Genomic DNA, 143746 nt, shown 5'->3' on the forward strand with positions numbered 1-143746 from the left:
AGATGAGATCAGGGAGGAGAGATGATCTGAGGCTGTCGCTGCTGTTAAACAGATGTTCCTGATAAAAAAAAATAATTTAAAAACTCTCCCATCTGTAAAGTGATGAGGATCAAAGAGTCAGATGTGGTGAAAATTAAATACAGAACTGCAGCTACATAAGTTATAATAAACCTACAGAAACTGGTGGTGTGTCCATTTTTATGAACAGGGACTGAATACTGACTTTATCCCTGTTAATCCATTCTATAAATGAATGTGATTTTATGTGACTGAAATTTGTAACATCGAATGTAAAGTGTGAAACGGGTTTGTATTTGTACTTTCTTTTTTAATGTTTACAAAAAAAAGTGCCTTGATATTATGAAAAGCAACAAAACCAGTTGAAAATGTTCCAGTTTCTTCTAAAAATCCTTCAGGCTGTACGAGTAATTCATCACACGTCAATATTTTTTTTTTTTCGTACCGTTGTTTTCGTAACGAGTACTTTATAAAAAATGAAAAGAAATACATGAAAATGACATGGAAAAATAAGAGTTCAAATGTTGTTTAATTGTTGTTGTTTTTCGGGAGGTTTTTTTTGAAGGCGGTCGATTTTCTTGAGCTTTAGCTAAATGAGGAAACGGCATCAACCAATCACATCTTGTGGAATTAGAACGGATGTCGATAATTAGCAGTTTATGTAGTTTACTTTTGGTCAGAGTAGAGTTTGTAGTAAGCAGGCAACAGTGTCTCAGTGGCTAACGTACGCGTGTCAATGACTTAATAATAAACTATAAATCACATTTGAACTTTTTCTAAGCTTTTCTGGCCTAAATTTACAATAATAAGAGAACAAAAAACACAGAACAGTAGTGTTTTTTTTATGCAGCAGAAGTAATATATTTTCACCGTGGATGAAGGTTTCATGAGAACTTTATTTGTACAAAATAAATGAGTACAGGCCAAAAAACAGCAGTCAGCTGTTTTTCATTTTAAGGCGTTTGTGACTGATGATTGTAAAAATAGCAACAAAACGAAACTGAGCCGTGATCAAAAATGAAAAAAAGAATAAATGCAAGAAATGAACCCAAATATACCTGCTGCATTAAATTCCTTCATCAGCAGCAACACAGGAACATAAATATAAGTATGAAATGAAACAGAAGTTAAGCATATACAGGAAGTGTATTTTCAGAATAAGGCACATCGTATACATCATGTCAGCACATGATGTATAGTGACGGCACTGCGAATGCAAAGCTTCTACTGTATATATATTAAAGAATATCTGATGACCGAAGCGGCAGAAACTTAAAAACCCTGTGATCCCGATGAACCTCAGTAATCACTCCAGGAGAATAAAACTTCAAAAGAAACTGTGAATATCAAGCAGCCGAAAATACAACATTCATACGCCAAAATGCAGCAGAGTTCAAAAAAAGCTTTGAAGCCACCAAACGCCACAGAGCTCACGCCGCCGTAAATCCACCACATTCACTTTCAGACGAGTAATTAAAGTCTGTGCAATGTCACCGTGAGTGCGAAGGGGGGCCGCACAAGTTCATGCAAGGTTGTTTTTCTTCTTCTTTTTTTTTTTTTAATTCGTTTTACAACCAGTTAATGTGTGCGTGTGCTCCTCAATTAAACTCGAAGCTGAACTGGACAAAGATTTTTTTTTTTTTTTTTTTTTTTGTGTGTGCAAAAGTTGGATTGTTTGGGAGCTTTCATCGAACCCACAGAACGTGATTTAAATTATCTTTTGCACAATTTCTAATATCGGGGAAAATGTGGAAAACAATTGTGCCCGAGGATTTTTTTTTTCCCAGAAAAACACAAGAGTATTTGGTTCAAATATTTTTAACTTAAGCATCACAAAGGCTCAACGAAGAGCCGGAAACGAAAACGCACCAGTTTACGTTGAGCGGCGGCGTCGACACGAACGCAGCGTCAGGCTTCAATGTCTGCCGAAGCTTTTTCTAGCACCACAAGGTTTCCTGTCCGACTCCGAAACCCGAAACAGAAACCAGTCTGCCGTTGACGTCGCGTTAGTTTCTCTTCTCAGAGACCAGCTGAGGCCATTTTTCACCTCCTCGCTTTTGTTTGGCAGTATGTACAATATCAAATGTACTTTCCAGATAAAAGACGAATACACGAACTTCTACATTCATCACGCCTTTTGAAGATCGACCAGCTAACTTGCCTTCGTTCTCTTTACCCTCTTGTGCAAATGTAAACCCCCGACCGCCTGCGCGTTTGACGCTAAATCGACACGGCAATCTGAATTCACGAATTAGTCAACAAACGACAACAGACCAAACCCGATGTCTTCAATTAGCAGATTTTTATAATTAACCAGTTTATATTCTGATGATTTTCCGGTTTCCGTAGCAACTTCTTCCATTTTAATACATTCAAATAAATCAAATGTCCATCATCGGCGTCGACCAATCACAGAGCTTCTCTCTATAACTCCCGGCCGTGATAAGTTTTCTCTTCCAGCGTCCCTCCCTTCCTCTTCCGTGTCAGCTCCGGCTCATCTACTTCCTGTAGTCTTCCTCTGATATCCGGGTGGCGCCGGCCTCCTCCACGGGGCCCTCCCTCTTGGTTTCCATGGCGACCTCGGTGTAAGCGACACCCTCCGCCAGCGCCTCGGGCGTGCCCTGGGTTTGGAGCTCGGACTCGGTCTCGGCGCCCTCCTGGCCCTCGGCGACGGCCCGCTCCTTCTTCAGCTTGATGCGGAAGGTCTCCTTGGTCGGAGCTTTCTTGGCGATGTTCTCCTTCAGCCGCCCGCCGGACTGCTTCAGCCGCTCGCCGGCCTGGTGCATCTTCTCCCTCCGCTCGGGCGGCATGACCTTCTCGCCCAGGTTGTGGAACTTGCTGCCCAGGCTGTCCTTGGTTTTGCTCATTTTCTCCTTGGAGAAGGCGGCCTTCAGCGTTTCGGTGCTCTTCGCGACGGACTTCTTGAGGCGAGCGGCTCGCGAGGGGTCGGCCTCCTCCACGCTCAGGTACTCCTCGTCGGAAGAGAGGTCGGCGGGTATATCGTAGCAGTCAGGCTCGATCTCCAGCCCTTCCAGGCCGGTCCCTTTGGGAGACTTGGTGACGGCCACTGACGGGATCTCCGCCTCACCCTAAAGAGATAAGACACAGATATATTTTATTGTCCTCAAAGGGAAGATTTGCTTTAGATCACATGTTGCCAGACCAGAGACAGAAGACATGCCGTCATTTCAACGTGATAAAGACAAAACACACTTAGTTCAGCATCATCCAGGGATTTGGATAGAAATGCACAGCTCCTGGGAGCTTTAATGCTCCTTTAATTTGCTGGTAACGGTTCATTCTGAGATTGTAAAATGTGACAAGGATTACCCGAGATCCATTCTGACCTTTGTCCCTACTTTTCTCATCAAAGCAGTGAGAGTTTCAGTGGTTCGTCTGGCCAATTAGTTTCACTGCAGTTGGGGCAAATGGAGTCATTCTTGGATTTATCTTTACCCAAAAAAAACAAAAAACAAACTCTAATTCAAATTGCTAAACCAGAAAGCTTCGCAGCTGTATTTTTTTTAATTTTTAATTTTTTTTTTCTTGCATTTAATAGAGGTTATTAGTCGTAGGCTAGTAGTTTCCCACCGTTTCCGGTCTAGTAAGCAGGGTACATTTCGAAAACCATGACAAAAACTATTATTTTTGACCAGAAAAACTATGAAAAAACTTTGACTAAAACAAAATTAATAACTGGGCAAAACACATCCTGGACCTGTTTTTCACAATGGTCATATTTTGGACTCTGGAAGACCAAATTATTTCCCTAAATGGTCGTGTACTTTAAAATTCTGCCAGGTTTTTAATTTCAGCATCGGTTCATCTAAAACGTTTTACGTAATACATTTGGTTTTCTCTTTCAAAGTTTTACACCTTAACTGTTACTTAATCAAAAGATGCCTCTCTGCACTGGACACACTGATGAGACCGATATCCATCCATCTCTTCCATCCGCTACGGATAAATCACCGTTCTGCACATTAAGACGACGGCGGGCTCAGATACAAAATACGATATTCCTGAGAGATTCTCTGACCTACAGCCTATTTGACTCTGAAACCAGTGGCATCGTCATGAGATCAAGTTTTTCCTATTTTTACTCACGAGCAGTAACTCAACCTCATTCAGACGGGAAGCCGGATCAACACCAGGAACCCAAGACCACCAGTCATAACAGCACCATCTGGTTTCAGCCATGACGAACCGCTGGTCCCTGTCGGACTGGTTTTGTCATTACAATTCAGGTATTCAAGATTACTAAAGACTTAATCCTACTGTCCTCGTAATAATTAAATATGCATGTAAGTGCAACAAAAATGTGTGTTTGGAAGCATGTAATGGAGTTAGGAAATTAAATGATTTTTTATTTTTTATTGTAATCAGTTACAGTTATTGAGGATAAAACCTGTAACTAAATTACAGTTACTACACAAAATGTCGATAATAAAAAAGAGGTTACATCCGGATATATTCTTTTCGGTAAAAATCGTGTCATACAACATTCATTCAGTCCCTTTGCAGCTTTAAATTTTGAGCCTCGTTTCTGATTGGTTCTCTTGTTTGAAACTTGCACCGCCTCTCGTCTGCCAATCAAATCAAAGGGCGTTGCTTTAAGCAACGATGCGGTTGACTACGTTGTTGGACAAGAACACATTTTCACTGCTGAAAATGCAAACATATTTTCATTCTAACGTAAAGAAAAGACTCTAATATTCCTATTCAGTAAGAAGGATGATTCTGGTCTAGCAGAGGATAGAGATATTGGATGAGTAAAAGCGAACTCGATTTGACATCGCTGTTGCTGTTTTTACGTGATTTTTAATCCCTTAACAAATATTGCTAACACATCAAATTTTTTCCTCTTGACAAAAAACAAAACAAAATATCGAATGTAAAAGATAATGTAAAAGAAGCAGGACTGTCGTATGCATCTGATGGTCGACAGAAACGAACCAGCCGTGTTGGAAGCTCCTCCCAGGCCTGCTCCACCTGCTGCAACCTACAGGTGACTTTGGATGTGAAAGCCAATTAATCCTAATTAAGCAGCGGCCACCTGTGACGATCACACTCATTAATCAGGGAGGAGTCGTCGGAGCACGTCCGGACACCGAATGACACAATAATTACACCGGCAGGGAATGTGGGTCAAAGTATGTATTAATAACCTCGGTGCCGATGGAGGAAGGACAGGGAGAGACCGGCAGGAAGTTCAGAGCCATCACAGACGGTAATTATGTTAACACAGAAAAAAAAAGAGAGAATCAGTCACAGTTTCGAAACACAGCATCTCACAACCTTTTTTTTTTTTAACGGTCGATAAAGGAAAGATAACTAAACGGGGTCTACCGGGCTCTGGAACAGGGGCACAAAAATGACACCAAACGGCAACAAAAACAATTCCAGAGACAACGTAAACAAAGTCAAGCAAAAGGACAACAAAGAAATGCAACAACCAAAACTCGACTCAAAACGATAAAAGAATTTCCGCACGACCACAAAAAAGACACTAAATGGAAACAAAGAAAACTCCTTCAGAACGACTTCAAGCAGACGCAACACGAAAGAGACTCAAAACGTAACAGGACATCAACAAATAGATGCAAAAATATTTCAAAACAAATACAAACAGGTGCTGAAAACACAGACACATAAAAACATCAAAATGACCACAAAATGATGGAAAACCAAGAAACCAAGAAACAAAACAAAACAAAAAAAAATCACCACAACACATCCTCTGAAATTACACATCGTCCTCTGACGCCCCGGCGCCGGATAAACAACAGCCGAGGCGGAGCGGAGGGCCCTGGGTGTAAAACCATTTATATGAAGCCATCTGTCTTTTTCTTATTACTGCCCACCGTCCGGCCCGTCATTATTCAGCCACCGGCGACGACCGTCTCCAACAAAAGCACTCGCCGCTTCCCGTTTAAACGACCGCAGCTGAAGCTCTATATTAGGAGACGAACGGAGGCCTCAGAATAACCCGACAGCACATCAGTCACGAGGAAACTCAACACCGCGACTGTCTCCTCTGCAGGCGGCATCTGACTCGGACTAACCCTGGACCCCATGCGGGAAAAAAAGCACGGTCTCGTCTACCTGTCGGGAACGTAGACGGGGAGTCGGTCTTGACGGGGAACGTTTATCGATCGTTGCCTTCCGTGTCCGGGACGTCTCCGGGACGTCTCCGGGACGTGTCCGGGGTCTGCGGGACTCCGTTAGCGTAGCTTAGCACAAAGACTGGACGCAGCCAATCAAAAATGTGAATAAAATATACTTGTCTGATTTATGTGTCGTCAGGAGCAAAATCAATCTCGGCTTAAAGTTTTTATGGAAAGTTGCTTCTTTAGATTGACTGGTATGTGTTGCATAAAATCATGTGAGCACTCTGAACATAATTTGCACTTTTACTAAAATAAATCCATTGTATTTGACATTGTTTCTGACCTTGAGGTTTGAAGTACCCTTAGTTAATCAGTACCAATTATTTTCATTACTGATGATTATTAGACTTTGATTAGACAATTACATCCCGACAGAGTGACTTGTTTTGTCTGACTTTCAGTCGAAAACTCAACAGGAGCTTTGAGCTCATAACTTCTTGCGATCTTTTTTTTGACAAAATCACAACAAAAACTTGGAAACATGAAAAAAATAAAAATAAAAAAATAATAAGGAAATATTACTCCGCTTTAGGTCAGGGACAATGTTTTCTGATATTACTTTAAAAAAAACTTACAGTGTACTTACTGTAAAATTGGAATGCATTTTTACTAATTTGCATTTAAATAGAAATCATTTATAATAAACTTAACAATCAAACCGAAAACCTTCTTAAAACGGCGGGCAGCTGGTCGTCTATCAAGAAACACAACAGAGCTTTGGCTTCTCTGATTCTTTGTGTAATTTTGGACCGATGACAGGAGCAGGTTGATTACTTTAATGCAGACCTAAACTTCTAGTGTTACCCGCCCCATGTGAACAGAATTGGAGCCTCCGCAAATAGAGCCTGTTGACGGTCCCTAAAGAAAGAATAAAGGTGGCCGGTCCCTGCAGTCAGGATCCGATGACGGAGTATTAAGCACAAAAACAAACAAACAAACAAATCGGGGAGGAAGACGTTGTTTTTAGTTTGCATTTCAAGAATAAAGTGAAAATGTCGAGAACAAAGGCGAACTGTTGTACGCCTGGCACTAATACTTATTCTAATGCGAGATAAAAACAGTTACGAAAAATGTTTCCCTCCTGTCCTGATGTCACTGGATTGTGAACTACAGTCCTGACGCCTCCGGTGGCCCTCGGCGGTACTGCGTGCTTCCGCGTTGGTTTCACTTTTCAGGTCTGGATACAATCTATGGTCTAAATTCAGGGATGTCACGTCTTCGAACACTTCAACATGTAATTTATAAAGCGCCAAGAACAGATGTCAAGATTATCTAACGAGCTTCATTTGGCTAGCTGGTGTCCTCTATTTTTATTCGTTAGCGTCGCAGCAATGCAACACGAGAGACCGCAAGTACCACGAACAATCTGCGTTATGCTTACAGACGTTAAGTTTTGAATTCAAACTGAGGATTATCTCGGCTCTGTATATATTGGGTTCGGCCCTCTGAAGCAACCGACGTTTGCGTCCACGACATCCACAAAACCCCCCCCAAAAAACATCCATAATTATCATCTCGAAATGTTGAAGCTGTTGGCTAGATAAAGCAAATAAATAACTAAATCAAATAGCAGAACATAGTTATCACGTAGTTAAACATTTTGCAGATGAAGAGACGGACGTTTGTCTCAGGGAGTTGGTGGAGACCAAAAATAGAGCAAAAAGAAAGTAAGTACAGTGCAGCTGTATTTTTTTTTTCTCTACATCTTGTCTTATCTCAGATTATTTCTTACCTCTTCTACTATCGTTCAAATGGCAGTTAAAGCTGGCTTTTTAAAAAAAAAAAAGATTATTTTTTTTTACCAGCAGCGGGTCAAGTTGATTGACACCCCGTCTCTCGCTGTATATTGACCCCTGTGATAAGCTGCCACATCAAACCCTCAATTCAGGTTGACAGCAGTTTATGGCCTGTCCCTGCTGGCAGCGAGGGAGAATGCTGTGATCCCAGAATAGGTTCCTCTGTCACGGATCCACAGCAGCTGTTAGCGGCACATTGAGCTCCAGTTACTATTCTGAAGTTTTGTACGTTATCGAGGATAGAAGCTCCGATCTCACAACGAGTGCTGAAAGCTTCTCCGCGCAGCCGACCGTCTTTCATTTCAGCAGGGTTTTATGTTTTACAAGAGGCTTTGCATAAATGTGATGACCGCATTTTCACTGAGAAGGTCAAGATTTTCATTACAGGCAGAAATTAATGGCATTAATGCACTTGTTTTTTTTTTTTAGGTAGGTTTTATATGCAGAAAACATAGAAAAAGACGATTTAGTAGAATAGATGGAAGCAGACGCAATCTGTACAATAGCACTGCAAAAACTGAAAACAATCCAAAATATTCTGTAAATAACATTTTCATGTTTTTTTGGAGAAAAAAAATGGGTGAAGCAAAGATCCCTAAAACCAGCAAAAAAAACAAATATATATATATAGTCCTTACAAAATCACAATATAACCTTAAAACCAATACAACAGACCACGAATTCGGCTTTATATTACTAATAAATTACGATCTTTTTCAAGATGCTTGAAACTAGAAGAATTTGTGTTTAAGCCCACCTTGGCATCATGAAAGAGGACAACAAAGTCAAAACATGACATTTTAAATTTGAACCCCTCCATTTGGAAATAAGCCAACATTTTGAATATTGTCTTGTAATTCCTCAAACAACGACTAAAGCTTTGAAAAAGGTTTGTGAACTCTCGAGACACTCAATTTAATCAATACAGCCTCCTCTTAAAATAATGAACAAGGAAACGCAGGTTTTTAATTTCAGCAGGAGACCGTTGAAATCTAGTTTGCAGGCCGCTCTTGACTCTCAAGGCAAATTAGTACTAGTTACCTCGAAACAAGTCTAATAACTGAGGGGCATTTTGTAGTTCACAAACAAGCTACAAACACTCGTGTATGTCCCTTGCAGGTAATTAAAGCGCTGTAAACAGAAATGTAATTGTGTTTTTATGGGGGGAGTAATACGCTTTACATATTCCTTTTATTAATCCGCTTAGTGCTTCTGGGCAGCATCAACAGGTTTAGCACAAGTTGCCAGATGCATTCGGCTTTGGTTTCTGTTCAGGCACGGTGGTAAACCACCAAGCAAACCACGCAATCAGTCCAAGTAAATAGTTGCGGTGCTCAACTCTTCCAAAGAATACAAAAAGTTTTTTTTTACATTAGTGATTGCGTCCACATTAAGGTTCCTCTTGTTCCCCAGTCTTTACGCTAAGCTAAGCGACACATGCCGTGACTATTGACCCGAACCCGACCCGCATAGACTCGTAAACTTTAAAAAAAAAAAAAAAAAAAGAGACCAATCGAACGAGCCAACCCAAATAACACCCAATGATAGGCAGTTCCCTAATTGAGGTTGATATGAATCTTAAAATCTTACTGACTGAAAAACTGTCAGAAAAGCATATTTTCATTTTACCGAAGCGTATTTCTACGCTGAAGTACCACCCAGCATGGGTCAGTTATTTGGCGAGACTTTGACAGGTCTTTGATTGAGGATATATGTGTATAATAGTGAGTTTTACCAAAATAAACTTAGTAAATTGCAAACAAAGAGCCATTTAGCGAAAGGTGTTTCCTGCCTGACTCCACTCTGCCGATTTAGATTCAAAATTTGACGCCACTCTCTCTGCCCGTCTGACTAAAGCTGAACTCACACAGCCTGCGGTGATGAACAGACTCTCTTTGATCAACTGTTCAAAATCCTTTCAGTTCAGAGAAAAACGTTTTCTTTTTTTTTTCCTGTCCGGCTGAAATCCCCACAGAGCTTCAATTGGACGTTATTACAAAATCTGTCCATCTCCTCAACGACGTCCGTCTCCTCAATCAGCACAAGTGCCTCAAAGTAATCTTACTCGCTTCGCGCTCTTAACTAACATATCGCGTCTCTGCTTGGAGATGAGCCCCGTATTTTTTTTATACCTTTCAACCCTTGGTGAAAAGAGAAAGCTCCCCAGGAATACGTATTAATGCAAATGTTGCTGCGGTTTGGAAAAATTGCTTAAATGGCTCCAGATTAACGAGTTCGGTGAAGCGTTTCTGATTACTCATGAAACTCGGCGGTGAATCACCTTGTTTTCATGCATTTCAGACGACCTGATTATGGCCGACCACTCTCTGGATGAAAGTGTGCCCTCTCAACGTAACGAGGATGCGTTCCTGTAAATTACCAGTGTTGCAGAGTCAAGGGCTCTCAACGGTTTGAACTTCAGACGCCCTCCATTTCCTCACATCGCCGCTCGCTCTCTCGGAGCGTACGCGGCTTAATGAACTTGTTGCTCGGAGCCCGAGTTTGTCCTACTTCATCTTATATTTCATTACGCTCCAGTTTCTCGTAAACAGGAACCCGAATCTAGTTTGACTTGAGGTCCTCATTTGGTTGACTAAATTTAATGTTTTTTTTTTTTTATTGTTAAAGGCTTTGAAGGACAATTTTCTTTATTACCTAAATAACTGTGAAGGATAAAGATGAAATATTTTCCTAAAGGTACGATAAGAGATAATAATGTTTTTGGTCTTGCCTTTGCTTTTGGTTTCAAATACTGGGTGCTCTGTCGGACAAGTTTAAGTTTGGGAGTGAAAAACTCACACAAAAACTAAATGTATGAAAAACAAAGATTTGAACCCAAGTTTTCGGTAACTTCACACATTGTTATTGATATTTGAACGTAAATTGCATTATTATTTAATTTGATCAATTAATCCAGTGGTTTCCAACTTTTTTAACGTTAATCTTTGTCACAAGATTCACATATTTAAACCAGTTCAACCAGAGATTCTAGATAGTAAATTATCCAGTAATCCTCATAAAAAAATTAACAAAAACAGTTTATTGTGAGTAGGGCTGTCACGATCATTAATCTTTAGTTGACAAACAATTGTCATACAAATGACCATATTAGTCATCTTTTTCCAGTTCCTTTTATGCCACTATTATTCTACAAGGCTAATCACAGTTGAATTATTTACTTTATGTAGAAGGAGAGCCAGTTATTGGCTGTGGCGTTTGGGTTTGCAACAGAATCCGTGATGTTAACGGAAATAGTGGCTCATCGAAATGCGGTCAGTTGACTACAGAAGTTGAGCATCTCAAGCCAAACAGTTGGTGGCGCAAATTCTCCACTCGAGTCATCAAACCACAGCAGAAGAAGGAGGTGCAACAAGGTGACGTCATTAAAAACAACGAGTCAAACCTCAAACGGTGGAAACCAACATTTAAAATAGTGATGGAAATACGACATTTCTGTCCAGACGATGCAAAATCCTTAAAGTCACCTTAAATAATTGAGATTAGGCAGTTATGTAATATTTATGACTGGTCTAATTGGGGGTAAACTTGGGATTTTCTAAAAGATATAAATAAATAAAAGTCTTGTAAAGTCCAAAACCCAACAATTGTTTGCTTGACGAATGACTGAAACCATCGATTCGTAGACACGGATGTACTTGGACAATCATTCAAAATGATTTAAGTCTAAATATCATACATTAAGTTGTCTAAAGATTTTGAAAAAAATCGGTGTCTCCAATCTCAGGGTTGGGAAAAAGGTTCCGTCACCCTCATTCAGGAAGTCAAAACCCCAAAACATGTGAACCGCGTTGACATTTTACCAAACGGCACTTTGATCGTCTTCTTACCTGGTAGATGACGACTCTGAACTTGTTGCGGGTGAGCAGCTCATCCTGCGTGGTTTCCACCTTCTTGACGCGAACGTTCTGCTTCTCCACGCGCGCCCGGACCTCCTTGACGTTGGCGCTGACCTTGCGGGTCTTCTGCAGGAGCTTCTCCACCGTGCCGCTGGTGTCGGTGTGGTCCTTGGCCAGCTTCATGACGTCCCCCTGGATGGTCTTGATGTTGCTCTCCAGGTCCTGCTGACGCTCCTCCATGCGCTGCTGGCAGGACTGGACGTTGTCGATGATGCCGGCCACTCGCTCCAGCAGGGACAGGATGGTCAGGGCGCTGATGGGGTTCCCGGCCTCGTCCTCCACCCCGACGATCTCCAGCTTCTCCTGGACGCCCGCCGTGCGATACTTGTGCTGATCCATTGCAGTGTTGTTGTTGTTTTTTCCGGATGACTCGGGTCTTGGATTTAAAAGATTTGAGGTTTCGCTTTGGGGGAAACGGGACGAGGACCGTTGGGGGTGGGGGGTTACCAGCAGGGAGACCGGAGAGTCGCAACACCCGACCGCTGTGACCCTGAGTCAGGTCTGGGGACAGGAGAGAGGGGAAACTCCACCTACCCCTTTTTAAAAAAGGCCTCGGGACCCGGAGAGAACATGAATTCAGTCCTCATCGGGGTGTGGGTTGGGTGATTAACCCGGAGGGGAGCGGCAGTGCTCACACAAAATTCCCCCCAAACCCCCCCTCCACCCTCCCTCCTGCTAAAAATAAAAACTCTTTGTAAGGCGACACTCTGACATTTTGGGAAGATGCAAAGCAGGGGATGATGGAAATCCCCATCCGAGTCCCGCTCCGCTTTGTTAGGACCCACGCGGGCTGATTCATAATTTTGTTCCCGTTATTTGCCGAGTGTTCGTGCGCGCAGCTGTGAAACATGTACATCAACGACAGCTCGGCAGTCGTTTTCCGCAGGTCCGCGGCGACAGATGCAAAAGAAGCCACAGTTGTCTGGTCTGATTACACAGCGCTGGAATGTTTTCGGGGGATTAAAACGCTTGCAGCTCTGCCCTTTTTACGTTGCTCCGTGGGCGCCAGAGTCCAAACATTGACTAGTGATTGAGATCTGAAGCTCTTTATAGAGATGACTGACAGTTTTGCAGCGTGAGGAGTGTCGGACCGGCGCTATTTTAACTCTCGGTCCTCTGAACAGCCACTGATTTATTTAGTTTGAGCATTACTCTGTGTACAATGGATTTTGTAGGCTGGTCCACCTGTTTGAAAGCGTAGAAAAATAAACTGTGAATTCCCTTCCTCATCTATTAAAAAAGTGTTAAAAAAAAAGGGCTTCGTATATAAGTACATCTTCATTTAGTGACTCTTAAATCGTACCGAAACGACTCCATTGTGTTCCAGTCAAATGGAGACGAACCTGTTCATGAAATAACCTTAAAGTATCGCAATAGTTTCAGTTTTCCTTTTTTTTTTTTTCCTGTAGAGGGGTTTTCCTAGCCTGCTTCAGTCATTGCTAATTATAGTCTGGAAACCTTGTTCACGTTAAGGTTTGCTAATCTGCTTCGAAGGAACGAACCAATCACAGACCAGTAGGAGTGACATCAAAGGCGGCGGAGTTTCGGCACAAACGTCGATTACATGGTGGTCAAAGCCGATTGGTCGAGGGCTGCTCCGATAACTTTAATTCACTTTCAAAATATTGATTCGAATGTAAAAGACAAAAGTTCTGAATATTTCGTGAACACTTTAGTGCCTCAGAGAACAGTAAATAATTGAATAGCTGTGTTGAAGTAGGAAGAAAATGCGAAATTTCGTCTCGCATTATTAGCGTGAATTAAACCGCTTTAGAAGGTGGTTTATGTTTATTTTCCCCCAAGCCAACGATATGAACTACACTTAAGCTGTAAAATAATAACAGTAATCACCATCCAATCTTTTCCTTTAATTTCTGTATATTTGAGGGCAAGTTAACATGCATCCATCTTTGTCTTAATTTACATTCTTATCTTCTGTTTCCGTTGACGAGCCTAATTTAATTGGTCGCCTTTTTAATAATCACTTTATCATCATATCTTGTTGCAATTAGCATCTATGTAACTGATATGGCCTCATTTTAGGAAAAACATAGCAGCAGATAAAGTCTAATTATTTAATTTAAAATGCCGCCTGGTTATCATTTTTAATTTTGTACACAGTATGTTGCACATTAACAGCTGTTGTAGTTCTCTTTTCCTGAACTAAGCCACAGTTTAGTGACTATTATATTGCTCTTGGGGAGAATCAGTGCACAAGGTAGGTGATATCTTAAATTTAGGACAGCGGCTTCTGTTACCATCAAAGTTTAAGGTTAAAAAAGTAGATCCCACATAAAAGAGTTGGAGTTTTTTTTGTTAATCTTTATTCTAATTCACGGTTAAGTTTAGCAACAAGCCTGCTAAGTTTTTTTCTTCATTGTAACTGCAAATTTAAAAAAAAACCCGACTAAATAACATTATTTTTGCAGTTTAGTTCTCACCCTCCCTCTGGATTCATTTCAGCATTCAGTGACGCTTTTTTTTTGAATGAATGAATGTCGGATCCCGGTGGATGTTCTTTTACAGAGCGGCAGTTTGGAGCCGACTGCTTAAATGTGTTCGACTGAAGCCAGCAGCTGCTGCTGTCCCTGAATACGCCCCCCCCCCATTCCACCCACCCAGCTCTGCCCCTCCGCCCTCCGCCTCTACTCCATATAACTCTATATTTACCCGGGAAGGCTTTGCCCGAGGCCCCAACCCCTGCAGACATGTGCGACACGCACAGCGTGGGTGGTTCATTTTCACACGGAGAGACGGTGACCTCTGCTCCCGGCTCCGGCTTCTGAAAATGAACAGTTTTTAATTAGATAACTAATGATGTGGCCCCGCCTCTAACAGGTGTGTGGCGACGGATAATGATAGCCGAAGGGCCACGTTCATTCTCGTCGGTCCCTCGTTTTCAAAACCTCAAACTTCCACAGCTTCTACAGCGGGGCTGAAAGAAATATGCTCCTGCACGCTAAATTATCTTTAGTAAAGGACGGTTAACGAAGAAACTAAATTAGCAGACACATTAATCCAAGAGAAATTGGACATTATACAATGTGCAGGCTGAAGATTAAACACCACGCCAGGTCAGTTACCCTTAAAACCAAAGGTATGAAAATCAAGGGCAAAAATAGCAAAGGAACTTCTCTTAGGATAGTGACTTTGGTGAAATAAAAGAAATTATTAATAACGAGTAATTTTGGGCATTTTGTAGTACATGCCAGGTTGGAATTTTTTCAGGATAAAATGCAATAAATTAAAGGTCTCACTGAAGCTAGCTCGGACATCGCTCCATATATGTGAAGCCGACCGAAAAAGAAGCCAAGCCCGGATAGTTTTGCTGAAATCACTAACATAAAAACTGTGTGGAAGGGACGAGGACAAACTGATCATATCAATAAGTTGCGAAAAGTTCAAAATTAGGGGACCTTTTGTTAACTTTTCAAGATCACTTTGCCAGGCTTCATAAAGTTTACAGCTCACACAAGCTTCCCCCTAAAAGGGCCGATATCACTACTACATTTAACATAATAAACAATGTCAGCTTTAGAAGATGGTGTTTACTGTCTAATATTAGTGTTTAGTATGGAATTGGGACAAAATGTCTCTGTGGAGGAAAAACAAATCTGTCTTTTGTCTCCTGCGACCGATAAGAGGTCATCGTTATAATTCGTGTTTCTGCACTCAAGTCACACACTCGCGCACAATTTCTGCAAAAAAAACACCAAAAAACCATCATTAATTCATCACACAGAGTGGAATACGCGGTAAAAATGAGAGCAGCTTCAGAAGAAGAAAGACAAATCAAAGAGAAAATTCAGGAGGCTCAGACGGGGGGGGGGGGGGGGGAAGGAACATTTCAATCAAATGACACATCAGCACTGTGGGTGTACATTAAAAAAAACATTTTCTTTTTTTTTTATTTAGTCAGAGACCAAAAATAGCCTCTCAGAGTCTACATGCAGAATATTAACATGTCAAACACATTCTAGTCACATTTAGAGAAGTCACGGCTGCGATGGTTGACAACAAGTAGAAACACGTCGCTCAGCGGGAGGGGGGTGGGGGGGTTTGAACTACGACCTGAAAATTTAGACTAAGACAGTACAGAAAAAAACCCTCCTGTGACCAGAAAAATTCAAATGATAAAAACATACAGAAAGGACAAACCTCCCTGAACTTGCGTTTCGGACCTCAAAGGGTTTCCGGGTCTAAAGCAGCAGTTCATGAACTCTGGTGTCACAATCAAGTGGTTCCTCCCCAACTTCACCTTTTTTACCACGGGTCAATCGCGCACTGCCTTCGGTCGGCATGCGCAATAAATAATTGATTGTTAAGGATAAAACCAAAAACACGATCAATGTTAATTGCAATCTGGAGGTTTAAAAGTCATTTTAACATCCTCCTCTTGCAGTCTGTTTATCTCTTGATTTTATCAAATTTTTTTGCAAAATGTTAAGACATTAGCTGAACTGGTTAAAATCCCTATAATATAATTTCATAAACGATTGAGCTGAGAATTCGTTCGCCTCTCAGCTCGAATTATATACACTAATCACGGCCAGTATCTTGGTAGCCAGCTAAGTTGAGCTGGTTACGGATGTGGCCGGGCGGACAGATATCGGACAGATCATTTTCCAGAAGGTCCGGTTTGCAGCACTAATGCCAGCTTCGGGGGCCCACGGTGAGTCGGACCAGCTTATAAGGCTGGATTGTGGCATATTAGTCTTTATTAGTTCCTTATCAGAATCAAAATTAATTTCTGATCATTGAATCCCGGTCATTACTCTAAAACGATTTGATTTTGGTCCAGACTTTCACCTTGTGTCGCTGTTCAGCAAAAACATTTGGCTAGCAGTCTGGCCAGCTACCTTTTCCCATTCAATACCCCCAAATGAGTGTTTTTTTTTTATTTTTTTTTTTTATCAACTTTAACTTCAGTTTTTAAGTTAAAGATCTTCTCTACTTGCGATCTAACTTTTTGTTATTATTATTTGATCAGTTGTTAATTGGAGTACATGGGAGTTGAGAGAATGCATAATTATTGGGAAGTCCTGATCCAGAAAATACTGCTCACCTGTCTTTACGACATCAAAGGATTAAAAAAAAATTAAAAATTAAAAAAAAAATTAAAAATTCATGCAACATTTTGTTTCTGGGAATATACCCGACTCGACAGTTTTGTTTGGAGGGAAAAACTGCGTTCGTCTTCCCATAAACAGATTTTCACAGCAGCTTTAGTTTTGAATACCACTTGAAAGTACTGTGCGAGTTTGATTTTATCTAGCAGATACTACAGAAATCAGCTTCGACATAAAAAAATATAAAACATACTGAGGAATTAAATTATTTCGCAAAATACTGAACATCACAAATGCAGCATATGGCTTTAAGATTAATGAAAATAAAAATGAACCCAAGTTACCTGTTACATCATCATTGTTTGACAACACTATGGGCGTATTTTGTTTTGTGATTGATTGATATTACAGTGAGTTGTTTGCTGTAAAACCATAAATTAAAATTGTACATTAAATAAATTGTGAAAAATCTGATCAGAAGTGAGCAAAGCTTTCGGTTTAAGAATCACTGAAGTGGGATTTTGTTAAAGAATGAGACAAATCAGTGAAAACGTTTTTGTTTTTTTTACAAGCTGCAGGGAAATTAGGAGATTCTGATATAAAACACACACGACCACATAACTTGACTTCCAGAAGGTAACAGGCGGCGTTACAGTTGAAGTCAGGGACACAAGAGGACAACACAGAACTCATTCATTTTCATTCACCGGATGTAAAGATCCCATCGAGACATCGATCGCGATTGTTGCGGAACCAAATCTGAATTTTTTTAATTTAAATTTTTTTTTTTTTTTTTTTTTTTACCGTCTTAAATCGATTGCATTCACAAGAGAAAAAAAAAATAGAGACTCGACATAGTTACACAATATTTTCAAACATGTCACATTAAGTCTACACTTGTGTGAACAGAACAAACATCAGACGTACAGAAGCTTGAAGTGAGTTGCACCATGAGCTCCGTTTTCTAGCCTATATTAGTTTACATTTTGAAAAAAAAAATTCAGTTTCAGAAATTAGCTAATTACTGTTCCGTTTTGCCGCGTACTATAACTATCAAAGTCTTACGTTGATGCTGCAGAAATCTTAAAAACCTGAACCTTCATGTCTTACCGAATCTCGTAATGATCTTATTTTGAACTGCCAAGTCATAATTTCAAGATAAAAAAAAAAATCTGCAATGTTTTTGTTGTTTTTTTTTTCCTTTTGTGAATGTAAAGCGTTTCCGTCATCACAGGGCAGTTAACATACAGTATATTTGTCTGCCGTCGCTGTTTAACACAAAAGGCCAATCCATGGTTTCCGTGGGCTCGAACTAAAAAAACAAACACCTGCATGCTTTTTGTTGCGGTTTATATTCGCAGTTTGGCTGAACAACGTTAAAAAAGTCAAAAGACTAAAACGTGAAACCGATTTAACGCGCAGGATGTGGAACACAGTACAAACATCATAACATACATACGGGTCACCAACGAATGTTCAGTTTCCATTTCTGGCACATGCACTTCGTCTTTGCTTAACGGATGGACAGTCTCCACGGTCTCCGACTTTAGACGTTTTGGTCGTGGACTTTTGTAGACCTCCAGGACGTGGAAACCATGAATTGGCCTTAAGACTCAAAAACATTAATACCGTAAAAAAAAAAAAAAAAAAAAACAGACTTTTGAGTTAATCACACACAACTTGATATCTTTAAGACGAGTATCTGATCACGTTTTCACTCCGGAAGTAAACGGCGTCTTTAGATGTTTGTTTTTGTTTTGTTTTTGTTTTGAACTGTAAAGTGAGTTTGGCGTGTTGCCCGTTGGGATTATCATCGGTTTTGGTCGTGGGATCTTCTGTGCTTGGAATGTCTCACTGAGAAGAAAATGCAAAACAAAGAAAGACAAAACAATTTTCTCACATTCAAAGAAAAGCCTTGATTACAGCCATCTCAGCAACCAAGACTTCTTCCATTTACACGCCCTTCTTTTACAATCTTCTGGCTTCAGATTTACAAACGGAGATGCGAAAACATTTCTGTCAAAATTTCCTGCCATCACTGACATGTACGATTGTTCTTCTTCCTTATGAGGATAAAGCTGGTTGGCTGATTTCCGAAGATTACACGTTCCTTTTTTTGTTTGTTTTTGTTTTTGTTTTTTTGTGTGCTGAACACTACCTTCCTCCTCAAAGTCCTCCGTTCATCAGTCCGACTTTTTTTTTTTTTTTCCATATCTCTGCCAACACCGGACAAAGATGGAGGAGGCGGTCGATGCCGACAGCGTTTCCTTTTAAAAAGTTTAAAACTACACCACACTACACAATTTTCACAAGTCATGCGGATATACAGGAACTCGAATTTAGAATCAAAGTCAACATAAAAACCTTGAGTTAAAAACTACTTTCAAGAAAACGAATTAACATCATAATAAATTATTAGCGTGTTTAAACTCGGTGTAGTCTTCACACAGAATTTCATACCAAAGAATAAGTGTAAACATATCTATCTCACTGGCTGGCCCCCTCTCAGCTCCTACACAACACACACACACACAAAAAAAGGACAAAACCCAAACATTAAAAACTGCATTTGGTGATCAGCTGCACATTATTAGTAAAGAACGAAACAGAGGTGGAGCAAAGAAATATAGTTTTCAATAAATAGCACATTCCAGAGGGGCAGATGTTACTCTGTTAGCCAGTTTGCCAAAAGTACCGTAAAGCATTCAACAAAACCTCTAATGAAGCAGTTAAAAGTAATTAAGACAGCAGACGTGGTGACGATGTAAAGTGACAGCGGGTTGTGTTGAATCGGCTCCTTGCACTTGGTCTTGCGGTATTGGAAAAAAAAAAAAAAAAAAAAAGACAAAGAAATCGTGACTGCGCAAAATAAACGCGCAAAAATTCCTTCCAAAATAAAAGAAAAAGGGAAAATAAGGCCCCTTAAATAAATCTTCTCACGCTTCTTCTAATGGTTTCCCAGGGAAAGAAAATTAATACCACACCTACTGTTAAAAAAATGGTATTCCCCACGCCGTAAGAAAAAACTTATCAAAAAGAACCACCAACAAACACGGCTATACCATCCGGGAGTTAGTGTCCGTGGCAAAGTGTCCGAGGTTTTGTTTTTGCCGGCGAGCCCTGTTGTTTTTTGGACATTTCCTGAAGAGACAGGACAGAGAAGGGAGGGGGACATTCGTGGAATTTATTCAGCTCTTCTGTCAGCGGGTGTGTCCACATCAGCATGAGCCTCGCACTTTATGATTGGGTTTCTGAAGCGTCAGCGCTTTTTTTGTTGTTTTGTTTTGTTTTGTTTTTCTGGGCATCTAAACATCAGACGTGAAACCCTTTTTTTTTTTTTTTTAAATGAAACCTGAACATGCTAGCTGGAGTCCCGTGAAAGAAATGCGATATGTATATATGCACATACGTGTTCTTTTTGTCTTCTATTTGTCTTAATGTATAAATTAGGGATGTCTTGTACCTAAAAATTTTTTTTACTTTGTTTGTTCATTAATTAATGACTTTTGAAATACTTTTTAATGGACGTCGCCTTACCTTGTGATGCACATCACCACGGCGACGATGATGGCGATCTGCACGGCGCCGATGATGGCGGCGATGAGGACGTAGTGCAGCTTCTGTCCGCTGGGAACCACGTAGAGGATGTTGAAGTCCTGAGGCTCGTCGCACTGAGATCCTTTGTAGCCTGCGTCGCATCTGAGTCGCACATATATCAAAAGACGTTTAAAATCTTGAGAACTGAAAAATGAACAAATCATATTTGGCTTTTTGTACGAGTTGGAGTGACGCGAGCAGACGGAAACTGATGTTAAAGTGCTGTGACCGGTTTTGTGGTACTTTACTTATTTCCATTTTGTCTGACTAAATTCTTCTAGTCCACCATATTTATTTAATATCAGGCAGTTTTATAATTTATAACATCCCAAAGCACTCAGATCCTCAGCACTAGGAGCAACATTAAAATGCAATGCATGCCTTCGCTGATTATAATAATATAAGTAATATAACACAATTAATATTTAAACATTCGCAGGAGCCATGCCGCATAATGTTTTACTTTACTTTACTTTTATTACTTGAAATACATTTAACCAATAATACTTCTGTACTTTTAGTACTTTTAATGTGGGACTTAAAGGTCCCATTATACATACATTTCTAGCAGCACTGAGTGAGTCATTTAAAAACAAAAAAACAAAACAGAGAATGAGTATGTTTTTTGAGAGGAATATTAACGTCCGCAGCTCGGGCAGTCACAAACCTGCAGGTGGCCATGTTGTATTTGATCTCGCATTTCCCGTGAATGCAGAAGCCGGCGTAGCTTTCGGTGCAGGGGATCGGCATGCCGGCGTAGAAACCGTCTCCGTGATCCAGACCTGTTGTTTCTGAATGGGGAAAAAAAAAAAAGACAAAAAAATAGAAGACATGATGTGAGGATAATACAAAAATAAAATAAATACATCTATTAATGATTTATATCATTATTGGTAAATTTATGGAAAAACCGTCAAATATTAGATTTTTTTTTTTTTTTAAATGTATAAACTCGTGTAATTGTGTTTACTGCATTGATCTTTTCATCTGGAAGTTATTTTACAAACACTTTTAGCGCGTAAACAAAAAACGTTTCTGGCCCTTTTGGTCTCGTTAGCTTTAATCATCGTAAACTCAGATTGAATGCATTAAAAGGTAAACATCTGATATGTTGGATTGTTACAACGACGCAATGAAAACAAGGTAAAAACAAAATTTAGTGGGTTTTTCCATAAAGATGTGAGAATCTGTCATTTTGACGACTAAATTTTAGTGAAACGATTAAAATGATTTTCACGACAATGTCGGTGAAATATTGATTCAAGGGGGGAAATAATGAAACTCCTCTATCGGCCGAACTGCTGCATGAGCAGTTGTAAATCATGAGATATAAATAAAAGGATTCTTCAGTCACACACGAGCTGTCTCTGTTCTCTATCGTCAAAGACAAAGCGATCCGTACTGCTCATTAAAATGGAACGTACCAAATCCACATTAACATAAAGAAAGCTCTGGATAACAAACCCTGTGTGGGTGGGGTAGGTGGGTGGTGGTGGTGGGGGGGGGGGAAGGGGGTGTTTAAAGTTTGTCGCATTTACGGCTGCAGTTGTGACACTTCCGGGATTTACAGGCTTAAAAAAAAAAACGGATCGAGTGCTCGTTGGATGAAACCTTTGAAAGTGTCAAAACCTCATAAAGAGATTATTACGAGGAACTCAAGATATCAAACCGTTGGTTTACTTAAAAGGTTTTTCTGAGCTCAGCAGAGTTTTTATAACCCGCGGAGTCTCCGAGAAGACCTCAAACACCACCTGAGGTAAAAAAAAACAACAACTAAAATACATGTAGTAAAAGACTTTGAAGGAATCCTTACAAGCGTTCGCACGTTTGGCTGACGGACAGTAGACATCGCTTCGAATGTAGATGTTGCCGAAAAGAAGCTGTACAAATTCTAGATGACCTTTGACCCCCAAAATCGATTCGAGTTCATCCTTCAGTCGAAGCGAACGTTTTTGCCGAGTTTCCTCGAGGCCGTTCAAACGGCCCGCTGCGACTGTCGCCGGGGTACAAAAATATTTCCAAAAGGTGACCAGGTCGATTTTTATTTGCGACGAGTTGGCGAATTTCAGCCGAAACAAACCGGTTTAAAGACTGATTTTAAGTTGGGGTTTTTTTTTTGGACGACTGTTAAGGCTCTTCGCGTCTAGGCTCCGGCAGCGACGTCGCCCGTCGGTTCCGAAGCCCCGAGGTCGGAGTTTGGTCGTCGCCGTCTCGCTGGTTGGGAGTCGAGACGGGCTGGACCGATTAGATAACCGACGTTTTCCACGTCCCGCCGGTAGCAAAAAAAAAAAAACGACCACCACAGGCCCGTCGATGTCCTCGGAGAAGATCCCGCCGACTGCTGGCGTCGGATTTAAACCCCCCGGATAGGACCGGGTCTTTCTCTACCGGGGCGCCTGAACTCTGGGACGACCGGCCCGACTCCTAAAATCTCCCACTAAATCTTGAACTGCTTAACCTGTGAGACACGTTCATGTCTTTTTGGTTGTTTTTTTTCCCTACGTGGGACAAACTTTGCAACCGCTCATTCATCTATTTGGTCATTTGTCAAAACTTACGAAAGGCGACCGTAGATTTGTGACCGGCCGTCCCTGGGAGCCTTGAAGCGTGCGGCGAAGGTTGAAACGGGACTGAATGCGGCGGGTTTATTCATTTGTCACCGAGTACGAACGACGCGTTTACTCGAAGGACGGATGTTTAGCCGACGAAGGTCGCCGTCGTCAAACCTAGAAGGAAATGAAGACGGAAAAAATGCGAACCTCTCTCTCGCCTCACTTCATCCGAACGCGATGTCCTTCGCCGTGTTGACAATGCGACGGTTTAATCTGCTCCTTCTATTGTCCGTCCGAGTCTCGACGGCGGGGGGGTGGGGTGTGGGGGTGTTAAATCATCGCGCTGCACAATAATAAAAACCCTCTGGGTTCTTTTTTGCATAAGTGTACTCGCTTTATTGCGGCGTCGGCAGAGGTTGTTGGTTTTTTTGGGTTTTTTTTTTGTTCCTCCCCCCTTGTGAGGACTTTATTGTGTATTAAAGAGATTTTCATTAGGTCTTATCCTGCGGTTATTGCTCCTCGGCCGGTTCAGACGCAGGTTAACGGGCCGCCGAATAGGTCGCGGCGAGTTTTTATTTTTACCGTCGGCCGCACCGAAAGGCAGGAAAGTGGATTTACAGCGACGGTTATATAAGACGAGAAAAAAAAAAAAAGAATGAACACAAGGGAACTTATAGCCTCGCTTCTCAGCTTACATCTATGGACGTCCTTCAGTTCGGCGCAGACTGAAACATCAGGCTGATGAGTGAGCTGCTGAACTGGCGACGGATCGCCGTGAGATTTGGGGAAGACTTGCACGAGGAAAAAAAAAAAAAAAAATTTCACTTTCAAGTGTAAATCAGCAGGTTTTTATTTTCCTACTTTTTCAATTTCGCTGTCAATGTTTAAAATGAACCACGCAGAACTCGCTTGAGCTTTTTAGCCCCGTTGCGTCCCGTTTTTAAGCGACCGCTTGCTTTCCACGGGAGGCGGAGAGTGTGAAGTCAGCACTGACCCACAAAATAAAGCTTTCAAAAAAAGAAAAGTGGAACCCTTACCGAGGACGTTCACTTTGAAAGGACTGCTGTCGTCTTTCTTGCCCAGTTTTTCTTTATCAGCTGCGAAGGAAACAGAAACAAGGATGTGGGAGGTGAGGGGGGCAGTTTACATGCAGACAGTTACAGTCCAGAGTTTTCTCTAAATAAGCATGAACGACTTGTTGTTGTTTTTTTTCCAGCATGGTGGAAAATATTGAACGGACTTCAACCTCTACATTCAGCCATCGGCTTGAGATCCCGTTTAATTTCCTCGGTTTGAACTGTCATCGCCTGATCGCATGGCTTCCTGTCTGCTGTGTCGTATCGTGTCTTTTCGAAACTGTTTATTGACTGTGTGTGTGTGTGTGTGTGTGTGTGTGTGTGTGTGTGTGTGTGTGTGTGTGTGTGTGTGTGTGTGCGTACTCTTCAGGAGAGACTAAAAGAAGAGGAGGATGTCGGAGATGTTTACTCGCTGTGTGAGTCTCGCTCTGTTTGTCAGAGTCGAAGGCGGTGAAGGGTCAGTCTGAGCTAAATCTGTGTGTGTGTGTGTGTGTGTGTGTGTGTGTGTGTGTGTGTGTGTGTGTGTGTGTGTGTGTGTGTGTGTGTGTGTGTGTGTGTCTGACAGCTGAGGGTGACGGCAAGAAAACAAACAAACAAACAAACAAACAAAGAAGCGGCAGGGTTCGGTGCGGTGTGTTGTTGTGGTTATTTTCCTGTCGACAGGCTTCATGTCTTCATGCTGTCTGCAGGAGGAGCTGCTGAGAATGTTAAACAGCGCGCACACACACACACACACACACACACACACACACACACACACACACACACACACACACACACACACACACACACACACACACACACACACACACACACGCGTCTCTACTGACATTGTGAGGACCCCGTTTACAAAGTGCATTTCGAGGACTGTTAAAGTCCGGCTGCATTACATGCAGCGTCATAAATTCATGGCCGAAATCCACGGTGGACACATCGTCCAATCAGGTGTGATGTCACCGGGAAGGAGGAGCCGGGGACTGTGGACCCGTCCTGTTGGTTTGCACCCAAACGACTGTATATAAAAGTGGACGTAGCTTTCGGGTCTGAAAAATGAGGCTGAAGCTGAAAAAGCCCTTCAGCTGCGATACCACCGAGTGCCACTAGAGGTCGGCTCCAGAAAGCCTCCGGCTCCATAGACTCCCATTCAAATTGACTTATGAAATACAAAGTCAGTACATTTTTTACCACGAGTTATTTCGGTGTTTTCAGCTCACGGCACTTCTTCTTATTAGATTTCTGAAGGTCAATTTGAAAATAATCCAGTCATTAATTCGAAAATAAACCTAATAAGTCATGACATTTGTCCTCTGCAGCTCATCCAGAATGCAGCAGCTTGACTGGTCTTTAACCTTCTAAATTCACTCACACTACTCCGCTCCTCCTCCTCCTCTTCCTCCTCCTCCTCCTCTTCCTCTCCCTTCACTGGTTACCAGTAGCCGCCCCGCATCCGTTTCCAAACATTGGTACTTGCGTACCGCGCTGCGAACAGATCGGGTCCGGTCTCCATCCAGGACATGGTCCAACCTTACACCCCGGCCCGCTCACGCCGCTCTGCATCGGCCAATCGGCTTGTTGCTCCCTCACTGAGCTAAACACGCTACAAAATCACGACTGTTTTCTGTCCTGGATCCTAAATGGTGGAACGAGCTCCCCGCCGACATCAGGACAGCGGAAACTCTGTACATCTTCCACCGCAAACTAAAAACACACCTCTTCAGAATAGTAGCACTTAAAATGGCACTTACTGACAGCACTTTGGCTTTCTTGAAGAAAATTGTACTTCCTTGATTGTTGTTGTTCTGAATTTGTACCCTCATGGTTGAAATGTACTTATTGTGAGTCGCTTTGGATAAAAGTGAACTTTGTGAACTCTGAACCAGGAATCAAACCAAATCTAAACCTGACTTAAAACAAACACACACACACATAGAGAGAGGCAGGATGTGAAAGACCCTCATCCATTTTTAATGCTCCATCGTTCCTGAGGAAATATTGACAGAACTCTCGCTCTCATTCTCTTTGTCTCTCTTTCTTTTGCCCTCCATCCTCCCCCACTTTATTTCACATCTTCCCATCTCTTTGCGACCGAGAGGAAAAAGCCAGACAGGAAAAACACAGCTCGACAGAGAGGGAAAACACTGATTGCATAACCGCTAGGAAATGATGTAAGAAAAGTATAAACAATGAACAATAAACATAATTTAATGCTACGCGGCCAAAAGTACTGAAGTACGGAAAGCACTCAGCCGGAAGTCCCTGAAGCAAAAATGCTATTATGATTTAATTAGTCTATTCTAGCAGTTTTTTGTTTTTGTTTTTTTTATCGTGTTACATGCTGTCGTGGTTTGTTAACAAGTGAAACCGGATACAAACAAAAGTGCAGAGCTCTTTTTTAATTAGACAACGTGATGAGTAACCGATAATGCCGGGAAACCCCCGAGGGCCGATGGTGAACTGCATGTCTGGGTGAATTTGTTTTAATGATGACGACGGACCACAAAACTAGAGCTCACCAGAATCAGAACTACGTGGAGAAAGAAAAGACATTTAAGGTCAATTGTGGGCGAATTTGTTCGGCGTATTTAACGACTGGAGGTTTGTTGGCACACGTTTTCAGTTAGCATAAATTTTAGGCTTTTCTTTTTTCATTATGATTAACCAAATTGAGTTGTACAGCATTTGTATTTTTCTGGTAAATAACCACTCATACATGGATGAACTTTCTGGATTGACCTACAAAAATGTTAAAGTGGATCCGTCACGATTGTGAAATTGTAGTTCACGGTTAATTGTCTTGCAAATAATCGCAATTACCAATTTAATTGCCCTTTTCTGTTGATTTATACCACTATTATGGGATAAGCCTAGTCATTGTTTAATGACAGACTGTAGAGAAAAAGAGCCATTTATTGGCATTAGACATTGAAATATACAACAACAAAAAAAATTCAGTTTTTCTTTCATGCTTTGTGAACAAAAACTTGCACACAGCAGATGTGATGCAAATAACTTCAATTTACAAATTCTACCACTGCAATATATATATATAAAAAAGCGACTGACATTGACTGGTATGAATATTCAAAATAATATATATATATATATAGGGTGTGGTATGGTGACGCTATTTTTCCATTCACGATCCATTAAACCACAGAAAAGGAAGATGGATCGACGAGATAACAATTTAAAAAGACAGTTTTTGTTGGTTTCAACGAGCTTGATGAATAGACACGGTTTTAAGGGATTTTGCAAAATGACTGCAGTCGGACTAGATAATTGCGATCAAGCGATTGCGTAATAATCGTGACGGGCCTACCGGAGAGGACGCAAAACGAACATGTACGTTCTTATGCAAACAACAAGATATTTCAGCTGATGTCTTATAAGGGGCCAAATATTTTTGCTGACGGGCCACTTTTTTTTTCCCGGGGGGCAGTTTTTGCCTCCGACAGCAGTAAAAAAAAAAAAACACAAAAAAAACCCCACACCAATTTAAATGAACGTATTTCCTCAAATAACACTTCCCACCCTCCGAAGTGGTTTTTCTGGGGTTTGGCGAACCGAAGCGTCGCGCCAGACGCCCCGAGGTGACAGCAGATCATGAGAAGGGGGGAGGGGGGGCAGGTGCTCTTCACCTCAGGGCGCGAGACACCCACGTATTATCCCACCCCCCACCCCTCCCCACACCTGCCAGCTCCCTGAACCAATCAAACGCCTGGTCACCGGCCACCTCGAAGCCGTAACCGCTGACAAGAAATCCATAAATCCCGCCGGGTTACGGTCTCCTGCCAACACCCACAGAGGAGCGTCTCCGGCGAGAGCGACACATTGTGATTCAAGGTGAGTCCATCAACATAAATCAGATCTGCGAAGAGACTCGGAGCTTCACGGAGACGACGAGGAGCTCCGGGTGTTGGCACAGGCTCCGCAAAAACATCAGAGGCCAAACCGTGACTACAAATGAGGCTTTCGTGTCGAACGCCGGCACCTCTCGCCCTCTTCTGCAAGGAAAAATAAAAGCCATTCAGCGGTGCGTCAGAAGAGCTGCGACACCGCGGTTTTATCTTCCTCATTAAAATCTGCTCTGCCCGTTTAAGAATGAATCATGGAATTAAATGAATAAAACTGTCTGTGCCAAAATGACAATAAAAAAATAATAGGTGGTGATCAAACAGGAGCCTTTGAGTGGAACTTTTGGACTCCTGTGTTTTGCTTTTATGTTATTCAATTTTTTAAAAAGCTAAGCACTGGTACCGCATTTTAAAATAAGCAAAACTTTTTGGTGATAGTGGTTGATTCTCTGTGCAACAAAGCTTTTTCAACAAAAAAAAAAAATCCACTTTTATAAATTGCGGCTAACATTGCTGACATAACACCCCACTTTGTATGGAAAAAAAAAAGTAATGTCTTTTATTTTGCCTGCTTTTACTTTATCTATTTAAAAGAAAAAATAGCTGCTGCACAAAAAAGACAGTTGAACTCAAACAGCAACAACGCCGAAAAAAAGGACGATTACTGCATTTAAATGAACAAGAACAGTATTTCATGTTCAAAATTTGCAGCAGTACATAAAGTAATTAAATGAACCTCATCTTTTCCAGGTTCAACCTTAAAGTGACGTACACATTAATAATCCAATAAAATAATATACCATGTCGTTAAATTAGATTTCGTTTTTTAATAATTCCATTTTTGTTAGCCGTACTCACAAAAACGTCAAAAAAATGAGTCAAAAAAACGTGTTATTACACGTTTTAAGTGAAAGATCTCAATCTTTTTCTTCTCAAAGCCAAAACACAACCGACCCGATAAGAGATTAACGGCGTTTGAACCGTCGAGTCGGTGTTGCACCGCCGCAATCTCCGTGTCCAGATCATCACGGGACGGTAACAAGGTGCGGATTAATTTCCTGTTGAATCGAAGCGCGGCTCCTGCACGCTTGGTTTGTGTCTTAATGGGAAACACTGGCGGTGATTAGATGCATTCATTTGTCTGACACGCTTTCGATAATGAGGCGGATTTATGAAAACGGTCACAGTCGGCGGTGTCGGCGGTGTTCACCGAGGGCGAAAGAGAGGTCGGTCCTGCATTTTACTACATCAGCAAGATAATGTGAAATAATGACCGCGAGTTAGAGGAAGGCTGAGGGGGGGGAGGTATGGATAGGTGTGACTCACGCAGAGGTTTAAGAGCGATGACGCAAACAGACAAATGGAAGGAAACGATGTAAATCCAACAAGGCGAAAAGACAGAAGCCTTAAAAGGCAAGGACGAAAACAGAAACGATAAATTAAGGTGTGAAAATAAGAAAAGTAAAGGTGTAGCTGTAATTGTCACGCAGGCGACACCGTAATTGCCGCAATTACCGCATTTAGACATAAGTGCTGCCGACGAGAATGAAATGGAGATCTTAACTTTGAAGAAATAATAAAGGAAAAAGACGAAGAAGCATAAGAAACGCGAACAGAGACAGGATGACAGGAAATAAGAAAGAAACAAAGATGGTTAAAAGAAACGGGCTCAGACCAAGCGGTAACCAACAGCGACGTCGCCCATCGGTTTGCGAACGGCCGTTAGAGAGTTTGGATTTTTCATTATTTTATAATCAATGACGGGATTATTTTAAGATGGACTGCCAGAAAATAAGAAAAAGAGGCAACTATAGCTAGCGACACTAAAATAACTTGTGAGACCGGTTGAATCAGAGTCTACGGAGTTGGAGGCTTTTTAGGAGCCAACCTCTAGTGGCGCTCGGTGGTATTGCAGCTTAAAACTCACTTCCGCATCGGCCTAATTTTTCAGACCCGGAAACTACGGCCAAATTGATATACAGCTTGTGGCATAAACATGGAAGTAAAGAGTATTAACGAGGAAAAGGTGAATATGATAAAAGAAAAACGGGAACGAGAGGTGAAAGAAATAAAAGTAAAGGGGAAACAGAAGTGAGGACGAATGCAGCTAACAAACGCAGCCGTCAGTAAATTAGTAAAAACATTTCTCTCTGAAACGTAAAGAAGCAGAAAGTCTTCAAAACCGCACATAAACCTCAAGTGAATCAGATCAATCAATCGAGTCGTCAACTTTATCCGTCTGAGCGCCAAACTGACGAGGCCGACAGCTGCTCTGAACTCGCTCCGGTCGGGGTCAGAGGTCGCCGCCGGAAATCAAACGCTTTACGGAGAAGATCATAGAAGTGTACCAGATAATGCGTTTTGCGGTGTCACCGAGCCGCGGTGCAAAAAAAAACCCCCAACAACCCGACGAGGTTTACCACAGCTCCAAACTGTTCCTATCATTTACACAGACACGTTTTATCCCATAATTATGACTCACCGTCTCATAATTAATACGCAACGAACAATGTGGTGTCATTCACAGAACAGACTAATGGGACAGTAACTGGCAGCGGTGTTGAAAAGACTCTCAGGTGAAAGAGACGCGAAGTTGGGACCAAAAATCGGTCGTAATTGAACCTGATCCGAACACGTGTTTTTACACACATGTACGGCACAATTAAAAGGTCTTTGACCAGCTTAGAAATCAGAGGGAAAGAAGATAGTTCAAAACTTGCCTTAGAACCGTCAGGTTTTAAGGTTTTATTCAGTTTGAGAGTAATCCAGGGATACTTGTCAGTCAACGCAGAGGTACAATAATAAAAAGGAACCGTTAAATGCTAATTCGGCATATATCATTTTCTATCCAAGGTGATACTTCCCTCTCTTTCTTTAGCTATATATTTATAAGTTTTAGCTGTGTATGTTTTTTTTTTTTATGTCTGTTTCTGCGTAAGAGGAAGTCAAATTCCTTGTGTGTGTAAAACACATTAAAGCTGATTCTCCATGAATCCACGGCAACACTACACTTCATGTTTTTCTACATCCGTTCAAACGAGTGAAGACGATCCCAACGACTCTCAGATGATTAACAAAATGGCTCCAAAATAGTTTGTTGGAAAAAAAAAAAAAAAAAACGTCATCAACATCAGGTCGCACCGTGATGCCGGGGTCGGTTGACTAACAAACCGATTTAACCGAGTTGGTTTCACTTCACCATGAGCTCGTGTCACTCGCATATTAATCCCCCTGAACTCTTCACATTGGGAATTTAATTCTTGTTCCCCCGCAGAGGCAAGCGGGAAAAAAAAGTTTCACCACTGGAGAAAAAGATTAAACTTTTTTTTTTTTTTAATCTCTATGATTACAAGAGGATTCTGGGAATATCCTCAGCTTCAAAGGTAAGCGTTCGAAGGAGGTCACTTAATATTTGTTTTTCTGAAAATCTTAAACTCTGATTTGAATGTGAGGTGACACATTAAAAGGCATAAAGGAGAACTGGATTTCACACGATAGGAAACATGCGAAATATACATTTAGTACGATGGAAATTACAGTTTTCACTGACATTGAATGACTCATTTTGTCACACATGAAAGGGACTCCCTGCTTTTCCTGCCACGGTTATCTTCATCCCCCCGCCCCACCACCACCACCACCACCACCACCCCTACCCCACCCATCCCCACACTCAGCCTTGGCAACATGTTGGCGTCAGATTTCCACACAGCGCTTCCCTCCCTGCCGCCATGAAGCCCTCACGTGGCGCTTCGAAATCCTCCTCTTCCTCTTCCTCCTCCTCCTCCTCCTCCTCCACCCGATCGCTCATGCACGTCAGTAAACAGCGTGATCACAGAGGGACTTGGAGAGCCGAACAGACTTGTGGGTGGAGGCACGGTGGAGGCAAGTCAGACAGCGACACTCTAAAGGGTACGCCTGGTGATATTTATTATTTTCTAAAGGGGAAACCGTGTATTGTCATGTACAGACGCCAAAAAACAACGAGGAGTGCGCGTACCGGGGCGCGATGCCTCCGACGTTGCTCGGGAGACTATAAAGAAAACAAAAAAAAAAACACATCGGAGAGCTTCGCTGTCGCACCGGCTGACACGTTCCTTCATTACCACGAACTGCAGTTTAATTTTGACACACCAGTCAAATACTCAGGTGAGAGTAGCGGTCGGTCGAAGTTAAATCCGACGATGAAAATAGTCTCTGTAGATTTTAGAGAGTCTGAAAGAAAAGCCGGACTATGAAGCTGCTTTTCCGTTTAGAAAAGTTCATGACCCGTGAACACAAATCGAAGACGAAAATAGACGTAGTCTCCAGGTCTGAATATTTAAGGCCAATGTAGATGTGCCGTTAAAAAAAAAAAAAAAAAAAAACGCAATACCACTGACGGCCACCAGGGGCTGGCTAAAAAAAAACAAAAACAAAAAAAACTCTGGCTGCACAGTACACTGTATATAAATGTGGACGTAGCTTCCTGGTCTGAAAAATGAGGCCGATGCGGAAGTGCCCTCAGCTGCAATACCACCGAGTGCCACTAGAGGCCGGCTCCAAAAAAAGCCCCCCGGCTCCATTGACTCCCATTCAACAAGTCTAATCAAATTCGCAAGTCAATAAAATTTCTCTGCGAGGGGCGTCTACATACTTTTGGCTAAATAGTATGAAGCATCTGGGTGGCTTTTTAACGTGCAGCTGTTTGCGCGCTTCACTGTGATCTATTGGTATTTCTTTTCAAATTTTTCCTTTAAAAATCCACCAGACGGCTGCCAGATGTCTGATGTCTGCAGCGAGTATTTTAAACACTTTTTTTTTTTTTTTTTTACCCCGACTCCGCATCTCGCGCCGTATTCATATCACATCGGCGAACAGCAGCCTCCGAAAAACATGCAGTCCCCCGCCCCAGCGTCTACCTGACATGAAAGATATTTTTATCAGCGGGAACCTTGGCAGAGCGCTGAATCAGGATGCCGTTGATTCACCGGGAAAACGTCCGCATGACTGACATCTACAACATACTCGTCTTTATTTTTCCTTCCGGAAGACGGTAACATAAAGGCCACAAATTTCAATTATCTTTTTTTTAAAATTTCCTATCTTATTAATTCGCCCGTGTAATTGCTGCCTTTGTTAAATTAGTTATTTGGCTTTTTTTTTTTTATTATTTTAATTTTATACTGCTGTGAAGTATTAAGAAAAAAAAGAGGAAGGCGCTCCCTCTGCTTTTCCTTCGTATTTACAGGATCAGGTACTCGACGAACGTTTTGAACTCTGCAGGACTAAACAGATACAACATTTATCTCGGTGAGTGCAGAATTTACGCCACCGCAACGACCTTGATAAACCTGCCGTGCCTAATTATGGAAAGACATCTTTCCTTTTTTTCTCTCTCTATCGAAGCATGCTTCTGTCATTTAGGAAAAGATTCGTTATATTTGGACGTGTGATGTGTTTTTTCGTCGTTGCGCGGCCTTACCGGGGCACCTGCCCAGGTGTTTGACGTCGATCTGCTCCTGCTTCATGCACGACGCCTCTCGGACCAGGCAGGGGTTGTTGTAGGAGTTGCCGTCGGTGGCGCACACCGGGTTTTCGTTGTGACCGCTGCAGTCGATGTTGCATATGCACCTGGAGGAAAAGGAGTCGGAGCGTCAGGAGCGTTTTTATATATATATATATATAGCCAAATATCACAGGTTTGCCTGAAAGGGTTTTACAGCCTACACAGTATAAATAAAACACCTATTGTCCTTATAGCCTTGATTTTGATCAGCTGTAACCCTGTAATTATTTTGTTAGAACATTTTTTTTATAAATGGTCATTTTGTTGTTGTTGAAAAGGACCAAAAAAAACCCCAAAAAAACCAGTAAGAAGTTACTCTAAAGAAATGTAGGTAAATGAAAAACTGGGCGGTGGCGTCTCCATATAGTGTTAGTGGACAGTTCTACTGAAGGAAAAACTTGCACTTCTTCCAAAGGTGATTTGGATATTTTTTTTTCTCCATTCTTAGTCGTTTCTGAAATGATTTTCTGAAATGAAATCATAAACTGAAAAAGGGGGAAGAGACAAAAAAAACTTACCACCCGCTTGTAATTTTCTTCTTCAAAAACCCAACGTGAATGAGATTTGTTTTTCCAATTAGGAATTTATTTTTTATTCATTTCATCAAACTTTTCTTCAAACTAAATTTCAAGCTGTTAACCTGGAGATGCTACTTGTTTGTTTGGAAATTCAGGTGACTAATCTGGGAACGCCAGTAGCCTAAGGATAACAGTCGCTAGCTTTGGGACGCGAGCGCCCGATCTTCCAGGAATGCTGCCGGCCTTGCAGCCGACAACGAAGAGATCCCGCCAACTAGTCGCTAAATCCGTCACCGGCGCCTCTTTTTTTCTGCCATCCAAACTTCTTGTGAGAAACCCAGCGCTGGCATCTTGATTCTGCAGCTACAGTATATTTTCTATCTTGTGTGACGTGAAGCAGAGTGAATATAATAATAATAATAATAAACTTTCTTTGTAATAGCACCTTTTCGTACAAGAAATGCAGCTCAAAGTGCTTCACAGCGAGAGAATTACTTGCAGTGTTTCACATAAAAACAGATATAAAAGGAACATATAAAAAAAAACATATATAGAAAAGAAATGAGATGCATAAGAAACAGATAAAACGCAGAAGAAACATAAAATGCATAAAATTGAAGAGTAGTTTGTTCCACAGCTTTGGAGCGTCGCTGACAAATAGCTGAATGCTTTCTTTCGGCTGTTTGCTGGTGAACCTCCAAATAAACCAGCAGCAGATGATCTTGAAGGAATATATATATATATATATGTATTTTTTTTTTTTTTTTTTAATATTTCAGCACACACACCCTCGTGACCTTCCAGGTTCTCTATAATTGCAGTTGGGGATCGTACCGAATCGATAACCGTCCCGAGGCGAGCACTCACCAGACGTCCTCCGAGTCTTCATCGCACTCCGCTCCGTATTTACATGTGCTGCACTTGGTGAACTTCTTCCCGACGTCGGCGCCTGAACCCTCGTCGTCTGTCAGACAGAGATCAACACAGAGAGGGGAAGAACAAAATAAATAAATAAATGCATTAATAAGAGACTTTATTTAAGAGTCAGGTGGAGCTTCTTCTTTCTTTTTCTTTTCTTTTTTTTTTTCCTGCTACGCTGTTTGTTTTGGAGCCGGCCTTTTGTTTTGGGATTTGATAATATTGAATCAAGTCTGAATTCACAATTATACATTGATCTTATTGAGTCTCTTGTTGAATTTCACCGGTTGAACTTGGGGCGAAAAGTCAGAAGTAACAACAACATTTCAGCTGCTGCGACTGAACACGATTCAAAATTGAAGCAAAACAACCTTCAACGGTGAATTGAACTCCGTTCAATGGTGAATCTGCAGGGTTAGTAACCTGTATTCACTCAAGTACTTTTTTGTATTTCCACATTTTATACTTCTTCTGTATTTCAGATGTAAACATTATACCTTTACACTCCAATAATAAAACGTATTGCACAGCTGCAGGCGCTTTTCAACTCAATTATTTTCCCCCCAGTAAAACAGATGATCAATTTATTAACTCGGTCTGTTTTAATGAAGAATACAGTTTTGCTAGAATTATTTCTTAACTATTTTTTAGATTATTTCTTACAATTAAGAGGGTTTTTTTTCTTTTTGGCTCTATTTAAATTTTTTTTTTTTTTTATCTAATTTGAAATTAAAGTGCGCTTAAGGGAGAAAACAAAGAGTTTCAAAGGGACAATTTATCAAATATCAACCTGTTTTTGTACACCGACGCTGGAATAACCAGAGTTTTGTTTGCGACTTCCTCAGAGACGAAGAGCAGACGAAGTCTTGTTCGCGTCATTATTCACCCGTGACACTTTGCTCGCTGCATCTGGTTCAACTGTAATCACAGTTTCTTTTTCCTCCCACATTTTTTGATTTAACCTCGGCGTCTGAGGCTGATGTTTCTGCTCTGCCGACTGTGAGACTCTTTATAGTCATCTATTTTCACCGTTGAACGCCACAAAGCGCTTTTATTATTTTGTCTTTTGCGCGCCTCTTTACGGAACAGCGCTCCCGGTTTCATTTCTAAAACGAACCTCCCTTTTTGCCGGTTAGGCGGCGTTTTGCGCCGTTAGCGGCGTTTCTCTGCCGCAAAAAAAACACGAGCGGCGCGTTTTTCTATCAGACACGGTCGAATGTACAAACAGACTCCTGGAGCTCGTCGGCCAAATGGAAACAGAGATGACGCATTATCGTCTTATGATATTATTATTATCATTACAGGGGGAGGATGCGTTTAATACCCTCTCACATGACGGCGTCCGTTTTCCCCGGCAGAGAGCGAGTGGAGAGCGGATGAGCAGCCACAACATCTAATATCAAAGAGCCGCGGGGATTATTCATGGCTGCCTTTCATCATGGGAGCCGTTTTCATGATTCATCAAGTGTAATTTTGTCATGTAATAGAGGAAAAGCTCGATCCTACGAAGGGGACGGGAATTAATCCGCGGGAAGCGTAACGACCCTCCTGAAGAGCAGCGCCCGAAGTCATCAAAGCTTCTATTCAACCTTAAAATCGGAGTTTTTTTTTTTTCTCTTAAAAGTCATAAAATCCGGTGGAAAGGTGAGATCACAGCAGCTGTTGTCACTGCAAACAAGTAATATCCTGTCTAATAGTGAATATAAAAACCACTCAGGAGTGAAGGAAAAGTCTGAGATCGTTTACTTTGGGAAAAAAAAGAAAAAGAGCAACATCAAAATGTCACATATTCTAATATTGAAATGAAAAATGAGCACACGTTCAGCTAATTGAGTATAGTTTCCAGTATCGTTGCATCCTCCCGGGCGAAGATTTTCGGTTTGATTTTGAAAGTATCGGCGCGGCCGTTTGTCAGCCGTGACCGCCGTATCCCGTATGTTGCGCCACGAAACTCTTCTACCGGCACTACCGGTCGTCGTCGCCGATCGGTCCGACCTTCAGAGCGGGCCCGAGCAAAACCTGAACACGAACGGGGTTTCCGCGCGACGATCGCAGCGAAGACGAAAGCTGTGGGCGTAGCCAGGCAACAACAAACAGCAGTTTCCAGAGGTCAAATCACTTTTTTGGGCCCGACCATCCACCCTGACCTCTGCCCAGATGTGTTTTATGGCACGCACACGTGGGTCATATTTAGTCATTTTTCTCGTGTCCTGTTGTGGAAGGCAAACACGTTTTGTCGAACTGGCTGTGAAAACCGACAAAAAAACAACTCCAATAACTCCATCTGTCTAAAGTAATAGCAGTAATCCTTAATTAGGGAAGCAGAGCCTTAAAACTCTGCTGAATTCCCGTGAGTTCATCTTAAAATACAATCCAGTGCAACAACACAAACTGCCTTGCAGCGATAGGACTTGACAGAGTCGGATTTTCGCATAAACTTTGCCGGGGCAAGAGAAAAAAAGACCTTTAACAGGAACTACTGCAGATTCCTAAGTTATTTTCTCTCGAAAGTAATATTTTTCTTTGTTTTGTTTTTTTTTGCTTTACGAGATGTGTGTTTTGCATGTCGTCCAGTAATAGCAAATGAATCTAAAATAAAACCAAACGACAAGCGCCGATTCCTTAAGAGTTAAATCGATGCCTATTTGACAAATAAACTGTAAAGGTGTTCACGTTATTGTGTCCACCTCCATCAGACACACGTAGCTGCGTTACATAACAAGACAAGAGCGGCCTCACTTATTATTTTTCATCTATTGTAAGAAAAACTGGACTTTTGGGGGGCGACAACATGATTAAAATGACTTGTGAAGACCAACGTTGGAGTGTGTGTGTGTGTGTGTGTGTGTGTGTGTGTGTGTGTGTGTGTGTGTGTGTGTGTGTGTGTGTGTGTGTGTGTGTGAGCCTGCTGGCTGACAGATTGGCCTGCTGTGTGTGGATGTATTGAACACGGGGAGCTCAGCTGGGGCTCAGAGGCTGCCGATCGATTGACGAGGATCTGCAGCAGAGAGGCTTCTTTGTTTTCTCCCCGACAGCGGGCTGCCGCTTCGGCACCGACTCCGCCCCGCAGCCCCGACAACGCCGCCGCCGACCGAATATCCCTCGCGTCTAAACCTTTGCCAATCTTTTATTCTTTAACATACGCAGAAGCAAGAGCTCCGCCCGTCACACCGAATGAAAACGAGCGCACGGGAACGAAGGAACGAAATAGTGGTTACTGGACGTAACCGCGGTTCTGTGAGTACGCTGGTTTGTTCCAAACACAACGGTAGGGGAAACGACGGCGTATTATCGCCATCCTCACAGAAGAAACGCACGCGAGTTTCCCAGGTTCCCGCATTGCGATCACACGTATGTGTTTCACCGCACGTTGCAGCATATGACGACGGGGGAAATACGGGGGGAAGGTTTTCACGTGGGAATCATCTTCAGTCAGCTTCACATATTACACCATTAAATGGTTCCAAAACTACATTTCACACGTTTTTACGTTTCACACGGGCAAGATACGTGTTTTATAGATGCGCACGATCACGCGTGTCATGTGATCAAATGAGTTTTTACACTGGTGGGTTTTTCTTTTCTTTCTGTAAAGGAACCTGCCGTGTTTCCCATGATTGCGCCTGTTGGGTCATGCTAACTTTGCAGACAGTAATTAAGACGTCGAGAGCGGAACATTTGTTCTAATTGCATTTGAGATCTGCAATCACGGACGCTCGTTTTCCGAGCTAATCGCTCTCACGCCCGACGCCGGTTCGTTTTCACGAGTGAGGTTTGACTTTGACTCTAGAAATTCAGCAGCTTAATGCAAATGGTGAATTGTCCCCGCGGACCGTTATGAAAGAGCGAGTCGGACCTGTTGACGGCAGACTAGGAAAATGAATCCGCAACTTTGGCAAACAAGTCCGTCCTGGAGATTTCACTTCCCTCCCCCCCTCCAGAATGGACGCTCAGCTCTCCACAGGGTCGGGTTAAAAAGCCTCGCTGCAAGGGAAAAGTCATTTCAAGGTAAAGTAAAGCTATCCACAGACTAACACGGAAACAGAAACCCGACGTGGGAGGATGAATCTGCAGGGTGATGAGGCCAGCTGGCATGCGTACACGGAGGGAAACCCCATAAGCGGTTCGCAAAAAACGTCCGTTCCAGGCAGGTTAATGTCTGTGTTGTTTTCCTTCTTTCAGTCAGACTAAAAATAATAAAATGATTCATTTAAAAAATAAACAAATGGCTGGAGCTCGAGAACGGAGGCGGAGAGTGCAAAGTTAGCGTGACCCATCGAGACACAACAGACACGTTAATAGGAAATACAGCAGAGTGAAATAAAGCTCTGAGATGCGAGCTGGTTTCAGGAGGTACGCGTGAATCTACGATCCGTTTCTCGAGAGCGTCTTCGGCCACGACGCTTTTAGGAAAAAAAAACACACCGCGTGAACTTCCTGTCGAGATGGATTTCGCGATCGTCGTGGCCTTCAGGGGGTTTTGGTCCGGGAAGCAGGTTCCCGTCGTGACACGTGTTCATCCGCAGACCCGCGAGGCAACGAGGCTTGACGTTGCAGACGGCACACAAAGCCGGTGGAAGGAAAACGCACGCACACGTCGCATTATGGAGGCAAAGGGGAAGGCTAATTAAATGTCGACTGAAAAGGTCAAGGGATCAAACTGACAGCGCGGGATGGAGGCTCAGAGCGGCTGAAGAAAAACCATCCAAGCAGGTCACCGCACATGAATCAGCACCGGGGCATCACAGAGGTCTGCTCGCATATTCAATCCAGACGCATTCGATCTCTCGGGGCGTCTTTACGATTTAAAAGAAAAGAAAGAAAGTTCGGCGGGTTCTGATGAAACTAATGATGGCACTAAAAAAAAATATGGATAATGAAACTGCACATGTATCGAAGGCGTAGATTTGGGTTTTGCGTCGTAGAAGCTCAAATAAAAAAACTGGAAAAAGGAGAAGAAGAGCACTAAGATTCAAAGAAATGTACCGGCAAAGCGTGAAATAGACACAACCCGTCCACTACCAGCAAAATGTGAAATAGTCACGCGTAGGGCTGCCTCAGGCTGTCTAAACTTACAAACACATAAATGTCATGTGACGCAGGATCATGTGACCAAGTCTGGCAACAGAGGTTGTGAGTACAAATGATATTAGTCGCAGACTGACCTGCGGGACGAACGGGTTCAGATCCAGGATGTTTGTACCATGTGTTTAAAAAAAATTTTAAATTAAAATTTTCCTGTAAATCACACGGCTCTAAACAATGCAGCAGGTTTCATTTTCGTCCACGACAGGAAAACGTGTAACTTTCACGCCTGGACAGCGGCAAGCGTAAGTATCTCACGTTTTGCAGTGATACCGGGTTGCGAGATAAGATTCTACAGTTTAAAAAACAAACAAACACACAAACAACACTAGGACGACGACAGCCGTCAAAAAGTTCGATGTGGAACTTCTTAAAAAAGAAATTAGATGCAGCGGAAACTCTGCCAGGTAAAGATAAGGAATGCGTTCTCATTCTTAGTACATAAATAAAACGTATGTTTTATCAAAGTCCGTTGACGTCTCATGGACACAGAAGGTGCTTTAAGGCAGGACAAACGACGTGGCTCGAATTAAATGTGACGCGGGCGCCGTTTGGTTCGCGTTTGAAAATAGATCCCGGTTCGGGTCACTTAAAATAAATCTACGTCGACTTATGCTTCATCGTGAACTGGGACACCGATCTCCTGGGTGAAAGTCCCGGGTTTGTTCCATCCAAACCAGCCCTCCGACGTTGACCTTCTCCCTCCGCGGTAAGGTCGCCCGCTTTTTTTTTTTTTTCGACCCGAGGTTCCTTCGCGTCTTACATGTGAGCAAAGATGTCGATATCTGATGGCCTATGAAAGCAGTCATTTGAGAGCGAAGTGCCGATCCAGACGGTCCAGCCTCAGATCAATAATCCATGGCGAGCTTTGTCACCCGACAGAAGTAAGTTTGATGTGCAGAACAAACAACGACCCTCATCTCAAAGACGACGCTAAATACATGCTTCAGATCAGCTTTATCCAAGGAGAAAGTTTCATGGCATTTATTGAGTTTACAGCACAAGTGAGTCTCTTCCTGCTGTGTGTGTGTGTGTGTGTGTGTGTGTGTGTGTGTGTGTGTGTGTGTGTGTGTGTGTGTGTGTGTGTGTGTGTGTGTGTGTCTCAGGGTTGGTCTTTGAACAACCGTCAGCCTATTCCCAGCGAATATCAAATAGTGTTTTTTGCTTGAAATGCCCATCCCTATTTACATCACAGACATTATTCATTGGATAAATTATTCACAGCTTGTACGGCTCTGATTTGTTTGTTGTTGTTTGCGAATGTCAGGCCTCATTTTTATTATTTTTTATTTCCAGCCCACAACAGATCCCTCCTGTGATATGGTGCGAAAACTACGGTGACCTGCTGTGACGGAGCCTCTTTTTTTTTTCTTTTTTTTAAACGTGAAAGCATTTATTTTTGAGAGGTGAGGTGTTTTTGGAAATAAAGCTTTTAGTTTTTAGCAGGTTCTAACTAATTTCCCGGAAGGTTTTTTCTACAAAAAAAAAAAAAACTCTGCTTTTCATTGCAAATTACAAGATATGAAATATTTATAAGTCAGTTACTCCGGTTAAGTGCAGTGCAGTAACAGCGTGCACACAGCAAAACGGTTGGGTTTGAACTTGTTGAATTACTGTTTGCTAATTTGCGAATTGCTGAAACCTGTTTTTAAGACTCCGAAAAAACAAAGGTTTCAAGCCTTTAGCTGTTTTTAGTAAAAACGGGTGAAAGATAAAATGAAAGTTGAACTCCCCTGTTTTTGAGTTACGGTCTACAGCTTTCTGCCGAAACCATGAATTGCCCTTAAACTAATAATCTTGAAGACTTTCTTTTAAAAGAAAAAGTTGGATGAATCCCAAACCAGGACATCCACCTGGGTCACCGGAGTTCGAGATTTGTGGATTTCTTTAAAGAAATCTTTTCCGAACCCGAGTGGTAGCTTTACCGCCTGAAGCTAACCACAAGTTTTGATTTTTCATAACCCATAACCACGTGGTGTTTCGCGCCTCGGCGAGGACTGACGGGGGTCTACACATGCTTTTGGTATCACGCCAGGATGTAGGAGACGCTAACGCAAGAGTTTCGCTCTTTAACTGCCAACTGCCAATGACGACGGTCGGATCTCTGGGAATTAACGTCTTAAAAATACAGCTGCAATAACACTTACCGCCACTGGGGTCGCCAAAGAGAACAAAACGAAAGATTTTCAAGAAGTTTCGTAGAGTCTGTCTTGACCAAAGTTAAAACCGAACTTACACCCTTGTAACACCCAAGGATGATTTGTGTGGGAATAAAATCATCAAATATCCACATTACAATTTCAAATCGCTCGTGACAAGTGCAACTTTTATCAGCCCTGAAAGAACAAACCGTTTTTTTAGGCCTTTAAAAAGCCCGTTTAGAAAAACTCGGGTCAAACGTCACACGGTCCCATTTATGTCAGCGGAAATGGTTTCGGGGTTTCGAGAGGTGCGAACGGTGTTTGAGGAGCAAAAGACAAACAGAAGAGGGAGCGGGAGCCGATTTTTCAATTATTCATCTCCGTCGCCTGGCAGGGGGAACCACAAGTTCGTCGACCCCGCCCACATGCAGATGGTGGCGGTGCCGTCTCCAATTAAAACCCCTCCATCAGCCAAATTAAACAACAAACAGTGCGGTCGGCGCTCACAGATGGTTGCAAAATGTCTCTGTTGCCAAATTTGGCAACAGCGCGGGCTTTCATATCAATCTGTTCTTCGGGGAGGAGTTAACGCAAAAAAGAAAAAGTGCCTCACAGGCATCTATTAGAGGAGTTTAATACTCGGGGGGGTGGGGGGAGTACAAACGGACCCGCAAACGACGCCTTCGTTTCAGCCGTGTTTTGGACCTCGGTGATTAGTTTCTTCACATCAGAGACGACTCAAGCGGGTAAATGTTTTGCGCGGGGCGGATAAGGACTCGGCTGTAATTGATTTGCGTTCGACTTTAAACACCAAGCAGCAGAAATGAGGCAGAGAAATAGGAAATCTTGAAAATAACTCACCGTCTCCGTCTCCTGAGCCAGAGCCGGGATCTGTGAAGACACAAGAGAAACAACAGCTGTCAAGTTTGTGTTTATTTATTTTGGAAAACCGTCATCCGGCGGTCAGGTTTGCCGCCTCCTACGCTGGAAGTTTTCTTAAATAAATCAAATACGAAATGTCAATGACAACAAGTGTAACATATTTAAAACGAATAAAGATGAAGCACTGAACTCAGCAGTGCAGTTTCAGCTGTAAAACACTGATGGCACAGTGAGCGGGGGAGGGGCTCGGCGTGAGCGCCACCTGGTGGACGCTCGGTTGATGGCTGCAACGTGGGAGTTAACAAGATTTAGAAAGAAAAATGTGTCTGACAGTGTCTGTTACCCCGAGGACATCACGCCCACGCTCCACCGCCAGCGGAAACCTGACTGCACCACAGGCCTGTCAATCAAACAGACACACCCCCAAAAACGTTTAAAAAAAAAAAAAAAAAAATTTAAAGCTATTTTCTAGTTAACGACAGGATTATTTGACCAGAAAAGTAATAAGAAGGAGCGACTTTAGCTGGCCTCGCCATAATAACTCGTGAACATTTTTTTTTTTTGCGACCTTGCATTTCACGGGAGAAGTTGAATGGGAGTCTATGGAGCCGACCTCCAGTGGCCCTCAGGTGGTATCGCAGCTTCAGGCACTTGCGCATCGACCTCATTTTTCGACTTTTACACACAGTCTGCGGTTTCAACAAGTACGGTAAAAATACGTACACAGAAAAACAAACTGCCGCACGCATGTTTCTGCAAACACATCTGCTAAGCAACCGTCCAATCGCAGCAGCGCCTGAATCACAGATTCACGAGATGCTGCAAACCTCCATACTGCATGATGGGAAAAGCCTCTAAACATCAAACGTACGTAACTCATTGCAGATGTTTTCCGTTGAACCGCTGCTGGGCTGAAGTGGACGCGGTTGTTTCAACCAACAATTGAGAGAATTTTCAAATGATCTGATGCAGCAGTTCAGCGAGTCCCGGCAGAGTTCACAGTGTGCCGGTTTCTAATATTACTCAATACGGAGGTTGAACGGAGTCTTTTTGAAGCATCTCGGTGCAGTTGACAGAGTTTGACACCTTTCAGGTCAGCTCCAATGTACAAGAAAACAAACATCAATAATTGTTTATACCGGGCCAAATAAATCGGGGGGTTGTCTGCCTGTCGGATTTTTCAGTGAACTAAAACAGAAATGGACGAAAAACAAAATGTCTTCTGTTTTTTTTATGGTAAAGTTGTCTGTATATTTATGAGGACTCTTTTTTTTTTTACGTGCCTGTTCATAAACAAAACAAAAAAAACAAAAAGAAAAAAAACAGGTGGTGTTCATAAAAGAAACAATTAAAACTTTAATTTCTCATTTCATAAAAATGATCATAAATAATCATTCCAGCAGCTTCAGACCGGGACCAGAGTTTTAATATTTGACCACATATAGATGTTTGATGATGTAACTGCACTCGGGAGGCTGTCTGTCTGGCTCGGATCAGAGGCTCCATCAGGAAATGGACCGGAGGTCGAAAAACCTGCCGCGGAAAGACCTCGAATTAAGAAATGGACGGCGTGTTTTTGCAGCTTCTGGCACGCCGCCGCCGCATTAAGGAATGGACACCGGCTGCTTTCGTTCAATTAAATTTCACCTTTAGCTGCCGCACTTCTTTACAAAGTCATGATGGGATTGTTTTTTCAGGGGGAAAAGGAGGCCGAAAAGTGGCCGGCGATACAAGTGGTTCTGTCAGCGCGTTATTGACTAAACGTTGAGAGGCCAGTTTCAAAAACGGCATGCGGAGATCCGCTGGAACCTCTTAAAAAAGAAAACCTTCTTCCTCGGTGTGAGCTCTGTTCATTTCCTGATGAGAAAATCGCTCGGTGTTGAAGCCAAAAAGAGCCTCGATCTTTTCCTTCATTCGAAAACCCGTCAAACGTGCATTTGTACTTCCCTCTGTTCTCGGAGGTTTGATGTGGACATCGTGGGGGAAAATCCATCAACCAAACAGAAACAACTTATCGCTGCTCATTAATTACAATTATCTAAGATTTGCAAAGATAAATAAATTGTTACAAAGCTGTATTGATCCCCCGGGAGGGTAATTAATTAAAAACAATACAGCAGCACAGGAACAGACTTCAGAGGTCGGTGGGAACGGGGGACGAGCGAGGACGGAAAATATGTGCAAATAACAAGTGACAATACGATTTATATTTGATAAGACGAAAATCAAAGTCGTAGAAATATGTGCAGTTATATTTCTCTGGGGAGAAAAGAAGAGTAGGTTGGCGTAGGTGGGAAAGTAATGAGGAAAAAGCCAACGCTGTACGAGCTCTACGTCGGTTTGCGATCGGCCGTTACGAAGCCTCGACTTCTTTGCTAGTCCGGAGCGGTTCGCAGCAGGAAGTGACCATATTTGGACGAGCTGGGGGGGGAGGGAGGAGCCAGCGGCGGAAACCCCGACGATACTACGTCCCCATACAGAAAAGTTTTATTGACTGAGAATTTCATGAAACATGTTGAACTGTGACTATGACTGTGAAAACCGGCGCTTTTTGGAGCCACACCTCGGTGGTATTGCAGCTTCAAGCACTTTCCGCATTGTACTCAATTTTTCGGCGCCGGAAGCTACGTCCACTTTTACATACAGTCTACAGTGCCCACAAAAAGACAAAAGTCATTCACCGTCCCAACTACTTACCAGATTTGACTCCCTGTAACTTGTATTTGTTCCCCAAAAATGTAACTCAAAGCTATTACCAACTGAAAACCCTGAAATGAACTGTTCTAATTTGATCAAAACCTACAAAAAGTAGGAATAGAAAATGAAAAAGAAAGAATCAAATCCAATCTAAAGGCTCCATTGCTTTAAATTTTAATCTAGGAATTAGATCCATGTGATAAGAAGAAGCTGGACCGTAGAGCTGAGACACAAACTCAATAAACCTCAAAGAGTTTCTGAGTTAAAAAAAAAAAAACAGCTTTGCCTGTGAAAACAGCACCAGCTGATGCAGCTCGATCAATGACCAACGAAGAAACTGTTCACGAGCTGAAGCTCCTGCAGATTTTTCAACGCAGTTTTTTTTTATTTATTTTTTTACGTCGCAGCTGAATAAAATGCGCCGCTGCAGCAGCAGCAGAGTCAATAAAAACCTGCCGAGGAGATTAAAAATGCTCGACCCCGCGGTTAATGAAGCAGGGCAAGGCTTTTACTGCAGCTCCCTGCTTCCCTCTGCTGCAGTCAACATCTGTAAATCAATCTGCTTCGAAATATCCTTTAAAAGTGTTTCTAAAGTGCAACATAATCAACGAGGAAACGAGGCTCGACAGCGAGTCAGAGGCAGAAATTTACCTCCGGCTTCTTCTTCCCCTTCTTTATATATTTTTTAATTTTTTTTGTACATCTCGACAGCGATGAATGAGGCAGGTGGAACAGTTTAATTTACGACGATAAAAAAAAAATTGGAATCAAACTGTTTCCCCAAAAGCAAACACAAAGGTCACTTGTAACCCAATTCAACCTTCAATTTTCTTCTGCTCAGGGTACAGAAAGAAGAAAAAAAAAAAAACTCTCAGGAATGTTTTTCACAAAGAGACAAACAAGGACACAACTTTCATTATGTTGTCAACTGTTGACAATGACGAGAGGAAAATTTGCTTCGCTGCAGAAACTTGAAACACGTGTTTGACTTCGGAGTGAAATGGTCCGACTTTGACCTTTGAAATATCTGCACGGATACGAGGAGAAATAAGAGGCCCAATTTGGCAAAAACGACCAAAACATAGTCCTGAAATGTTGACCCGATGATGGCGCTCGATACAGTTAAAGTTACTGGAGGTCACCCTGAGGGGAACAGGAACGTCCAAACAAAACCTGAACTGCAATCCATCCGGTAGTTGACGAGATATTTCGTGAATAAAACACATATTTGCACTTCATGGTTGCACCTTCAGAAAAAAGTCTTTTTAAAAAAAATTTTTTTTAAAGATCTCACGGTGACCTGTTGGTGGACACGAAGAGACTTATTGGATTTCAAAGTGCTCCAAACCCAGTATCACAGCTGAGTGTGTAATACACCTTCCAGTCCAGCAGAGGGCAGCGTTTTTTTTTTTTTTTTTTTGTGTGTGTGTGTGTCGTTGTCTCTCAAAGCCGAACCGTGTCCTTTTTCCACGTGTTGGTGTTGTCCTAAAGCGAGACGTTTTTGACGCCCGGCGAAGCAAAGCCGTGACGCTAACTCGCCGCCCTCTAGCGGACCGGAGGGCGCACTGCACGCTTTGCCGTGATGTCGGTTTTCGTAATCACGCGATAACTGGCTGCACCTCGGTAAGTTAAAGGCCTAGACAGCGTTACGTATAAGTCAAGTATTTTGTTATATAGTTATAACTATAACTTAAAGCAACTTTGGAGCAGGAAAAAAAAAAAACCCTGATTTGACGCACAATAAACTGGACAAAGAGCTTCTTTTTTTTTTTTCTTGACTTGAGAATTGATTCTGAAATGCAATTAGATCCTAAGATTGTCAAGATTTCCCCCGCCGCACAGAGGACACGAGTACTTCCTGCATCGGCGATTCAACGTCAGACACCGACGGGTGGAGGCGTGGACTCGGACGTCGATGAGCTTCCTCCACCTCCGGCAGCGCCCCGTTTAGTGTCTCACGTCCACGGAGACGCCAAACAAAATCGATGACATCATTGATCTCCGTCCCACAGCTGATTTACTCCGCTCGCCTGCAACCAGAACAGCACCCGGCTGTTCAAAGAAGACAAGTCGCTTCCAGTTTCAATTACAAACGGCGTCAAATCTGAATCGTCAAATAGAAGAAACGGAGTCGCAAAGTTTAAGGTTCGGTTATCTCACATCATCTTCTTCTAATTCGGCCGCGTGAAATTTGTTCTGCGGTGTCGCTCCAACAACCGTCTCACATCCTGGCACTTCCTCCTCCTCCTCTTCCTCCTCTTCCTCTGCTGCTCGGTGGAAATAAACCCAGCTGAGCGTTCGCGCCGTCGCCTCGGCTCACAGCCGCCGAACGCTCCAATTACAGGAAGCATAAATCTCGGGCGAGAGGAAATTGCGGCGGGACGGGAGGGAGGCGAGGGAGGCGGAGGGGCGCGGTGGCACCGGCTCCCCGGTGTAACGTGGTAATAAGAGCGGAGCGGGCCCGGCGCTGCCTCCTGGGAAATCAGGCCACTGCCCCTGCAGATGGAGTTGACCGCCGCCACCACCGCTGCTGTGTGGTGTCACTATAAGTCCCCCTCCGCGCCCCCCCCCGCCCCCCCGCCCCCGCCCCTCCGCCCGATTCATTTCTCGAGCCAGGATGAGAAGATAAACCCCGACCGGCCCGCAGAGACGTCTGAAACCCGAGAGCGCGCCGGGGCGATTTTTTTTCAGGAGGCGACGCTAACGGGTTAGCGCGTTAGCATGAGCCTGACTGATGGCCGCTGATCATCCGGCTGGCGAACATGAAAGCAGCAGCAGCTTTTTAGGAGGATAAAACCTCGCTTCGTCCAACAGGACTGGAGCCGGCGGCGCTGTCGGACGAACAGCGTCTGGCCGTACGTTTGTAGACACTCAACATTTTCAAATCAGATCTTGAGGACAGGCTGTCCGCACTCTTATTTGAAAAGGGAACAGATCAGATTTCGGTGTGTCCAAAACCGATCCAGACACCGCCAACCTGTCTGCACGGGTTGTCGCGGTAACAACCTATACGCGCAGCTACGCCGGCTTCCCGACGCGTCAGACTTTCTCGAAAATCAATCTGGATGTGACCAAAAAAAAAAAAAAATGATTTGGGCCGAACATTATCCAGTGAAGAAACATCTTAACGCAACAGAGTGAAGGGATGAATTGAAACGACCAGTATCTTCAAACTCTATCAACATTTTTGTGTTTTTATTTATTTTTTATTTTTTTATTCGTATTTCAGCTTCACAGTTTTCCTGCACAAAATCAGCGCCGTTAGAAAATTGGTGTTTCCAGTTCGGTGTTGAAGAAACGAGGCGTCTCTGTGCAGAGTTTCCACCTCAAACCGCCTCCGAACGCCTTCGGGCTGAATCTGAACGGCGATTGCGAAAGCCCGACTTCGACACCGGCCGCAGCACGGACCTCACTAATGGGACCAAATCCCCGAAGCGGGTTCAACATCTGGAGGAAAGACGGACTGTTGCGGCAGCTCAGTAATGAACGTGGTTTTTGGGACGGCTGTGGTTTCGGGGTTAGATTCGGCCCGGTGGACGCCATGTGGTTCAGATTATGTGCGGAGGAAAAAAAAAAAATCACAGAAAAGCCCAGTAATCTGAGATATTCATTTGAATGTGGTGTTATTGCCCCGATGAAGAAAAACTCCATCTGTTTGGCATCGTGAGTGGCTTAAAACCACTTAAAACTAAGTATTCTGTTGGTTTTTTTTGTTGGCATTCGGCTGTAATCAGATTTTTTTGAAACATCATGTGTGGATGTCTGAGGTCATATTTAACCTTCTGAAACACACATCGCATGTTTTGTAAAAAAACAAAAAACAAATAAATAAAAAAAAGGCCAAAATATCACAATGTATCTCAGCTATAGACTGTACAAATAGAAGTTATTATTGGGCTTTTAAAATTTCCCACAGTCCTTGAACTAATCATGTGAACCAAACATTTCAGGGTGGAAAAGAAAGAAAAAAAATCTATTTTGAGCCTGCAATAGAGATATTTGATCAAAATCACTTTATTCTACATGCGTCATGCCTTCACTGACTTCATTTAAGCCAACAGTCTCGTGACAAAAATTCTGCACATTTTATAAATAAAATGCAGCTGGGGGATAAAAAAAAAAAAAGAACACAGAGATGTTTGTAGAGTTTGTAAAAAACAATTAAATAATTCAATTCCCCCCCCCCTCCCCCAATACTGGTAATACTTGTGGGCCAGATCTAGATTCTCTACTTTTTCAAAATTTTGTAAAGTAAATTATTAATGAAATTCAGCTTACATTGTTTCATCTTTATTGATTTTTGATATTATAATTGTGTTATACTGGACCAAAGACATGTTTGAGTTCTCTCTTCTTCTAGCCATTATTGTGCATTAGAGTGTTTGAAGTATTTCAGGTGGTTTTCTGACTGACGGCAGAAGTAATCTTTTAAACTTCTTATAACACGACTGTAAGTGCCTCACTAATATTTTTTTAATTGCACTCTCGCGCTCGCTCCCCCGCCGCAGCGTTTTCATGCCATTTAAGTTCACCGCTATTATATTTTTTTAATTGACTGAACATCAAACGCCGAGAGATCGTCCTCGGTTTCTTTTCCTCTGAACTCGGCAGAACGTCATCAGTCGGATTGATTTCAGAGAACGAGCCAGTTAATCAACCTCGGATCAATTTTAATTAGGAGCCCGTGGATGAGAGTCATTAAAATCCTCCCGAAGCCGAGTGGTTCTAAAACCGGAGTCCAGGGTCCCTTCAGAGGCCCTTCGGGGGTTTGAGGAGGGACCGCGGCGAAATGAGGTATCGCCGTGAGACTCGTAAACGATGTGGGATTTAATGAATTCCTCATCAACAGGTTGCCGGGACTGAAGCACATCAGTCTGAGAGCATTTCACGAACGCCGAGACACCGACTTCCACCATAGAGCACAGCTTCTTTTTTTTTTGCCATCGTCAGGTCAATATTTTATGACATCACCACAGAAAGTAGAGCTTTTCTTTTTGTCAAATTGCACCACAGGTTTCACCTCTAATACGTAGCCACGTACATATTTAGGTGGGTTTTTTTTGGAGTTCTAGATTTTCCAAAGATCTTTAATTCTTCAGTTAAACACATGAAAAAAAGAAGAAAAAGCACATTTTCTGGTAAAAAAAAAAAAAAAAAAAAAAAAGTATAAAGCCTTTACTCACATGGCTGTTTCCAGGGGAAATTGTAAAAACTAGGACAATGCTTGTACATGTTGAAACAGGATGTTCTTTACACCCTGAAGAAGGCTGTTAGCGCTGCTGCGCATGGGTTCATCCTTAACATGTACAAGCATTGTCCTTGTTTTTAGAACTTCACTATGAAACAGCCTTGTGAATCAGGACTTTTTATTTAACCCCCCAAACAAATGACATTTTTCTTCTTTTTGAAGTTTTTATATTTTTGTGAAAAGAGCACTTTCATCGCTGAGAACTTCTGAACTTTTCTTATCTGAAAACACATTAAAAGTTTGAAGCAAAATTGAAGTCCATGTTTGTTTGACTCAGAACAGAAAACTGGGTTTCGAAGTGACGTTTGTCATTCGCATCCAGTTTATTTCGGCGGATCCCCATTTTTTTTGACGACCGGAGACTGAAAATGTTCTGCACGTATGAATACCACGAGGAGCAGTCTGGCCCGGCACTCACCTGTTTACCCTTCGTCTGATTAAAGCAAACATCAGTAAGTAACTCAAGGATTTCATGGGAGGTTTGTTGTGACTGTTCTGATCAACAACAAAAAAAATTCAATTTTGTGGCGGCTTTTCAAATACGATACAATTTGTGAAGCTTTAAGTGAATTTTGCGTAACAATTGCAGGTGTAAGGAAAAATTGCAAATCGAGGGGATACAAATTTTGTTTTTGTTTTTTAAACTACGACCTGAGAAATACAGCCATATGTAATCACGTCGTCTGACAAAAAGCAGAAATGTTTCGGTTATCATATTTTTTTTTTTCAACTTACTGAACTTTAACAACCATGGAGCTCAAAGTTTAGAAAATAAAATTACAGTCAGAAAATTGACGAAGCATTACAAAACAGTCCGTGACTGTAATTTAAAATACAACGGCTGCATCGGCTGTAACAATAAGAGCTTTCATGCTTTTTTCGGAAAGCTCGAATATTCTTCTTTGTTTTTGTTTGGTATTCTTTGATAAAAAAAATCGTAAACTCGTGTGATTGGCGCTCGATCAAAAGTCTTATCTCAACGGTTTCCCTTCGTAACGCTCCCGTTTTAACAAACGCCACTAAAACATGAGCGATGGAACCAAATGAAGACGAGCTGCGACTCCCTTTATGAGGCAGCTGCTGAATTATTCCCTCCAGTGAGGATGACGTCCTCACATCCACCATTCGATATCATTAAATGAAGCGTGACATTTCACTTTTCTGATGAAGCCCTTTCGCTCGCAATCAATCGGAGCTAATTAGGGTTTCCATTGCGTGGACACGGTGCGTCCCCCCCCCCCCCCGCCACCTCCCTCCGCCCCCGGCACGGACTCACCGGGGGAGCAGGGCCCGTCGGACACCCGGGAGATGAGCCTCTGCTGTTTGCAGGACGCCTGTCGCCTGTAGCACTCGTTCTGGTAGGTGTCGCCGTTGGAGCCGCACACGGGGATGTAGTTTTTGTGGCACTGGAAATCAAAAAACAATCAGCGGTTAATTAACTTTCAACCTGACCGCCGCTTCACAGAACAAACCCCCCCCCCCCCCAAAAAAAAAAAAAAAAAACCTGCCGGTGATGACGATTCACGCAGAGCTGCGAGAGGTTTCTCAACTCCACAGAAGCTGATTGGGTCGGTTCAATTTCAGCGGGCGGAGCCAGCAAAAAAAAAAAAAAGATACGGCTGTATGAATGAGTGACACCAGAAAGAGCAATTACAGGCAGATGGAAGATGTTTTTTTTCTGTTTTTTTTTTTTACATAAACCGTCCAGACTCCACATGTCAAGTTGCCAAGGACACATATCAGCGTAGAGCGATCCATATTCTATTAACTCCCTGCCATCAATCATTTAGAAGGAATAGCCCCCGCAGGTCGGACTCCCAGCGACCTCCGACGCACGCCGCGCAAACAGTTCATGTTTATATCCGACAGAAATGGTTCGTGGAAATTCATTCGACGGTAAATCCAGATGTAGGAGCTCAGAATCTGAGAGCCGTGGAGCAGAGCTCGTTCGGGCAGCTCGTCTCCTTCACATCCAAAACTCCAGCTGAGAGATTATTTTTTCTGTCCTGTCAGGGATTTTTTTTTTTTTAGGAGTTTTGCTTTGTCAGCGTTTTGCACCCCCCCAACCCTCCTCCGCCCCCCCTCCAAAAAAAAGAGAGGAGCTGCTGAAACAAAGGTGTTGTTGTTTGTTCTAACGTCTTTTCCCTTTCCGTCAACCGTTCTGCTGGAGCTCATTAACAGCAAGACAGCGTCTTTATTTAATTTGTAAGGACTGAAACTCTTGTGTGTGTGTGTGTGTGTGTGTGTGTGTGTGTGTGTGTGCGTGCGGGTTTTGAAAAGCAAAAGTTTTAATGACCAAGAAATAGACGGATCCCGGCTGCTTCCAAAACACGTTGGATCTTTAAACGACTTCCAACTCGGAGGTGGATGTTTGATATCGTGACCTGTGCGGCCCAGGGCAGGTGGAGCCGGACGAGCTTTTAGCAGACACACACACACACACACACACACACACACACACACACACGCACAGCTGCAACCAAAAAGTATAGTAGTTTTAACAGTTTGCAGCTATTTCAAGCACCACGGGAGATAAATGTGCTAAAAAAAAAAACTGCTGACTGAGGTTGTACAGTCAGATTTATTATGTCTGCATTAAAAGGTCGCTTCAGCTCTCAGCTGCCTTTTTTTTTTTTTTTTTACTTTCACGCAGCTGAAACAGCTACACGAGGAGAATCACCACCATTACTGTAACGCACTTTTTGAAACGGGAAAACATCAGTTTCCTCCCGTACGGGCTCTTCAAAATAAAAGCTGCACCTACGGCACGTTGATTGATACTAAAATTCAAAGACGCTACAAATAAAACTACAATATATTGTAGGACTCGGACCCAGATTTCCATGTCTGGAAAATACTTTTCTTGATAAAACCCTGACGTTCCAGAAATTACCCCGCAGATAAAACACCAGCTAATTTTACAGAAGAGAAATTTGCTGGAAAATACAGAATTTTTACGTGCAGAAGTTTCTCTTTAAACTTTTCCATCTCCGGCCAGTGGGCTGTGAGCTGAGAGCCGCGCACGCATTAAAATAAGTCCGACTGATGTGGTTTTTGTTTTGTTTTTTCTTGGTCTTTAAATCTGACAGGAAGAAGAAAAACAAAAACAAAAGGATGTAACGTACCTGGAACTGGCAGACGCATTTGAGCTGAGCGCCGTCGTCCCTGCAGACGCCTCCGAATCGGCAGGTGGAGTCGTCGCAGACCCTCAGGTCGCTCTTCTTCTCCGACAGATCTGGGAAAAAAAGCACACGGGAGAACACGCGAATTAATGCTGATTAATGTTGTTCTGTTGTTTAATATTATTTTATTTCATTTGTATATACTGTACTTTTTTTTTTTTTTAGATTTTACTACCTCCATTTTTATCCTGTCAACTTTATTGCTTTTACTCTGTGTGTTTCTGCCGGAGCGAAACAATGTCCCCTCCGCTGGATTAATAAAGTACATCGATCTTATTTTCAGCTTCACTGAGTCCAGTTCATCACGACTTTCGGTCCGATTTGCTGTTTTTTTTTTTTCCCGGACCTGTAAAACCTTTGGTACCAACCTGCTGATCCAGACCGAACGAGGCGGGGTTGGGTTTTTTGGGGGTTTTTTTTGTATGGTTCCCAATGAGAAAGAAACTTTTTCGATTTCAAACCCTTGATTTAGTGGAATGGTTCAAATTTAGGATCTTAAACCAAAAAAGAAGCCGGTTGAAGAGTTTGTGTGCAACAGGTACAAAATATGTGACTTCACAGGTTCAAGAGGACTCATCTGACAGATGATTTTTTTTTTTTTTCTATGTACAAAAAGATATGATGAGCTGATAAAATGTGACGCAATCTATGATTATATTGGCCAGAAGTATATAAAACAATCAAAAGTGGCTCCACTTTGACCAACTACAACAATAAAATGGTGCCTTTTAAGCTTCTGTGATTTCACCTTTTCATGTTAGAAAAAAAAAGGCTTCTGTGGTATTTTAACCTGAATGCGGTGCATGCTGGGAGGTAGATGCTAATAAGTAAACCAAAAAAAATATATATACAAAAACCACTTGTAATTAACTTAATTTATGGTCATTTTCTTATTTGGAAGATCTGCAGAGCAGATTAGAGAACAAAATCCTGGAATAACACTCAACGCTTCCCACACACACACACACACACACACACACACACACACACACACACACACACACACACACACACACACACACACACACACACACACACACACACACTGCAGGTGGCTTGTGAAGGGAGTCATGTCTTGTCTGATAATAACAGGTCTCTGAGCCTCAGAAATGTGCCACTAACTTAAATGATCCACATTTCTTTGAGATAAAAGCCACAGATGTGTCGGTGCGAGCGTCACAGACCACAGCCGAGTGGGCTTTGAAGAGCCGTATAATGGCCTGTAATTACTGTTTACAGATATATACGACTCCTAAAAATGGCCGCCGCAATAACAAACCGACCGGCCGCGTAAAACTGTGAAGCTCAGCAGCCGAAGGGGAGAGACGGAGAAGAAGCGAACGACCAGCCGGGGGATTTAAGCAAGAAAACGAACCTTCAAAAGAGCAAGAAAATCAAATTTAAAAAAAACGGGTCGGCCGGGCCGGAAGAACTCCTTCAGTTTATAAAGAAAAGTAGCAGCAGAGGTTTGAATTATTGATGTATTAAAAAGGCCTTAAAAGAAAAGCCACAAAACTGGAGGTTGTTCTAGTTTAGGAGAATAATTAAATTGTTTTTTTCACCCAGGGTCGATTTTTCCAACCTCTGATTTGTTCAAAATGTGGACGTATTTCTCAGAGTGTTTAAAAACTAACGGACTGCAGCTTTGAATGAAGAAACGCAGCGTTGAAGAGGCAGTTAAACCGAAATAAACACATTTCTGATCATGAACATTCACCGGCGCTGTAGACCAGAACAACTCACGAAGTCAGATTTACTGCCGATCGGATCAGCGACGTCCAACCAGGAGAAACCAAAACACAACTCGACTTGTTTTAACGGGTCGGTGGATTTTTTTCAGGTCTTTTCAGCTCACTGAAACCTCGACGTACGTTTTCCTGTCCGAAAAGTCATCGAACCGTTTAAAAGAAATATTCTGATCGAGTCCACGTTTACGATATAAAAAGTAAAACGTTGTGGTAAAAAACTAAGATTAAGGGTGAAGACTTTGACGTCCTGAGGGAAAATCAAATGTTAGAAAGTCCAAAATTATGCTAAAAGTTGAATTAAAAGTGAAGAACTTTGACTTAGTAAGTGAAAATGAAGAGTAAAAGATGATGCTAAAAATTTTATTAGAAATAATGAATTTGAATAAGTAAGTTGAAATTAATGAAAATTTAAAAAAAAAAAGAAAAGAAAGCCAAATACTAATCAAAAAAAGTATGACATTCTCTTAGGGAGTCAGAAATATGAGATGAAATGTCAAACGCATGAGAAATTAATCAAAATGACGACAGAAAAATAAATATTCAACATTTCTGGTATTTCATGTTTGGTTTTTTTTTTGAAGCGCGCATCATTTTGTCGTTTTGTAAAAACCTCGCTGACATTCAGGCCGACATAATTAAAACCTCCGATGTCGAGACTCCTTTCAGACCTTCAAGCCACCGACTCGGTTCTTTACGCGAGACATAAAACGTCAGCAGGCGTCGCTCGCATTCGCGCCGTGCTTTGTCCCGGCGGTCCGACGGGTGTGTTTCCTCGTGTTTATTTGAGCTCGACCTTCTCCTCCAATCTCGGCTCTTAAATTATCGCGCGTTGAGGGGGGGGGGGGGGGGTTGTAAATGCACGTAATCCCCCCCCCCTCCCCTCCCCTCCCTTTGGACCGGAGCAGAACTAAAGAAGCCGACGGAGCGTGGCAGCAGCCGCCGCCCGGAGGTACATCCACCTCCCCCCAAAATCCCCTGAGCTCGGCCCGGTCGTCATGGCCACCCAGTCCCCGCCGTCGCTGCCCTTCGGCTTGTTATCGAACACCCCCCCCCCCCCCCCAAACACTGCAGCCCAGGAGATGGACGTCAATACCTCATCTTCTGTCTGCTGCTCCGAGGTCTTGAACAGTCCGTTAACCCTCTCGGCACACGACGCTCATCTCACGTTCAATTCAAGCTCCTGTCCTACTTTGACTTAGGTTTCACGACAGGGTGCTTTTTTCTTTTTCTTTCCCATCTTCGTAATATCCCTGGATAACGAGCTTCAGGAGGTCAGGCAGGAAAAGCTCTGGCCGTTTTTGTTTTTAAATCTATGCTAACAATACAACTTCTCTGGATGGGATTCTTTCGAAGAACCGTGTTACCTCTCTGAAGGACGATATGTTTTTGAAGCGGTTGTTGTTGTTTTTTTTGGTCTGTTTGTCAGCAGGATGACAGAAAAACTATCAGTCCGATTCTCATGAAATTTGGTGGAAGGTTGGAGCCCGGGCCGAAGACATCCGAGCAAACCCGAATCACGAGGCGGATCCACGAATTACTTTTATTATTAGATAGATCGGACAGCGCAGAAAAACAAGTACCGTCATCGGCCCGGGACCAAAGTATTGGTTCTCCTGACAGGATAGTCAACGTTTGCAGGACAAAACGTCAAACATGATTGTAAAAAAATTTCGATGGAAAGTAAAGCGTTAAAAAGCCCCAAATTATGAGCTAAAAAGTAAACAATTATGCTAAAACATTTTGAATAAAAGCAAAGACTGACTTGTAAGACGAAGTCAAAAGTCTTTGCGTCTATGGGGGACGTGGGAAATAAAATGTAAAAAAAAAACCATCATTGTTTTCAAATATCCTTTTTGACCCCAAAAACCCAGAAATATTCAATCTGCAACTACATAAAAAAAAAAAAACACCCCCCCACCCCCTCAAAGCTCCCTTCCTCGGAGCTGCTCGGGTCTTTTCATTTCAGCCGCATCCAACGCGCGTTGAAGCGACTGCTCGCGCGGCATCCGATGCGTCCAGCCCTCGACACGCGCCGCCGCTTCGAGATAATGAAACGCCGTTCGCCTCCGAATGTTTTGCCTCATTGTGTTATTTCGCGTCTCAGAAGCGCATCAGACGGAAGATTAACGGCATCATCAGTGAAAAACACTCGTTCGTTCACTCGCCTCCTTTCTTCTCCTGACAACACACCGCTTCAAAGAAGAGGAAGACCTTGGAAGTGAAAACTTCCACCGCGCACACACACGCTGATATCTCCTGAGGTTTTCATTTCATAGAGAAGTGAAACCTTCTCAAGGACTGCTGTGGCGTATTGATTCGGTGTTTCGAAAAGCTGAGAATTTATCCTCGGCACAGACGTGAAACAGGAGAGGGAGGCGGCGTGACATTCATGTAAAATACCGACATCAGTGATGCATGATGGGACCGCAAATCCCCCCATCGCGCTCAAAGACACAAATGTTCCGCTTTTCTGTGCAGTTAGAAAGGCGACCGAAACAACAAAAATATCAGTGATGTGGGTGATGGTTCGCCTTCTTGTGGGTTTTTTGGAACCGCTCATGAATCCTAATGTGTTCACTTACATTTCCCAGCAGTCTGACATGCTGTGTGTGTGTGTGTGTGTGTGTGTGTGTGTGTGTGTGTGTGTGTGTGTGTGTGTGTGTGTGTGTGTGTGTGTGTGTGTGTGTGTGTGTGTGTGTGTGTGTGTGTGTGTGTGTGTGAAGCTGCACATTCATTGCGAATCTGCTGCTTTTTATTGAAGTCGCGAGGAAACGTTTCGGTGCCAAACGCCATGTCACACCGCTCCTTCAAATTAAGAGTGAAAAGCAACAGCTGCTCGCAAACATTTTTCTTTTGTCTCGATTGTAACTGGGGATCCTCAGCTGTAAGGTAGCTGCCTAATTACCAAACCGGACTAACACACACACACACACACACCTGTCAGGACCGTTCGCACCTACCGAACACAAAGACCCCGACGACGGGTCGACTCGCTGATCAAACACAACTGCTTGGGAGCACGCCGACAAGTTCCACGCCGGGAAACACGAGCTCCTTTGTTTACTGTGTTCGGGCTGAGCGACGTGGAAAAGACAACCGTGTGCAACCACTTACAAAAGAACAGGCCCAGAAGCTGCAGTGCAGAACATCACGACGTACGAACCGATGCCCGAAAGCCGCGTCTAATCAGGTCGCGCTTGCGGAACAAAAATTCCCGCCCCGAGGCGTTCTGGAGATTTGTCGCGTTCGCAACCCCGGTAACACGTCAAGGCGTGTAATTCGCCCGCCGGTGCTCGAGAGGATACCGTGTCAGCGTCACACTGTGCCTCACCTAGGCGACGAAAAGTAAGGCGTTCTTAGGTTTGGCCGCCGAAATTCACTTGGTTAGGATTAGTGAAAGGTTGTTTGGGTTAAAAAAAAAACCAACAACAACCAAAAACAACATTACGTATGTTACCCAAAGTACTTTAAATGAAATCCTTTCGCTTCCGTAAAAGACTCGAACACCGGGTGGTCCGAGTGAACATCCCGTGTTCGCCCCTGAAACACTGGAGTTTGGATTGAGGTCTCCATTTATAAGAGATTTTTTTTTCCATTTATTCCCGATGTATTATAGACTATTTTGAGAAAAGGCAGTCCTGAGTGGCAGAGCACTCCAAACCCCTAAAGACCGAACGGCGGTAGCTGCTCGGCCCTCAGTCGTCTGTTTGTTCCTGGATCTTTCTTAAATCTCTGGGCCGCATCAGCTGGATGAAGAGCTTTTCTCTGTTCTTCTTCTGCTTCTTGAATAAAACATTAAACCCTGACCGCCTCCTCATCCTCCCTCCGTCCTTGTTGCTATGGGCAACGCAGTGACGCTGACGTTTTTGACCTGAATAGTTTACTTTTTTTTTTTTTTTATTCAATGTTGTTCAATTTTTTCTGTAAACTACAGGCCTTTAGGAAGTTTTCTTAAGAAAGAAAAACTGCAACTCAGAGGAAACTTAAACTGAATTGCCAGAGTGTTACTTTTAGCTGAATCTTCAGGGATCTAAGTTGGATAAAACCTCATTGCTGCAAAGAAACAATAAAACATACTCGTGCCTGCAAGAAACATAATAAGTCTGAATTTACTTTTCATGAAAACACTCATTATTGTTTCCCCTGCTGGCACCGCCCACGATTCCCAGGGGCCAAAGACTTAATATTGTGAGGATGTTACGAAAATAAAAAATTTCTGGAAGTTGAGGACGTTTTACAGACACGAAACCTCAATTGACTAAAAAGTCTGAACAAAAAAAAAAAGGTGTAAAAACTGATCTTATTTGAGGTCGGAGGTTTCCTGTCAACAGTTTTACAGATATAAAGTTTTCCGTTTTAACACCGCGAGTGACCTCTTGGAAAAATGAGCTATAAAACTAAATAATCCGATAGTTCACATCGAGTATTTTTGCCCGAAATGAGCATCCCTACTTCGCCGTATAGTTTCTCATGTAAACCTTTCCAACATCGTGTCTGTTTGTTTTTCTTGTTTTGGCCGCCTTGCTGCTGCAGCCTGATTGGCTGATTGTTCAGATGAGGAAACAGAAACATATATTGTAAATTCCTCAGCAGTTTTATAATTGTTATTCGGGGATGTATCTTTTCATGGTATTGTGTGTTTGTGACTGTCGTCTCAGTTCTGTTCGCTTTATCATTGTGTCCCTGAACTCCCGTTCTTTTTTTATCTAGTAATTAAGAAATGCGCAACAAACTGATTACGCATATTCTTCATCCAGTTTTATGTTACTGCCCTCACCCTGAGATTAACTTGTGGTCGTAACATAATTTGGGGGCTCGTCCGGGATAAAAAAAAAAAAAGTGGAACATTTTCCAGGGGATTTTCTGGCACTTTCAAACACAAAAATTAGAGGATTTTGTTTGAGTGAAATATAAATTTGACCTATTGGTATCGTCAATAAAATCTCACCCGTTTGACAAGTGTGTCTTGACTGTGTATTTATTCATCTATTTGTGAGGTTTCATCTGCTCTACCTTCATCAGGTGGAGGCTGAAATGTCGCAGCTAAATGCCAATTATCAAAGTATTAATTTGCCCTTTCTTCCCATCTGTATTATTCAAAACCGGTTATTAAACATCCGGCAATCAGCCACTTTAATGTGTTTTTCCTCTAACGATCCTGAAAGCTCTGTTCAACAATCATTGGATTGTGAAGGAGGCGAAAACAGCACCAGGAAACCAATGAAAAATGAGATGAAAATGAGGTTGCGACGTTTGGAACCTCCGACCTCGGCAGCGACACTGAGCAGATGCTGCAGAAGGACCTTCTGTCTAATTATGCCCCTGCCTTCCTCCTCCTCCTCCTCCTCCTCTGTAGCTGCAACTAATTTGTCCAGGTTTGTGTATTTACTTCCTGGAAGGCTGAGCGAGCGTGTGACTGCGAGTGGCCCGGAGGGCCGGCAAACGCTCGGCTCGTTTGGCTTCATCAGCTGCCGCCGCGGAGTAATCTTCACCTGGGAAGCGGAGGGTGCCGCATGGAGATAACAGCTTTGATGTTTTATTCATGTCGAAAAGATCCGAACGACACAAAGAGTCCCTTCCAGGTTCATTCCGGAGTCTGACGAAGAGGCCGAGCAGGAAGTAATTGACCTCCAGGGAAGTCTCTCTAACAAGTTGGGTCACTGGGGTCTGTTGGCAGTTCGTTTTGTTACTAACAAGACAATTAAGGCTCAGATCGACTGCAAAAGGGTTTAAAGTTTGCACATAAATGTTTTTAAATGCATCCTGCAGCAAGGACAAATCGTAAAGAAGAAGGCGACACCGTAAAGGTTCCTTCAGTTTACATTTTCTGATAATCTTACACCTCTGGATTAACAATTGTTTGAGTAGTAATGAGCAATCGGAAAGGAACGCCGGTCTCTGTGAAAAACCAGTGAATCACTATCAGAGCAAAAAAACCAAACAGGCCAAAATTCAGGAGTGTCACACCTCTTATTTCAGCTAGATTTAGTGAATACGACCTCTGACCTCAATCTCACTGCTGACACTGCAGAAACTATCAGACGGGCAATTTTTAGAGGGCGCGACCGAGTAAAAAGGTACCAACAAGCGTTTTTGTCGTCTAAGTGGCGCCGACTGTGGGAACTTTGGACCGAGTCGCCCGCCCCGCCCCGATTTCTCATCTTTATCGTCACTGCAACCTGAAGCGGTGCGAAACAGCCGCTGAGGTGTGATAGACTTCAGGCCGAGGCATTAAACGAGCCCGCCGGACCGTCTCATTATTCAGCTCAGCGCGCTCATGAAATAAAACTCAGTGAAATGTGCTTTATTTATTCTGCAGCTCACATCTTCCATCCACCATCCCACCACCACCACCACTCCCTCCACCGCCCCACCCCCCCTCCCTCCACCCTCCCAGCTGGCAGCTCTCACCTGCCGTCTGTTTTCAGAGGAAACGGTGCCGAGCCGAGCTCTCCGCTGCTTCCCGTCACCTCTGTCGCTCCGACGACGCTTTAATTACGTCTCTGCTTTCCTTTTCTTTTCCGAGGGCTGACACCGTTTTTTTGTATTATTTTTTTTGTATTCATAAACCTAACGATGCTGGACGGCCCGATTATTAATACAGAGATAGTAAACAGTGTTTCTTCAGTCACACGATGTTGATTCTGTCTCAGCGTCTTCAGTTACAGAGAACTTATTGCAGCGGATATTTCATTCATTAAAAACGTAGACGAGCCTTTGAATCAGTCGAATGGCTACTTTTTCCCTCCGGTTTTTGTTTAAGACATTTTCCAAAAGCCATTAAATACTGTTAAAGCTTCTTTTCTTTTTCTTTTTTTTTCTTTTTTAAAACGCCGCGGCAAAGAAAAAGCACAGGGGAAAATAAAGAGAGACGTCCTTTAAGCCGAAACAGGCTGTTGATGTTCTTCGCTGATTCACAGCTCTCGATATTCGTGTTGTTACTGTTAATGGAAAAGCTATTTGCAGAAGTAAAAGCACTTTCAACTATAAATCTGGATGTTTGTTATTTGCAGTTTAGCCTGCCTCGCGCCGCCATTATGCAGGCTCACTTAATGTGCGGTTTAAAAAAAAAAAAAAAAAAAAAAAAAGACAGAGCACTTTTTCAGTCAATTTGACTCGAAAACCCACGAGAGCCGAGCAGCAGGACCCGCCAGGCAGGAAGTGAACGGGGATCAGGCTCAGATTTGGCCTCAATATGAAGATTTTTTTTTAAGCTCTTTTTCTGGTGACGGATAGAGCATATAAGTATAGTCGAAGCTTATCTTTCTATAAAGTCTAGTTTGACCACAGCAGTGATGACACTCGGTGACGAAAAACAAAAACACAAAAAAAAGTACGATTTCAAAGAGTCCTGTGTTGGCGGAACACGGTTCGACTCGTAATTCACTCTATTCAGCATTTTTTAAGGTGTAAACAAATGTTTATTGCACACTATAATTTAAGCATTTGCAAATATCAACAACTACAACTTCTCTTGTGGAAACTTGTAAAAAAAATTTTTTTAAAAACAGCTTTTGAATGACAATGAAAAAAATTAATTGATTGTTGGCAAATATTGTAGATTATATTCCACACTGAAACTACTAATGCTTTACAGTGTGTTACTAAGTGATTCATTACTGCTCATAAATGTGACGAGAGAATAAACAAACTGTTGTTTAATGTTATTTGTGTTTTTCAGTAAAAACAAGAGTTTAAAAAGTAAGTGGAAATTAATGACATCAAACTTTGCTGAAAGAAATGAAAATAAATCCTTCCAAGAAGTTGCAATTTATAGATAAATAAATATGATCTTTTAGGCAATTGTGAGAAAGGTTTTCAGGAAATTAGCCAAAAAATATGGAACCCATGAAGACCTAAATGTCCCGTCTGTATGTCGGGTACCGAGGTCCGGGATGTTTTTAGCCTAGCTTAGCACAAAGACTAGAAACAGGGGGAAACTGTTAGCTGAAACTAACGACACACCTTCCATCAGCTTCAGCTCATCCGATTCACACGTCGTATCTCGAGTCCAGAAGAAAAAGAAGCCGTTAACGTTGGAACCACCGTATTAGTTTCGTGCTAGTACCGAAAATAAAAGCCTGAAAAGGTACGTCAAATATTTTGGGACTTCCACGCCGACACACTGTTCTTCATTCAGACAACCGAGTTGCCGGCGGTATCTTTTCACTAAAGTTGGCCTCTCGTTTGCGTAATTACAATAAGATCCGGTCTGAAAAGACGAGGAGACCCAAAAAGACCTAAAATACATCCTCAGGCTGAATCAGAGCTTCAGAGAAGCAGGGACGAGGAAGAAAAAGAGGAGGAGGAGGAGGAGGAGGAGGGCTGGGAAAAATAATGGCAGCCTCCAAAATCTCAGATTGAAAGTCAGGATGGTTTCAGAGAGGGATGACGAAGGAGGGAGGAAGAGGAAGAGGAAGAGGAAGAAGACGAGGAGGAGGAGACTTGATGAAAGTGTTTAAGTGCCGAGAGATTTCAGAGGCTGGCTGACCTCAGGCCTTTCAGTCTGGAAGAGGTGTGTGTGTGTGTGTGTGTGTGTGTGTGTGTGTGTGTGTGTGTGTGTGTGTGTGTGTGTGTGTGTGTGTGTGTGTGTGTGTGTGTGTGTGTGTGCGCGCGTGCGTTTGCGTTTTTGTTTGTTTTTTGGGGCGTAAATCAATAAAATGTCAGGTGAGCGCGCATCGAGCTGACAACACTTTCCTGCAGGTGGCGCTGCTACAACGACGGGGTGCATTATTGAATACTGCAGTCAGTCAGTTACGATTGGATCAGACTGAGCTCTTCATCCGGATGAAAATATTCAGGCTGCAGAGGGTTGCATCCCCCCCATCCTCCCCCATCCTCCCCCCATCCTCCTCCCATCCTCCCTTCATCCCCCCCATCCTCCCTCCATCTTTGCCCCATCCTCTTCCCATCCTCCCCCCAACCTCCCCCCATCCTCCTCCCATTCTCCCCCCATCTTTCTCCCATCCTCCCCCCATCCTCCTCCCATTCTCCCCCCATCTTTCTCCCATCCTCCCTCCATCCTCCTCCCATCCTCCCTCCATCTTTGCCCCATCCTCTTCCCATCTTTCTCCCATCCTCCCCCATCCTCCTCCCATTCTCCCCCCATCTTTCTCCCATCCTCCCCCCATCCTCCTCCCATTCTCCCCCCATCTTTCTCCCATCCTCCCTCCATCCTCCTCCCATCCTCCCTCCATCTTTGCCCCATCCTCTTCCCATCCTCCCCCAACCTCCCTCCATCCTCCCTCCCTCCATCCTCCCCCATCCTCCTCCCATTCTCCCCCCATCTTTCTCCCATCCTCCCTCCATCCTCCCTCCATCCTCCTCCCATCCTCTCTCCATCCTCCTCCCATCCTCCCTCCATCCTCCCCCATCCTCCTCCCATTCTCCCCCCATCTTTCTCCCATCCTCCCTCCATCCTCCTCCCATCCTCCCTCCATCCTCCTCCCATCCTCCCCCATCCTCCTCCCATCCTCCCTCCATCCTCCTCCCATCCTCCCTCCATCTTTGCCCCATTCTCCTCCCATCCAAAAAAAAAAAAAAAAAAAAAAAGCAGACAGTTCGCGGAAGAAAAGGAGCTCCAAATGACCGGCAGTCGGATATTGGTGGACGATTGTAAGGCCCTGTCAATCAAGTTCAACAGCTTTACTCTCAGAAAAAATTGAAGCAATCTGTAAATCTCAAGGAGCAATTTTTAAAAACGGCTATTTACCTTTTTCTTTTTTGAAAGTTGAACCTGACGGCGTTTGTAGTTTTATTTTTTTGTTTTTCCGCTTCATCCTTCCCGTTATTACTCGTTTTGCTCTCAACGACAGCCGACGGACCGCCGTCCACCAAAGTAAGTCGGGACGCATCGCTTTCTCCTGACCCGACGAGTACGGCAACGATATCGAGCCAGAAAAATCTTCTTCCGATCCGTTTTCACCCCGCTTGGCCGAAGTTGGATCGCTTGTGGAAGTAGGTTGAGCAGGTTCCTCTTTCCCGGTAACGTTTTCCGGCGTCCGTAGGTGTTCCCGAAACCGGGCGAGAACACCAAATCCCTTCGGCTCGTTCGGGGGAGGGAGGGAGGGGGGGCAACCGCGGGAGAAAAACCTCCTCAATCGACTATCCTGGAAAACCAACTAATACCGGCTCTAAAATCGAATGGAACAAGATACCGGGCTTCCATACGTGCCGTAATAACACTGATTAATAGTATCTTCAGTGCCGGTTTGACTCCCGCGCACGAGACGAGTGGAAAAGAAAATAGTCCGATTAATCCTCTAAACGTATGAACAGAAGGCTGCGGCAGCTCCCCTCCCTCTCCCCTCCTCCCCTTTTTTTTTTTTTAAATTTATTTCTTTTGCCCGATTTGTCTCTCCACCTCCAGATGTGTTTGTTTTTTTTTCCCCATCCTGGAGGTGCATCCGGCACTCGAAGCGAGCCGCCCTCGTCAACGCCGCCCTCTTCGTCACCTCGCCGCCGGCGGTGAATCAGCTCCCCGTGTCGGCCTCTTCAGCTCCCCTTCCCCTCCGCCCCCGCCAACCGCCGTGCAATTTGCATAATTACAGCCGCCATAACTCCTTTACAGTATAATTTGTCTCAATGCGGTGACGGGGCGGTGAGTTAACACTGCGAGCGAGAGCAGCTTACAGTATGTTTGGAGGTTGTTGGTTTTTTTATTATTGTGTCTTTTTTTCTTTTGCGGCGGGGAGGAGCCGCTTCGTAGCTTCCTTTTGTCGTCACCAGACACTTCAGGTTTTGTCTCACAGAAAACGTCATTCGTTGTAAAATTTAAAAAAAAAGAAAAAGCATTGCACTTTCTAATTTGTTAGCGTGTTTTGTGTTTTTCTTCTTCTATCTGAGCTAATGTACCGTGAAGGGACGGATTTTATTGTTGTTGTTTTTCTTTTGCAGAAGTTCTGATCAACAAAAATCACATCAGACGGCAGATTTGAAAATGAAACGCAAGGAAGTACGGAAATGAAAATGTACTTTTTAAACGGGAGACGAAAAGCCCCGGGGACGGACGTGCATCAAACAGGAGACAGAAAGAGGACAAATGTGTTCATATTAAAGCCAAATAAACACCGAGGGTGGATATGCGCTTCGGTGAGAGGAAATATTTTACCGTCAGACACGAACGGTCTGAATAAATGTGACATTAAACTCTGATACTCTAAATCTGAACGTCTTTGTCTTTGTCAATGTCACTGAAAACACTTTCGGGTTCTGAATGCAGCAAGAAGGGTTGATATATATATCTATATATATATATTTATATATATTCTTAAAAGCAAACTCAAGACCTCCGTTTTTTAGTCTGGCCTTCCATTGAATTTTAATCATATTCAAAATGGATTTATTTATACATTTTAGTTGGTTTTACTACTCGATATATATCCTTTTACCCCCTTTTAGTGTTTTATTTACCTTTTCCATATTATAGATTTGTGATCTACAACTAGCGTTTTCCTGAGTTCCTCTGTTCCTGGGACGTGTTTCTGTGAAAAGCACAATTTGTTTGTATGAAAAGTGCTACATAAATAAAAGTCTACATAATTAGAAGTTTTTTCCAAGAAAAAAAAAATCCCTGTATGTCTTAAATTGTCTTGGACCCGACACCTTTCCCTTAATTCAGTTTGTGTTAGTCCCCGCCCCTAACTCCGCCCCTTCCCTCACCTGTAGCTCGATGATCGGGAAAGCCCCGCCCCCCCCGGTTGACCGGATTGGTTGCTTCGGTCCATGATGTATGAAACCCAATCTGTATTTTCGAAACCGTCCCAACCGTCACGGGCATTTCCAAACTTGGAAATGTTGAGTCATGCTGTTTACGGCCCTTTTTTTTTTTTTCCCGCTCGTACGTCAGAAAATACATAAATGTAAAAAAATAAAATAAAATAAACTCACAATGATATTCCATTGTTTTTTTTCCCCGAACACTACCGACCTTATGAAGAAGACGCGTGACAGCCTTCTGAAAAAAATGACCTCTGTTCATCGATTCAGATTTTTCTTACTTCCTGGAAGCAGAACTTTAGTTCCTCTGTTGTTATTGTGAGTCTGTTAGCATTTAGCTCTTAGCATTCAGGCCTCACAAAGCCGCCGGCGTCCCTGTAAACCAGGGGAGGCTACGAAACGCCAGCAGCTCTCGGACACTTTGTCAAAGTAGCTCTTGGGGGAGGCGGGGGGAACAAAAATAAATCAACGGTTGGGCGACTCCCCGTTGGAAACTTTCTGCCGTGTTTAACGAAGAAGAAAAAGATCCTCAAAAGCGTCACCGAACGCTGTTTTTACTCTCCGCCGATTGTCTGTAATCCCACCGTGCATCATTTCCTGTTTGGGAAACAAATTTATAGGGAGAATAAATAAAGTAAATTGGATCAGGTCCAATGAAAGACATCTCAGCTTTTACTTGTATTTTCTTGTTCGTCATTAGTTTTACTGGATGTTTAAGTGTTCAGGTCCGCCTGTGTGTGTCTGCAGTAAACCCCCCCCCCTCCACGTTGTTGAAGCGCTGCTTTTGTTTTTGATTTTTTTTCCTAGCGGAAAGCTCCTTCAGGATCGCCAAGCAGAGGCTTGAGAGGGGCTTTTGTCCTTCCTCCGGCGGGGCGGGGAGGGGAGGGGGGTTTCTCACAGACTGTTCACGGCCCTCTCTGCCTGTCGGGACTGTTTACGAGCCCCGCGGACGGACGCTCGTCCGGGCCGCCACGAGCTCGCGACCCCCCGAAAAAAACAAAATCTGTCACCAAGCTGCCGTCGCTCGAACAAAAGCCTCTTTCAGCACTCGGGACGGCGACGACACATTCAGCAAAACCTTAATTATAGAAGAGGTTTTTGTTTTTGTTTTAAAGCAGCTGTCACTGCAGTCAAAAGGGGGAACCTGACAGCCCAACAGAGGTTTCAACGTCTTGCATTTTTCGATTTAGCAGCGCCCCCTCGGATTGTTTTGATCCTCCGTTTCTTTTTTTTTCTCTCCTCTTTAACCGTCTGTCAGGATCCATCAGCCCTTCCTCTCCGAGAAACCCCAACCAATCACATAAATCTCACAGCCGGTGTTGTTAACAGAGATGGTAAAAAAAAATTAAAAAAAATAAAACATGGGAGATATTCAGCAGCGGAGACAGAAACTTTCTGCGGTCGCTGGGAGAAAGAAATAAAAGCTGAGTTACTGTGATAAACAAGCAGCGAGACGCCAAAAAAAACACACACACAAAAAAAAAAAACACAAAACACAAAACAGACAGAAAATGTGATGAAAAGCAGCCCGAGACGACGCAGACGCGAGATTCACGAGCTTGGCCTCCATTTTTCGGCCTCATCGATCAAGAGTCGGGCGGGTAAAAGCGTTTCATTTAAGAGATACCAGTTCAAGCGTGGAAAAATCACGAGAGCAAATAAACAGAACGGCGGTCAACTTTCCAAAAAAACACTCCAGGAAACGGTTTGTTTATTTTCTAGCAAAGAATCATACATTTTATTGTGTTTTTTTTTATTTATTTGTTTTTTATCTTGCAGCCACCTTGTTGGGTTTCTATTCATTTCTATTGAAAACAGGCCGAACTGAAACCATTTGTCACCCGAACAATAAGGTAACTACACAATCAGTTAATCCTTTCAGGTCACATAAACACGCCAGATGCACAGTTTTGTTGTTCATAGCCTTTAAAATGTGTCGACTTAATGCATTTTTTTTGGCCTTACTTTATAGCTTTTAACAGCTGCTAACTTATACTCGGGGGGCGGGGTGGGGGGGGGGGTTGTTCGCGCATTTCCTGTTTTCTGGGTTGCTCGGAGAAGAAGGTTCAATCAAAAAGCAGCGTTTCCCACATAGATAGACTTACTCGGGCAGCAGAGGTTAAGCTCCGCCCATCACGACACACGCAGAGATCAGAGGACAGAAACAGCAGAAACTCTCACGCCGAGCTGGAAAGAAACGGATGCTTCGTAAATAAGAGAAATAACGTATATATATATATATATATATATATAATATTTTGGTGTGGGACGGCGAGACGCAACAACTATAAAGCGTCTGTTACTGAGAGCGTGCGATCGGCCGAACGCTGCGGCTTTTCAAATTAAAAGCACGCAGGCAAAAACGCGCTCGTCGAACGGAGGCCGCTGCGATACGAAACGGGCGCGTGTCGAGTTTAAATGTCGTATTGTTCACGCAGCAAAAGAAAAAGCGCCTTCAGCTGGTTCGGGTGGAGCTCAGCGACGTGAATACATGTTACCGAACACGAGGAAGCTCTCGGACACCAGAAGCGTCGGGTCGATCCGCCGTGGAGCCGCTACTCACTGTATTCGGGGAGGTTTCTTTTCGGTGTACATTTTGTAAAATCTAATCTTGTATTTGAGGGGTTTAAAGGAAACAAACAAACACATTCAAAAAACATCTTAAACTCTGCGTTGTTGTCGTCAGCCTCCCACTTCCCTCCCCCCACCAGCAGCTCCTCCTCCCTCCCCCCTCCTCCCCCCCCTCGGTGCACTGAATGGATTCGCCCAAAGAGTCGGCGACGCGAGACTAATCAGGTCCCATTCCAATTCCGGGCACAGCGGAGGACACCAGACCCCGGGTCCCCGAGCTCAAACAGGAAAAGACCAGCAGGTGATTTGCACTTGATGCATTTTAATTGGTGCACAAAAAGAAGCTCCAGAACTGTGTGTTTTGGGCTGTGAAATGCATACACACAAAAACACACACACACACACACACACACACACCCCCCCCCCCCCACACTCTCACACACAATCTGCAGCGCCTGACTCCAGAGGTAACGGGAACCTTCAGACGCTGCTCGGGGTTTAGAGATACCCGGCTCGAAGCTGCAGGCTCTTCTTTTTGGTACGTCCGCGAATCAATGGCAGGGGAAGCTAAGCCCCCCCGAGCGCCGCCGCCACGGCTAATGGCTTCCCAACAGCCCCCCCCCCCCCCCCCCAGAGAATATGAGCTACCTCACACAAAAAACAGCCAGAGGAGAATGAAAGAAGGAAGCCGGATATCTGCACACGTGCACACCAACAAAACCGCAGCGACGGGTGATGTATGACGGCCGCAGAATAAAAAAAAAAACTAAACGGAGAGGCTCTGAATTATGAATCACCTCTGGCATGAAAATATCGGTCCAATCAATTCTGCAGAATAAATAAATGTATGAACGGGCCTCCGCGGGTTATTTTGTCACGCGAAATTCATCACCATCAGCGGGAAAGACGCTCTTTCTCCTCCAGCTAGTAACGAGACGAAGACGGCGCTCCGAGGCCGACGTACGAAGCTCCGTCGCAGCGACGGGATATATTCATGGATGAGGTGAGGGAGGAAAGAGCCCCGTGTAAATCTGGAGGATGAACGTCTTTGCGAGATCGGGCGTCCGATTTCATCTGATTAGGGGAACGCAAGCTTTGAATCTTCGTCGGAGAAAATTTTAATAAGTGAAACATATACTTCAGCCACGCTTTTAAAAATGCGTTGATTGATTGATTGCGTGAGATAAACACCCACTTTTAATTGATTTTCAGTGCGCTTCAACGCAACGGCGGTGGCGGCGGCGGGGGGGGGAGGATTTGTCCAATGGAGCTGATTCTGGATAGAAACCAAAAAAAAGTTGTCGCCGTGGCGACGCTTCAAATACGGACGTTTGCCGGAAAGATGCTGCAACCCGACAAAGATAATCAGAACCGTTTCAAGGCGGACGGTGAGTTATGGTGTTGAATAATGGACAAGGGAAAAAAAACCAAAAAAACCAGTGTTACTACAGAGCTTAATGATGTCGTAGTGAAGTTGACCTTTGACCTTTTGCATATAAAACGCCATGCCTTTACCATTTCGTCCTGTTAGGACATTCGTGGGAAATTTTGTCACGTTGTTATCGCGGGAATTCTTGACTTGCGGACAAAATAAACGGGGATTAATAAAGTATATACCTACCTACCTACCTACCTACCTACCTACCTACCTACCTAAACGATTTGTGAGGTCGCGGTGACCTTTGACCTTTGACCACCAAATTTTGAATCAGATCGTGCCCGAGTCCAAGTGAGCGTTTGTACCAAATTGGATGAGATTCCCTAAAAGCGTTCCTGAGTTTGACACTTAATTATTGGTCATGTAAATATATTATATGACCGACTCTCTTTAAAGACCTGCCTGAATTTGTTCTTCGAATTTACATATATATTTTCATGAGTTCTTATAGGGGAAATGAATTGATTGATTTATAAAAGTTATTGTATTTTGGTTGTTTCACTGTTTTCAAAGTGTTAATGGCTCCTCAAATATGTTTCTCCTTTTTATTGCCATCATTTATCTCCGCGTCATTTGGATATTTTTGTTGGATTTGGGCTTTTGTGGATCATGTTTTTTGACATGAATGGTTTATGCTTAATAGATTTAATACATATGTAATACATCATAATCTCAGCCTCAATGAACAATTAACCTTATCATGGTAAAAATGATTTTTACGGCTGTTTAGAGGGAAATAAAGTCTTATCTCGCCTCTGGATTAAACCTTAATTAAAAAATAAGGCTCTGTGACTGTATAGCTGTTTAGCCCAGGAGTTTTTAATGGGGATATGAATGGATTCATGAATTGATTATATTACAATAAGGTATTTTGAATCAGCTATGTACAATGGTTTCAAGAAAATAAACCTGTGAAAATTGAACTCTCATGGAAACCTTGAAGGGTAATATTGCCTTCTCTTAGTTTGTCGAAGGAAAAGTCAAAGTATTAATAAATTCCATATAACATTTAAAAGAATTTTAATGGGTTTTCTAAAAGGATCTGCGGTTTCATTCAGAAGAGAAGAAAAAGCTCCATTATAACTCTCCAACAATGAATGTGGACCATATTTTTTTTTAAATGAAAGCCCTTTAAAACTAATGCTGAAGTGGCTTCAACGTTACTGGCCAGAAAGAGATTTTTAAATGCACCAAAATACGTCCATATGTAGAATTTATTGATAAATCTTTCGTTTCATCCCCTATGGATAAAGAATTGTTTTGGGCTGAACATGAAAAGTGAACTCGTCATTTGTCTACGAGGACGGTTATTTTCTTCAAATGGCCGATTCTCATTTTTGGAAAATAGCTCTTTCAGCCGCAGTAAACTGACATTACGACGCCGGTCCAGCTCTCAGACACGGTTTAAAGACTGCTTCATTGTCTTTGGGCGTCAGAAAGCCCCCTTTCACAGCTTGATTTGGGAAGAGAGGCTTTACAGAAAGAGGAAATGTGCAGAGCCGAAGTGGCGGCGGCGTGGCTAACCCGGAACAGAATGTGACTATCTGCATGTGCAGTCGCGGGTTTTGTCGAGACAAAACAAAGAAGAAGAAGAGCTCCTCTGATGCCCGACACAACGCGGTGAAAACTGCTGGTGAGCCGTCGGGGGCGTCCTCTGTTGCCGTGGCGATCCCAACAATGCCGAGTTTGAAATAAGGGGGACGTGGTGTCAACGGAAGCCGAGTGTCTGAATAAAATGAATCCCGCCGAGGCTGTGATCAACAATTTATACCTCATGTGAAAGGTGGTGCTCACGGGGGGGAAGCCTCGCCAACTCTTTTAGCCTCTTTCAGCTTCCTTGTTTTGGTTCTGCAGCTGCATTTCCTGTCTGTTTTTCCAGCAGCAGCAACAGATTGAGTCAAGCGGTGCCATCAAACAGCTTCCACTTAACAGATGTACACATTTACAAAATAAACTGGTACGATGTTGCCATGGATACAACTTAAGCCTACGTACTTGTTCATATTTTGGAAATGTAAGTCGGCCGAATTTATAATTAGCCTATTCGTTTCACTATGTACCGCAAACTGTCCTGAAAACTCACTGAATTCATGTCAAACTGAAGAAAACTTAAAAACACAATAAAGTTCTGCAGTGAAAAATAAATGAGGCTACTTGTAGGGAGGTTTGTGGAAGTTTGCGATTGACATCTGAGACGTAATCCCTCGGAAAGTGCGAGTCAGACTGAAGCTAAATATGTGTTCAGATTCGACTGAGTTATGACTGATTATTGGTAAACACACAAAAATCTGGCACTCTGGATTTTTCCAGTCGTCCACCCACGAAACAAAAACAATCTGGCGGAGCTGGCAGCTTCAATGAAGCAGAAATATTCTGGTCTGGCTTTTCAAAGTTCGAAGCTGCTATCAGAATAAAAACTAAAGGTAAACAGAAAAAAATAAAATAAACTCCCACACGAGTAAAACAGACCCGGCTGCTTTCTGCGGTGAATATATATTCCGAGCTGCAGACTTCATCCAGGGATTTGGAGTTCTGAGAGTAAACAGAGCTGCACATCAGCTGGACTGACGATAAAAAAAAAAAAAGAAAGAAATTCAACTCCTCCACACGCGGCCGATCTGCCTCCGAGTGAAATCTGTAATACGTTAGGATCCATTAATTAAACACTTCCTGTCTTCTCGATCGGGATATCGGCCGACCAACTAACGTGCACGGCGGCAGATGTACATTTTTCTACATCATCTGTCGAGCGGATTTAAGTTTGGATTAAAAGTTTGGTCGAGTTGAAATCGTCTCAGCTCGCCAGATGAGCTTCAATCACAAAAACAGAATGGACTTTGGAGATACTGCCCAAGTTTAGTTTAACTTTGGGCTTTACGGTTCTTCTTAAGACGACGACGTACATTTTTCAAACCAATGCTTTTGTCGTGACTACTTTTACTGAGAACGTAAATACTGCCTGGCGAAAAAGTACATTTCATTTTCGGCAGGAGTATTTATTTATTTTTTTATGAGCTTTTACGTTCTGCATTTCTGGTCTTGTGACATCCTGAGTTTTAACCGTTAAGAAAATTCATTCATATGCAGAGACTTGCAGCCGGAGGAGAAAATCCGCTTGGTTAGCAAAAATAACGGTTTTAAGTTACGTACCCTCAGTTGTCACGACAACAGCACCATGCCGTTTTCACCCAGCGGCAACCAACAGCAACGTCATCCATCGGTGAACGCTGCTTTCATTCTGCGGCCTCCGGTTCGGTGTTTTCGGCCGTCGCCATCTCGCTATTTTTAGAACAGGAAGTGACCATATTTGGACATGCTGGGGAGGAGCTTGCGGTGAGTCGGACTCGATCTGATTGGGACTCTACATCCCCCGCCCGCAGAAAGCTGTAACCTGACTACACCACAGTGTGCCAATCAAATAGATCCCCCCCCCCCATCCTCCCCAAACATACCGCTTTTTGAGCCCTAATATCTAATTAATGACGGGAATATTTTCAGATGGACCGCCAGGAAACTAATAAGAAGGAGTCACTTTAGCAAATGACACCATAATGAGTAGTGGGAAGAACGTATTGTCTTTGTATTTCATGAGAGAAGTCGAACGGGAGTCAATGGAGCCGGAGTCGTTTTTGGATCCGACCTCTAGTGGCCTTCAGTTTGAGGTACCTCGGCCTCATTTTTCAGACTCGGAGGCTCCGTTCACTTTTATATACAGTCTCTGGTACAGAGTACAAAGTGTCCAGATCAAACAAGATAGATGCAAAAGCATCCTAGAGTGTCTAAATTTGCGATGGTGTTGTCCGCAGGGTTTTCTATTATTTGAGCTTCAGTCGGTACGCTGCCTGTTGATTGGTTTTTTTGGGGGGGCTTCTGCTTCAGTGCCACCGCGACAAATGACTCCACCTTGTCACTGTGTGCTCCGGATAGAAAGCGATTCTGGCTCCTCACAGACTTCTGCTCAAAACCAGAAGCCACATCACCACCTTTGTATTTAGCATTTTGATGAGCCCTATTTCTTCATTTTCAGAGAAACAGTCTTGCGACAGCTGCAGCGGCACACGGCTCTAAATCTGACAAATGAGGCCTCCGCAATTCCACCGGCTTCATAAACCCGCCATTCACAGCTAATCTACAGAGCCATCGACGCATGCAGTATTACCTCGCGTAATTGACAAGCCCACGCTTTTAAGCCAATGTCACAGAAATCATTTACATTTTTCCTCGGCGAGGAGGGAGGGGAATCATAATTTTCCCTCGGGTTCAACGCCCGAACGTTCGGGAAAGATTAAGACGCGTTAAGTTACTTGTGAGAGTCTGACGCAGAGCGTCGGGGAAGCCCGTGTTTGTGTTGTCATCGCGTGGGATGATTTGTTTCGCCGAGTACGAACAAGCGCTTCGCAAACGTTTGTGATCGACAGCTCCTCTGAATAATGTAGTCGTACGGGGGCAACAGCGTAGAGGGACTGTTCCTTTCTACAACCGTTTATTTATAGTTGCCCGTTTTCGTATAAATGGCGACTAAACTGCCATTTCGAAGCATCCAGTCTGGTTGTTTTGGCCGTCGCCATCTTGGCTTTTTTTTTTTTTTGGGACCAGAAGTCAATCAGCATGTCAATTAAAACCAGACGAGCCCCCAAAACACAGCTCTCTTTTAGGCCTAATATCAAATTAATAATGGAATTATTTTCAGATGATTATTCTAATTAGAAGACGTGAATGTAGCTAATGACATCATTAATGATTTTCAGGAAAAAAATTTATTGACTTTGTATTTCCCGAGCAAAGTGGATGCCTTTTTTGTTTTATGGGAGTCTATTGGAGCCGGAGCTTTTTTTTTTTTTTAACCAGCCCCTGGTGGCCCTCAGTGGAACTGCATTTTAAGGCACATTTCGCGTTCCGGTTTCACTTTTCAGACCCGGAGACTAACGTCCTGTTTTTAAATACGGTTTATGGTTTCAAACAAATACATTAACTTCTGTTGTAAAAAAACAAAAAAAACAAAAAACAACACTATTAAAAGATGGTAAATTGGCCTTTTAATTCGATTGTAGAGACTCAAGATGTTTCAATCATACCAGTTCGAAAACACATCGAGTTCAACTCAAAACTACTTTGTTCATTCCTAAAAAGTGGAAAACTATTTGTACATGTTGTAACTGTTTATATTTATGAGTATTTTAATGAAGGAAAAGTGGACGTTTTCTGTGTCGGCTGAAATAAGTCTCAACAGACATCAAAGCATGTCTTCGAGCAGTACAGTGGAAGTGACGCTGCTCTTCTGCTGCCGCCGACCCGACCTTTGACCCCCTGACCTGACAGCAGAGGAGGGCGACAGCGGGGTAATAAGATGAAAAAAAACCCCCAAAAAAACACTCACAGGAAGTGAGGTATCGCATTCCTGCAGCAGACTGGGCCTGAAAAATAATCACTGAGCTAACGAGAGCGACATCAAAGGGGGTGGGGGGCGGGGGATCAATCAAGCGCCCGCTGCTTTCCGAAAAACGCCCACAGCTGCGGTTTGGACAGCGGTAAGATTTTTTTTTCCACATTTTGGGGGTGGCGAACTCGATCTGAGGCTTCGGGTGAGTAAGATTAGCCCCCGTTTGAAGTCAGTTGTCTCGCGCTGCAGGGCGACAACCGTTCGGTGGGTGGGTGGAGGGGGTGGTGGTGGGGGATGGGGGTCAGGGAGCGACGCGGTGTCGGGAATCCGTGCGCCACCTGAAGGCCTCCGGGCTACGAAGCACCTGTAGAGCGGCAGCATGGCCTTACCGGGCGTCCCCGCCGCGTTTCCACGAACGCCGCCGGCTTCGGAGGTCCACGCGAGCTCTGCGGGTTGTTCTTGTCTGATATTCACGAGGTTTCCCACAGTCTTTCCACCATCACACGATGGCATCTTTTTTTGTTTCATCCTGCTTCTCACCGCTGGGAGCACTGACAAACCGCAACAAGACTTCTTAATTCGGACTCTGGCTGACGAAATGATGGATTTCTTTTAAACACAGGAAGCCCGAACTGCCGAAGTGCTTTTCCGCCACAGCGCTGGCGTGATGCAAGAGGCGGCCGACCGCTTTCAGTGCAAACTGAAAAATATCTCGATAGCTATTTGATGGACTGCCGTGGAATTTTGGGAAGATATTCAAGACAATTCCCCTGACACTTGTGGTTCAGACTGAAATGTCTTGAAAACTATTGGATGGATTGTGATGAATTCAATTTTGCGGGATCATTTTTGACAGAATGAAATCACCCCTGAAAACTATGTTCACATCTAGCTTCATGTTTCCACTGCAAATATTCCCCCCCCAAAAAAGACAATACAAGAAGCTCAACGACGAACTTCAAAGACTGCAGTACACATTGGGTCAACACCTGCTAAACACTTAGCCCGTAAATTTTCCCTGACATCGGCGTTTGGCCCGAAGCACTACCTCACTTACTCGGGTCTTCAGTAAATTCTTCTGCTCGTGAGACGGAAATTACTGGGAAATTTATGGTGCTGCTGTCATAAAAAATTTTTTTAAAAAAGGAACATTACTTGGATATCATGTCACGGCTGTTCCAAACATTAAGGTTAAGAGAAAAGTATTTTTCCAGCCTCTGTTATTTCTTCTTCTGCTGTAAATTACTGTCCGATTCTGCTTTTTTTTTTTTCTTTCCAGCACTAGTTATATAAAACAAGGGAAATGTTTTTTTTTTTTTAGTGGAACTGCTCTGAAGTCAGAGGCAAATGCAAGCAGTGGTTGGAGGGGAGGGAGGGAATTGGCATGTTGACTTGGCTTAGTTTTTCTTCTCTATCTCGAGAATCGAGACGAGTCCTCGCAGTGCTGGTGGCCTGCCAGGTCCCCACATTGACTGTAAACACAAATACAAACAACACGGGGTCCACGTTCGAGTAGGCTCACAAAAAAATTCAAATAAACACGGCTGCCGTTTCGTCTTCATCCCCGACTGTCATTCTTCTTTAATTCATTCAAAACACAAAAAATGAAGGTGAGCGTGATGAGACGAGGGGGGGAGGGGGAATGGGGGTGCATTTCAGCATTTAATGAGACCGGGAAGATATACGGGACTTAATATTCACTCTGATCGCAGAGACTCAACCCGAGAGGCTTCGGTTTAACGACGAAGACCGACAACAAACGGTCGCGCTGACAGTTTTGACATCTTACAGACTCCCTTCCCCGCCGAGACAGCTGCGGCTTCACCCGAAGAGCACCTTGACTTTACGGCACGTTTTATCCTCCAGGCTTAATTAAACTCCAAGAGCCACAACAGATTTAGAAGGTCCACATCCAGCCCGGTTGACAAACACCTTTTATTGCCTCATGAAAGACAATTAAAAGCGTCTGTCACCCCGTAGCGCCGCGGATAATTGGTTTGCCCCGAAACTCAGCCGGCAAAACTGATCGCTGGATAATTCCCTCTCAGCTGGAGAAGATCGACGGTGGGAGAAAAGCGAAGCGACATCAACGAGAGAACGCCGCCCGTGCTGATCCGATCTGTCCCTCGCAAATATAATCTGCCGAGGGCGCTCCCGTCTTGGCATTTCATTTATCGGGGGTTTTCTCCGACTCAACACAAGCAAATCATAACGCGTCAACTAAACTCCCAAGAACCGAGAGACGTGTTGTTGGTTGTTTTTTTTTTTTAGTTGTTTTTTTAAATCAACACCAACAAGGCGTCGTTTCAAAATTCATCTGCCGGTCTTCTTCACGCACCGCGAACCACGGAGACTTGGCACGACTGCTCGCGCCTCCGAGAGGCCCGACGAGTAGTTCTTTGAGCTGAATGCTTATGTGCTAGCAATGAAAACGCATGACGTGCATTTGAATAGAAAGTATAATGCTGTGTCAGCGTAATAAGGGAGTGGTGGGAAAGATGGGAAAAGACTCGATCAGAAAGTGTAGAAACCCGTACAGCTATCGATAATTAAAACGGAAAGACGCAAACGTTCGCTCATAGGTTTAAAACTGATCCGACCTCCCGGGCAAATAGTTTTCTCGAATAATGGTGTTAATGGTGATATGGGAGTAGAATTTGAAACGGGTTGAATGATTGTTTGCGGGCGAAGCATAAAAATAGACACGCCGGTCCGCTACAGCAAACCGTGGAATAGCCACGCTTTGGGCTGTGTACGCGTGAAAGTTACACGTTTTTGAAAACCCTAACCTTGTTGCTTATTTAGTAACCCCTCACCCCCTCAACCACGTGTTCTAGCTGCAAGTTTCATTTTCCCGTAAATCAAATGGCTCTACGCATGCAGCAGGTTTAATTTTCGTCCGCTACAGGAAAGCGTGTAACTTTCATGCCCAGACGGGGCAAAGCGTGGCCATGTCACGTTTTGCCGTGATATCGGCTTGGATTTGCTTACTTTTGACAGCACTTCTGGAAGTTTTTCAGCACAGCTTTTTTGTTTTTCTACATGTAGCTACGAGGTAGGAGGTAGCATTTCGTCAAATATACCGTAAAGGTAGGTGTCAATTTGGTTGAAGGCGGCTCCAATAGTTTGAAAATTAACCCGAGGTGTACGTAAAGAACGATCCCCTATGGAGTGTAGCCAGATGTGTTAATATAAGGGCGGCTCGATCGAAGGAAAACCAAAGTCATTATCAGGGGGGGAATGAAAGTGTGTAGAAAATGTAACAAGAATCCATCCAATAGTTGTGTAAAATAGATGTCTTCTACTCAAATCCCAATTGTTGACCTCTTGAGGAAAGATCGGACCACCAAAGTCGACCGGATTCATCTTCGCGGGAATCATGGAAGTCCATAAAAAAAACTTGGTGCCAATTTATCAGATTTTTTTCACGTGTTTGGAAATGTTTTAGCTGCTGCCACAACATTAAAAGTCACGGGACCACCAGAAGTCCACACGGATTAATCCTCTGGGAAAATTAAATGTCGGCAGAAAATCGAATGGCAACTCACGGAGTGGTTGTTGAGACGTTCGAACAACCGTCATCACCGTGCGGGGCAAAAAAAAAACACAGCAAAACCACCAGCAGCAGTCGCGTTGATGCCGGACCAAAACACAACTTTAGATTTTACCCCGGCGTTCTCCACGACGGGTTCATTAACTCCAACAGCCTCCACCTCTTCTGGTTTTTCCACCACAGGTTGTCTGTGAGGTCATCGTAAACCAGCGAAAAACCGCCTTGACGTGAAACAACTGACTCAATTACAGATAATGACCCAAGTATGTGAACTGACGGCAGATTTACAAGATGAGGTCTGTTAAAATTGCTCCATGGTTCCCCAACGGACTCCGTTACGAAAAGACCTTGAAAGTGTGAAACTAAACGTGACACTTTTTCCTCCAGATCCTCTGAAAAAAAAAAAAGAAGAAAAAAACGGCAGATCTCGAGAGGCTTCAAAATGCATTTGTGGTGTCAAGCTCTTATAGTTCTTGATCAGAGGAAACAACAAAGCTCGGTCCTGACAGCTCAGAGCCTCCGGTGACGGGGGACGGAGGACGGAGGACGGAGGGGAGACGATGTCCTTCGCTGTTCCTCCGCCCACAAGCACAACAAACCACAAACTTTTTATTGATTCAAACTGCAGGCTTCCTTCTTCACTTCAAGTTTCATCTAAGAAAATGTCCCAGAGTGCACATCACGCCCTCCGAGGATCCGCGGTGACGTCTCAAAAATGTCTCGTTTTGTCCGACCGACGGTCCGAAAACCGAAAGATGTTAAATAAATTTAAAAAAGTAGCAAAACTTCACGAGGAATTTGGACTTGGAAAAACTACCCCAATGGTTTTGCGTTTATCAATTGAATTGCCGACTGATTGATCAATGACAACTTTTTGTTTGTAATTCCAGATGTGTTAATTCGTAGTTTACGTGTTGTGTTTTGCCTTGCAATGTCATTTTTATTTTACAAAAATAAAGAAAAAAACTTAAAATTGTACGAACACGTTTGCGTTTTGGTGATAATTTGAAGAAAGAAACCTTCATCGTAGCGACTCATTTTCTCTGCAGCAACTTCAGTTCCCCACAAACACATAAGCTTTTAGTTCAAGCCTTTTCGAGAAGTAAATGTCAAAGTCTTGTGAATAAATGGCAAGAATATAAATTTCAGGAACTCTCGACAATATGTCGCTTTGTGTTCTCAGTTGTTAATTATGCAGGTTTAAGTGAGATGTCAGTTCTTATTCATGTTTCAAAATCAGGCTTTAGCTCTGAGCAAAATACAAAAAAAACCCGAATTCAACCTGTCAGCTCTCCGACTGCTGCTGTCATGACAACCTTGGATTCTAAAATTAGGAGTCTAACACAGAAAATGTTCAGAAAATGCTCAAAAACTGCAAAAATGTCCTAGCGAGGATTTCTGTGTAATTATTTTCTCAAATAAAACAAACTTAGATGTTAAGAGAAAATTTGACTTGTTTGACATATTTAAAGAAAACAACAACAAAAAAACCCCGTTCACTATTGTTTTTATTTGGCTGCAGCAAACTGCCTCATTCTTTTTTTGTTTCAAGAATAATTTAATTTTTCTTCATCAACTGTTTGTTTTTTTTGGGGTTTTTTTTCCAACTCATTTGAAAAGAAATCGTTGTTGTTTTTTTTAGGGCTCCGAAATTATGATCGGACTAACATCTAAACGTTGGCATCCAATGAAACCGGCTGAAATATTCAAAACAAGCCGCAGAAACGAGCCCTTCAGACAAAACTTGGAACCAACAGCGTCTGGAGATCCGTGCGGGTGTGCGATCGCACGGCGAGATGATGAAGACCGATACCAACAAACGATTCAGTCGCGGAAAAACTTTTTTTTTGTTGTTTTTTTTATATGACGTGCGGCGACAGCGAAGCAACAAATCTCGGGTCTAATAATCTCTGCAACTCCCACGGCCGCCTGTCCCCGTGTTTATGAAACAACAGACGTGTCATCAATCAGCGGGATCGGCATGGAAATGTTTAAAACTGGCAGATATGTAAAATCCTGGAGGTGGTATTGTGTCTGTGCCAAAAAAGAAAAAAACAACAAGAAAAAAAAAAACAACATGATTAATGTTGTTGCTTCTGCTGCTGTCTGCTGCGCTGCGAATAAATTGATATTTTGGAGTGGTTTTTTTTTTTTTCTTTCCACGACGAGACGGAAAGCAGAAGGAACATCTTGTCGTTTGTCATCCGTTTGTTTCTGCTTCATTACCAGAAATAAAACGCTTGTTAAACAGCCGAAACACGTACGCTCCGCAGAAAAAGATCTGTAAGAACAAACTAGACCCTGGAGGGGCGGTGTGTGGAACTTAAACTGCAAACGAACATTTTGGAGAAATTGGGTGTCGCAGATGGTGGAGCTGGAATCACATTTATTCGCGTTCGATCCCACTTCATCTTTTTCTCATTTCTGTATATTTGAAATGTTTGATCTGTGAAACACCGCGTGTCATTTTCTCGCTGCGAAGCAATCCGAGCTGCATTTGGTTTCATTTTAATGTTATTATTACGATATGAAATGTTTAATGTACTCAGTCCTTTTCCCCCTCAACCGCAGAAAGGCTAAATCATTTCATTAACATAATTGGTTGTAGAAATCCAAGATAACTTCAGAGAGCAGTAAACAAATTGTTTTTAATAATATCCGCGCGTACGCCGAGTGCAATTTGGATTTTCATTAAGTTCTTGCGGGCGTCGACCTCGGGTTAATTTGAATCAATCAGCTTGAGCCGAAACACGAGGGAGCCGCCGTCGGTGCACCAGACAGCTTCTCCATCAGCGCAAATTATTTTTAATGGTAGTGCCGTTCTTTTTTTTTTTCTTCAAACACCAACCGTGAGACGACGCTTGAGAGGGGGGAGGGGGGGGGACGCTGCACTTTTTGCCCAGCCATCCAATAACAAGTGAAAGAGGGGGCGGGACAAATGGCGCCAACGCTGGTCGCTGATTGGTCCGCTCTTCAGCGTAGCCGAGCGAATACCGCCGTTCGTTAGGGAAATAATTCCGTCATTAAGTCGACGCTGGGGTTTACCCGCATAGGTGGGCGGGGCTTAATGTCCTCAGGTTCTGTCAGCTCCACCCCTCGCTGCTGCTCAGTTCGTCCAAATATGGTCGCTTCTGGCTCCGAACGAAACAACATGGCGACACCAAAAAAAAAAAAAAAAAAAAAAACTAGACTGGAGGCTTTTAAAATGGCGGCTCAAAAAAAACAACGGGGTGACGTCACCGCTGGTTCGCCACTTGTTTTACACACACACACACACACACACACACACACACACACACACACACACACACACACACACACACACACTTCCTTCCGTGGCGACGGCTCAGGTTTGCTCTTCGTCCACTTGTGACGAACGCCGTCCGACGGGCGGGGTGGTGAAATCCCCCTTTCCCGTTCCTCCACCTTCAGCTCCGGCGTTATTTTTTTTGGTGAGATTCCGGGCGCCGTCCCGTCGGATGAACTCGCAGCGTTCGCAGCAGCACAAACGCGTCGCCGCATTTTGCTTTCGTTTTTGTTCGTGACGCCGCCGCCGTCGAACGATATCTGCTTTTCTAACCTCGCAAGACGAGCGGCTGGATTTCTGCGTCAGAAAAACAAAACAAAAAGGTGTTTCGTTGCCATGATTCAGCCATAAAAGAACCGCGGAGCAGCGGATGCTCATTCATATGCAGCGACGTTCACGAGTCGCTTCGCATTTCCACGTCTCGACACTTTTCCACCCGTTCGTGTAATTTCAGTCTCGTTTTTTGTCGTGAAAAACAGCTCGGCACGGATTACTTTGCATCCCCCTGAACCGCTGTTTTTTTGTTGTTGTTGTTGTTGTTGGTTCCCCCCCCTCCCCCCCGCCCTCCGCCCCGTCCCCCCGGGATTTGTCCCGAGGGGACGTCGCCCTCGTCGCCGGCCCGCCGCGGTCGAGAGCTCCGGCTAAACGGCCGCGGTGTAAACCATAAACGGCATCGACAGAGCATCAATATTCATCTGCAGGCTCTGCTCGGTGTCGGAGCGGCTGCTGAAATTTTAATCACGCCTGTTACACCCCCCCCCCCCTCCCCACCACCACCGCCACCGCCACCTCCTCCGCCAAATATATTTGTCCTGTTTCCTGGCAAAAAAAAAAAACAAACACGCATGAGCCGACCGAGCGCGCTCCGTCAGGCGAGGCGGAAGTCTTTGAAAGGATCTCCCGGGAGGCGAGTGTTTAAAAGACTCAGAGGGGCCAAATTATACAGCGCGATTTCGTTTATCTTGGCGAGGGGCGAGCCAGCCGCCGTCCCCGGATTATAACACCCGACCGCAGCCGAGGCGAGAAGCTCAAAGTGCTTCCGACTTAACAAAATAAAAGCTTCTTCTTCTTCTTCTTGTTTCCCGTCGTTTTGGGGGAAACAGCCGCTATTAATTACAAACTATCTCCGCTGTCAACTTTTTCCTACTTCCTACTTATATATATATATAATAACACGGTTTGGTTTATGACTTCTTTCACTTTGGTATAGCTACACGCTGTACCTGCTCGCTGTCCCGGGCGCTCGGCCAAGCTCTAGATTTATTGCAGAGCGGAGCGGCGGAGCTGGAAAATCGACTGAAATTAGCTGCTTTTCTTATCTGGTTTTGTTCTTCTGTCCGATGAACACGTTTCTTCTGACCCGGTGTTTTTTTTTTGTTTTGTTTTTTCAAAAACTCTCCACCTGTAATTGGACAGCAATTTAAGATGGCGCGTAAATCTTTCCGTCCCAAATCGACGAGATTGCGCGTGAACGCGGCGCGGTAACGGCGATGCGCGTCGAGGAGGAAGAGGAGGAGGCGGCCGGAGGTGCCGAGTTTCGCCGCTTCGTCGCCGCCGGAGTTACGCGTTTTTTTGTTTTTTTTCTGGGACCCGCCGGTTGCGTCCCGAGGCTCCAAAACCTCGTCGTTCGGCCGGTTCGTCCGGCGGCGATATCGACGCCTAAAAATAACCACACAAAAACAAAAAAACACAACTCCTGGATGAAGTCGCTGCAGAACAGGAAGCTTCATCCGAGCTCACACAAATCAACAACAGGCGGCGGGAGCGTCCCGGCCTTTTGGAAACCTGCTGAACACATGTGCCTCCGGAAGAACGAGCGTCCCACATGAAAAAAAAAAAAACTCCCACGCGCCGCAAAATTACTCGGTTAAAAACATGTGGAGGGCGGAGTCGGACGAACACGTGGGGGACATTTCAAAAGTCTCACTCGTGGATCTCTTCGGTTCTGACGGCGTTTTGCTGCAACGATCGAGGATTCGGAAAAGCTCGTCACGCGAAAGGATAATTCCAGTTTCTTTGAGCTTCGCGTATTTCGCGTTAACGTGAAACTTGTAACACTTGTTCACATAGCTGAGCTCCACCCCAGACCGTAAGCTCCTCTTACGTGAAAAATAACAAATTGATATTTAACCCGGACCGGCTGGAGCTCGCTGGTCTGCTGCGTCTCTCAAAAAGGTCGTGCTGACTTTGCGCTTTCCCGCCACCCTGATGGACAATCAGCTGACGGGGAAATCATTCAAGCAAATCTGCATCGCTGCCGAGTGTGAAGAGCTTTGATGCAAAATATTCTAGTATTTTTTTTCATATACGTAACGCCCCCGATCTGTAAAGGCCTCGAGGCTCAAACTTTTTCTTTTTAACAGGATTTAATTACAATTATGAAAAGCCGTCCTCGGCCTCCATGTTGGTTTCTGCTTCCACGCCCGACTCTGTCCGCTGCAGTCGGCGGCCAAAGTCTGAATCTCTGCAGCTTGAAGTTACTGGGAAGTGTCCATATCCCCCCACCCCCACCCCCTCCACCCCAGAAATGCTCCGTCCCCCCCCCACCCTCCACCTCCACCGCCATGTTTTACGGCTCAGTCATAATACGGGTGAATAGTGGTTCTTTATAAATGCTTGATGTTTCTCCAGGGCTTGTATTTTCCAACCTTCACACAGCAAGCCAGCTGCTTGACCCGAAACTACCACTCACACCAAAAAAAAAGCCATTATGTTCCGCTTCCCTTTTTCTTCTATTTTCTCACACAAAACAACAGCTTTGAAAAGCAAGTCAGTTATCATCTGGTGTCGAGACCCGGTGCGGCGGCGGCGGCGGCGAGGTCGTCGCTATGCCGACAGAGCGGCGTTAAGAGAAAGCGGGAATTGGACTTCTAGTAGGTTAAAAAAAACAACAATTTTTTTGTTTGTTTAGTGACTTGGAAACGTTTTCGTTTGCCACCCCCCCCCCCACGAGGAAGGTACCGTCTCGTCCGCGAAGAAAAAAAACCCGCCGAGAGCGGCGCAAAAAGCAGAGGCAATTCAGCGGGACGTTAATAAAACACGAGCGAGGCGGGTTATTCCAGACGCTCCAGGAGTGACAGCTAACACTCATTTACATGGCTGCTGTTCTTTTCCACTAAATATTTAATCCCCCCCGCCCCCCACCAAAAAAAGAGGAAGATCGGTATATCTGCATGATGTATTTATGATGATTAGATATTGATGCAGCAGGATGAAAACATGATTACAAATAGCCTTCGACCACAATCCCTTGTCAGAGCGCATTACATTAAGAGGAAGCGATGGGCCAATGGCAGTTCGGGATAAAACTCGCTCGCTGCAATGTGGAATCATGAAGTCCACTTAATTTTTTTCTTAATAATTCAAAAGGTACGCGTAGCAGAGTTTTAAAGGGCAAGTACCGATATTTTTTTATACTTACTTACTCAAAGAGAAGACAAACATTAAAAAAAAGATGAAAATTGGGACTATTTTTACCATAAAAATCTGTTTTAGATAAACAAATTTTACTTTCACTTTAATTCAAGCAATAAAACAGTTGATTTCATTAATTTTATGGAGAGATTTTACAAAAAAAATGGGTGGAGCGACTACTTTTATTATTTTTCCCGTCATAGCTTCCATATTTGAAATATCTGAAGATTTAAAACTCCATTTTTTCGTGCAGAGGTTTTGTTGTTTACTTGTTTTTGTTTTTTTTGTTGCCTCTCGTTACGCTTCGCGATCACAGTGCTGCTATAAAATGGACGTTTACAGTCAGGAGTGCAGAAACATCTCCTCTTCTGGAAGCCCAAAGTGACGTCTTTGATTTCATCTGACGAAAAAAAAAAAAAAAGAAACAAAACAGATGCTCGACTAAGCGCTCGAAAAACACACAAAAATAAATCACACTTTCACGTTAGAGAAGGTCGAACCACGATAACAAGCAATTGCTAAACGCGGTCATCAGTTACTGACTGACCTCAGAAATGTGGCTTCGAATGAGGTCTTTAGAAAAACAACTCTTCAATCAGAAACATGTCGGGCTGCTGCTGAGTCACTGTTCGGTCTTTAAAGTCAAAAATAATCAGACATGTTCTTCCAGCTGAAGTAACTTCTCTGGGTTTTCTTACATTTGACCATATTTACCACATCTGTTGCTGCATTTGAACATATAAACGACGCTCGTAGCTAAACGTGCTGTAAAAAAAAAAAAAGAAAGAAAGAAAAAAAAAGAAAGAAAGAAAGAAAGAAAGAAAGAAAGAAAGAAAGAAAGAAAGAAAGAAATTCTGTTTGTTGTCTGAAGGAAAACTTGCAACAAAGCAGGATTTAAAATTAGACAAATAAAAAACCAAACCAATTCTCTCGAGCTGACAGCACCGGAAAATCACAGTCGGACGCTCGGAACATGCACGAAGCCTTTGTTGTTGTTTGTCCTGGTTTTTTTGTTGTTTCTCGATTTGACTTTGTGGAACCGTGTGAGGAAATTACAGCGCAGCTGATGATTGCAGAATACATTCATCCCATTTCAGACCGAAAACAAATAGATTAATAGATTAAAAAAAAAATAGAAATAAAAAAAAATAACCACCAATGTGGCACTTTAGTATTTAGTATCAGTATTTACTTTGTTATTGTTGCAACTTTCATGCATTATTCTGGTTCTGTAAACTCTGTAATTGAAATGTTTCTTTGAGTCCAAACTTTTTACTGAATAAGGAACTTCAACAACAACAACAAAAAGATGAATCCTTGAGGGAATCGCAGCCACCAGACACCTCCACGGTATGAACCCAGGGATGAATACTGCAACACGGTGCAGGCTGAAATGTCATGAGAACCTATGATGTCAAGTTCCTGCAGGAGTATATGCATCAACACCACGGCAGATTAAAGACACCCAATCGAGACCCAGCACGCGTTGGAACCACCGAATACTGACTTCCGCCTCCAACACGCAGAAATAATAACGATTCTTGATCTTGGAGTCAGCTGATGGCACGCAAACGGGCCAATAAGGGCACAGACACTTGATAGCAGACTAAAGCCACTATAATTAGACTCCTGTGATACTTCATGAGATGCAAAAAGGTCACTATAAACTTAACGCCGGGGCGCCGCGGAGGCGCTCCTAAAAGTCCCCGCAGGATATCAAAGGAGCAATCAGAAGGGAACCAGTAGAGCCACAGCGCTGATTTCACCAAGGTGATTTTTTTTTTTGTTCTCCCTCCCCCTCTCATCAAAGTGATTCTGCACACCCACAAGCCAAACGCAGCACGCGCAGCCACACACGCAGCATGTCCTACCTGTGCAGTCCTTCCCTTTGCCTTTGCACTCGCCGCTCTGCGGGCTGTAAGACGCCCGAGCCTCCGGCGAGTGGTACAGCAGCAGCAGCGCGCAGGCGGACACCAGGCACCGGACGATCCCACCGGGACGCCCGCGACACCTCCCAGGGCCTGACAGCATGGTGATGATGATGGTGATTATGATGACACAAAAAAAAAAAAAAAAAAAAAAAAAAACCCGATCCCTCTAAGACAAACCGGCGCGCACTCAAAATCACTTCTGATCTCCGTTCGAGGTGCAAAAAACACTTTTGGCGTAATCCGGAGTGAAGCAAGGCGCGGAGATGCAACAGAATGAAAAGAAAAAAATACAATCAACACCCGGCTGCCTCACGCTGTGTCCCGCTGAAAGAGAGAGAGAGAGAGAGAGAGAGAGAGGGCTGCTGGGATAGAAGGGCAGGAGAAGTCTGTGGTGTGAAGATGGAGGAATGCACGCCGGATTCCGCGTTCAGGAAGCCTCGGAGGCGGTCCGGTTTGTCCAGGGTGGAAGCAGGCGAGGCAGCGGCAGCAGCATCCTCGCCATCCGTCCTCCTTACCGCACTGGGGAGAGGAAAAAAAAAAAGCCCCGCGTGGTTTTTCAGGGGCAAGATTGATCTACTACGGCTCGTATCTGTCGGACGTTTGCACACGCAGCGATCCTCCACGTCCCGAGTCCCAGTCAGAGAGAGAGAGAGAGAGAGAGAGAGAGAGAGAGAGAGAGAGAGCGAGAGAGAGCGAGATTACCGGGGACGTTCCGGCGTTGGTTTATCCGCGCGGCAGCGAAGCGGCTCAGAGGAGACGCGGTGCGTAAAAGCGAGCAGCAGCTGCAACCACAACAAAGAGATCCGGGACCGAGGAGCAGAGGAGAGGACAGACAGGCTTGGTCACGTGAGAGGATGCAACACTCCCCTCCACCTCCACGCCCCTAACGCGCGCGCACGCGCGCGCCCCCGCACGCACGCACGCACGCACGCACACCTTCAGCGCAAATGCAACCTACAAAGCGGAGCAAGGCCGCGGTAAATGAAGTGGTGTTGAATGCGGGAGGGGGCGAGGGGGGACGTGATGTGCCGCAAAAACAGATCGGGACACTGCAGGGGAAATGTTGTCAAAGCAGTCAGTGATAGAAACCCAAATTCTGTCTCCCAAGTTTTGATACATTTATGAGAAATGATTTCCTTTCGGATTCAGATTCATCCTGTCTGATCGCACGAGAGAAACCAAGTTCAGAGCCCCGCGACCGTAGACATCTTTTATGCCAAATAGGCAACCCAGTATCCCAGCAAAACGTGAGATAGACACGCTTTAGCCTCTCGAGGTGTGACAGTTTCACGTTTTGTAAGTGTGAACCCCACACTGGTAAAAGTAAAATAACAAAGGACCAAGTGATGGTGTGTGGTGGCATGAATCAGAGACTGCCCTGTGGGAGGCAGAGGTTCAAATCCAGGAGGTGACAACATTGTTCTGGAGTTGGGTTTTTGTTTCCTGACCCCAACTTTGCTTCTTTTTTTTGTCATAACCCCAACTATAATTTTTTTTTTTTTTCCACAAACCTTGACCATGTGTTTTTCCTAAACATTTAATTTTCCTGTAAATCACACGGCTGTATGCACGCAGAAGGTTTCATTTTCCTCCACAACAAGAAAACGTGAAACTGTCACGCCTAGAGATGCCAAAGCGTGGCTATCTCACATTTTGCTGTAGTGGACCGGCAAGTCTATTAAAAATGATGTGTGACACTATATATCTACTCGACTTTGTAAAGTAATCTAATGCACATGTACTTTTCTTGAGTATTTTGCTTTTCAGTGAGACATATTTTTACACTCAAATCAACTGATGTGCTTATAAAACATGTTTTGATGTACATTAATAAAACATCCCAAGACGAGTAGCAACTATTATTGATGCTCATTTAAAATTCCACACATTTCAGATGTCAGCTTCTCAACTGCAACAAATTCCTGTTTTTTTTCCTTTTAATTATCTTAATTAACATCAGTTTATTGTTGACAACTGTGAGGTTTGGACTTTTAGTTCAACGAAACAAGCATTTTTTTTTAATGAGTTGGACTTTTCTCATCATATACAAATCAAAACATTCAATCTATTCATCGAGGAAAATAATCAGCAGATTGATTCATGATGACAATAATAACAGACAAGTATCATCTCCACCTATACCTGCTTCACCCTGAACAGGGTCACAGTGGTTTTGGTGCGTATCCCCCTCTGACTTTGGGCGGGTTTACACCAGGTCACCAGTTGGTCACAATCCTTTAACACAGAAAGACAGACAACCATTCAAAAAACACTTACAAGCACAAAGAGAATGTGCAAACTTCAAAGGTGAGATTCGAACCCACAACCTTCTTCCTGTGAAGACACTTTTACTTGTAGTGGCGTATTTTTTTAACAGTGTAGTATTACTACTTTTACTGACCCTTTTCCACCCCGGAGGTCTGCGTACCGCAATCGGATTTGGCCGAGCTGCAGGTGAGAATTTTCAAGAAAAGTTTCGTTAACATCATCGATTCGTCGTTATTTAGTCTGTAATGTACCGTTTTCATGAGGCGGAAGCAAGAATGTCTGTTTTTGCTGGAGTTTTTTCAGATTTCACTTTGACCTGATGACCTTAAAATAATTCACCCGGAGAAAGAAAAAAAAAAAGGAATATGTTTGCTTTAAATAAAACTAAATCCAAAATTATGGAAAATAAATTAAACAAACTTCAGATTCCGCCGTTTTGCTAAAGAAATGGGTACGTCTCTGTCCAGTTCCTTTTTCTGATCCAAAGAGCTTGAGGTTGTTTAGATTGTCCTCAAAGTTGTGAATTTGGGAATGTTTTTGAAGGTTTAAATATTAAAATATTTCAGGGCTAGACAGTAGCCATGTCTGTGACTGTTACAAATCACTTGGGAATCGTCTGATGCCCGATTTAAATGTCAACGAAGCAAACAGCCCTTGACATTTTGAAAGCAAAAAAAAATCCGGATCTTTTCTCTTCTTGTGATGCTTCATAAGCAGAAGTTCACCCTGAGCTAAACTTTAAAGTCACTTCACATAAGAAACTAAATCGGGGGGACTTTCTGCACAGCTCGCCTGCTCGGAGTATTTGAAGAACGTTTGACTCCAAGATTTTCTTCTTAATCGGTGGTTTACGAAATCTCTCGGAGGAACATTTTTTTTCCAAACGAAACGTTTCTGTGTCAGTCAGACGGAGGATTTACATCAGCGCTGTGTCATCACGAAGGACGATACCTCAGCCAGTTGTGTAAACAGGACCCAACACGACTCATTAAACCCTCCAACGTTGACTGGATTAATATTTACACAGCTCTCATTGGCTCACAGCTCTATTTTTTTTTGGGGGGGGGGGCCGCCGCTGGCACTCCACCAAGGCGGACTAGTAGACTCATTTGGCACGCCGCCTTTCATCCAGCTGCTGTTAGTTTGCCGTCTCTCCATCACACCCCGAGTTTTTTTTTTTTTTTTCTTGACAGGGTGGAAGCGGCGGCAGCGGCAGCGAGTCCTCTGCGGTGCTGTTGGACACGGTTGGTTCCACGCCGGCGGCTCTAACAGCCCTCCCGGGCGCTATCACCGCCTGCCAGACGGCAGTGTGGAGCGAGCCTGTTCTAAATCACTCACAACTCCGCTGATTAGCTTCTCGGCCGAGGTTAAGGACCTTCCAGAAGGTGTGGAAGGAGAGACCGGAGCCCGAGATAAAGAAGTCTTCGCCTGATTTATTTCTCGTCAGACTTGACACGGAGCTCGGAGGAGGCGGACTGTTGGACAAAAAAAGGCTGCAAGTTTTACAGGTTCCATATCGTGTAAGTTCAGATTTATATATCTGAATTCGCTTTGAATACCGTGAAAGTGTCAAAACTCAGCTTGTATTTAGCAACTGGTGCTGTTTGGACGTCTGTAAGTTTGTGATGTCACAAACTCACGCCGATGTCATATGTCCAACCCTCCCGGGGCCCCACTCGTCCAACGTTTTATGCGGAAAAGAAAACACGCTGTGGTTGGCCTGTACGTGCGCCCCTTAGAAAAGAGTCAGCCAATCAGAGGAGAGGGTCGTTGATATCGACGCACCGTAAAGACACAGATAAAAAAAAACAGCCTGTTCTTGGTAAAGCTCCAGAGATGAGCTGAAGGACAAAACACGGGAAATACTGGACCTTTAAAAATCCACACAGAGTTGTAGTAATGACTCATAATTCTCCCGAGGAAGGCGCCGAAGCTCAGCTGCCTGGCAGGTGAGTGCAGAGCGGTGAAGAGAAGTGAACTCTCAGTCTCCAGAGAAAACCACCTCTCAACCTCAGAGAAAAGAGAGACCAGATTTTTTCTTCTTTTTTTTCTTGCAATTTCACAGCCGACCCAGTATCGAGGCAAACCGTGAAATAGACGTTTTTGGAGTTGTTTTTTGTTTCCTAAACTCCAACCATGTTTTGTTTTCCCTAACCCCGACCATGTTTTGTTTTCCCTAACCCCAACCATGTTTTGTTTTTTCCCCAACTCCATCCATGTTTTGTTGGGACGAACTCCAACCATGTGTTTTTGCCAAAAGTGTCATTTTCCTGTAAATCACATGGCTCTAAGCATGCAGTCGTTTTTTATTTCCATCCACTTACAGGAAAACATGTAACTTTCACGCCTACACATCCCAAAGCGTGACTATCTCACATTTAGCATTTTTCACGCTTTGCCGTGATACCGGCATGCAACAAGCAGTGAAAGTAAACCGGACCTGAAACTAAACGGAGCGCCACAGTGTCAGGCAGCATATAGAACAACAATAATAGCACTAAATGTGTTTAAATAGACAAGACTCAGCTGGGAATGAGGTTTAACCTGGTTTTAATCATATTTAGGAAATTAAGTTTACGTCTTTGTACGTCACACCACATCCGTTAGCACATCTGTAACCTGGTCCGGCTGACCCAGACTGGGAGACATCAGTTAGTACCTTCATCCTGACGTCTTAAAATTTCTGCTTTTCCTTTCAGCAACCCAACAAATAGGATGACGGGACCCACATATTTCAACAGAGCAAAAGCCTAACTGCCCGTTCAAGCTCTGAATCTTTTACACGTAAACATAAAATCCTCGTTTAGACGCAGCAGCACGTGGTAAAGATGAGTTACTGCTCCGGTGGAGGATAAAGCTGCTTTTACGACAGGACAGCTTCACCAGAGCTCCATAAATACCTTTAAAGGAAAAATAAAAACCTTCACGAGGCTGTAGGATAGCTGCTTCCTGGTTTCTTTTCTGTCGTTGGTTATTCAGACATCTAATTTTTGATTTAAATGGAAACATTTTCTTACTATTAAATCCAGTTTTAAGACTTTGTGAAAACAAATCCTTGAAAGACTTTTTGTTCTACCTTTTAGTGACTCCGGGTTGATAAAACTAATGGAAGTGCTGTTTTTTTGTGGCACATTCTCGCAGAAAGGTTTTTGTCTTAACTTCCCACTAAGCTCCAACAGCTTTGTTCGGGGGTTTAAATTGAAGGTCGGTGGTCGTCAGATTATTCCCCTTCGCCATATGTCTCCATTCCAGCAGAGAATTACAGCCTACCTGGTGCTGACGCGGCCCGTTTCATATTCGGTTTATTTTTCAGGTCTGTCACTGTGTCGTAAAAAAGATCTATGTAGTCGGATGCCAACAGGAGGGAAAACAGAGACAATGTGTTCGAGTAAATACTGACTTTTTATGAATTTCCAATATAAAATGAATGAAAAGGAGTACAGTAAAGGGAATTTTTTTAATTGGAAGAGATTTCTTATTTTTTCTGGAAAGTAGTATCCAGAAAAGATGTTAAACTAAATAAATAATTCATTATTCTCATGTTTCTGGTGTCATCATAACTGAACAACTAAAAAATTATGCTTTACTTAAATTACTTCGGTTTTACCTTGTTGGCAAAGTTAATTGCAAAATGCTCATTAATATTCCGTTACCGAGTGAAATTTCTTCACTTTAATTTGTTTAAATGAAACCGGCATAAAAATCTGGCACCTTCGAAAAACCAATCTAACCTCAAATTAAAGTCTGAGATTTCAGACTTTGGATCATCAAGCAAGATTAATTGTCAGGAGTTTAAGATGATTAAAATTTGAATTTGAAAAGGTGACACAAAGTACAAGCTCCACATTAAATTTCACACAAGCTGCTTCCTGTTAAAATATTTGAAGGAGAAATCCCCACAAACATCTGCCAAAATATTTAGTAAAAAAGACCTGATGAAAGACCTCTTGAAACTAACAAAAATTCAGTCTTTTAAAAAAAACATCAACCCAACAGCAGGTTGACAGAAGATCCAATGAGCACAGTTTCAAGGTGGTCAACCAAGATTAGAGCCACCAACTCAGTATCTGACCAACTGTGAAATACGGTCACAGTCTCCACTTCTGTTCCCGAGTGACGGCATCACGTTCACAGGAATGGGAGGGACGTGAGGTGACGTTGACCTTTGACCACTGAAATCTAATCGTTTCCTTTTTGGGGACCGAGTGAACGTATGTGCCAAATTTGAAGAAATTCCATCGAAGCGTTCTTAAGATATTCTGTTCACGAGAACGGGATGAAGAACTCGGAAACGTAAAGCCTCGAACTTCGATGATCGGCATAGAGGTATGTAAAAAAAAAAAAAAATAAGATAAGAAAAGGTTCAGTGTTGGATTTTTAGGGATCTGTTGGCCGAAAGGGAAAAATTATATTCATATTTATATTTTCATTTGTTCAGAATCACCTGAAGCTAAGGATCGTTGTGTTTTTTTGTTAGCTCAGAGACAACCCAATTATATGTCCAGAGGGAGCGGATCCTCTTCCACAGAGCGGCCATGTTGCACCACCGTGTTTTCTACGGTAGGCCAGGGCAAAAAAGAAAATGTTAAAAGCTTGTTGGTATAAACCTGTGAAAAGTACAACCTCAGAGGTTTCTGATTGTAAATTCTAACTGTAAAGTAAAAAGTCTTAGAAAGTTCAAGATTTGTCCCACAAAGTTTTGGCCTCAGCTTCAGTTTAAAAAGTAGGTCAAACTTTGTACTTTATAACTTAAAGTTATATGTGGAAATGAAAACCCACAGACTTTGGGAACTTTTGAATGTTTTGAATCTGTACTCGGATGTACATAACAAATATAAAGAATTTTCTGTTTGTGTGACCTCATTAATGGTTTCATTTCCTCACAATTTCTATTCGAAAACACTCCCTAATATTTCTACAACTCCAAATCTTTTTCTGCACATTCACAAACTTTTAGTTTCTCTCTTTTGTTTTGTTTTTCCTGAAAAAGCTAGTTTCCTCCCTACAATGAAGACAGAGACTCTTTGTTGGTCAGGCTGCCTGCCTGACTGCCTGCCTTTCTGTCCGCTGTAATGGAGTGTAAATGGGAGGGACGGATGGGATGGGATGGACGGGTGGGTGTGGGGGGGAGGGTGGATTGCAGGGCCTAAATGGAAAGAGAGGGATGGCAAATCAGCAATGCTAATTTGATTAAGTTCCATGATAGTTATCTCTAATTGGCTTACTGCGTTTGTTGTGGATTGGCGGACACTGGGAGTCTTGTTGTCTCTCGGCGGCATCGCTGCAAAGACGTCTCCGTTTGAGATAATATAAGAGCAGGAAGCGCCCAGATCCGTCGCTCTGGGAACAAATTTTGTCCCGCAATTTAAAAAATGTCTCAAACAATAGGGACGCATTAACCTGTGGATGAGAGAAATGCAATGAATTTTAAACGTTTACAAAGAGCAGCGCCGCCCTCACGATTAGAAAAACCTCCTCCTGAGGGGACCCCGTCTGTTTTTGGGTCTTTTTTAGCTCTGATCCTGATCGTGGCGTGCAGACTCTTAATTTCCTCTACCATCTGTGGCTCCAGGTCTCCTACCGGAGGAGGGCCCGACCCCCCCCCCCCTTCCGCCGCTGATAACGGGGGAGGGGGCGGGGGGAGAAGGATAATCCAAACCATCCTGCGGATCGGCGATGGGAGGGGCAGAGAGTTTAACCCTTAGCTAATCACCGCACAGCCCTTCGAGTGCCGGAGAAAAGCCTTAACGAGCCATTTAATCTCAGTCCGAAGTTCTGACGGAAAACAGGACTGAAAGTCCGAGGGCAGGCGGGTCGCGTCTTTTGTCCTCGTGTCCATTTCTAAGTCACACCATGATGTTATTCATTTAGGGGGAGAATGAGTGGACTTTAAATGTTCATGGTTTGTCCTTTGAAAAAATGTGTCCTCCAGGTACTGTGGTTTTAGAATTTGAACGATCCTTCACGTTTTTCTTAGGCCGTACAGTCGTACTTCAATTCAAACCAAAAATGGAGATATTCAGGAAAACCTCTGCATGTTTTCAGACACATCTTCTCTATTTTACCCCCAAAATACAGTTCAGCATATTTAATTAAACAAACATCAAAAATGTTATTTAAAAAAAAAATTTGGCTGCAAAAAAAGCAATTTGTAAAGTGAGAACTGGTTGATTTAGGGAATATCAAATTCATACCAAATGTCTCCTTTTCAATGAATTCACATATGGTATGGCAGTACTCGTGTTACACTGCAATAAGGAAGCTCCATATATAACAAACTGACACCCATGGCCTTCACAACCCCAAATTAGATTTTCAGTTTATTGGCAAATATCTATTTCCAGCACAATCACCATGGAATCTGGTGCTTTTTTTTCCCCTTCAAATTTAGCACAAACATTCATTTGCTTTTATTTTGGGGGTCAAAGGTCAAAATCCCTGTGACCTGAAAACTCATTCCATCCGTCCATCCCGTTCTCGTAAACGCAATATCTCGGCAACGCCTCGAGGGAATTTCTTAAGATTTGGCACAAACTTTCACTTGGACTTAAGGATGAATTGATTACATTTTGGTGGCCGACGGTCACTCTGAACTCACATGCGTCCTATTCTTGTGAACGCGATGCCATAAACTAAGGAACTGACCATATTTCACGTTTGGTCCGACACTGAATTGGCAAAACAATCTTGGGTGTCCCACCTGGAAACTCTGCCGATTGTACAGATATTCTAGCATTTGTTGCATACAACCACATCGTAGCAATTGTAGTTTATCATTATCATTATTTTGTGCTCGTTTCGGTTGTATTCCTGGTGTATTACACAACTAATCTGAAAAACTTTAATGAATATGAACAGAGTGCTCCTTTAATACGTCTTCGTGGCAGCGCCTCACAGTTTGATTCCCCGTGCAGTGTGTTGCAGTAATGGGACACCTCCGTCTGCAGACATGGCCTCCAACTATTGAGCTACGGCAGAGGAAAGTAACTGTAGCTTCATCTTCCTGTGCAGCGGGGCCTGATTTTACATAATTAATGACTGCCATAACATTTTAATAAGCTGACCCCGTCATCGCCTCAAAAACTCTACACAAAGACAATAAACCGAGTATGTTCATAAAATTTAATGGTCATAAAAATGAATGAATGACACATTGTAAATCAGGTTTTATGTGGCAGTTGTGAGTGTCATTTTTTTAATACAAGACATTAGAAAGTGATTCATAAGGCTTTAGTGGAAAAGAGATGGTTTAATTGTTCTTCAGTCTAGTTTCGATGTTCTCCTACTGTACTAAATTTTTCTCCGTTTTTCTACTTTTCTTCTGCCACATTTATCAGAGAAATATTGTCGGTTTTGCCGCCATTTTCTTACGGTTGCAGTTACTTGGTTTCAACACGAGTTCAATCTTAACAGGGCAGCTCGATCCGTCGGTCGAGAAAACCAATACGGCGACGGTCAAAATGCCAGATGGGGCTTAGAAAACAGCTGTTCACAGACCAGTGGGTGACGTCACCGTGGATCGATACTTGATTTGAACCGAAACGCGGTTCTTTAACTAAACCTAACCGAGTTGTTTTTGTGCGTACACCTCGCCTAACCTTTACCGAAGCATCGTCACGTCCTAGGGACAAAACCACCTATATGTTCATTTAGTTTTGAGGACTTATTAAAAAAACACAATTCCTAGAAGACCGGAAAATAAAGATGATAAATGATTGATTCTGACTGCAAACTGAGACGGCCTCCTGTGAAACCCTGCGGATAAAAACCTGACATCACTCATCCTCCCCCGTGAGAACATCAGACTGAACTGAGCTCGCTTCGAGATTTTAATATATGTAATTCAACTTCAGGTCGGATTGACTCACCCCCGGCCTCGCTCTTCCGGGGTTTTTTTTTCTCACATCAGAGCTCAAAAAGTAAATGACTTTTTTCCCTCCATCTGTCACAGAGCTGCCGTGCTAATTGAAAGTTGAAAGCGTGAATCCATTCAAAAGAAGCCACATTTCCATTTGCACAAAAATCTGTCCGATCACAATGGGCGGTGAATCTTGTTTCAAAAATTTACTCAAGATGAGTCACAGAGGAAGTTCAGTGGGGGTGGGCTCGTTCATAACTTTACCTTTTGATTCCTTCCTGACGTCTATAATTAAGGGGTGGGATGATGGGAAAAATCTAACTTCTCTGTAGCATTCAGGCTTTAATGACACTGATTACTGTCAGCCCCTTGATGGATTGCGGCAAACTGAGGAAAATCTGACGTTATGTTTCATTCGAGCTGAAATGAAGTGCAACGATCTGCAGCTGCATGAGAGACTCAACGTGATGCTGCAAATACAGTTGCTGCTTCCTCAACTCAATAATCATTTCAAAGACTTTATGCTCTTTTACCCAGGCTGTGTTTGTCACCACAGACTGTATATAAAAGTGGACGTAGCTTCCGGGGTCTGAAAACTGAGGCCAAAGTGTCTTAAACTGCAATACCAATGAGGGCCACTAGAGGTCGGCTCCAAAAGAAAGGCTCTGGCTCTAAAGACTCCCATTCAAATTCTCTCATGAAAAACAAAGTCAATAAATGTTTTCCCACAAGTCATTGTGGTGTCTTTCTCTAAAGTCACTCCTTCTTATTAGTGTCCTGGCGGTCCGTCTGAAAATAATCCTGTCATTATTTAGATATTAGGCCTCAAAAAGCGGTATGTTTGGGTGGGGGTGTTTGATTGACAGGTCTGTGGTGCAGTCACGTCTACGTTATCGGTGGGAGGATGGGAGGGGGGGGGGGGGTCCCAATCAGTAGAGTCCCCAGGTTCCCAATCAGATTGAGTCTGACCCACAGCTAGCTCCTCTCCAGCATGTCCAAATATGGTCACTTCCTGTTCTTCTTATTATTATTTTTGCTAATTAAGCGAATTGTAAATGCTCCTGTGGGTCGTATTTAAAAGGTCAGGACACATTACTTGTATGTTCGTATGGGTTGTTGTTTTCCCAAAAGCCCTTACTTACAGCCTACACAGTCTTTATAAAGTAGAAGTGATACCAGAGATTGTTTTAACATTTCTATTAATTTGACTCACGACGGGTGTTTTTTTTTTTTCTCTTCAGTCTGTGACGCCGATGATTTAACGATTTTTTGTTTTTTGTTTGTTTCAGTCCTGTTCTCGGTACAGACTATTTCCCATCAGCCCCTGCTCTCCCCCTCACAGTAGGTGTACAGTACTTTGTCCCTTCACTTCATTGATCATCATTCTGGCTTTCGGCTCGATCGGGCCGTCGATGTGCTAATGAAGTGGACCTATTGGAGACCTGCAGCTTGAATCCTTCAATACGGCTGGAAGGTAATCGATAGAGCTCTTGTCACACGGACCATTCTGTGTTTTTTTGGAGTTTTTTTGGGTGGCGGGTGGGGGTTGTTATATCGCCCCTCCACCTCTGCCTCCACCTCCGCCCCTCCCCCTTCCGAATCCTCCTCCCGGCGATAATCGATTCGCCCGAGCCACGGATCAGAGAGCCGGTTTACCAAAGCAACTCGTATTGATTTGACCCCCCCACCCCCACCCCACCCCATCCGATATGTTGTGAAGTCAATTCAGTCTTGAGATCGCCGACGTATGTAATCATGGGATCAGAGAAATAGATAAGGAAAAGGTAATAACGTGGTTGGGGAGCCGCCGTCCGAGGCTCAGAAGAGTCGGAGCGCTGCAGCTCGGTGATAAGGAACCCTGGAAACATACGACAAACCCCAATCTGAGAGAGAGGACTCTAATTGACCCTCAGGTTTAGTAAATAACGCAGTCCGATTTGGATGAAACAGGCTCAGATATTCTAATATTTATTTCGTGTTCCACAGAATAAACACGCTTTAGTCGTGATGACTCAAGAGCTTCGAAGATACCTGCTGAGAGACACCCAATATTATACTTGCCCGACATGATGGTAGACATAAACAACACGGATGAACTTCAGCTTTTTTGGGGGGCTCTAAAGAATAATAAGGACTACATTAGGGTTCTATAAAAATGGAGCGAAAGGGGGAGGTTGTGCATTTTGGTCTTATTAGATAAGTATTTCCTGTTTAGAGGTGCAAAATAATGGAGAAATGGAAATCCATACAGATACTGTCAGCAGGTGATTTATTACCATCCCGCCTGGAATACTAACTGAGGTAAAGTGGACAATTTCCCCCCAAAACCCAGCCCACCAAAGCATGTAATACACCCATCTGTCCACTAGGGGTACCGTTTCAGTGTCACCTTTTGCTTGGAAGGTTGGTGGTGGTCGGATATCTCGAACCCGTGATTTGAACCCATTAAACCAGGGTTTGAATTTGTGAGACAGCAGGCGTTGATTTCCTTCAAGAAATCTTTTTCTAACCCCAATCAACCATTTTTTTTTCTTCCCTACACCTAACCACCTGATTTTTGGTACCTGACACCTGAACATCCCGGAGCGCAATAAAGGACGCATCACACGCTTTTGCAGTAGGTTTCATTTTCCTAGAAACCGCTAAGCGTCCACTACCGCGAAACGTGTAACTGTCACGCCTCGACGTCGCCAAAAGCGTAGCTATCTCACGTTTTGCCGTAGTGGACGGGCGTGTCCAGTGTGCTGTTAGATCCGTCTCATAATTCACAAATGCACACAGAAAGATTCACAAATGTATTTCCGATGCGCACACAAATACATACCGATTCAAATATATGTCATTCAAACAATTAAAACATTTGAGGATCTTGTCACATTTATATATATATATATATATATATATGTTAGAAAAATTACTCCGAGGCTGGATTCAAAATCAAACACATCGGACGTTTATTCTTGCAAGAAGGAGCAAATACATGTGCACTCAAAGAAAGGTGTCCAGCATTGCTCGAAGTCTCTCCTCCGCTGGGCAGCTTTTATAGAGTGTGACAAGCAGTTGACATCCACCCCCATTTCCTTTACATCTGAGTTCAGTTGGAGGTCACAAGATAAGGACATATGGACGTCGTAAAATTAGACGTCGTAAATTAGATCATGCTGTGGACAGATAGTACTGAGTGAGGTCGTACAGTGCATCCGGAAAGTATTCACAGCGCTTCACTTTTTACACATTTTGTTATGTTACAGCCTTATTCCAAAATGGATTAAATTCATTTTTCACCAGAGAATTTAGTTTCTCATGGTCTGACAGTCCTTCAGGTGCCTTTTGTCAAACTCCAGGTGGGCTGTCATGTGGCTTTTACTGAGGAGTGGCTTCCGTCAGGCCACTCTACCATACAGGCCTGCTTGGTGGAGTGCTGCAGAGATGGTTGTCCATGGTTGTCAGAGGCGGCCGACTCTAGAAAGAGTCCTGGTGGTTCCAAACTTCTTCCATTTACGGATGATGGAGGCCACTGTGCTCATTGGGACTTTCAATGCCGCAGAAATATTTCTGTACCCTTCCCCTGATCTGTGCCTCGATACAATCCTGTCTCAGAGGTCTACAGACAATTCTTTGGACTTCATGTCTTGGTTTGTGCTCTGACATGCACTGTCAACTGTGGGACCTTATATAGACGGTGTGTGTCTTTCCAAATCATGTCCAATCAAGTGAATTTACCACAGGTGGACTCCAATCAAGTTGTAGAAACATCTCAAGGATGATCAGTGGAAACAGGATGCACCTGAGCTCAATTTTGAGTGTAATGGCAAAGGCTGTGAATACTTATGGACATGTGATTTTTTTCGTTTTTGAATTTTAATAGATTTGCAAAAATTTCAATTTTTTTTATTTCATGTTGTCATTATGGGGTATTGTGTGTCGAATTTTGAGGGAAAAAAATGAATTTAATCCATTTTGGAATAAGGCTGTAATATAACAAAATGTGGAAAAAGTGAAGCGCTGTGAATACTTTCCGGATGCACTGTAGGTCACAGGATCCAGACACGGAGACGTCGTGTCTGAGAACATGTCCTGTCTGAGACAAGAAGAACATGTGCAACAGATAGACAAACATTCGACAAGTATGATGAGTTCATTATTTTTCCATCAATATATATGTGATTAGCTGAATGGGAGGGAGCCACCTGATTGGCTACAGGTATTTCCTTGTTGAAAAAAATGCACTTGTAGATCGGGGTCAAGTCAGAAGTGTCTAAAAAATCCACACACAAATGTACATACACGTATTTGTGGATTTCAATGACATATATTTGAATCAGTATGCATTTGTGTGCGCATCGGAAACACATCTGTGAATCTTTCTGTGTGCATTTGTGAATTATGAGACGGATCTAACAGCACACTCCAGAGGTGGTTTGAACAATCGGGGCTGGATTGCCCTTTTGAGAAGTGACTCAGAGGTAAATATGTCACGGATTGACTTTCACCTTCTGAGCAGAAGCCCAGAGGTCGACCACAGGGAAGTCGTCCTTAAAGTGAGGACAGAGGTAACGAAAGCGGAAACCGCGCCGACGGATTCGTGTCACTTTACATTACGTCGCGGAGAAAGAGGCCCCGCGGGACAAAGACGAGGCAGGAAGTGATTAAATAAACCTACACCACAAAAAAAAACCAAAAAACCCACTAAACGGTCGACTCTCATCCCGCCGTCAGTTTTTTTCCGACCGAGGGAGGCCGACGGGAAATCTGCTCGCTTCGGTCGTCGTCTGACTGAGTGATAATGACGGCCACCGTGTCACCGCTCATCAGCCGCTCAAGGACTTCGCCAGCGTTGACCGCCGGATCGGCGTGTTTTGCATATCACAAACCTCGAGAAGAGCGGAGGGAACGCGGAGCCCTGCCGGGCGAAGTCAAGGCGGGTCAGATCTGCGTTTCTCTTATTCACCAACTGTTCATCGGTTTCCTTAGATGAAAAAAAAGAAATAAAAATGTACAAAAATGCAACCTCTACCAGCAGCTTGGTGAAAAAAAGAGAAAATGACACAGAGCAGCCTCTAATTTAGATGTGCTGAGAGAGTCCAAACGAACAAAATACTGCCACGGTTTTGTCTTTTTAAGTAAAAATAAGGAGACAAAAGGGATTTTCCTGCAATGTAAAATTAGCCCGACGGTTGTACGCTGACACTCGGGTTGTGTTTGTCTGCTGCAGGGTTATATCAAGATTAAATTCACCACAGAGCCGTCAGAGAGCTGACGCCGCTGATCTCGGAACTGCACGCGCAAATGAAAAAGACATGGATGCAAAATTCAGGGATCTGTTGCTTTTCTGTTCAGTTTGTAATCACCTGACCGGCTTCCTGGACACTTTCTGGTCCAGAAATTCAGCAACTGCTGCTCCCTCAGACTTGAAACGCTCGCAGCCTTAAAAGGTCACAGAATAATCCCACACATTCAGGTCGATGGTCCTTCGAGATCCTCCGAGGCGTTATTATTAAGCCATATTTGCACACTTTCGGGTCATTAGGTCCGATACAACACCCTCCGTAAATGAGTTCTATTTCTTTTGAAAACAGGTTTAAATAAAAATGTATTATACTATTACTACTAAATAAAAACATTTTTAAAAAAAAAAAAGGCCATATTTATATATATATAATAATAAAACAAGATAAAAAGCATACCACACACCTAATAGTCAAAAGATACAAGCCTGGTGCAACAGGTTACCGGGAATGTCTTTTATGTGCAATAACCAGGCTGCAAAAACCACAAACACGTCACAGGCACACGACGTTCTGGCAGTTTTATGCAACAATAAGAAACATGAAATATATCAGCGAACATTCACCCAGTTGGAAAAGTAACACGCTTTTCTGTCGTCAAAAAATGATTTAAAAAAAAACATCCATTGTCAATATTACAGAATAACTGGAGGGAACGCATCACACCGAGCTTCGGTTCTTAACTTTAAGCACTTCGACATTTTGGAGAAAAACTCTTTTAATCGCTAAAAAAAAACAAGAAAAAAAAGAGACATGAAAATACACGAAGGTGACACGACTTTTCACTGAGTCACTGAGTTGAATAATTGTTTGAGTGTCAGACTCGTTTACATATTGAGTGCATTTCCTGGGAAACATGGCAGGGAGAAAAATAATAAATAAAACACACCAAAAAAAAAAACAATATGCGTGGGAGGACAATTTCAGCTAAAAGCCATTGTTGCCGTCTCTCACATGCATAATGAGTCTGAACAAATGTGGCCGGTGTAAACTCGCTGCAGCTGGCTCGGGGAAAGAAAAAAAAACCACGGCTGAATATCTGAATAACAAACGAGCAAAGCGACGAGGCCCGTTCGGTGCGACGGCTCACCTGAACGGCGGCGCAGACGGAGAAGTAAACAAAGAGTGAGTAAGAGTCTGTAAGTGGGCGTGAAACAAACTTGCGGTAATCCACGTTGTGGCGAGAACGCGCTCGCGACAGTGACGAGACAATAAAAGCAAAGTCCGTCGTTACTTTGAGACGCGAAAGTTCAGAAAACATTTCCAGGAAGTTGATTCAAAAGCCATCAAACGTTGTCTCCTTGTTTTGTAATTCATTATGAGTGCGCGTGGATCTCATTAATGATTCCATTATTTTCAGACCGACCGCCAGAAAACTAATAAGAAGGAGCGACTTTAGAGAATGACGCAATCATGACCGGTAAAATTAATTTTTTTATTGGCTTTGTATTTCACGAGAGAAGTTAAATGGGATTCAATGGAGCCGGAGCATGTTTTTGTTGTTGTTGTTGTTGTTGGAGCCGACCCCTAGTGGGCCCTCTGTGGTATTGCAGCTTAAGGCCTCACTCTTTTCCTCTTTTATATCCGGTCTACGGTTTTTCACCAAACAACTAGTCCACTTAGAGATTCGGTTATTAAAAAACACCGACACGAGTCAAAACTAACGTGCAACTTGCGGTCGGTCGGCCGTGCGACTTGAGAAATCTACAAACAGTGGAGCGGAGAAACGGCGTGAAGCGGGGGCTCCTGGATGAGCTCCCCCCCCCCGGGGGGGGGGTCAGTAATGTTCCACTTATCCTAAGAGCTGAGCCGCGCTGAGCCGCAGATCAGCGAAATGAATAACAGAAGGTGGATTCCTTCCAAATCTACTTAAGAAAATCTCCATCGTATAAGCCATTTATTTTCACTGCCCCACTCCCCCCCCCGTCTAAAGGTTCGTTTTGAGGGGAATCAAACCCGCAGCTCATCGATCACCTGGTTAGAAATATATGGCCGTGCTTCAAGTTTCCCCAGTTAGAACATTGCTGACTCGGCAGCACTGCGACGGCGGGGAACTTGGCATCAGAACGAAGTGAAAGTGTTGAAAGTCTGATTTTTATTCTGAGCAAAGAGGGGGCTCTCTGTCAGCTTCAAATCACGGCCGGACCGAAGGTTTCTACGGTGATAAATGCCGATCGGTCAAAGGCCGCTCGGACAGTTTTCAAAATAGGGCTGCGTTCGTTAGGATGCAACGACCGGAAACGATCCCCCGAGCGGTGAATCTGACTCGATCTCCGAGGACACCGCGCCCCCGCCCACCTACAGCGAAAACCCGATTGCACATCGGGCCTGTCAATCAAACAGACACTATTTCAGATGAATCACTGGAAAACTAATAAGGAGTAACTTTAGCGAACAACACCGGTGCGACTTGTGGAAAAATGCACTGGATTTTTTTTATCTCGTAAGAGAAGTTTAGTAGGAGTCTTTTCTGGAGCCAACCCCTGGTGGCCATCGCTGGTATTGCATCTCAAGGCACTTCTGCATCGGCTTCACTCGTGAGACCCAGAAGCTGTGTTACTTTTACACAGCCCCACCTGGCTGTTAATATACAAACAAACCACTGTAAAGAAGCACTCTTATAACTCGTTAGCAGATAAAAGCGACTTTATAATCACACAAAAGTGAATCAAATCCCAGCCGAGCTACATGTATTCCATATGGTTTTGACTTTTGAGATAAAATGTGCCTTTGTAGTTCTTCTGTCTGTGATTTGTTTACAGACTCGTTGCCAAGTACAAATGATGTATTTTCAGTGGAATTTGCATTTTTTTTTTTATATATATATATATATATATACGAGACTGAGTCTGAGTTGGAAATGAAATTTGAAAAGCAGAACTCCGAACAGATGAGTAAGAAAGCACCGAGGGAACGACGCTGATTGAACCAGGCATTGTACATAAATATATTATGGTCATCGGATCTGCTGTGGGTCAGTGAAAAAAGAAATTCGATTTCTCATCTCTTTGATCACGGCAAAAGAAACGAAGACGGGCTTTCTTTTTTTTTTAAGTCCCGTCGGGAAGCGTATCATTCACGTTAATACGAGCCAAACAAAGACCTGCGAAACACAAAAAAAGAAACAAACGCACCGAGACGTCAAAACAGAAAACTGAGACGAGGTTTCGAGGCATTTTGACGTTTTTCCCGCAGACGGAAATTAAAAAAAAACTAAAAAAAAATAGTTTCATCATATGCCGCCATACAAATTTCATCACATCCATCATTGCGAACGTGTTTAAAGAGAAAAGTTGATGAAACTCTACGACACACTGTAAAACCTTTTCCGTGTGAGATAACGCTGCCGACGCAATCGCCCGTACTTTGACGGTAACTGGGTCATTCTGCACCCAAAATGAATCACCGTTCAGAAATCAAACTTACAGGGTTGGGTTCGCAGTTTTTTTTAAAAAGTTTTCCTGAAGAGTCTCGCTGTGATTAAACTCTCTTTTCATGCAAATCAGAGCGAGTGCAAAAGCACAAAGCTAATCTGAAGCTAACACGAGGCTTTTCAGCGGTTTGTCATGAAATAAAAGTCAATATGGTGCAAAGCGTTCTTGTCTTTTTTTGAGATACTAAACTTCCTCGTTAAGACGTTACCCGTCTGCAGCTCCGCCGGGAGCTTCACTGAAAAGTGAAGTCGGGCTCCTTAAAATGCAGTACCACCGATGGCCAATAGGGGCTGACTCCAAAAAAAACCCTTCTGGTTCCAATACACTACCAAAATTTCATATTTGTATTTCTTTTTTTTGTTGTTATTTTTATAGAAAAAAAAAAACAACTTTCACCCGGGAGCTCTTACAAAAATAATCTGTTTTTCCATGTCTTCTTGTTTATATTTCATCTAGAAGACATTTTCTGTAAACCTCTAAGATGGTCACTAAAAATAAAACATTAAAGTTAGAAAACTTGGAACATGTTTTTGTGTCACAGCTTTGTTTTTGTTTTTTTCCCTCCCCCATTAATCATCTCACGACCTTACACATTTATCTGGTGACCCTTTAGAAGGGCCCAACCCATTGGTTGGGAACCAATGGACTAAAATAGTAGTCATTACTAATACTAATAGCTACTATTAGCTCATTAAAATGCTGGCATTGTTGGAAATGATAACAATATTAGTCAGAAAAGCTTTTTCCTGCTTTAACTTTTGACTGTTTATTTACTTCACTTATATTTTAAATACCCGACTTTTATTTGTAATGTTGTTGGTTTTTTTTGTTGTTTTTTGCATTGTGTCATTTATCTCTTTCTTAAGTAAAATAATTTTTCTACAACTACATTCTCAATTAAAGTTCATTTCAAATCACTCAAATCATTGAGAAATTGAACTTGTGATTTAAACTTTAAATGCATATTTTTTGTAATTCGACAGATTGTGCTAAAATAGCTGTAATCAAATGTCATTCCCAGACACAAATATTATAAGAAATAAAAATAAGACATCAGGTCTGTAGTTCCTTGACAAAAGTGTGTTTGGCAGTAAAGGGTCGCCCCCTTGTGGAAACTCAAAGTAACACACGGGGGTTTAATAACATTTGGTTGTGTTTTTTGTTTTTTTATGTGCCTACGTGTTGACTTCAAGATTTGTACGTATGTATATATATATATATATATATATATTGCAGTAATATCCATATTTTTTCTGGCTGAGGCCTTGCGGTTTAACCGAAGTTGCAGATTTCAAAGTAAAAGCCTGGATTTTGAAAAAAAACAAAAAAGTAAGAGACTGAAATTTTCTTTAGCTCTTCGGGGCGAGGCCGATTTTCCACTTTCGCAGCAGGTAGCGGGAGCTGACCACCCCCCCACCCCTCCACCCCCCATCCTGCCCCCCGCAACCCCGCTCCCGTGAGATTTTAAAAGGAGTCGGAGAGTCTCAACTCATCCCACGTTTTTTTTAAATCCCTCCTGCTGAACATTAATAGTTAACGAAGGCCTCGGCTTCCTCGTGGCTGACCTCGCCGCGACCTCTCCAGCGGCACAAAGCAGGAACAACGACCACCGGTTCGTGGGGAGACGACTCCTCCCTCTCTCGTCGTCTGACAAAAGCCCCCGAAGGCTTTATTTAGACCAAAAAAACACCGAGTTAAACCACTGAGAGGAAATCTGATGTAAGCTTCCTGTGAAGTGACTCAGAGAGAAGATTCTATATATATATATATACACAGCTACATTAGAGGTTTTTCTTTTCTCTTCTCAAAGGTTTTTTTCTGTGGTTTCCTTTTATATATTTATTCATACACTATAATAAGACAGATTTCCTGTATGCTGCTGGAGTGAAAAAAAAATTCCCCTCGGGGATTAATAAAGTAACTACCCAACCTAATTTGCATCCTGCTGATATTTCCATTTAGGAAACATTTATTGGTGAGATTCACGTGTGGATTTTTTTGATGACGTTTTCTAACTAGTCAATTTATAAAGGAACATGTAGCTGAAACTACAACAAATTGAATAATGAACGTTCACTTTAATTATGTCATTTTTAGTTCTTGGCGCCAATTTAAGTCCATGAAACGCTGACGAAAACTCCTCCCTTGGATGTTTATTTTCAATGAGCCAACGCGTAGATTAAATGGCAGAGAAAGTTCTTTTAAATCATGTCAAATTTTATTGATACGGCACGTTTATACACAACAGAAGTTGAACAGCATCAGACAGAAAGTAAAAGAAATTTAAAAAAAATAATAAAAAAATAGATTGAACGTGTGAAATTAAATTCAGGTTTTCATCTTCGGGGATATAATAAAATAAACACCCTTTGATTTACCAAAACTACACTTTTCCCATAACTTCAACCCGAGTTTTGTTTTGACTTTTGGCCTAAACCGCATGACGTGAACTCCAATCTGTACAGTTTACATTCCTGCGTTTTGCACGTACCACCAATCCACCCCATAATAAACAAACCATTAACACATTCCGGGGTGTCGTTCCCCTCCGTTTTATTTGAGCGATTTTATGTAAATTAAAAGGAGAGTTGGACATATTTTTGAGGATCCGCTCGTCCTCCTTCTGTCTCCAAACACAACATGGTGCGTGAAGAGAACTCGGGTCTGCTGTCCAACAACAGAAACACACCCAAGCAGCTTCAGCTAAAAACCAAATATTGTTCTTGTGGGCTGGGCGAGAGGAGCTCTCGGCTTCTTCTCAACGTCGTGGACAGATGAGGCGCTTTCCGCCCTGCAACGGTTTTGGGACGATCGACCTGCTTAGTCACCACCAACACTCACAATACCGTTTATTTTGAAGCACGCACGTGATGTTATTTTGGTTTAGATGCGTTTCATAATCTCGTATTTGTGGGCTATTTAAAATTCACACCGGAAGCACCGAAATGCGGATTCATCCGCCGCTGAAAATAGTCCCCACAAAAGTATTCTTTTTTTCGTCACGTTTGAGGAACATTTTCCACGTATTGATTTAAAGAAAGAAAGAAAAAAAAAGGAAACATACTTGTGTTTTTGGGGGCGTTTTCAAGGGATTTGTTTGTCAATTATAAAAACGACAGAAGAATAGTTAACTCGTGTTTACACGTATTTCACTCATATGACTCGTACTCTCTTTTTCTGCAGCCTGATTTTCCTGCACAGAACCGATGTACGGTTTAATCCTTTGGTGTGTAAATATATTACAGGTTACATTAACATAAACCCTGGTAAATATTAGTCCAGTGAAAAAATATCATTTAACTGAAAAAAAAACCCCACAAAATAACCCATAAAATGTTTCTTTCGGTGCTACATAAAAAAAACAAAAAAGGATTTTTAAAGGATGATGAAATGACTTCAATTCATCCCCTGCTTGGTTTTTAAATGCAGAAAAGAAAACACAGAGATCAGATGTCAGCGGAATAACTTCAGTGTTTGTGTTGCGGTGTGTTCGGTTACAGATTCACGAGTTATCTCCACCGCGTCTGGAGCTTTTACCAGCTGATACGGTACACGATCACTCAGCTGGAACAGTGAAAGTATTTGACCTCTTAAAAATAGGTTCCCCTCCCTCTCCCCCGATAGGAAGGAAGATGGGAGCGTTTCTTGACTTGAAAATGATTCGGAAAAGTATTTCTTTGGGTTTTCGACGAAAAACAAAAACTGGTCGTGTTCAGGACGGATTCCAGATTTTGTTTGGGGGGGAAAAAAACCAGACACAAAGCAACAAAAATGGATGCAAAATGAACACAAATAGATGCCAAACTACTACAAAGACTCACAAATGAAGCGCAAAGACTCACAAAACCAGAACAAGGTTTAAGACAACCACGCACAAATAAAAAATAAAATCACACAAACCAATGAAAAAGGGATGCAAAATGAGCACAAACGTGCAAACAGAGATGGAAGATTTGCACAGACACACACGAGGACCGCCTGTGACTCGCAACAACCACAACGAGATTACAAACAACTACAGAGACCCAAAATGACCAGAAAAAAACAAAAACAAACACAAAAACAACAAGAAGAGATGCAAAATTGACCACAAACGGATACCGAAACAACCACAGACACGAGAGAAAACTGTTTGTTTTGTGTCTCTGGACTTTACGAGTCTGCGTTACGGGATCATTCTTCACATTTCGACGATACAAGACAATCGATTCAATTTCTTCACTGGTACTTCATTTATAACGTGAAGCCACTCTGAGGAGAGCGATTCATTAGAAGTCTCTTTTTTTTCCAGCCGCACCGAAAAAAAATCTCTCAGAGACCAAACTAATGTGGACAGTTCAGTGTTTACCTCCAGATTAATCCTCCTCCTCCTCCGCCTCCGCCTCCTCCACCTACTCCCTTCCTGCCATCACTCACACACACACACACACACACACACACACACACACACACACACACACACACACACACACACACACACACACACACACACACACACAACAAGACCTGTCACATGCTCCCAAAGCTTAGTCACATGTCTGGCGCTGCTGTACTCCTTCTCAAGGAGCTGCTCCACTGTCCTCCGAGGCATTCAAGTGCTCCTTAGAAAAAAATACTTTCTCTGAGCTTCCTCTGGGATGTATAGCCAGAAGTTTAGAAAAAAAAACAAACACTCAAGTCTTAATTTCACCAGTAGTTTTAGAATAATAATAATTAAAAAAAAAAAAAAAACACCTGTAAAACAGTCGAATCTTTAAATTTTGACGAAAGTAAACAAAGTAAAAAACAAACAAAAATGAAAGTCTCAAGTCTGGTGTTGCCTTTTTTTTTTTTTTTTTGGCCTGTCTGCGTCTTGTTTTTAATGTAGCCAGAAGTGACCATATTTGGACGAGCAGGGGAGGAGCTTAAGAGGCGGATCCGACTTGGAGCGAGGACACTGTACCTGAAAAACCTGACTGCACTCCTGACACGTCAATTAAAACAGACACGTCCGACTTGCGGAAAATAGTTGCTGACTTTTGTATTTCATGAATGAAATGAATGCTTTTTGAATGAGAGACTATCGCGACCAGCCCCTAGTGGCCCTCAGTGGTATTGCACTTTGAGGCACCACTTTTCTTTAAACGACTTTTTTTTTTTTTTCCTCCACAGACCGGTTGCCTCCTTGAGCTCGTGGTCCCACCTCCTGTCCGTCCCTCTGCAACCGTCCCCACCCACCCGCCCCTCCATACTTAAAACAGGTGTCCAGCGTCTGCTCTACTTCTTGTCGAACAACTGATTTACTGTATTCTTCAAAAACGACAGTATTAAACATTAGTCTCTCTGGATTAAAAAAAAAATTAAAAAAAATCTCTGAGGTTTTTCCGGCTTCTTCTGCTCCGGGTGAGTCCCAAAATGAAAAACACTCTGGTCGACAAAGTCTGTGACGCTCCGGGCATTTGTTTTCTGGAAGGTTTATGTTGAGAATTGGCATCTGGATTGGAAATGGTTTGGAAAAAAAAAAAAATCATGCACCTGTTTTAAGTCGATGTGGCGTAAACAAACCTCACGTAACTACGGAAAACAAACAAATCGACACCTACTGCTGGTAGAGTCTGTCTGAGGCAGCTGCAGCTTTCACAGAGGAGAAATCCAAGGCAAGGTTTTTTTGTTTGTTTGGTTTGGTTTCTCTTTTTTTTTTTGGTGAACCTGTATTTATTTTTATTTTGTTGGTGATCTTCATTGTTTAACTTAAAAACAAGTTATTTTCCCAGCATGTTTTAATTTTTGCAACACATATTATCATATAGTTTATTATAGATTTTTTTTTTTTGTCTGTAAAAGTATGCAGCTTTTGTCAATGCGTTTTGTTCTCATCCGCCTCTCCTCTGCTCGGTGTGGACGTACCTCTAATTTCCGACAGCCCCTGAAGACACCAGAGCCCGCATCCCTTTCTCAGCCTGCGTTACCGGACGGCGGAAGAACCGAGCCGAACCGTGAAGCGCTTCACATCCAACGAGGAAGGATAACAAAACAAAACAAACCAGCAAGCAGCTTCACTGTAAGTCTTTTCCACATTTTTTTTTTTAATTTTTTTTCCACGCTTTGTTTTTTTTTTTTTCATTTCGCCTCGTGTCCTCCCCGGTCCTCCCCGGTCCTCCCCGCGCGGCGCCGCCGCCAGCAGCAGCAGCAGCGGCGGCGGCGGCTGGGTTCCCAGTTTCCGGGTTTTGTCGCCTTTTGTGCACACGGCACCGGGGCTGGTGCGGAGCGCACAAAAAAGCCCAACGTGTTACTGTTTACCTCCGGTGTGGGGTTTCGGATCAAAGGCGGAGAGAGACGCACGCGTGGCCGCTCGCAGACACGGGGGATGGATTTTTTTTTTTTTGATACGTTTTAATGGTTTGATTTCAGCGGTAGACTGAGGCCGAGCCTCGCCGGCACCACGAGGCCCGAGCCTGGGCCGCGGCCACCCGGCAGATGCCGTCTGTCAGCATCCTCCCGACACGTTTATCGGAGTAACGTCGACTTAGCAGGGGTGGCTAACCGGATAATTCACGGCTTAAAAAAAAATAAAAAAAAAAAATTAAAAAAAAACCCGAAGAGGTGAGCGACCCCGTGCAGCGTTTTTTCACGACTTTATTCACGAACATTAAAAACCCTCCACGCGTTTATTTATATCCGTCTGCGGGCTGTTAGTTTTGTGAAACTCGGTGAAATTCTAAACGAACCTCCGCTAACGTGGCTTCATTTTTCACTGACCGTGCGCCAAACTCCATTCAGAAAACTGATCATTTCCAGATTTCTTTCACTTCGTCGGACCAAAGCTGTTCATTTGACGCAAACACAATTCTTTAGAAGCTGCCCTTCAATTCGGGTTGACACACAACAAATCAGGAAACCGTTTTTTTTTTTTCTAGTGATCTCATCTTTCCAACAGCTTCCATCTGTTTTTTTTATTTATTTTTTTTTTTAAAGAACTTAGTTGACAGTCAGTGTGATCAGCTCAATGTGATTTAATAGGATAAGTTGTTGTTTTTTTAATACTAATCTAAAGCCTGAGTTTATTATAATAATAACAGTAATTATGTGTTACTCCTTAATTAAATTTAACCGTCACGTAAACATCTAGTTCAATACAGAAAAGAGCAAAATACGTAGTTGTTATTGCAGATCGATAAACACTTTCCACACTTTTAACATGAAGTTGATCTTGTTCCAGTTAAGTGACGCGGTTACGTTTAAGTCTTGTGATTTACAGGACAAAGGCCGGCGAAAGGAGAACATCAAATTCCCCCCCGGCCTCCAAATCCACCGTCTCTTTTCACTTCCCTCGACCTGAACTAAACAGCATTACAAGTCTGTCACCAAAGTTTAAAAAAAAATATTTAAACTGGAGCTTAAATGACGAGTTATTGAATCTTTTTTTTTTTTTTTTTAGTTTGTTTTCATGCAGAAATGCATCTTGAAATTCTCATATTCACAAGATTGGACTCTTTCACGTTTTGTTACTTCATCTCCCGATCGCCATTATTTGCGCCGACCACCATCATTTTGCATAACCTTTAGAATAACATCCATTTATTAATTTGCATTAAAAAAAAAAAAAAAACAGGCTTCATCAACATGCCGCGGTTGAAATTTCACCGTTTTTTTTTTCAATCCCGCGTAAACCTGCAACCAATCATGATGCGGCTTGTTTCTGAGGAAAACTCTGTTACTCCCCCAAAAGATTATAAAACTTAAAAACAATGAATGAATGAGCGGTTTCAGATTAATATTATTATTATTATATGAATTGTTGCGGCTCTAATCCGCTCATTGTTAACTTGAAAGCGTTTTTCAACCGCACGCGTCACAAACAGATGTTCTGATTATTGTATCGTGAAATAATCTCTCGGCGTTAATTCGTCGTTATCTGCAGCTGTCATTCATTCTGATAATCTTCTGTCGTTGCCGCTGGCGACGGTTATTTTTTTTTTGTCGATCGTTTAGTAGTTTTAATTTTTCCTACTGATCGATGAGCAGAAGTGTAAATGTGAATTTTGTCAGCGTTTGACGTCTTCTATTTCTTCTCGGCAGAGATGACGAACGAGGAGAAGACGGCGGCCGTCGTGGCCCTGATGTGTCTCTTCGTCCTGAGCGGCGCTTCGGACGGTTCGGACTGCACGACGGAGGCGAGCGGCGCGGCGTGGTCGGTGTCGGCGACGGTCGACCTGGCGCGAGCCGAGCGGAGCCAGAGGCAACACCTGGAGGCTCTGTTCAACAGGTGAGGAGGACCAAACCGTGGATATCCACACGTGTAAAAAGATTGTTTTTAATCGCTTCCATGTCGACAACCGGTTTCTCAAAAGTGAAGATTTTACTCGACCCATGAAATCCGATTCTGACCTTTTTATTTCATTCGGAAAAGAAACTCTAAAAAATTTTAAATCTTGAAATGTGAAAGGTTTGTGAGTAAATAGCTTAAAAAGGAAGAAAAAAAAAGGGATATATTTTCTTGTCTTTTTTTTTTAACAAGGACTTCTTGTGGATTCTAAAAAAAACCACCAAACATTTAGGCCTTAATTGTTCTCAAAGGATTATTCCGCTCTATTTCAGCCTGCTGCGTTTCCTATGAAAGAGTCTGTTGTGTCTCTTATTAATAAACACGATAACTCGCCACAGATTAAAAAAGGAAAAAAGAGGAGCCGAACCGAACGAGGTATTTCGGGAGCAAAAAAGTGCGTTCATGTGAAATACGTCAAATTGGATTTACACTTCAAAAAAGAAGAAAAAAAAAAGAGTATTAAGGAAAATTAGATGCGTGTTGTTTTATAATGCCATTTAAAAAAAAAAAAAAAAAAAGTTTAAACGTGACATTCGGCTGGATAACGAGGCGACGTCCCACTCTGAGCATTGTTGGGTTAAAACAAAACAATTTGTTTATTTCCGAAGCCTAAACTTTGTTCGGGACGGTAGCTCGCTCTCACGTCAGATAAAGCTGCAGCTAAAACTCATCCGCGGTCTCGCAGGCGCCTTTTTTTTTTTTTTTACCGCTGTGTGTTTAACCGTTTTATTTATTTAAAAAAAAAGAACATTTTGTATGACCTCTTAACAGATACGGTGAAAACGGCACCATCTCTCTGGCGGGTTTGAAGCGGCTCCTGCAGAGCGTCGGGCTGCATCGCTTCAGGACCGTTACGGTGCAGCATCACGAGCACGCGGGCTGCCACGACCACGGCCACCGTCACCGCGACGACGGCCACCGTCACCACGACGGACACCGCCACCAGCACCGGTGTCACCGCAACGACTCGTCGGCGAAGGAAAGCAAGAACGCGGACGGTCGTCTCGACGCGTACGAGGAGAAGAGCGCGGCCGGTCGGGAAGCCGTCGGCACGGCGACGCACGGCGTCCAGCCGGCGGTGAGGGCGCAAGACAGCAGGCCGGAAAAGGCGAGTCCGTCGGGGGAGGGAACCCCTGCCGGAGGAGTTCCCGGGAGCCGGACGCAGGCGGCGGCGGTCGGCCGGGTGGACGACCACGATCACCATCACGAACACGATCATCTCAGCCCGGACCACGTAGAGGTACGACGCCGGCTCCCGACGCACCGACACTTTCATCTCGATTATCCCAAATACGAGACGACTTCAAAACGGTGATTTGACTTCCTTTTTTAAAATGCCCACGCGATCAGCTGATCTTCCGTCGCCACGACAACGTTCAGTCCGACAAACTGGAAGCGGTTCTTCAGGTTTCGAAGGAAACGAAAAATGTAAATGAATCCAGTCCCGTTGTAAGAACCTCAAACTACTTTTAATGAACGAGTTGGGTTTCTCTCTCTCTCAGTGTCTGAACGCCTCCAGCATCCTCTCCTCCCACGGGATGTCCCAGGAGATGGGCGTCACCCTCGGAGACTTCGGCTTCCTCTGCCCCGCCCTCCTGCGCCAGATCGACAGCAGCGCCTGCATCCTGCACGAAGACAGAGAGAGAGGTAACTGACGAGCTTAAGAAAAAAAAAAAAAAAAAAAGGCGGTTTCATCGCCAGTGTCCTTTAAAAGTTAATAGGAAGTGTCACAATGCTGAAAGTCTGGTGACATAACAGGAAAACAAAGTCGTCTCTTACAAATGGAAACCGTTTTGAGAAAAAGAGGAAACCGGTTCGACCGGTTTTTATTTTCAAGTTAATAGATTTAAAAAAAAAATTAAAAATGTTGGTGCTACTGTTATGTGATGTGTGATTTAAAAACTGGACCGATTTAATCTTGTTTCTATTTCTTTCCTTCTTTTTTTTTTAAAGATCATAAACATCATAACCACACGTACAATCACTACGGCAACCACACCCGCCCGCACCAGAACCACAGCCAGAGCAACGGCACCGACGGCGGCAAAAGCATCGCAGAAGGTAAAGATGGGAAGTGACTTAAAAAAAAAAAAAAAAACGTGATTAAAACTATTCGCAGTTTATTGTTAAAAGATTCTTCTGGTTTATTTTTTATTGTTTTAAAAAAACGCATCATTTTGAATGTTGGTTTTTCAGTCGAACAGAAAATAAAAAAAAAAACCTGAAATTAGCTGCCCGCGACGGCCATTTTTTCACTGAAGTTATTCACAATTTTCTCGTGGAGGAAGTTGTCGGCTGAACTACATTTTAATTAACACACCTCCAGAATAGCCCCCTTCCCCCCAACACACACACACGTCGACTGCACGGAGAAAATCTTGTAAAGAGTCCGTCTTGGTGTTTTTTGCTTGTTTGTTTTTTTGCAGCGTGGGTCGGCGGCTTCCTCTCCATCACCATCATCAGTCTGCTCTCCCTCCTCGGCGTCGTCCTCATCCCGCTCATGAACCGCGTCTTCTTCAAGTTCCTGCTCAGCTTCCTGGTGGCGCTCGCCGTGGGAACGCTGAGCGGCGACGCCTTCCTGCACCTCATCCCCCACGTGAGTTTCGCCGCCGAGCCGATCGAGTTTAAAGGGATTTCAGGCTGTTTGTTTATTTATTAAAAAAAATTTAAGAAGCGTGACTTGGACTCGTCCCCTCAAATTTCAGCCAAATATTCAGACTGAAATGGAGGTGGGAAGTCTTAAAGGTCTCAAAGTACGATGTGTTGTCTTGGACTCGGTTTTAAAATGAGAGGTTTTTGCATGTCGACACTTTTCTACGCCGTTTCAGCTTTAAAACATTATAGTTTGACAAAGTTGACACTTTAGGCGAAGGCTGAAAAGACCTTTGACCTCCTGTATTTTTTGCTTATTTTGCACTTTTTCCTGTTTTAATTTGACTTTAATGTTATTTTTTTTTTATGTTTGTGCTTTTATATAGATAGATAGAAAAAGTAAGACCAATTGATAACACACAAACTATATGCACACAAAAATAAATAAACACAGTTTAGGATGAAAAACGCTTGCACCCTGTTTACATGGTGCTCTTTGCACTCAGACATCGAACCGGATTGAATTTTAACGTGACCATTAATCAGAAAGGTGGATTTTTGTGTTTCCTTTTTGGACAGAATCCCTCTTCTTCTTCTTTTTTGTTTCTCTCTCATTTTTCTCGTCTTCACTGCTGAGCTTATGATTCATATTTACTCTAAAGACACGAGAGGGTTGTCAATTTAAACATCTAACTGCCATTAACCCCCCTTTTAAAAAAAAAAACTAAAACAAACGCAGTCTCAGGGAGGCCACCATCACAACCACGATAACTCCAGCGACGACGAGGCTCATCACCTGCACGACGGCGGCGGCGGCGGCGGCCACCGCAACCTGGACCCGGTGTGGAAGGGTCTGACGGCGCTGAGCGGCGTCTACGTCATGTTCCTCATCGAACACTTCCTGACGCTGGGAAAAATGTACAAGGACAAGAAGCAGAAGGTCCGAGACCGAATTTCTTTTTAGCGCGTTCACGAAAAACAGGACGGCGATCGAGATGGTTTACGAAGGAAATTGGAAAAGTTTAATTTGACTTTTAGAACTTTGTTTTTCCGCGACTAGTTTTGGACACTTTTAATTGTGATCATAATGATTCAACTTTTATTTGTTGTAGCACCTTTCATACGAGAAATGCAGTGTTTCACTTAAAAATGAAACAGGGTAGAAAAAAATATAGAAAAGAAATAAGACGCATGAGATTAAAACACACGTATTGCTTATATGAAATAAGCAATATGTGCGTTTTAAAAGCGCCCTAGTTGAAGTGAAGGAGAGCTTCAAGAGTAAATAACAATTGCAAAAATCGAAGCGTTTCATTATTTTGCAATATGAATATAATTCAAATGTGCTGTTCATAGAAATAGACGCCACTCATCGGGTCAAATTAAATTGTTTGCATCCAGATTTGATTTTTATGTCCGAAAACCTCCTCCGGATGCATCGCGCAAACAGGAAGTAGCGTGCGGTGGCGGAGGTGTTGATGACTGCGGTTATTTAAAAAAAAAATCTCCGCCGTCCTCACAGATCCAGAAGAAGTGGGACCAGAACGACAAAGCGGATCCGGAGAAGCAGCCGGCTCTGGAGGAGAACGACCTGAAGCCGAGCGAAGGTGAGAGGCGACGGCGAACCGAAGACGGCAGCTGTTTTAACCGAGAAAGTCTTCAGATGGCGGCGAAAAAAGAAAAAAAAAAGACTCAGCTCACGGCGAAACGACGGGCAACGGCGATGGTGCTGCCGAACTTTCATTTATTTATTTTTTTTGTTCCCGCCCGCAGACGTGGAAACCAACGGCGGCGGCACGTTCGGCGACCACCCGCGCGGCGGCGGCGGCGTGGCGGAGGAGGAGCAGGTGATGCTGGCGCCGCAGGTGTCGGTCGTCTCGCCGCCCGGTTACGGCCGGTCGTCGGGCGGCGGCGCCGCCGCCTACACCGCCGAGGACTGCGAGAACAAGTGCCACTCCCACTTCCACGACACGGTGGGCCAGGCCGACAGCATGCACCACCACCACCACGACTACCACCACATCCTGCACCACCACCACTCGCAGAACCACCACCCGCACAGCCACTCCCACTCCTACTCGGAGCAGCACTTCCAGCAGGCCGGCGTGGCCACGCTCGCCTGGATGGTCCTCATGGGGGACGGCCTGCACAACTTCAGCGACGGCCTCGCCATCGGTCAGCAAAACGTCCCGTTTCGAACCCTCCCGCCTGTTATTTCACCTCCTCGCGAATGTCTTTAGTTTCCTGTTAACGAGCCGCCGTTTCTTAGCCAATGACACGACGGCACCTTCGGAAACAGACCGAGCGCCGCCTATTCAAGTGACGACTCGTCAGTAAGTCGACCTTAAAATTGAGGTCAGACCTAAAACCAGGCGGGAAAATGGTCCCGCCGATTCTCTTTGTGTATTCTTAAAGAAAAAAAGCCTCGCAGATCCAGCGTCAGCCGATTGTATTAGAAATACGTATTATAAATCGCGGGTGTGCAGATTTTGAATTGTTTTGACTTCTCGCCAGGCGCCGCCTTCACCGACGGTGTGTCCAGCGGTCTCAGCACGTCGGTGGCCGTTTTCTGTCACGAGCTGCCTCACGAGTTGGGTAAGAAAGTACTACTAGTTTTCTGGCTCCAAAAAACAAACCCCAAAAAAAAACGGTGTTTCAACAAGTCTTTTTTTTATTTTATTTTATGCAACTAATCTTCCCGAGTTACAGACTTTTAGAGCAAAATTGGAATTAATCTGGAACCTGATCCGATACGGACAAAAAGGATTCAAAATCATTTTAACTTCTCCGTAACGGTTTCCTTGCGCTTCCCCCCCCAAAAGGTGACTTCGCGGTGCTCCTGAAGGCCGGCATGACTGTGCGCCAGGCCATCCTTTACAACGTGCTGTCGGCCATGATGGCCTACCTGGGCCTGGTGACGGGCATTTTGATCGGACACTACGCCGATAACATCTCCATGTGGATATTCGCCCTCACGGCGGGGCTCTTCATGTACGTGGCCCTGGTGGACATGGTGAGTCGGCATTTTTCTGTTGCCGTTGCACACAAAAAAAAGAAAAACTCGGCTACGCTCTCCCCCTCATTTTTGAGGAAGCGGTAAAAGTGGAGAAATGCTTTCGTCTATTTCCCCCGACGCGGCGTTTTAAATAAACAAGCTCGGCCCCGAGACTTCAAGCTCTCGTCCAGTCAGCTGCATCTGCTGAGGTCGGACATGAAGTCCGACTCTCACCGGTGTCGGAGAGCAGCGGCCTTCAGGACCAGGTGGCCTCTTCACACACACACACACACACACACACACACACACACACACACACACACACACACACACACACACACACACACACACACTTTCTCTTTGAATGGCAGGTTTATAAAAAAAAAAGAAAAACCACTCACAGACGCACAAGAGGTGAGCTGTCAGAGTCAGCTGCTTTCTGGGAAAAGACGGAGGAGCTCCGGCGGCCCGTGGGCGACCTCTTGTGGCGGCTTCGTTTCATCTCGCTCTGTTGAACGGAGGATAGACTTCGTTGGGCTTCGTTTAACGGCATTTTGCCTGAGCTTTCACCCCGCAGCCCACGGTGAGGGAAGAGGAAGTAGCGCGGGCGTCGTAGCGTGACAACCGGGCAAGATGTCGTTGAAAAAACCTTGTTTTTTTATTTTTTTATTTTAAGACTTTGGCAGCAGTTTTACGTGTTTTCATCTACAAATAATTAACACGGGGTCGGTCAGCAACATCCTGTTATGGTCTTTGGAGTTATATGCTGGGTACCAAATGACGTACTTCCCTGAGTACAGTAGTGTCGTTTTCAAATCTCACAAATAACCGCGGCATGTGAACGCATCACTTGCTTTTTTTTTTTTCTTCTTTTTTATTTGTTTTGCATCCAGTAGCAGTATGGTGGTACTTAGTGAAGAATAAACACGTTTGTGTCGTGTTCAGGGAAAAACTGCAGCAATTCAAAATCAAAGTTATATTAGAAATTTACATGAGTAGCCGACGTGCTACCAACCAATCCAAGAAAAATTCATCTTTCCTTATGCGTGTAAATAACTATATCGCAACATGAATTTTTTTTCTGAATCATCCACCAAAAATATGACGATAATAAAAATCCCATCGTCAAATATTTAGTTGTTATATTTATAGACGAATCCGTCACGGCCCGGAAGCCGACGTCCCGTGCTCGGCCCGTGGGCCCCGGTTGGGAACCGCTGCTTTCACAACACGCCGTCTTTTTTCCTTTCAGGTGCCCGAGATGCTGCACAACGACGCCGGCGACCACGGCTTCAGCCACTGCGGCTTCTTCCTCCTCCAGAACGCCGGCATCCTGCTGGGCTTCTGCATAATGCTGCTGATCGCCATCTTCGAGCACAAAATCACGGGCGAAGAATAGTGGAAACCGGGTCCGTTCGGGGTCCGGACCTCCTTCGTGCATTCCAGCGTCTCTTCCTCTTGACGTGAAGTGTTTGGTTTTTGTTTTTGATTTTTTTACTTCAGAATTTGCCGACAGGCTGCGCTCACCTCCATTTTAAGTTTTTTTGCGATTTTTCTTCTTTTTTTTTTCCCACATCGTGGAGCAAGAAGCAACCAGTTCATAAATCGAGGAAGTCGCCGTGTTTGAATCATCTGGCGGACGCTGAAGTTACACGCTCAAGAGGTTCAAACGTCCGCTGAGGTTAGCTGTTAAAAAAAAAAAAAAAGAAGTAGCTGAGAAAGTAGATTTTTTTTTTTCTTCTTTGAAGTTACTTGGACATAAAACAGCTTCTTCTTTCAACCGTGAACGAACTCGGGACCCCAGAAACACGAGTTCAGCCGGGAGCAGTTTGCCGCCAGTTTATCGGTACGTGTTCGTTCAATACGCAACACAAGAAAACAGAATTTATCACCCTGGACTTCAGAAACGAATTTATTTTTTTTTTTTTTTTTGTGGTGTTGTTGTTTTATTTTTTTCCAATATATCTTGACTTTTTACAGAGTTTCTGCTGCTCAGTGAAACCCGATCAGTGTCACAGTCGATCCCCCGACATGCCACCGCAAATCCATCCTGTGGGTTCCTGGGAAGGTACGACGGTCTCTGAATGAAAACTTGAGACTACAATATCTACCAAAATTATTGGTTGATTTCAAAATGAATCTGATTGGTTTGGTAAAATATTGGGGAAAAAAAAGACTTTCTGTTGGTGGATTAATACTTCCATCCCGGTCACACTGGTCACTGGGACTCTTGGTGTTTATCGTGACCTACCGGATACAATTTTTATGGGAGAATTTGAATATCGATGCCCGGTATCGGTTTATTTGCCGTAAAAGCGGCAACGCGTTCGTGGCGGTTCGTTACGCCGTTTAAAAACCCGAATCGGACCACGGGACCGAAGGAAAGTGACGATTTGGAAGCAAATATGGTTTAAAAAAAAAAAAAAAAAAAAAGTTAAAAGCTGCTTTTCTGGAGGTTAAAGAGACGTGACGTGCACATTGTTGACCGTCATTAAGGGATGTATGACGGCTGTTCGTGGTGCCATATCGACCTACGGGAGGTCCTTTGCTGACCTCAGCAGATTCAAAGTATGTATGGAAGTGTAATTTGGAAGTTGGTCATTGGACAAGTCTGATAAAAGCACTTCGCCGGTAGGAAGCGTTGAACCGACTTCGTGGAGGCCTCCGGTAACCGACCAGACAATATTTACGTCGCGTGAAACTGGGGATTAATTCAAAGACCGGTGTTTAAATTTTGTGGGGGTTTTTTGTTGTTTTTTTGCTAAATCAGCAGGAAGCCCTTCTGTTAAATGAATCCGAGTTCAGTGTTTCGTAAGTGAGCCACAAGACGCGGGCTTTTAAATCTGAATCAAGAATTAACTGAATCCGAAACCTCTTTTGAAGCTCTTAAGACTCACAAAAACTAAGATTGAGGTTTTACAAAAAGTGAGACATGAAACCATCTCTGCGATAAGTGGAAGTAAAAAAAAAAAAAAAGACAGAATTGCCGTCAAAGCTACAAGCAGCCTCTCGAGGCGGCAAAACAATAACACGTTAAAGAAATTGTTCACTTAACAAAATTCCATCTTGAATCTGTCATTTGTTTAAAGAAAAATATGACACCTTGGCAATGTTTTTTTTTTTTATATAATTTTTTTTACTTAGAATAATAAGCAATCATTTTTATTTATTTTTCTGCTAAATACTACAAATCTAGCGAGGTAACATTCACACCCACCTCGCAGCAATTTACGATTATTTTTTTTTTTTTTGTAATAAAAAAAATTTTTAAAGAATTTTTCATGTCTGCAACTGAGCCAGCTGATGCCTCTGAAAATCCGTGCTGTTGTTTACAAACACAAACCTCACCGCGGTTCGTCTTTCCGAACCGCTCGTCGCTTCGAGCGCTCGAACCGCCGCCGCGACCTCTGACCTTTCCGCGATAACGCTTACAAAATTGACGAGCTGCGGTTTCACACCGACGCGCTGCTAAGAAGCTGAGAGCAAGTTATTACACCAGAAGGGAGAAGCTCAGCAGTTTTAAGCGTTGTTTTTTTTGTTGTTTTGTTTTGTTTTTTTGTGTGTGTTTATCCGTTTGTTTGTGTGGCAGCTCAAGAGAAAAGAAATATTTAGAAAATGAGTCTTTGTTACAGGATTCCTCCCGTCGAAGTCGAGTGGCAGCAGATCAAACTATGAATGTGCAGAATCAGCTTGAACGGTTTGATGTGTTTCTTTGTCACCGTTGTTTCAGGCTGCTCCGATATTTAGGTCAAAAAAACAAGGTTGCATCAACAGTTGATTTTCTCCCTTTAAAAAAAAAAAAAAATCTACAACCATGAACAGCAAGTTCAGACTTGACATGAAAACCTCCCTGTGTATATCACATGTATGATATTATATTGACATGTAAATACTTTTATGTACTATACTGTACAAGTATTTGTTTTACGTCCTGTGCTGTTCGATGTAAAAGATTCTCTCGGTGGTCAAATCCACACAAAAAAAAAAAAAGTCGGAGAAAGTATTACGGTGTAGAAAAAAAATAAAAGAAATGTGAAAAGAAAAATAGAATCTTTTTTTTTTAAATTTTCTTTCATGTTTGTGTCTCAAAAGTGTTTAAAATGCTGCAGCGGGTGGATGAAATCCTTAAAGACTCATCAGGATGCAGTCAAGACGGCTCTGGAGCGAAGAGGTGGTTTATTTAGACGCCGAGTCGGCTCGATGCGGTTTGTGTTTTATCAAACCGGCGTCCGGTCAAACGGCAAAATCAGCCACCTGCTGAAAAATGATGCAATCCCATGAGAGGAGGTAGAAAGAAATGTTTCAATACAAATTGTGGCGCGGTTAATTTTGAGGCTTTTGTTCCCCAAGTGTGTCGAGGCCGTCGGGCCTTCATAGACATTACAAAATGTAAAAACTTTTTTTTTTTTTCATTATTTACAATGAGATCAGATAAACAATCCGATTTTTTTTTTTTATATATATATATATATATATATATTTTTGATATTCTTGATATTTAATTTCAGAGCTCAAAGAATATGTTAAAAAAAAACAACCTTTGTCGCCGAACTTGTTTTCTGTTCTGTTCACCGCCTCAAACACAAGAACTATGACTTGTGTTTGAAAGCAGCTTAGATCGCATTTTTCTAGATATTGTTTCATGTCTATACAACAGTGAAATATATCCAGTCTGTCATCGCTGAAGACCGCCGGCATATTTTCCTTGTGCCTCGAGCGGAAAATGTGCCGACGTCGAGGAATTTGAAAAGCGAGACGGACCGAACCGGCGATGTCGCTGCGGAGCTGTTTAAACCGTGTTCCTGTTATTTTGTCCACCTCCGGCGCAGCGCCACCGACTGGCCGAGGTCTTCGGGCGGCCTTGATGTTCTTCTCTTGACATTCCCCAACACCAATAAAACGTCGGTCACACGTGTCGCAACACGCCGCTCGCGTCTTTTGTGTTTTTGTCCCGGACGGAGAAACCATTTCATTTCATGATCCAACAAAGAAAAACAACAAAAACAAGTTTTTTTTAAATGCACATGTAATTAAAAACAAGTTTTGTTATTAGACACGTTACTTCTCCCCGACTGGTGCCGATACAAGAACGTGGGACACATTTTTTATTTTTCATTTACAAGAAAGTCCAAAATGAGAGTAAAAGTACTTCTAGTTCTGTGTGCAGTTTGAGCGTGAGCAGTAAAAGTACACGGGTATTACCAGCTTCACGTAACGAGCACGTATCTTTACTTTAACCCTTTGTGTTGCAGTCGTTGTACAAATCCAGTAAGTTGAAAAAAAACAAAATCATTCGCTTCAGTAAAACCATAAATAGGAAAAAGAACAGAATCTTACTCGATAACATTTTATTCATTTAAAAAAAAAAAAAAAAAAGTAGGTAGTTGCGTTTGTTGTCTTCAAACTTGTAATCTGAAGCCTGTTTTTTTTCCTCCGGCCTCTTACAACCCTCTGGTCTTCATTTCCTCATCATACATTATAAACGTAACTATTACATGTATGTGAATGTGCCCTTCTTCTGTTTGGCTCGTTTCCTGCTTTTTCATGTTTACGTTTCATGATGTGATTTTTCTCTCAGTCACTTGGTAAGCAGGTTTTTATTTTTATTTTTATTTTGGAGGATCGTATCCAGCGGGTTTTTTTTTTTTTTTTTTTTTTTATCATCGCTCACTGAAGATGCTTCTCATCTTCTCGGGATAATCGCCCAAAAACAGAAATCATCCGTCCATCAACCCCGACCTCCTCCCTCCTCGGTTTCCGGTTGGACAGCGGTCATAACTCCTGCTGCCACCAGAGGGCGAGCAACGAGCAGACCTGGCGAAACGCCACTTCGTCGTGAGCCCGTTACAAAGCGGTGCACTCTGGTGCTGCCGTCCGGTCGCGTTTCCTCTCCTGGCTCCAGTTCGTCCCGACGGGATGCCGTACGAACTCCCGCAAGGGAAACATTTACCGCACGGCTTCAGTACTTTTGGTCTCCCGAATGTGTCGTGAACGCGGCGTCGGTCTCCGATGCATTTCGTTCGGGTTCGACGCCGAGCACCGCGGAAATCCGCTCGCAAAGCTCGTCCTCCTGAGGACTCGTCAGTCTTCGAATGTCCCATTTACCTTTCTGCAGAAAAAAAAAAAAACGGAGGGAACAGAAGATCTTAGTCAGCAGTTTTTTTTTTTTTAATTAACTATAAAAATGATCACACGTTGAACCTTTTTGTTTGGGAGCTGTAACCTTCGTGAGTGAGTACTCAAAGTAACGTCGCTTTTTTTTTTGGTACGTATGTTGTGTAAAAAAAACCAAAAACATTTTACACATCATTTGTGGGTTTTTTCTTCAAGTTTCAGGTGTTTTCACATGTCTGCGAAAGAGATGGCACTGACCAGCGACCGGGGCATCGGCTCTTTGTGGAAATATGCCCGGCAGGCGTCGGGACGGCAGTGAGCGATGGACCAGAATAAAGCGAGCAGCAGACCCGCCGTGAAGACGACGGTCAGCGTCACGGTGGTCGGCCTCTTCCAAGCGGCGGCGGCATCCGGACCTGCGGGTGAGTCGGAGGTCAAAACGTCCTTTTCTCCGAGGGACCGCCAGCTCGTTCGTATTTTAAAGCGATTTAAAGATGAAAGGTCAAGTGATAATTATATCTTCTACCAATAAATATTCCCCCCGTACCTGTAATGGACACGCAGCGGGTGTCGGTGCTGCTGCTGCTGCGGCGGAGCTTCGAGTCCAGGACCACCTGAGCTCTGACGCAGTACACCGCTCCCTCCTGCAGGGCGGCGACGTGCAGCGCCGACTGCTCGGCGGCCACGGAGTACACGGCGGCCTGAGGACGAGAGAGACGGACAGAAGTGACACGACGACGAGACGAGAAAATGAAGCGTACGCTGGAAAGTGTCGGAGTGAAATTTTATGGGGAATTAAATTAGAAACCAAAAGGCGTGAGGATAGGTGAAAAAAAAACAACAACAACAAAAAAAGAGGGGCTTCCTGAAGGAAACAGGAAGTCAGAAGGAAAGAATTCGGGATAATGGAACGAAAAGAAAAGAAAGATAACAAAGACGAGAATCGACCTGCAGCTCGTGGCCTTTCTTCCACACCGTCACGCTGACGGTGGCGGTCAGAGGGAGCCCGTCGAACAACACCTGAAGGGCGTCGCCCGCCGTCGTCACGGTGATCTCCGGCACCATCAGGACCGCTGCGGGCGAGATTCACACTTTGTGTCATTTTTTTTTGTTTTCGTTTACCAACTTGTAAATCTGCTTTAAAACCACATAAACACTGACGAGTCAGGACTTTTGAACGTGGCGGGCCGGCCGCCGACTCACTGTCTCTCCTGTTGAAGGGTCGGCCGAGTTCGGTCCAGGCCGAGAGCCGCCGGCCGCACCGCGCTCTGACCCGGAGGTTGTAGTCGGAGTCGGATCCCAGGTCGAAGGTCAGGTCGCAGTGAGTGCGAGGGATCCGCTGGCACTCGGCGGCGTCCACCCACCGGCCGTCCTGCAGCAGCAGCTCGAACTCTCTGGAGGGCACGGAAAGATTTATTTTAATTACCGCAAACAAATATCTTCAATTAAGAAAAAGCCATGAAGTAAAAGTAAGATAAAAAAAAATAAGGAGATTTTATATCTTCGTCTCTTTTTGCTCTTTTTTTGGTCTCCACCAGCTCCTGAATGTTTTTTTTTTTTTTTTTTTTTCTTTTAAATGAATAAAAGTAAATTAGAAATGGTGTTTAATTGGCTCCGAGCTGAGACCCACACAGATACCGAGAGTCACGGTTTGGTTTTGGATCCAACGACGGGACGGGAAAATCAAGAATATTACCATAATATTTAGCGTCGAGCGTATTGATGCATGAGTCATGTTCCTTTTTTTTTTTGTTGTTGTTGTGATGTCGTAAACAAAACGAAACTCCCACACTCGGCATGTTTAATCCTTCTAAATACCTCCAACTGCAGAAGCGCTGCGGGCGTGACGCTGACTCAGCAGCGGACGCCTCGGTTGTTTTCTTAATCAGATTTTGGAATTCTGTTTCACCCACTTGAGTAACAATTAAATTAGGCATTTTGATGACTCGGCATTCACTCATTCATCTGATAGGCAGACGGGTATATTCTTCTGACGGGTGACATTCGTGACAGCGTCGACCGAGAAAATGAAGCGCCGTCTGAAGGTGTTTGGTCGGAGCTCTGTCGGGCAAAACATTTGAAATAAACGGGTTTAAATGACTTATTGAACCTTGAACGAAGAATATCAGGTTCACTTCAGCATTCTGCACAAGGAATAAGAATTGAAAAGGAAAATTGAACATAAAGCGTGAGCTGAAACTCTTAAAAGGTCAAAAAAAATAAATACTGATATCGGATTCGAACCCTTTCCAGCCCCGCCGCGCCTTTTTTTTTTTTTTTTGGGTGTGATTTCTGTTGCGTCAGATGTAGCAGAGCCGTAGTGGAGAATTTTCAGAGCTCCTGGCACACTAAGCCGGTTTAGGCGTACGTCGCGTAAACATACAAGTAAATAAACACGTACAGAAATGTGAGGAGAGAGGAGTCGAAGCAACAGCCAGTTAAGAAAAATGAGACCTCCTGACTGTACTCCGTCGTGTTTCTAAATTTGGAAACATTCGAGTTTGTAATTTATGACTTGAACCGTCAGACTCGACTCGATTTACCCCTCGTATTTACCGTTTTATATTTCCAAGACTTCAAAGACAGCCACAGGAATGTTCCTGAAAGCATCGAGCTCCGTGCTGACAGCTGACACGACGCAGTTGTCGGTCCAGACACACCTGCTAATTACGTTACAGGCGTGTTTTTAATTCATCGGTTAATTCAGTCGTATCATTTCTATTGCTGGATGTTGGTTTTCTTCCCGCCTGTCAAACTGAACGTGAACATTTCAATCTGTTTTCACTGACGCTGCAACGAGAACTACGGAGATTTTAGCTGCTAAAACTCGTCCGTTATTCAGCGATTACTTAATTAGAAAAAAAAAGTTTGATTTATTGTTCATTAGTTGTCTTTAAAAAAAAATTTTTTTTTTAAATACTTTAGACCGGAAACTGAAACCAGTTGTAGTTTTGGTGAACACAGTGATTTCTTCAAAGCCTGTCATCAGTTTTTAAAAAGTTAAATTTGCTATTTAGCTACGAAGAAGATTTTGTCATATTTTTTTTAATATCAACGGATCCCATGTTAATCTCAAACCGACGTATTCACGCCCATCGCTGCTTCTCTGATCTCCCGACTCACCTGCAGCTGATTGGACAAACACCTCACAAATATACGATTTATTAATAATAAAAAGAAAAAACACTGATAAGAAATTCCTAAAGCAGCTTTTTAATCAAATAGTTACTCAGGTAGAAGGAAAATAATGCATTTTCGAGACTACTGTCAGCGGTTAGGGTTGAACAGCTGCTTGAAAGCAGGCAAAATAAATCTAAAACGGCCATCAGTGCTCTAATGTCATCGTGATTTACTGAGTTCATTAAGCGTGTATGACTTACCCCTGGTACTGGACGGAGTACAGGACTGTAGTGTTGCATGCAGCCTGCAGGCGGAGCCACCTCAGCGTGTGTCTCATGTCAACAGAGTCCATGGAGACTCTGCTGGGAGCCGGCAGCGTCCAAATATCTGCAGGCAGGAGGAGTTCACTTTTATTAAACGGTGTCTCGAGATTTCAGAACAAGAAGCAGGACGCAGCGTCGCAACACCATGTAATTTATACTTTTTTTTTGTGTGTGTTCCATGGAAATTATTAATTTATGTTGATGCTCCAGATTTTCTGTGATTGAAAACAATGTAAAGGAGACGAAAAGCATTGGGCTCTGACTCTATCTGATTGGAACACCGGCGATAATACGTCCCGTCCACCGACAGCTGTAACCTGACTGCACCACAGACCTGTCAATCAAACAGAGACGCCCGTCCCCCAAAACACATCTTTTTGAATTATGATTAATGACGGGATTATTTTCAGAAGAAGCAGTGACTTTAGCTAACAAAACCGAAATAACTGGTGGAGAAATTGTATTAACTCAGAATTTTATGAGACCAGTTGAATGGGAGTCTATGGAGCCGGAGGCTATCTGGATCCGACCTCTTGTGGCACCTGGTGGTATTGCAGCTTACGGCAATTCCGCATTAGACCACTTTTATGTGCAGGTTTTGACTGGACTGACGGGGTGAAGGTTAACTTTATTGCGGACAGACCGAAATGCAAATAAATACACTTCCTATATCTTAAATGACCGATCGCAGACGACTCTTTAAAAAAAATAAAAGAACACCAATTTACTTAAAATATTTTAAAAGTAACACAAATATTTGAACTTTAACTTGAACCGGACAATGAAACACACAAAAACTTAAATCAGCTCCTGTGAATTTTCCCATTTTTTTCAATACCTCAAAAAATGTATTAGAGACTAAAGTGTCTCCGTACTAATCAACTACATGTTGCAGTGAAAAATATGCACCTCTTAATGAACTTTTAACTTAAAACTTGCCAAAATGTCTCTGACACGATGTCCATTTCACAAAGAAATGACTTAAACACTTAAACCAGCTTGAAGACCACAACATCAACAAAACTCTTCTTTTTTTTTTTTTTAATCAGACATTCACACTGCTGCTCCATTAATGATGCAGGATTTTTTGTTTTGTTTGTTTGTTTGTTTGTTTTAGGGGGAAACTGATCTCTTAGTTAGATACTGAAACATTTCTACTGTGTTTCTCAGCTGAGCGTGAACTGACCTTTTGTAAAGTCCAGGAGCATCACCATCATCATCATCATCAGAGGACTCACGGTCCGTCTCAATGTCATGACCACCGAGTTCGTCTCCAGACGAAAAAAGGAGGGAAAAAAAAAACAACAACTCGTCACGTCAGATCCTTCATGTCCAAATCTCACCGATCGCCTGCATGTGAACGGTTCAACAATCTGAGATAAAAATCCGCAGGCGCTTCAGAATATCAGCTGCGAAAAAACAAAACAAATACGATATCCGGATCCGTCAATCACTGGCGCAAAAAGCCTTAAATCCACCGAGAAGATGATTTATAATATCCCAGTAAAGTTTTGAGGTCTTGCGTAGTCCGAGATTCCTGCCGAATTATTGTGAAAACTTTGCTCCGAGCGCTTTGCGTCTTTGTGGAGCAGAGAGCCACGTGTGAGTCGGTTTGATCTGCAGAGGGAACAACTAAACAAAATATCCGGTTTGTCCAGATGCTGATGTTCAGATCCGGTCTGACTCGTCAGTCAGTTTCTCCTCTGGGCGGTTCAGGTGTTCGGGTGTTCAGCTGTCGGTGGTAATTTACACGGTTAAAGTCACAACACACCTGACGACCTCTACCGAAGTAACGCACGGGGCCCCGTCGAGCTGCTGCTGCACCTTCTGTTTTTTTGTTGTGCTCGCTCCAGAAAATGTCTTTACCCAAAATAAAACGTCTCACGGTCGCGGTCCTGAAAAGTGGCTTCTGGGCGGGAAACTCCGAGGAGTTCAATGTCGAAAATTTGTACCAACGCGCACGGATTGGTTTTGATGATATTCAGGGTCTGATTCTTGCAGAGAGACCTGCAGCTTCCTGTTTTACGTGACTCCCATCGGCGTCCAGGTTTTCTGAACAGCTTCGATTCCTCCGCCTCCAACGAAGCTGCCGTTTTCTTTTTGCCTAAAAGTTTTAACGTTTGTGGAGAATCTCCGTTTGGTTTCATGGCTTGTCAGGACGTCGCATGCATTTACCACTTTGCTCTTTGGTTATTGTCACTGTCAGACTTTGAATTTTTCTTTTATTTCAGCATGCGGAAGATTATTATTTTTTTGTCTTGTTTCAATGAGCAGCTGCGACACGAGTGCGAACAGTTGTTTATTTGACGCAGTAACTCTTATCAAACGCTTTAAAGTTCAGCAACGTATTTTAATTGTAAACTTATTTCCAGTTCGGTCTTCTTAAAGATGTGAGCTCTAAACTTGTGAGTTAGCACAAGTTGAATAATTACTGTCATTTTATAAATCTTCAAAAAAAAAAAAAAATTAAAAGCGAAACCTAAAATACAAGATTATTTTACATATTAATGAACATAAGACAAATGAGCTCACATGATGCTGATTCAAACTATAACCTCATGATGAATCTCTTTTTATTTCACACTTATACAGAGTTTTTAAATGAATGCAAACTGCGCACGCTCTGTGGGGAGCTAACTTCCTGTTTAGCCGTTTCCTAACTTGAATGTGGATAAAATAATTGAATAATTTATCGACTTTCCAAATGTTAATCGCACCCGAATGGATCAAATTCTGAAAGTGAAAAAAGTCATTGAGTTGATGGGTTCCTCTTTAACTGCAAATAAATTGCTCTACATTTGTTGCTCATGTTGAATCATTTAGAAAAAGTAGATCTATATATTCAGTTTAATTTCACAACACTCGACATCAAGTATTTTGCTCCAGTTTAGTACATTCTGTTTCTGTCCGACTGCTTTTCACGGCAAAGAGAAGAGAAAGAGGTGGGAGGTGTCGGACTCTGGACTTTCATTATGATCAAACATTAACTATTACCAGCCATAAAACCATAAAAACAGAACGAATCATGCAACCTGACGTCTGCTCCCTCTTTGTTTTTTGTGTTCGCCTGAAACCAGCAGACATGACGCATCTAAAGTATAAACTGCTGCCACAGATGATTTCACTTTGGGATTTCTTTTATTTTTATTATAAATCCTACATATTTTTTTTTTTTTTAAATCGAAAAATGTGTTCATGCAAGTGATCAAAATAAACGTCACGGGAACGTCAACGGAAAAGTCGCGGATAGAGACGGATTTTTTATTAGTTTTGCTGGTTTGTGGTTGAACAACAAGTTTCAGTGGTGCTCTGAATGATGAAGATGTGTGTCGTGAGGAAGGCGAGGCAGGACATATTAGTCCACTCCTCTTATTGGTCGGACTCATCAGTCTGACAGGAGGCGGGACCTGCAGATGCTCCACACTTCTTCTTTTCTCTGTAAACAACAGAACAGTTCGTTTGAGGAAATATGTAAAAAAAAAAAAAAGGAACTTCAGTTTGTTGTTCAGTCGAATAATATAAGAACAGCTGACGTGTTGGAGTTTCATTTCCCTCCAACGCCGATTATTCGGTTCGGAGCAATAGAATAAAGGAATTGATGAGGCCGGTGTCAAGCAGGTGTTTGTTTGTGAGTTTCAAAGCGATAACTGCTGCTGGTTCAGTCGATTTCCGGTTCCTATCTCTGATCCGATCCGCACGGAGCTTCTTTTAACTGGAATTTGATTCAGTTGCATTAAAATCGTACTGGTGTGGACTTCTATATTTATAATGTACACAGTGAAGTAAGTTATTCAATCAGCAGAACAGAGCGTGAACTTTCACTGAGGATAGACGAGAGACCCCTCCACCCCCCCAACATTTTTTTTCTGTTTGTTAGCTTTGTTAGCTGTTTTTTTTTTAGCTGTATGTTAGCTCGTTGTTAACTCGAGTTTAGCTTGTCTGAGAGAAACTGGATTTTTTTTTTGATCTTCCCTTTGTGTGCTAACAACTACTTCAAAATCACCTGGCGACACCGTAGGAGCCACCTAACCACACCCTAGCAAATACCACTCTGCAAACTTCTAGCAACCGTGAGCATCGGCCTTGTAAAGACTTCGTAAACAGTTAAAACAACCTTGAACAAACTAAAAATCGTCGCGTAACCTCCGTTAAAATACCCGACCAACCGCCAAGTAAAACCTCAGCGACCACGCATCCTATTTTAACAATCTGAGAAGCCACCCGGTGACTTATTTTGCTATTTTGACTTTTCTGTCCACCAAACATTTTTGTTTTGCGTAACTGTGTTTGAGAAGCAGCTGGCCTCCCGCCACAGTTCACACAAAGACCCGGGGATGGTTGTTAAGGTTATCTAAAGGTGTGGCCGAAGACTCGTCGTCATCCTCATCGGTACTTGGTGGGGGACCCGCAGGGGAGCGGCTCGGCAGTTTATGGCCCCCGGTGGAGTGTAAAGTCCACCTGTCGGAGCCGCCGACGTCAGATTAACAAGAATTTACTGAAGCGCCTCCATCAACCTCAGTCTGCTTCTGACTTCACCTACTGAGGCTTCACTTCGGAGGACCAGGTTACCGCCTGCCGTTGCCTATTTTTGAAGACTCGTTTTTGGATTTCCTGCGACGGACCTTTTATTGTTTTATTTCAAGCGATTTCTTTTTTCAATCTTTTACTGAAACACTGCGACCATGTCGACGGCCGTGGAAGCGACCGGGTTCATCATGGCCATCATCAGCTGGCTGCTCACCGGGGGGTCGCTGGCCAACGACTACTGGAAGATTTCCACCGTGTCCGGCAGCGTCATCATCTCCCAGAGGCAGTTCGAAAACTTGTGGCACTCCTGCGCCGAGAACAGCGCCGGCATCGCCGAGTGTCGAGACTTCGAATCGCTGCTCGCCCTCCCCTGTAAGACCGCTCTCAAGTTACAAATCGTTATAAAGCTAAAGTATACATCTGTTCGAAAATGTGTTTGGCGATCTAGAATAAAACGAGACGTTACGAATGACTGAAGGTCGAACAAATTTAATGCTGCCTAAATTTACAGATTCCCCCCACCGAGATTTTTGACTTCAAAAATAACATTTTAAAATTTGATATCTGTGAGAAGCACGAGTTAAGAGATAATTGGCCAGCGGGGCGAAATAAATGACCCAACTAAAGTTCGGTTTCTCTTTGTTTCAAAATGATGAATGTGGGGGTTTAGAAATGAAATGATCTTAAACATTTCTAAGGTTTTCTTCACTTTTTTTGTGAAATAAACTTAAGACTATTTTAAGCAACTCGATAATCTTAAAGAAGCAACAAGGTCAAGTTTAACATGACGTAATTACGTTGCTGAAGGAAATCAACAATCGGTCAAATAAGAGGATCTAATCTGAACTTTTTGAGCCTCGCCAGTTGATCAGCGTAGCTTCTTACTTCTCATGAAGCTGCGTAATTGCACAACATTTTTGAAAGTTGATCAGATCTGTTGTACATAAAATAGGCCAGCGTGGCATATGGCAACATTTCGCCATCCAAAGGTTGGTGGCTTTTTACAGCCAGAAGATTCCCGCCGAAACCAAAGTAAAGATTAGTTAAAACTGACAAGATGAACACGACATAATTTTTCGACTCAAATTCTTTGTCAAGTTCATAATAATAATCTAAAGTTAAGTTATCACAAGGTGTTTTTTTTCCTCTATTAGTTTTAAGTTTTGGGCTTTTTTTTTTAAAAAAATTTAATTTTAGCTTTTGGGCACCATTTTGAGCTTCCTCCTCTACTGGCAGTAAAATGGAGGAAAACGCCTGCCGAGACCAAACAGGAGCTGCCAGCAGTGTTGCTTTTTCTTCACTCGAATTTGGCTATAATGTGTTTTAAGTTATGCCTTTTTAGTCGTTTCATTTCGAGCTGTGTTTAAAGAAAGACATTAAGCGGCCGACATTAAGCGGCTGAACAGCAATTTTCTCCTTTAGAATTATCCTGAAAAGTCAGAAAATATGTCGGTCAGTAAATATCACAAACATTTAACAAGTAACAATAACCGACAGTTTGTTTTGTTCATCTGTCATTGAAGCGCTAAGCTTTTTCATTTATTGAAATCTCGTTAATGGCGCCGCACCATTACATCAAATCTTCAAAGTCGTGTGGGTGGTTTCAGACACAAAACTCTGAAAAGCGTCTTTTTTACGAACCCGCAGCTACGTTTTAAAATTTAGCGACCTCCAGTGACCTTTGAAAAGCGACGCGGTTCAAATGACGTCGACAATAATGTTTTGTCCTTATTAGGAATTGCGCGGTGCAATAGACCGCTGTTTACTTCCCGTTTCCGACCTCAAGTCGGGACAGTAAAATGACGAAGGTTGGATAAGTCTCATGATTTTTAACCCAAATCGTGATCGTTCCCTCATCTTACCATGTAATTTGTTTCTGTCTAAACCTAACCAGGGGCACTGATGGGTCCAATTTGAGGGCTCGGAACAAATGACGTATATCATCGCTTTTTTGATAAGGTTATTGTTATGGTTTGTCTTTCCTGAAACTCCCAGCAGCTCATAAAAAGGCGCGGCAGGTTTTTATGATCAACAAGAGCGGTCATTCGGTTAATAAATTATTACACCGGCTGTAAAATATGGAATATACTTACAGTTTCCTTCTTTTCTTTGAACACTTTAGGTTTCATTCATTTAAAACAGCTTTAAAACATTTTCTCAGTTTGATGATTGTCTCTTACTGTCATCAAAAAAAATCCCACGTGCGAACCAACAACACTTAAGCATCCAGGTCACAATAGACGATATTATAATTTGTTTTTCTGTACAAAAAAAAGTTAATTCCATTCGCCACACTAACATTTTGCCGCATGATTGGTCTAAATCCCAGACGTGTTATTGTGTAACATTTCAGGTCATTTGCTTATTATCTTCTTTAGCTCAGTAGTATAATGCTGACATTTGATATTATTCAAATTAAGAACACATTTCCCATCAGCCATGTTGCCGAATGCCCCTCTTCTCTCTCTCTAGGACAAAACATGATGGAAGTCATTTTTTTCCATGACTAAAGCAGCAGAGATTGAATTTATATTGTATATTACACGTCCTTTTTTGTTGTTGTTGTTGTTGTAGAATCCCCCAAAATGGTTGCATTCATGATTATGTGACGTTCAGGTTGTTCAGTGTTAAAAACAAAAGATATCCGTCTCTTCCTCTGTGCAGCTCACGTGCAGGCCTGCCGCGCTCTGATGATCATCGCCCTGCTGCTCGGCCTCGGCTCCATGGTCGTGTCTCTGCTCGGGCTCAAGTGCATCAAGATCGGCACGACCACCGACGGGTCCAAAGCCAAGATCGCCGGCACCGGAGGGATCATGAGCATCCTCGCCGGTGAGAACCGACCTCGAGAAGTTGTTGTGATGAAGCAGCGCTTGAGATTCAAGTTTCCATTCAGGCTCGCAGGAGATCGCTGCAGTAGACGAGGCTGAAGTTTGTGGACGGTTTAAATCAGAATTAACTGAAATTATCACAAAAAGCTGGAAAAAATTTGGCTTTGACATGCTCCTTTTTTTTTTTTTTACCCTAAAATCTGCAGTTTTTTGAGGAGATCTGTGCTTTTGTTTAAAAAAAAAAAAAAAAGTTGGAAACGTGGGTGAAATTCTCAACATCATTTATCTAATTATATTTTTGAATATTGATGCATTGTGGGATAGAAATTTAGAGACAATAAGAGTCGAATAAATACCCTGCAGATCGATGTAAAGTAAATTGTCACACTAATGCAAAGTGGATTTAATTTTTTTTAAATGTCCTTGTAGGCTAATTAATTGGTGAGATTTTGCCACGATGGCCTGATACAACCAGAGACGTTTAACAACAGCTGGCAAAATCTCACCTGTACCGACTATATAACTCATTATTCTCACTTACTTTACTTATAAATAATTTAGTTGGAAGTTTGCAGTAAAATCAGAGCTGAGTAATAATTGGTGTCACATGTTTTGAACCCCAGAAACTTTTACCTGTGCTGTGTTTTTTGTTTTTTTTAAGTAAAACTATCGCTGACCGACGTGAAAATGTAACAAACTTGAGTTTTTCAAGCGTTTTGCGAAATCAGTTGTGGAGAAATTTTGAAAATCTGGGCAAAAGGAAATCAGAAATGAAGTAAAGAAATTAGTAAAGAGGTAAACGGCTCATGGCAGAGAAACATAAAAAATATATCCACCAAATTTCGTGCATGTCGGTAAATGTAGCCGCGGGGGGCATCTGTTTAGGGGGCGGTGGCGAGCCATTTGGCCACGCCCACTCACGAAACCACTAAAATAGGTGATTTATCAACGGGAGATATGCGTGTACCAACTTTCATGAGTTTTTGAGCATGTCAAAGCCGCCAAAAAGGCAATTTATTTTTAAGAAGAATACGGAACGAGGATAATTCCACTCGGTGCTCGGGCCATAAAAATAAACGAGGGATTTAAAATTCAGACCACTCTGTGTTGACGTTTTTGCTCTGTGGGTTCGCAGGTCTGTGCTGCATGATAGCTTGTTCCTGGTACGCGTTCAGAGTCGTGGAGGACTTCAACAATCCTTTCACCGGAGGAGTAAAGTGAGCCGACGTCCTTCCTGCACTTTAAATCCATTCAGAATTTCATTAAAATGACACTTTTCATTGGAGCCTTTTAGCTTCACTGATCCTGTCATGAGATTTTGTTCTATAATCAGCATTTTTTTCCAGTCATTTTTAAGGGCAATTATCAAGAGGTGTGTAGAAGTGTAGAGTTTAAGTGCCCCCTGGTGGTTGGAAGCCAGACCCTACAGTTTACATATTATTTAAGTTGATTATTAACCAAAATAACAAAACATACAGGCCCTTAAAAATATTTTGGATTTAATGTATGCTCAATATACGCCATTAAAAAGTTTTTTTTTAATTTATCTTTTTTTAAAACTTGTGTTTCTCAGGTTTGAGCTGGGTACCGGTCTCTACATCGGATGGGGCGGAGCCACTCTGGCCATCCTGGGCGGAGTTCTTCTCTGCACCGCCTTTAAGAGAGCGTCAGCAGGTGTCAAGAAAAGGTATGTAGAAAGACTAAATCGGATTTCATTTTCCCCTATATCTGTCATGAACTTTTTTTTTATTCATTTTTTTATTTATTTCTGTTATACAATCCGGAACCCTTTAATGAATGTATTGTCTTTAGTAAATATTCAGAATTTGTGGATTTTATATTAGTTTATATACAAATTAAAATAGAATAAGATAAACATTTAATTAAATTAAAAACTACAACGGTGTTAGTTGTTAATATTAATATAGTTTTTTATGACCTATTTAATCATCATGTTTATAATAATGAACGGTGAATAAATTTAGGAGTTTTTTGTTTTTTTTATAGTCTGCCCCTGCAGTTGTTGAGACAATTACATTTTGATATTGGAAAAAAAATGAATGAAATGCACATACGTACACAGACAGTTTCATTATATGATTACGTTTATTGATCCTGCTGCATTTTTTTTTTACAACTCTCTCTGACTTTGTTTTTTTTGTTGCAGCGGTTATTACGGAAATCAACAACAGAAGGTCTACACGGCCACAGCCAAATCAGATCCAGACGCCAAAGCTTACGTCTGAACGACCTAGTAAACTTCCTACAAGCAGCTTGAAGAGGCTCATTCATTTCCTGAAGGCTCGTTTGAACTTGAAACTGTTTCTGATTTTTAGTAAAACAAAACAACTAATACAATAAAGTTTAACCCCTAACAATAAAGGTTTTTTTTTTTTTTTTTTTTTTTAAATGGCATGAGCTAAATGTCCCCAGATGGGAGGAAAGTCCCCACAAAGTCATGAGTACAAGGACACACACTCTTATATGTTCTATATACACGGACCTGTACACAAGTTTTCTGTCCTTTCCGTTTGTTTTAAACCGTTTTTGTGGTGAAATCTTCGATGTTGATCGTATCCATGAATGAGGAGATTGTAAACATCTGTTAGTGATTGTGGTAATCCTCTTTGGAGTTTATTTTTATCTGAATAAAGTTTGTATTACATAAATTAAGTGTTTGTTTGTTTGTTTTTTCTCTAATGAAATGACATCATCCCCGCTATGATATTAAAAGCACATTTTGAATTATTACACCACATTAAATAAAATGTGATGCCACTTATCTGTACTACATACAACATATAGCACATATTTTTCCGGGTTTCCGGGCGCCTCGAGCTCACACTTAGCGGCTTCGGTCTCGTGGAGCAGGTAAGCTAACTTCTTCGGTTTTAAAATATCGTTTTTATGGGTGAGTGTTTTGCAGGCGTTTGGTTTTAATAGCCTGGGTTGTGTGATAGTGACTTTTTTTTTTTTTTTTTTTTTAGATTTAGAAGAGGTTTTATGTATTCAGCAACTTTACTAAAAGCCAAATTAGCACATACACAGGTGCTGCTTTGCAGTTTTTCCCTCATTAGTGCAAAGAAAATAGATGCATAAGCAAAAATATGTCCCAAAGCTTCCTATGAAACTCAAATTATTGAAGTAACAGCAGCTTTGAAAATGCAGCCTGATTAAACTGCAAGATTCAAACTTTTTTTTATAGGTGAGAAGTTGTTCTTTTCGCTCAACTTTTCTAATTGTTAAAACATCTCAATGTGTTTCTGTTATTACAGGTGTGTGTGTGTGTGTGTGTGTGTGTGTGTGCGTGTGCGTGTGCGTGCGCGCGCGTTTGTGTGTGTGCAGGTGACGATTTTGTGTGAAAGAAATTTGTCACTTTAAAGTGCTCTGAGAGAGTGTAATGGAGCCAGACCTGACTGGATCCTCAGTGCCGCACCCCAGGGGTGGTCCAGGGGTGGTCCAGGGGCCCAGGGGCGGTCCAGGGGTGGTCCGGGGGCCCAGGGGCGGTCCAGGGGTGGTCCAGGGGCCCAGGGGCGGTCCAGGGGTGGTCCAGGTTTTTTACTTTGCCAAATGTTTGCTTAAATGTTACTGGCATATTTGACAATACACCTGACATCATCAGAGGGATGTGTTTGTATTTTTTTTATCACCAACATTTTGACTAAGTGTTTTAAATTAAAAAAAATATTTTTTATTATGACATGTTTTGGATTATGACATGTTTTGGAGTGGCCTGATTTATTCATATTACGCTCCGTCTTCTGCCTCAGAGACGAGCTGGAGACAAGAAATACGATTGGCCAGAAGGTGGTGCTATAGTCAACAGTCAAAAAGTGAAACGTTTGAAAACGTGTTGGATATTTATGTTTGACCAGATCTTTGCTGTAAAATGAACTTCTTCCTTCTGTTGAGTGCAAAAGGACTCGAACCTGCAAATTTCCACGTGCATTTTTTATAGTTTTTGCAAAGTGCATTAAAAAAAAAAAGTGTGTGTGTGTAATCTCCTGATTACATTGATGATTAAAACCGTGCAGGCAGTAATCCACCTCTCTTCACCTGCTGACAGGCAGAACAGTGGATTAATGCTCCCCAGCATTACTGTATAGAGACACACACACCACCACCACCCCACCCCACCCCACCCCAACCCCAACCCCACCCCTCCGTGGACCGGATCTGCTGCTCAACCTTCAGGCTGCCGTGGGACAAACTCTGGATGTCAACAGTCTGAACGTATAAAAAAAAAAAATGTCATTCAAATAAATATGAAGGCAAACTTTTTTTTTTTTTCATTAATGAGCAAATAATTGTTGTTTTTTTATTAAGTTTTGTGTTGTTTTCATGCTGTGAATATTTTGTCTTTGTTTTTATGTTGAAGTTCTTTCAGTAGCTTCCACTGAGTGAAATTTTTCTAATAGTTATACAAGTGTGTTTTGCTGCTACCTGATGAAAAATGAGGAGGTCGTGAAAGGGAAAACAGAACTGGAGGGCGTAAACAAGAGAAAGATGGCTGATAACGTGAGAGTGGAAAAAACAAAAACAAGATGAACATGTTCCCTCTGTTGACCCGCCGTGTGTCTCTACGTCTAATCTGACCGCTGTAGTGCTGACTGAAGGGGAACCGGCTTCAATCCTCTCAGTCGGGCTCGTTCGCGTGAAGTCTGTCTGTCTGGATGTTGTCATCCACAAAGGAGGTGGGCCGCAGCGCCGCCCGGGGTTGGTCAAAGTTCAGAGCCGCGTCGCCCGATTGGCCGACGGGGGGGGAC

At 43.0% G+C, this 143746-nt stretch overlaps 5 protein-coding genes across 6 annotated transcripts; 2 read left to right on the forward strand and 3 right to left on the reverse strand.

The window, feature by feature from the left end:
* Window positions 1-894: 894 nt before the first annotated feature.
* Window positions 895-12507, reverse strand: cavin4a (caveolae associated protein 4a). Its single transcript, XM_069720485.1, has 2 exons — window positions 11833-12507; window positions 895-3107 (listed from the first exon to the last, which is right to left on the reverse strand). The coding sequence occupies exons 1-2, from the start codon at window positions 12238-12240 to the stop codon at window positions 2517-2519; spliced, it is 999 nt and encodes a 332-aa protein (XP_069576586.1). The 5' UTR covers window positions 12241-12507; the 3' UTR covers window positions 895-2516.
* Window positions 12508-18723: 6216 nt separating this feature from the next.
* tmeff1a (transmembrane protein with EGF-like and two follistatin-like domains 1a) lies at window positions 18724-90146 on the reverse strand. The gene is made up of 10 exons (XM_069720483.1): window positions 89269-90146; window positions 54212-54321; window positions 52363-52492; window positions 43121-43150; window positions 34983-35079; window positions 33514-33662; window positions 24157-24216; window positions 21235-21358; window positions 20508-20669; window positions 18724-20111 (listed from the first exon to the last, which is right to left on the reverse strand). Exons 1-10 carry the CDS (start codon window positions 89426-89428, stop codon window positions 20027-20029), a joined length of 1107 nt encoding a protein of 368 aa, XP_069576584.1. The 5' UTR covers window positions 89429-90146; the 3' UTR covers window positions 18724-20026.
* Window positions 90147-113482: 23336 nt separating this feature from the next.
* Window positions 113483-125051, forward strand: slc39a6 (solute carrier family 39 member 6). 2 transcript variants are annotated; one of them, XM_069720475.1, is made up of 13 exons: window positions 113483-113558; window positions 114079-114216; window positions 116235-116421; window positions 117253-117721; window positions 117984-118128; window positions 118435-118542; window positions 118908-119077; window positions 119813-120013; window positions 120596-120680; window positions 120847-121248; window positions 121588-121668; window positions 121896-122086; window positions 123321-125051. In XM_069720475.1, the coding sequence occupies exons 3-13, from the start codon at window positions 116237-116239 to the stop codon at window positions 123465-123467; spliced, it is 2184 nt and encodes a 727-aa protein (XP_069576576.1). In that variant the 5' UTR covers window positions 113483-113558; window positions 114079-114216; window positions 116235-116236; the 3' UTR covers window positions 123468-125051. The 2 variants fall into 2 exon arrangements, 1 of the variants encoding a protein (XP_069576576.1); XR_011311924.1 differs by lacking the exons at window positions 121896-122086; window positions 123321-125051 and having other exon boundaries at window positions 120847-121406; window positions 121588-121649.
* Window positions 125052-127817: 2766 nt separating this feature from the next.
* On the reverse strand, window positions 127818-132881 carry crfb16 (cytokine receptor family member B16). The gene is made up of 7 exons (XM_069720488.1): window positions 132812-132881; window positions 131563-131689; window positions 129386-129576; window positions 129131-129255; window positions 128730-128883; window positions 128441-128598; window positions 127818-128177 (listed from the first exon to the last, which is right to left on the reverse strand). Exons 1-7 carry the CDS (start codon window positions 132879-132881, stop codon window positions 128028-128030), a joined length of 975 nt encoding a protein of 324 aa, XP_069576589.1. The 3' UTR covers window positions 127818-128027.
* A 2223-nt stretch (window positions 132882-135104) lies between these two features.
* On the forward strand, window positions 135105-141640 carry cldn15la (claudin 15-like a). The gene is made up of 5 exons (XM_069720489.1): window positions 135105-136524; window positions 138817-138981; window positions 140116-140197; window positions 140554-140667; window positions 141148-141640. The coding sequence occupies exons 1-5, from the start codon at window positions 136308-136310 to the stop codon at window positions 141224-141226; spliced, it is 657 nt and encodes a 218-aa protein (XP_069576590.1). The 5' UTR covers window positions 135105-136307; the 3' UTR covers window positions 141227-141640.
* Window positions 141641-143746: the final 2106 nt, after the last annotated feature.

The sequence above is a fragment of the Brachyistius frenatus genome, unplaced genomic scaffold, assembly GCF_029030835.1.
Source record: "Brachyistius frenatus isolate BFR_SWC_R1_liver_20210118 unplaced genomic scaffold, ASM2903083v1 Contig_242, whole genome shotgun sequence".
NCBI lineage: Eukaryota > Metazoa > Chordata > Actinopteri > Embiotocidae > Brachyistius > Brachyistius frenatus.

Excerpts from the sequence above, each read along its gene's own strand:
- crfb16 (XM_069720488.1), bottom strand. The coding sequence starts at position 132,881 with ATGACATTGAGACGGACCGTGAGTCCTCTGATGATGATGATGATGGTG. Across the intron at positions 131,690-132,811 it reads GCTCCTGGACTTTACAAAAG|ATATTTGGACGCTGCCGGCT; the intron begins GTCAGTTCACGC and ends TCCTGCCTGCAG. Across the intron at positions 128,599-128,729 it reads CCGCTGCGTGTCCATTACAG|GTCCGGATGCCGCCGCCGCT; the intron begins GTACGGGGGGAA and ends ACTCACCCGCAG.
- tmeff1a (XM_069720483.1), bottom strand. The coding sequence starts at position 89,428 with ATGCTGTCAGGCCCTGGGAGGTGTCGCGGGCGTCCCGGTGGGATCGTC. Across the intron at positions 52,493-54,211 it reads AATGCGTCTGCCAGTTCCAG|TGCCACAAAAACTACATCCC; the intron begins GTACGTTACATC and ends TTTGATTTCCAG. Across the intron at positions 21,359-24,156 it reads TTTCAAAGTGAACGTCCTCG|AAACAACAGGTCTGGATCAC; the intron begins GTAAGGGTTCCA and ends TTCCCCATTCAG.
- slc39a6 (XM_069720475.1), top strand. The coding sequence starts at position 116,237 with ATGACGAACGAGGAGAAGACGGCGGCCGTCGTGGCCCTGATGTGTCTC. Across the intron at positions 120,014-120,595 it reads ACAAGGACAAGAAGCAGAAG|ATCCAGAAGAAGTGGGACCA; the intron begins GTCCGAGACCGA and ends CCGTCCTCACAG. Across the intron at positions 121,249-121,587 it reads CAGCGACGGCCTCGCCATCG|GCGCCGCCTTCACCGACGGT; the intron begins GTCAGCAAAACG and ends ACTTCTCGCCAG.
- cldn15la (XM_069720489.1), top strand. The coding sequence starts at position 136,308 with ATGTCGACGGCCGTGGAAGCGACCGGGTTCATCATGGCCATCATCAGC. Across the intron at positions 138,982-140,115 it reads GATCATGAGCATCCTCGCCG|GTCTGTGCTGCATGATAGCT; the intron begins GTGAGAACCGAC and ends GTGGGTTCGCAG. Across the intron at positions 140,198-140,553 it reads CCTTTCACCGGAGGAGTAAA|GTTTGAGCTGGGTACCGGTC; the intron begins GTGAGCCGACGT and ends TGTGTTTCTCAG.
- cavin4a (XM_069720485.1), bottom strand. The coding sequence starts at position 12,240 with ATGGATCAGCACAAGTATCGCACGGCGGGCGTCCAGGAGAAGCTGGAG. Across the intron at positions 3,108-11,832 it reads TCAGAGTCGTCATCTACCAG|GGTGAGGCGGAGATCCCGTC; the intron begins GTAAGAAGACGA and ends TTATCTCTTTAG.